The 140,327-nt window shown below is 45.2% G+C and overlaps 2 protein-coding genes across 4 annotated transcripts; one reads left to right on the forward strand and one right to left on the reverse strand.

Annotated features, from left to right (window-relative positions):
* The first annotated feature begins 12,671 nt into the window (after window positions 1-12,671).
* On the forward strand, window positions 12,672-22,412 carry LOC115773363 (rho GTPase-activating protein 8). Of its 2 annotated transcripts, none has more exons than XM_030720062.1 (13): window positions 12,672-12,757; window positions 13,033-13,080; window positions 16,436-16,561; window positions 16,648-16,735; window positions 16,815-16,946; window positions 18,342-18,428; window positions 18,519-18,617; window positions 18,691-18,801; window positions 18,883-18,956; window positions 19,343-19,420; window positions 19,731-19,859; window positions 19,943-20,046; window positions 21,764-22,412. In XM_030720062.1, exons 2-13 carry the CDS (start codon window positions 13,041-13,043, stop codon window positions 21,959-21,961), a joined length of 1,266 nt encoding a protein of 421 aa, XP_030575922.1. In that variant the 5' UTR covers window positions 12,672-12,757; window positions 13,033-13,040; the 3' UTR covers window positions 21,962-22,412. The 2 variants fall into 2 exon arrangements, with proteins under 2 accessions (XP_030575922.1, XP_030575921.1); XM_030720061.1 differs by having other exon boundaries at window positions 12,679-12,757; window positions 13,036-13,080.
* A 3,071-nt stretch (window positions 22,413-25,483) lies between these two features.
* Window positions 25,484-121,036, reverse strand: phf21b (PHD finger protein 21B). Of its 2 annotated transcripts, none has more exons than XM_030720060.1 (14): window positions 120,724-121,036; window positions 72,535-72,579; window positions 44,238-44,504; window positions 34,668-34,760; window positions 33,478-33,798; window positions 32,655-32,783; window positions 32,502-32,553; window positions 32,040-32,116; window positions 31,904-31,958; window positions 31,482-31,504; window positions 30,729-30,887; window positions 30,575-30,641; window positions 30,393-30,496; window positions 25,484-28,728 (listed from the first exon to the last, which is right to left on the reverse strand). In XM_030720060.1, exons 1-14 carry the CDS (start codon window positions 120,775-120,777, stop codon window positions 28,465-28,467), a joined length of 1,710 nt encoding a protein of 569 aa, XP_030575920.1. In that variant the 5' UTR covers window positions 120,778-121,036; the 3' UTR covers window positions 25,484-28,464. The 2 variants fall into 2 exon arrangements, with proteins under 2 accessions (XP_030575920.1, XP_030575919.1); XM_030720059.1 differs by having other exon boundaries at window positions 30,393-30,499.
* Window positions 121,037-140,327: the final 19,291 nt, after the last annotated feature.

Here is a 140,327-nt window from a genome sequence, read left to right on the forward strand (position 1 = left end):
GTTCTCAATGAGGTCCACTTAATTAGTTAGAATAAAAATATCATTTAGCACCATTTACTGCAGAAAAACTCATTTCCTGGTTTGATGACAGTGAATCACTGAAAGTAACGGCACTTCTGTGTTAGCTCATAAATTAGCGCCCTTTGGCTAAAAAGAGCGCCCGACTGTCCAGGAAGTGACACACAGGAAGCTCGTGTTGCTCATTAGCTGCGTTCCTTTTATCTGACCCACCTTTACCTCCATAAGAAGACGTGATCTTTTAATAAGCATGTTAGATATTAGACTGTCAGCGCCAGCAGTACTCTCCTTAAAGTACTCACCAACAGACATACTGAATTTAACATCAGTCTCACAATGTCAGGTGTTCATATCATATGCCCTTCAGTAGTCTTTCATAATCTGGCCAATCAGGAGAAAGTGTGCGTTTAGGTAGGGTGGTCTTTTTCTGCCTGTTGGCACACAAACAGAGATGGGGTTCTTACAGTGACGCTCCTGCAGGAGCAAACAGGGAGAAATGTTCCATCCTGTGGGCCTGTTCAGTCACACTCTGGCTGCTCTGCAGGGCTGAGCTCTGTTTTAGTATCCATACAAACAGGTTTGCATGCTGCTGCTGTACGGCTTTAATATGGGGGGGGGGGGTCTTTAGAAAGCTGTTTTTGTCCTGTCTCTGTGTGAGCTGAGGCATAAAGGCACTTTCATGACTGTTTTATGTTGATGCAGATAACTGAAGAAATTACACTGCACATAATGACACGTGTTTGGTGACTAACTGTAATCAGATTACTGAATGCAGTGCAGGTTAGATATCTCTCAGCTGACCCGGGACAGCTGGAGAAGGTCTCTGGGAATCTGTGCTTGGACTGCTTTCCTGATTATGGATGGATGGCTTTGTACTGCATTACCGACAGATGTAATGGGATTACAGTAATCAGTTACATTGGAGCCTGTTACACACATGGATTTGCTGACTTCTGTGTCAGATATTTTGATTGTTCTGATAAGATTGGCTCATATTTCCTCCTCTGTGACTCTGTCAGCATTAAATATATCAATAGGCATTTCTGGCAGCTTAACTACATATTTTACTTGATGATATTGCAGAGTCTGCAGGTCTGACTGTTAAACCTGACTGACGTTCCCTAAACAAAGCACGACAGAGAGCTGAGCACCGCCAGCCCGCCGGCCTGGCGAGGAAAATGGAGCAGCGGCAGAGAAGCAGGAGCGTGAGGATATTTGTGACTGACACATGAATTTTCTCTCTGGGTGAGGCTGCTCAGTGTGGGAGAAACCCGGCAGCTGAAATCCTCCCAGGCTTTGTTCTTCCAGCACTCTGTTCAAACACAATAACCAGGACGCGCCGCGTGTACGAGGTGGCCTACATACTCATTCATACAGCAGCGCGGGTCTGCGAGCTTATCTGTGCATTCACAGAAACCAGAAACATTTACAACAAAATGTGCTTTAACAAGTTCCCACCAGCGAGCTCAGACCTGCTCTGCTTTAGTTTTTAATCATCAGGAGGAGCACATGAAAGAAATCCTGCTGTGAAGGCTGGATGTTGGCCTGAACCGTCAGCTGGTAAATATTTTTGCTCTGAAATGAAATAAATGTGCCACACCTCTGATAAATGCTCAGCGCTGAGTCATTATTTCCTGAAAATACCAGAAAATTAGTTTCCAATTTAGAGAAGAATGAAGGAGCCTGTTTATACCCTGCTGTTTTTGAGCAGGGAGGGAACCTGCAGAACCATCGGAGAACATTACAGCTCGCTGTTACCTCCACCTGCACGCCCTGAATCTGAGCTCTCACTGTGTGTTAGTGTTCTTCTATTTATGCATGTCTATAGTCTGAATATGTCCATCTTACACCCGCAGTGACCCTGTCAAAGCCCTGCAGGATGACCTCCAGCAGGCACTGACTGCACTCTGACTCCATGAGGGTGGCAGGAGGTTCTGGCCAAGTCCTCTAGCGGAGACTGTGTTCACAGCCCAGAAGAACGCTAGTCGAGCTGCACAGGTGCCACTAAAGGGTGTCGGGCTCTCATGGAGTCTGAGTGCTCCTCCTGCTGCTCCTCACACAGTCTAACAGAAACCTGCTGACATGTTGATGTGTGTGCAGCTCTCTCGTTAACAGTCCTGGTGTCTCCTCAGACTTTGCCGGGAGAAGCATCAAACCTTCTCGTGACGGCTTCAAACGGACTGTTTTTTCTCTCTTAGAGAAACGTGGATTTTTTTTCAAACATGGTTAAAGATGATTGTGCAGCCACTGAGCTGCATGAAGCTGGCAGCCGGCGATGGGCTGATAGGCTGAGGACCGATCCTTTTTCACCCACTGCAGCGATGACTCAAATCAATCAGCTGCTGCTTCAGAAAAATTAAGCGGTTCCTGCTTCTGTGGAATATTTTGGTCAAAAACCACTTTTTTGGGGGGGTGAAGGAGTTCATCAGTGTCTAGTGTCTAGTGTCTGTCCTTCTCAGAGACTTTAATCAGGATGGGAACTATGGAAAAACATGCTTGTTAGAATAACATGAATATTATAACTGGCTCCACCCTGTCGGCTCCACATATCCCGGGTGGGAACTGCTAAAACTGCAACTCGGCCGGTGATGTCTCTTCAACATGAGTTATGCCAAATAATAACCATACCAACACGCAGGAGGCCTGTAATAAATCTCTGAGGTTATCTCGATATGAAATGATCCAGTTTGTCTGAATATTATTTATCTGTGCTTGCATATGTTCACTCCTGAGAGGCAGATGGTAATCCAGAGGCCTGCAGAGAGAATAAATCACAGCGACACCTTTAAATGGGCAAGAGCTGCTATCAAGATAAAAACAGTGGCTGGTTTGAGCCCGGGGCCGTGCGGGGACGGCCGTGATGAATCTCAGCGCCCTGACGGGCCGTTTCTTTTCCAGGCGCTGCCCTCTGGATGCAGACGGAGGAACTCGCCAGCTGAGCGACTCCCTTCCTTCGTTCTTCTCATCCTTAACGAGGACGCTTCAGTCTGAAACCAAAGCAGCAGGTTATCACGTTTTCCTGTTACAGAGAGCAGGACGGGTATTTTTGGCTCTGTGTGGGTCAGTGTGACGGTCGACCTCATGATGACTGGTTTCACAGTGATTTGAACCTTTGACAGAGGAGCTCAGGGTAACGGCACAAAGCTGTTCTTAACGATGTCATTAATTTGTTCAGTGTGGATGAAATCAGGCCTCGATTCTGTCCCATGGGACCGTCCTCAGGTTCAGATACATCAGCAGTGAGCTGAAGATGCTGTACATGAATTTACTGTAGAGTCACAGTTTGGTGCCTGATAAATAAAACTGAGCTGAACTGAAGGCATGTTACAGGTTTCTGAGCAGAGATCTGAGGAACCTTTAAGATGTCTCCATCCTGAGATGCTGTTAATCATGATGTCCATTTTTGAAGGCATGAAATATCTAATCAATACCAAACCGATGAGAAGAAATGAACTCTGTTTAAAGTCACAGAAGGCAGACTCGTTCCTGTCACATCTCATCACCGACATGCAGACGAACCAGTGTGACAACAGAAAGATGGGACTCATTACTGTGCTCTTTTTCAGCTGGGTTTATTTACACGAGTCTCATTAAAGTAGCTGAAGTAGTTTGTATCTGTTTGTAATGCAGTGTGATCTTTTCTGCACTGAATGATCTGCTGAGCATTCCTCAGCATCTGGTGTTGGATGACCAGGAGTCTCCTGGACGTCCTCTGGACAAATGTTGAAGCTTCAAAATGCAAGAAAGCCTAAAACAGACGTGTGACGTCATCCGTCTTTTCTCCCGTCTGGACCACGTTTACTGTGAGACCAAAGGTGCTCTAATTAAAACACTGATTCTAATGGAAGTTCTGACTCTTCTCAGATTTCACAGCACGTTTATTTCTTTTTGCTGTTTCGGTTTGTCGTGCTGATGTGTGAGCCCGTCACAGGCCGGATTCTGTGGCTTAATCCCGTCTGAATGAGGCTTATGTGCAGCTTTCTCTGGCCTGTGTGTGCATGTTTGTTAACTTGCCCTGACCATCTTCGATGAATGGAAGCCTCCGGTCCATCAGTGCTTATCTTTCCCGTGCAGCCTCCTCATCATCGACAATCCAACTTTTTTTTTTATTTTAAAGGCTGACATCTGACCAAAGAGAACCCCCACCACCACAGCCTGCTGAACATGTCAGCGCGCCTCCCTCTGAGGATTATCCAGCAGATGAACTGCAGGATTGCCCTGATGTTAGTTAGAAGCTGTGTGGCTGTCGCTCTGCTCACAGGTGAGGGTTTCTCTCCAGGCTGTCTGAATGTGTGAGTCAGACCACATGTGCAGGTCACAGCTGCTGTAAATAAAGGCAAATCATAAAGTGATAAAGCATATTTCAGCTCCAGGTATATTTCTGATTCAGCTCCAGGCTTACTGCAGATTCTGTCTGTAACTTGTCAGAGATGTGCTCCACTGAAGTAAAATATGAGCTATGGCAGCTCCTCCATCATTTGTCAGGACGTAAACACACAGGTATCCCAGGGAGACTCGCTCCATGATATTTGATCAAGTCAGCTGTCTCAAAGGGAGACCCATCATCAAAAGTAATATACAAATCAAATACATGAGACTGAGTATTGCATACCAAACACCATCCTGCAGGCTGTGTTACTGTGAAGCTAGTTTTGGACAAAGGTAAAAACAGGTGTGAAAAAAAGAAATTCAAATAAAAACTAGACATTAAAAACAATAAACATTAACCAAAACAATACTGTGTGCCTACAGACTTAGTAAAAATGTAACATGACTGAGGGCCAGCTGCCTCCACAAAGTGCTGTTTTTATTGGAATATCTCAAATTCTAATATTTTGTCCCTAAAAACATCACCTATAATATGTAGGAAAAAAACACTAATGCTGAGACTCCAAAGCTAAATTGAAACAAGGAAACAACCTGAAACTAATGGACGATTAGAGCTGTAAATAATGATGTCATCGATATAAATCTGTAGGTTATTAATAAAAAATGGGAAAAGAAGTGGGCCCAAGGTCTAGCCTCGTGGAACACAGAATGAGAACCCTGAACATTTCTAAAAATAAAAATGTAGCAGCAAGTTATCTTTCATAAGAATGAAAACGCTCTGACTGTGAATCTTAAACAAGCCGTGGTGCTGGAAAATTGGGTTAAAAAAGAAAGGTGATAGAAAGTTTGGCTTCCAGACTGTCGAACTACGACCAAAGAACTGATTAACACTCAAAAACTGACACTTCCTGTTCTGTAGAGGGCGCTTTCGAGTTCCTCCACAATAAACGGGGCTCTGTGGAGCTGCAGGGAAAAGATAGAGATTTTGTGGCGTAAACATTTTTCTTCTTCATCTGTTTTTTTTTGTAGAATTTAGCAGCTGCCTCCTGATAGCATCACCTCCAATCACTACAACCAGCTGCTTCTTCTGCACACATGGAAGCTTCCGCTATGCTAACGTCTGCTGGAGCTTAGTCAAAGTCCTACCGTCGACCGAGGACATCCTGTTGGAAATTCTTAATAAACCAATCAGAATGCATTTGCAGAATGATCATGTTTTACAGGTAAAATCAGTCTCATTGTGAGGTTATAAGAGCCTTTTGTATCAGTTCTGACTCCTTATCTGTGCTGGATTCATGAAAATTAAAGATGATTTTGTCTGGAATCAGGTGGAAATCATCATTTTAGACATTTAGCTCCAACAAAATCCACAAAAGGAACTAACTGCAATCTTCTAACCTTGGATAAAATAATCTGGCACATTAATCTTTTTGTCTAAACACCTGATTTAATTATCTGATCTGATCCAGCAAAGACACAGTCCTGTAATCCAGTCCAATCACCACTAAATACGTTTGTCACTAGAGGAGGAACCATCAAGCCAATCACTGAAATCATCTGTGATAATGATTTGATTATGTCTCTCAGGAGAATTAATAGTTGCAGCATGCAGTCAGTAGAGTGAGATGGAGCAGAGGGAGCCTGTAACAGGTGAGAGTAATTAAATGTTTGCTAAGATGAGTCGTGTCAGTTAACTGGCTGTAGATTAGAAATGACACAAACAAGAAATGGACATTAAACATCTTATTCTCATTTATTTGGTTCATATTTTGGCAGTTTGGTTTCTCCGTATGTCAGGTGAGTCCTGACACATTTGACCAAAGACTAAAACTTTACAAAATGAATTTAGATAAAATAAAGTTTTTAATTTTATCTAAATTAAACTAAAATATTTATAGACTTTGTTCCCTTTAATGACCTCAGGCAGTATCAGCTGACAGTTCAGCGACAGCTGTGGGTCACGTGACATGTTTCATGTGAACATGCAGTAAAGTCAAATACCGTTAACGGGGCAGTGACAAAAAATAAGGAACAGAATACCAGCCGCCCCTTTAATGGTGATGTAACTCTGAGGGTTAGAAGGGGCCCAGCACCAAATCAAGGATTAAACTGCTTTATTTAAAGTCACTTTCAAATGGCTTCACTTTATCCCCATGAAGTTCATGTGCTGAACATTGTTCTGGTGCAGGTGGAGACAGGGCTGGGGAGGGAACACGGCTCCAAACTGCCACCCGGGTGTGCTGGTGCAGATAGAAGCGCCGCAGAGAAACGAGCATTAATTAGGACTGGGAGTGTGAGGATATCCTCGCCTCCTGAATGTCATCAGGACCTTGAGATCACAGCAATGGAAAATCAATTAGAGGCTGTGATGCAGGACAGGGAACTCCGACACGCCCGCTGCTGCTGGAGCCGAGGGGCTGAGGGTTTGACTCTTCAGCTGATCGTCTCCTTCGAGGTCAGAGGAGCTTTCCAAACACCAAACAGGACGGCCGATTACGTGTGAATGCTGCTGCTGCTCCACAGCAGCGAGTCATCGTTACTGCATGAATGAATGTAGCAGCTCTGAGGACATCAACATGTTTATAATTCCACATTTTCTTCAAGCTTTAACACAGAGGTCATAGAGACAGTCTCTACCAGCTAGCCCCTCCTCATCCACATTCACTGGTCCTTTGGCAGTAATGGTGACTGTCATTCAGTTGCCCTGCAGCCAGTCAGACTCCAGCTCCTTCACACTAACCAGATCCTGCAGCCGGTGGAAAACAGGACCAGGACCACCAGCTGCTGTCCAAGCTGGAGGAGCAAGAGTTCATCTGCAGGATGAGGTCCTCACTGGAGAAGCAGCTGATTATACTGCTGCTGTCTCTCACAAATTACTGGGCACATAAAATATTTCCAGAAGTTATGAAAAACGAGCAGCACTCACAGTATGCCCTCATCTCTGCACTGTGACAAAAAGCCTCAGTGTGTTATAGCTTCATGTCTGAGAGGATGGAGAAGTCCACTCAGGCATCAGCAGCATTAAGACTGGAGATCAGCGAGTGTGAGTCTGTGTGGACGTGTGACCAAGCAGACACTCGTCCTAAACAACATTCCCTGAAGTGTAACAGGAATAACATCTCACTCATGGTGTTTGCAGCTGTCCGTGTCCAATCTCACCCTCCTTACAGATGGGATGATGGACTTGGAGATCTGGGGGGAACTCGGAGTGGAGCTCCTGTTGACCTTTAAGAGCTGCTTCTCTGGAAACAGCTTTTTGCAGTTCCTGAGAATGATCAGCTGATGACCTCTGGGGCTGAAAACAAAAGTTCCTGTGGTCTGAGGATACATATGAAATGTCGATGGACGGTGCACCTTTCGCTGTGCTGAATGATGCTGACAGCGTATTTAGCTTGAAGGCTGTGGTGTTTGTCTCAGGTGGTATTTCACATTTGAAGATCTGATGAAGCTTCAGGATTGAAGCACCATGTTTTAGAAGCTCGTGCTGACAGTGTGTGGATGGGTGCAGACCCCCACGGTGCTTCTGGATGGTCCTTGGAAAGATTAAATGTTGTCAACATTTGGACACCGAGGGCCGTCCTCGGGGACGCCGCCTGCAGCTCAGCTGCTGCGTGTTGCATTAAAATGTGGAGCTGCTGTGCATGCAGACAGATAAAGCTTTGCCCATATATCAGTGGACACTGATAATCACAGCATTCAGGGTGGATTTATATGTCTCAGTGGGAGCTGCTGCCTGCAGCTCTCAGTACTGTGACTGCTGCCACGGTGAGGACGCTCTGCTGCAACACTGACACCTGCTGGCTGCTGAGCCACCGCGCAGGCTGCAGGACCTGAAGTCCTAAAGCTGCTCAGAGACAAACTCGGTCCAGAGAGGAGGAGCTGATCAGAGAAACGAACAGCTGAGAAAAGCCAGGCTACAAATATTCACAGATGAGTTCATGTTTCTGCTCACAGCAGGAGCATTTTAATAACCCTCACCCTGAACGTTTGTCCCTTATTGGATGATTCAGAGTCTCGTTATTGCCATCATTTATTTATACATTACTTTTAAATCATAGTGGTTATATGATGATTATATTAGTAGAACTGAAGGGCCCGTGGTGTCGTGATGAACACGTGAAAGCTCCCTGGTTTGCAGTTGGGGGGGAGACACAAACCGGCCTTAGAGAGTCTCAGGCTGGTCTGCTGCTCCCAGGGCTGGAGAGAAGGGAGGGCATCCAATCAGATATGAGTATCCTTCTACTGCAGCACCAGGGAGCAGCCAACAGCATGTTAAAAAATCATTATTATTGAACTGCTGTTTTTTATTGATTGATTTGAGTTACCCTGTTTATTTATTTAATAATTCTGCTTTTATGTGCTTTTAATATTTGCAGTCTATATGACGTACCAGCTGTGACATCATCCACTGCTTTGGCTCTCAGTTGTTCTGCAGCCAGAGGACCACATCTGGACTGGGGGGGTTAAGTTCTCAGCTAATGCTAACTAGCTTGTTTATCACAGACTGTATGGGAGCATCACTCACACACAGATACCTGCTGATCAGTAACATCCAGATGAAACCCTCAAATTTCACCAAACTGGAGCTCCGCCTTCTTGGACAGTCTTAGTCCAGTGAAGCCACAGCAGCCATATGATTGGTCAGATAATTGCATTAAAAAGGCTCCAACATCCATCTTTTCTCAGCATCCTCAGGCTAACAATTTCAGGGCTAATAACTAAAGCTTGTTAGCTGCTGGTGTTAAACTACACAGGCGGACTGCCGGGCTTCTCCCTGCCTCTCAGTATGTTCCTGCAGATGTGATGCTGCCATTTGGCACTGAGCTGAGTTCAGTCAGTCTTTAATCACTGGATGATGCAGATGAAGTGCTGGACGGTTGGATGCATGTTTGAGTGTTTGATGATGGATATTTTGGGATGGTTGCATGGATGCTTCCTTGTGCATAACTGAGACACTGAACATCTTCATGCTTTAGTCTAAATGTTGCCTTCAGCATTTTTCAGCTTTATCCCCCCCCTCCTCCCGTCCACCCCTCCCCTCTGCCACTATTTATAGAGCCTCCACGGTGGAACACAGAGTAATGACGAGGGTTCCCAGCTCTGTGTCTCAGGTATACACAAAGCCATGAGCACAGCCAAATGTCTCTGGAGGGCTTCTTCAATATAATATTTCTGAGCCAAGTGGGAGCAGCTTTTTGTATTTCCTCTTATAAAAAAGGTTTCCTCATAATAAAAACACTAATTACAAAAAGTTTAGCTCTAGATGAAGTTTAATTTCAACCCATTAGACACAAATGAAGAGAGTGAACCCTCATGTTTCCCATTTCAAAGATAAATGAGGAGAAAGCTGCTCAGTTTATTTAAAGTCTCCTTCTTTCCTCAAATTATATTTAGACCGGGGGGGTACAGTATGTGGAGGTGTCGAGTATCTCCTCCCTGTGATTAAGCTCATCATTATTCCTCTCCATATTTGGGTCACACAGTCCCTATATGCTTCATTTGCATAATCAGAGAATACCATATCAGAGCCCTCGTCCCTTTCTGTCTTCAGCCCCCCCGCTGCTCTCAGATGGAGTTTGATGGTGTGTTTCATTGTGTGCAGCACTACAGCGACTCCCCAGCACTGAGCTTTTGTACGTGAAGCTCTTATCATCACGAATGCATAAGCGTGGCTGCCTCACGGGCCGATAAGCTGATAATGTGAATCATTCTGCTTTAGCTTAAAGCTTAACAGCAGCGATCGTAGCTGCAGTCACCACGCTGCACGGCCCTCACCTGTTTTTGTAACACACAGGTCATCAGATCAGAAGCTCATTCATATTCAGCATTAACTGCAAACACACACACACACACTCACAATCACACACTATCTCAGCCAAAGGGAAAGCCTGTTTTTACTGAGCAGAGGTGCAAACATTGTTCCTCTTTAGCTGCTCTCCTGGATCTGTTACAGAGCCGTGTGATGCTGTCAGCACAGACTAAAAATCATAGTTTTATTTTTACTACAATCTCTGAAGTAGAGGCAAGAAATGTGATTTTGTTTACTCTGCTTTCAGTGTTTTTCTTTTATCATATTAAGATGAATATTTTTGGTGTCAGTCAGCCTGAGACACTCATGGATGTTCTGTTAACTTTCGTTGACCGTTTTCACTTTGGTTTTTCCTGCAAACATAGAAAATGTGTGATTTTCTGCTCACTTTTAAAGGGAACTGTCAGTGGGTGCAGTGTCGTACCCTGAGGTACGCCACCAAACATGTTTTAGTTCTAGTTAGTTCTTTAGGTTAATACCTGAGGGAGCCTAAGATGCTAAATCTAAACCCCCAGATAAGGTGGTCTGTACAGCAGTTTGATCTCTTGATGTTAGGGTAGCACATTTAAAGGAATCAGTGTTAACTGTTTCTGAACTGCCTTGTTTGAAGCAGTGTGAGTCTGTCTGATGTTGCACTGATGTTGCTCTGTTTGTGTTGCTGATTCTTTCCTCTGCTCCCTTCAGTCTCATGTAACTTCCTCTTTGTTCAGCCGTCGCTGAAACGCCCCCAGCTTCAGGCCAAAAGACAAAACCTCTTTCTTGGAAAATTTTCCCCACTGAGTTTGTGACAGCTTTGCATTTAAATGTGTTTGTGAGTAAATCCTTCCCTGCAGGATTTCCTTTGAAACTGCAGCGCCTCAGCAGGAGCCATCAGACTGAAAGAAACTGGAGACGCTTCAGATGTTGGTGGGAAAGAGCTCAGAATTCAAATGAAAATCCAGCTCTGTCCTCCATAAAGCCTTCGTCTTCCAGAGATTCACAGAGCGACAGCCGCCACAGCGCACAGGGCTGCAGATACACGGTTATATGAAACGCATGCACTTTAATGCACAGACTAAACAAATCTCTCCTGGCTTCACCCGATGAAGCTCCGAAGATGGAAGGCTTTCAATAAAGTGAAAAAAAAATCCATTTGAAAGTGAACATAAGTGAAATCATATGTTTATAATTATGTTTTGTGCCGAGGCTGCACGAGTGAAAGAGTTTGGACCTTTCAGGGCGTCGGGAACAGGCAGCAGGTTCCAGAGTCCAGCAGATGTCAGACTTTCACAACTTTCCGGGCGTCTGACGTCCAGCAGGGAGTCAGAGAGGAAACACTTTGATCCTGAGGAGAAATCCAGACGTTTGCTTCCCCAGGTGACACAAACCGAACCGCTGACTTCGCTTTCCTCCTATAATCTTCTCTGTTCCTTCTAATCCTGTTTCCTGCTCCGAATCAAGGAGAAATACATCCCTGGCTTCACTTTTCTGATTTTCCTTTGGAGTTTGAAGAGGCTGTACCTTCCCTCTGTGATCACATCCATCCATCAAACATTACACTGTGTAGTTTAAAGAACAGGGTCCAAACAGCTGATTATGGATTAATCAGATCAACAGATTGTTTCTTTTATTAGAAAATCGTATCAATGTGCTTCACCGTGTGTGAGGCTGTAAGATCACCTGTTTCTGCTTTAAAAGAAAAGAGAGCGATCAGTTACTCATGATTCATGTGCACATAACACCGTGACTCTGAAAGATAGAACGATTATTATAAAACTACATTTCATCATTTTATAATCTGAAAAACATCAACTTTATTGAATAAAGCTTTATTTTTAAGATGAACACAACAAACTGCAGAACTGATAAAACAGGATCTAAATATTAAAACATTTGTTATGTAAAATAAAATAAATCAGTGCAGGAAGAGACAAATACATATTAATCTGTGGAGAAGGTTTAAAATGTAATAAATTAAATGTGACTTCATGGAGGGGCGGGGGATCGAACCACCAACCTCCAGGTGAGGAGGGGAAAACTGACCACTTGAGAGGAACCACGTCATTGACACACACAGGAAGTTATAGAGTAAAAGTTTAATAAAGTTAATAATGGGCTCATCACGCTTACTTTGTAATGTTATTACTCTGTAATAACATTACAAAGTCCTAACTCCGATATTCTTAAAGAAAAACTTTCTTTAAACTCATATTAGAAATGTTTTTCATTAGAAATGTTTTTAATTTGAAATGTTATGATAAACGACATAAATAATAAAAAGATAAACGGATCTGTCTCCCAGAGTTGAAGTATCGGACTTTAAAGGAGGGAAAAAAACGAAAATTAAAAAAACAAAAACAGTTTAATCTAAAATATGATTCATGGCGAAGAACAAAAAATAATTTGGATCCAAAAATGTTTCGATCGTAAAACAAAACTAAAGTTCTGTCTTTTTTTAATCTTTCGTTTTGTTTTCCTGAGAGGAGCTGTGGGGGGGGACCCTGTGTTCTGAGCATGCGCAGAGCGCCGGGCCGACTGTAGTAGTTGGAGGAAGTTTGGATGCATTTGTTACCTGAGGACGCGGCGGTTTGTGTTACGGTAGCGTCACCTGTGCGGCTTCAGGTGAGTGTTTCACCGTTTCTCTCCCCCACACGGTACAGGTGGAGTGTGTGTGTGTGTGTGTGGGGGGGGGGGGGGGGTCGTGTGAGACGCGTGCGGCTGATAAACAGGAAAGAAGGCGCGCGGCAGGTAAACGCGGCTTTAGTGAGCGGCTCAGGTGTGCTGTACGCAGGTTTCAGTGTGTGTGTGTGTGTGTGTGTGTGTGTGTGTGTGTGTGTGTGTGTGTGTGTGTGTGCTGATCCCTGATCAGTCTCTCCTCCTGTTCTGCTCTCTTTCAGCAGCAGCGATGAGCTCCTCGGCTGATCTGGAGCAGCTGGCAGAAGTCGGTGAGTCCGGAGCGGTTTTTCAGGTTTTCCAGCTGCTTTCCGGTAAAGTGTGCTCGCAGGTACCGGATGTCCTCCGTCAGCAAACACTGAACAGGAGGGTTCGCTCAGGCTGTCGGAGTGTGTGTGTGTGTGTGTGTGTGTGTGTGTGTGTGTGTGTGTGTGTGTGTGTGTGTGTGTGTGTGTGATGGGGTTACAGCAGTGTGTGGTTGGAGCTGTTCTGGCCACAGTGACTCTGCTGCTGAAGCTCCTTCATGATGTTAGAGTCTGAGAGAATTATGGGACCCTTCTCTGAGCAGCTCGTGGAGGTTTGTGGCTGTAAAGCCTGGATGATCTCTAAAGCACCAAAACGCTCTCCGCTACAACTTTGGATGGAAGCTGAGCAGCAGTGAAGTTTGGAAGGTTGGTGAAGTCAGGCTGGGGGCCAGCTGATCTCAGTGAAAGTTCATGTTGAGGGTCTCAGAAACAAACGCCATCATGTGACAGGAAAAAGATGCCAAAAATGGACCAAACTTCAGCCCAGGGAGCGTCTGAGATGATCCGCCCACATGCTGCGGTGTGGATCACTGATACCTGAGCAGGGCTCAGGTGTTTGCTGTCGGGGACACAGTGGGCCCGTGCTGCACATGAGCAGAGGTGATAAACAGCTGGAGAGGATGATGATGATGATGGTGATGAAGAGTTTCTGGTGATAGGTCAGCTGATCTCAGAGAAGAATCTGCTGATCATTTTCTGACTTGTTCCTGCTCACCTGTAGCACCTGTGTGATTATCAGAGGTGTTCTCCGTGTGGTCCCAGCCCACCGAGCAGAGCAGGAAAGTGTGTTATTTTGTGTTCTTGGAGCTGTTGCTGCCTTCATGTTTGTACTTTTATTCTCACGTTTTGCTGCTCAGGTTAATCAGGATTCAGCTGCTGTGTCTCTGGTGGAACAGAGAACAGTAGAAGCACTGAAAGTAGAACCCCGGAGAACGTCGTGAGTGCTGTGACGGTTCAGAGGCCGTCAGTGTGGAGGAATCCTCTGCAGCTGAACTCCTGGGAAAGGCTGCTGACTCAGCCTGGACTTACAGGAAGCCTCCACACTCAAACCTGCAGATGAAGTCTTACAGCAGGTACTCAGGAAAGCCGGGAAAACCCCGCCCTGCTCAACTCGGCTCTGATTCTTTGGAGCCTCGTGCGTTGGGCTGAACTCAGATCATTTCCTGTCTCTTATCAGCCTCGCTGTGTTTAGAGCAAACTTCCCTCAGAGCTGCAGAACAAACATCCCGAGCAGAGATTAGAGCCCCAGTTCCCACCCAGTCTCTCCCCTCTGATAATCACTGCTGTTTTTGGAAAGCTCAGGAAATTATTTGGGAAACAGGCGGAAGTGTGCTGCTGGAATTTAGGACTGTTCATCAGTGATATGTGTAAAAACTTTCATGGTACACGTCAGTGTTTCTGGATCCTCTCTGTGAAGCTCTGCGGGTCGGGACCTCTGAGGTAACAGAAAACATGGAGGCAGCGACAGACCCTGATGAAGTCAGAAGGAGCAGCTTCCTGTCTGACTCAGAGTGACGTGAAAGAGGCAGAGTTAGCAGCAGCTGACCAATCAGAAACAGGCAGAGCTCTGCTGCAGCAGAGCGCCTGGTTTTCACACAGAAGAAACTGTAACATTAGAAGACATGAGAAGGTCTGAGGGTAATCACAGTTTTTGTTTCATTCTGTGTGAGTTCATCAGAGGCTCCACCTGAGCCTCTCACAGGGGACAGATACTCTTTAGCCCTGATTACCCTCATATTCATGTCTGTGATGGTGGATGGAAACCTCGGACCTCAGCTCCATGTTGGATAGAACATCAGCAGAAAGTCGTGTGGATGTGGTCCATGGTGTTGTATCTGGGGAACGTCACCCTGAGGCTGGATGAGAACGTGTTGTTAGCTGCTTTGTTCTGTTCAGATCTCTGATTTCTGCAGAGCTCCAAAGCTGCTGTCACAGATCTCAGCTCCTCCATCATCCATCAGTCTGAGCTCACCTGAGCTCAGATCTTTACCTTCCAGGTAAAGATCCAGTTGGAACATCAGCTCCAGGCTGCAGCCTGATTGGGTAGTCTGTGAGGCCGATTTCTGATTGGCTGAGCATCATCTGACTTGTTGGTCTTCTACATTTGTTTTATATTTCCATTAATGGCGGGAGGAAATCCCCATCAGTGACGGGTTTTGTTTCATATTTTGATGAACTGAGGTGGAATGACCCTTACGTTAACGTGCTGCTTCGATGCTCGGGGCGCACTTGCAGGAAAGAGGTGGAGTTTGTAGCATCTGACCAATCAGCCGACACCAGTTCCTGCTGCGTGCACCTCAGTTCGGTCTGGCCTGACCTTCAGAAAGCTCCGGCTCTCTGGTTTCAGACCTCAGGGTATCGAACACGTGAGCCGAGTCCAGCGAATAACAGGGAAGGATTTTTAATGTTGCTTCTCCTCAGCGGTGGATCATAATGATGAACCGTTAACAGAAGAGTTCATACACTGCAGTCTGGCTTTTCACAGACTTCCTGTGGATGAACAGAACCTCACAGCACGGTTTTATTTTCAGCTGTGGGCTGAAGTGTGACAGCGTGAGGCTGAGGAGCTGCACCGCAGGTGGAAACACTGACAGGTTCATAAATCAGTCGCTCATCAAACGTGAATGTCCTCAGACTGAACTTTGACCTCTTTAAAGCAGTTTGGTGATATTTTAGGGTCACTGGTCTGTGTGTACTGGGAACGCCGAACTTAAAAAAAAGAAAAGCTACAAATGGGAATGGTGGCACTATTTTCCAGAGATCTGATTGGTCAGTGAGCAGTGATTTTTCTAATCTCAAACATAAGCTGCATCTGCAGGCTTTTATTGTGAAGGATCTAAATGTGGAAGCTCCTCTCCTGATGGATCTGGACTTCTGCATCGTCTGAGATCCGACCTCACAAACACTTCACTGTGATTCCGATCAGTGAACCATCATTATTACGATCTTTGCCCTCACAGCTGCCTGCCAGGCTTTGGACTGTAGATATGCTCGGATATTAAAGCTGGGATATTTTTGGGAATGTGGTTGTGCTCCAGGTGTTTATTAAAGCCAAAATGTGTCCAAACGACCGGCACAGCTTTCTTCTTTGGTACGAGGTGTGCAGTCAGCTCGATGTTGGAGTTTCCCTTCATGATGCAGACTGGACGGGGCGGAGTCATGTGACACATGCAGAAGTTTGTAATTGGACAGCACGGACGCACAAACACACACACACACACACACACACACACACACACACACTGAAGGGCTGACAGCAACAAACACTTTGATTAATCGCTCACTCCAAGTTTGAGCTGATCGGTGTTCCTTCCTTTCACAGAGCTGCAGGAAGAGGAAGACAGGAGTGTCCCAGATGCTCCCTCGGCTCCTCCAATCAGTGCGCTAAGTCCCGACCCCTCCCACCCGTACTACGATGTGGCCCGACACGGCATCATCCAGGTCTCAGGTCAGCTCTGCCTCTTCAGTCGGCCGGTTTAGAGCGATCCTTTAACTTCTCCGCTTACGTTCTCGCTGGTTTTGTGCTCCTTCCAGGAGACGACCACTACGGCAGGAAGCTGATCGTCTTCAGCAGCTGCTGCCTGCCGCCGTCGCACCAGCTGAACCACCACCGCCTGCTAGAGTGCGTCCGCATCATATCTGACCAGTCAGTGATGGTTCAGTTTCTCCGAGTTGGTTTTCACATTGTTCTCCTTCTGCAGGTACCTGAAGTTCACGTTGGACCAGTACGTGGAGATGGACTACATCCTGGTCTACTTCCATTACGGTCTGAGGAGCAGCAACAAGCCGTCTCTGAAGTGGTTACGAGAAGCTTACAGCGAGTTCGACAGGAAGTAGGTCGCATCAGTTTCTCCTGCAGTCCTAATTCAGACCAATCCAACGGCTCCAGCTCAGAGCCCAGAACCTCAGATCCAGCCCGCTGGGTTAGTGTGAGCGCTGTGATGTCACAGTCAGTTAGAAGCAGTCAGAGGAACCAGCAGGAACGCCTTCAGGACCTCCACAGTCGATCCACAGCAGTGGATCCTGCTCAGAGGATCTTTGTGGAGCCGTTGGTGCTGAAATCTCCAACTTTACCTGCTGCCTTCAGTCAGAGCTGATCTCAGCCAGTGCAAAACTTTACATATAGAAACAAAAATAGATCAAATATAAAAATTTAGGTAAAGAGGAGTTATATTAAAGCTGGCATTGTACAAGAGAGTAATGCAAACTGCGTTAAAATAATATGTACGCTATGAATCAGAATATGGACACAAAGAATCTAACGTATCATCTGAAATCAAAATAAATGCAGTAAAATCAGATAAGACGACATCTACAGTTCCATCACAGCAACTATCCAACTCTGTGACCTCACAGTGACCTCACAGTGACCCGGGATCCAAACGCAGCAAACCATCAGGGTTTGAGCGGCTGGATGCTCCGACGGTCTGACCACCTCCTGGTGGGGGTCACGGGGGTCACTGTGTGCCGTTAGCTGCTAAAACTTGTATTTAATAATCTACAGCTGACATCTGGATATTTGACCTGTGCGTGACCTCTGGTTTCCACCACAGCGGTAACGCTGCCAACCGCCTGCCGGGCCCGAAGCGCGGTCGATATTCCAGACTTTGGTTACCTAGGTAACGCTCCAGTGTAGTTTTCTAACTCGGGACCTCTGCCTGCATCGCCGATGGATGAACTTCGCTGACAGTCGATGGTCTCTTGTCGCTCTGGCGCTGAACCAGGCCGGGATACGGATCACAGTGACTGTGGTTAGAAATGTGTTTTATAGTCTTTATCTGAATATTCATGTTTCACAGCTGATGGATAAATGGATGCACCTGTGCAGGTGATGCAGAGATACCAATTCTGTTTCAAATAAATAAAATGTTTTATTTTATAAACTGAAACCAAACCTGAACAAAGCTCCTGCTGGGGAGACCGAGCTTTTCTTCTCCGGGCCAATCACAGCAGTCCTCTGACTTTACCCACAGAGGTTTCTCAGGCCCACTCAGCACTGCTTTCCCAGATAGGAACCATTTTTTCTCCTCCAAGTCTGTTGGAGATTCCAGAGTTTCCTGCTGCGGGAACCAGCAGTCAGCACCTGGTTTGTTTGGTTCATCTTTAGCAGCGTGACCTGGAAGGAAGGAAGCCCTCCGATGGCTGACAGAAGTTCAGACCTTCAGCGTGGTTACTGTGTGTGGTTATCAGATGTTCCTCCACTCTCAGAGGCTTCATGTGTGTTTCAGGTACAAGAAGAACCTGAAGGCTCTGTATGTCGTCCATCCGACAAACTTCATTCGAATCGTCTGGAACATTTTCAAACCTCTGATCAGGTACGGACACACCCGAGGCTCTGCATCGAAGTCCTCCAGCTGCTCTCAGTCATGATGCAGCTTTTTCTTCTTCTCCTGTTCTCTTTGCAGTCACAAGTTTGGGAAGAAGCTGACGTATGTGAATTACCTGGCTGAGCTTCAGGATCACCTGAACTACAAGCAGTTCTTCATCCCTCCAGATGTGCTCAGGTTGGTGCTCCTCAGCTCAGACGCCCGCTGGCCCCTCGCTGGGTTCCTCACTGCGTTTGTCGTCTTTCTGCAGACACGATGAGGAGCTGCGAGCGGCTCAGAAGGGAGGACCCCCTCCCTCGGTGAAAACACCCCCACCACGCCCCCCCCTGCCCACTCAGCAGTTTGGCGTCAGTCTGCATTAGTGAGTGTCACGGAGATCCTTCTGAACCTTTAAACCTGCTCGTTATCAGTCAGTTAACCAATTAAACGTGTTTCCTGACAGCATCAGAGAGAAGAACCGAGAGGCCATCATCCCACCTGTGATTGCCCAGACTGTCACCTACCTGAAGGACAAAGGTGAGGACTCATCTCAGTTCAGGGTCACCTGATCCAGCCCTAACTATAAGCTTGATCATAAAGGAAAGTTTTAAGCCTAATCTTAAAAATAGAGAGGGTGTCTGTCTCCTGAATCCAAGCTGGGAGCTGGTTCCACAGAAGAGGGGCCTGAAAGCTGAAGGCTCTGCCTCCCATTCTACTCTTAAGTATCCTAGGAACCACAAGTAAGCCAGCAGTCTGAGAGTGAAGTGCTCTGTTGGGGTGATATGGGACTATGAGGTCTTTGAGATAAGATGGGGCCTGATTATTTAAGACCTTGTAGGTGAGGGGAAGAAGTTGTGGTTAAATTGCTATTATGGCAAAAAGCCATCTTCACCTGATGCCAGTGAATGCGTCGTGTGTTTCAGGGCTGAGGACCGAGGGGCTCTTCAGGCGTTCAGCTCGTGTTCAGCTCATCAAGGAAGTTCAGAAACTCTACAACCTGGGTGAGCTGGGGGGGGGGGGGGGGGGGGGGGGGTCTCTCAGATCAATTCGTTTGTTTCATCAGGAAAAAAACAGGAAGTTGTCCTTCAGGTCAGCGGTGCATTAAATACCTGCAGAGTGCAGTGAAGCCCCAAAATCCCAAATATCAAGTTTACTGTGAGAAATGTTTATTATAAATGCAAAGTTTCTGATCCCAGAGCAGCCATTTACTGGTTGCTTCAAGTCAAACAAACTTATGCTTTTTTTAAAAAAAATAAATAAAGTTATCTTTATTTTTTTTAAATTAAATAAAGTTATTTAACACTCGTCCAGGGAAGCCAGTGAGCTTTGAGCAGATCGGCGATGTTCACGTTCCTGCTGTGATCCTGAAGACGTTTCTCAGGGAGCTTCCTGAGCCGCTGCTCACCTTCAGAGTCTACAACCAGGTCCAGGAGCTCCTCCGTGAGTCCCGCATGCTCACCTTTATCCCAGAGAGGAGGAGGGTGTGCACTAGGGTGATTAAAGTGACTTCTGATTGGTTGCAGATGTGGAGAGCAGCCTGAGGGTGAGCCGGTGTAAACAGATCATGGAGAGTCTTCCTGAACATAATTTCATTGTGGCGAAATACCTGCTGTGCTTCCTGCACCAGGTGAGTGAGTCACATAGAGATTTTCTGACACATTAAACACATTTTCAGACAATGAGGAGTCATTTATTTTTCCTAGTGTGTGTCAACTATGTGGAATGTATAAACTCTACAAAATTCAATCTGTGTGTGAGGATGATGAAATAACACCCCCCACCCGTCATCCTGGCTCCCCCTTGCCATAGCATTTGTGTCAATCTCTAGTTGCCATAGTCCTGGTTGGGATTCGATCCCCTGACCTCCTGCTCCAAAGACAGTGATGTTACCACTACACCATTCCAGAGATATACAGATATACAGATATACACAGCTATATAGATAAAAAATAAAATGAAACAAATAAGTGAGCTAGATTATCTCTTCAATAGTTTTCCTCACATTAGAGAAAAAATTATTCATAACCATCTCAAAGATTATTCTTCATGTTCAGCTGCTTTCAGCACTGCTGGTATTTGTTTTGACTCTTTTGCTCCATTTGATCTTTCAGAGTTAACTTCAATAGTTACTTCCTCCAAACCAGCAACATGTTTGTTAGATCCCATTCCTACTAGACTGTTCAAAGAAGTCTTTCCAATTATTGATGCTTCAATCTTAAAAATGATCAATCAGTCTTTATTAGTTGGCTATGTACCACAGACCTTCAAGGTGGCTGTAATTAAACCTCTACTTAAAAAGCCATCACTGACCCAGCTGTCTTAGCTAATTATAGGCCAATCTCCAACCTTCCTTTTCTCTCAAAGATTCTTGAAAGAGTAGTTGTAAAACAGCTAACTGATCATCTGCAGAGGAACGGTTTATTTGAAGAGTTTCAGTCAGGTTTCAGAATTCATCACAGTACAGAAACAGCATTAGTGAAGGTTACAAATGATCTTCTTACAGCCTCTGACAGTGGACTCATCTCTGTGCTTGTCCTGTTGGACCTCAGTGCAGCTTTTGATACTGTTGACCATAACATTTTATTACAGAGATTAGAGCATACTATAGGTATTAAAGGTACTGCACTGCAGTGGTTTGAATCATATTTATCTCATAGACTCCAATTTGTTCATGTAAATGGGGAGTCTTCTTCACACACTAAGGTTAATTATGGAGTTCCACAGGGTTCTGTGCTAGGACCAATTTTATTTACATTATACATGCTTCCCTTAGGCAGTATTATTAGAAAGCACTGCATCAATTTTCATTGTTATGCAGATGATACTCAGCTTTACCTATCAATGAAGCCAGATGACACACATCAATGAGTTAAACTGCAGGAATGTCTTAAAGACATTAAGGCCTGGATGACCTCTAATTTCCTGCTTCTAAATTCAGATAAAACTGAAATTCTTGTTCTCGGCCCCACAAATCTTAGAAACATTATTTTATGGAGCAGCGCAGTGGTTAGCACTGTCCAGGTGTACCCCTCCTCTCGCCCTAAGGCAGTTGGGATAGGCTCCAGCCCCCTGCGACCCTGAAGTGGATATGTGAAAGAAAATGGATGGACATTATTTTATCTGCAGCTTCTTGTGATAAAAAACAAGCTGACTCGTTTCTGTATCAGTGTGTGAGATTCTAACAGTGAGACACTGCCACCATTAGGTCCAACTGAAGATTACAACACTGCCCTCCTCACAGAGCTCACATTCAACAGTGAATGAAAATACTGAAAGCAGCAGAACTTCCTGCTTTATTAATGTTTTTTCTCTCTCTCTCACCTGTGCTGTGGCATCCCTCTCAGGTGTCTCAGGAGAGCATCATCAACAAAATGTCACCGTCTAACTTGGCGTGCGTTTTCGGCGTGAACCTGGTCTGGCCTCGTCACGGTTCCATCTCCCTGTCCGCTCTGACCCCTATCAACATCTTCACAGAGATCCTCATCGAGCACTTCCACACCGTGTTCGGCTCCCGCCACCCACCTGCACAGGTGATGCCCTGAAGGACGTCTGCAGCGGACTCTTTTTATCTTTATCATTTTTAAAAGGTCAAAAATCTGTGAGGTGAAATTCTGACAAACTGACTGAGGACAAATCTTCATGATTGGACTCAGAGTTTGTCCTCAGGCTGATGGTGATGGTACAGGTTTTATTTATACTTCCTGTTTAAGTGTCTCTTCTTTAATGCAGTAACAACACTGGAGCCACTCTGATTGGACAAGACGCAGGAATTTGTTTTTATATTTGTGATATTTTGCTTGTCATCTCAGAGTGCAGATTTATAACAAGTTTAGTTTTTTTTTCTCAGTCCGTGTTTTTGTAATAACCTTAAACCCTCAGAGAGCATCATCTTCATCACTTTTACTACGATTTGCACAAACAGAAGTTTTTCTATTGAAGTTACAGTAAAGACCTGATAGAAGATGTTCTGGCTCACAGATGTAACTTATGTAAATGAACGTTAATAAAAAGCTGTGATAAATTAGGCAGGTTCATCTTTCCTTTTTGTTTTCTTTCATGGTGCGTTTGACTCGTGGAGCGCCATTCACAGCTTTACTGCGAGGTTAGGAGACGCAGAGCGCCGGGTCAGCGGCACCAAGTCCGGTTTCAGTAAATCTGGTTATCCAGGTGTGTTCCTTCATTAGCCAATGAGCACGCAGGTGTACAGTCAGCTCCTCCCTCGCTCATCTTCAGGCTTTAACAAACCGACGTCAGCGATGACGCCTATGTCCATCTTCTGTCTGTCTGTATGCACACGAGGTTCTGAGAACAGGTCCATAAAAGGCTGAAGCTGATTTAAATTCAGCTGATCTCACTTTCAGGACCGTGAGGCTCCTCTGGACCGTTTCAGAGTTCTACCTGGAAGATCTGTGAGCACTCAGACTGAGCGTGCTCTGTGATTTCATCACTTACCTAAAATTCATCAGCTTCTGTTTCAAGCTGACCAGAATTTCATGACTGCTGGTGAGTCTGCGGCTGTAATCGAAACCTGTACAGAGGTAACTTCTTAGTTATGAAGGTGGTTCATTTCTGCCCAGAACCAGGATCCAGATCACAGGTACACATGTATGAAATCATCGCCTGCTGACCAATCAGATCTCACCGTTCCTCTGAAGTATTTATGTGATGAGCATCAGTAAGAAATCCAGATTCTTAGGAGAAACTTTACTCCTGCTGCCAGCACCAGGAGCGTGCTCCTCATCATTTCAGCTGGTGTTCACCATGAACTCCACCTCTGGTCTGAGACCTGGCGCCTGTCATCAGGAGCTGCAGTCCGTCACAGATGAGCTTCCACCAAGAAAGCACCTGTTCAGCAAGCCAGCAGATAAGAAACCCGAGGGGTGGGGGTGACTGAACTTTCAAAATAAAAGTGTGGGGCTTGTGGACGGGTAAACTGATCGTGGGGAAGCTGCTGAGAAGAAGACAAAGTCGAGTCCTTTTTATTCTTGAATTTTGTTTATTAATGATTAAATTTTTTTGTAAGAACTTGGTACAAAAAGGTGAGACTACTCTTTAACCGTTTACCACCTTCCATCAATCGTCTTTTTAATGCATCATAAAGAAGAAAAACTACATTGGCATATTTAAGACAAACACTTTCCTATACACACTATCCACTGGACAGTCCCCTTATCAATGACAAAGAAAACTACTTCCACAGCCAACACACACTTCACTTCCATCTAAACACCCTCGTGTCGCCGTCGCCGCCTCCTCGTGGCTAAAATAATACACCGAAGCGAGAAGTCAGAATGCAGAACTGGCAAACAATAGAAAATCCAATGTTCTGTTTTCTCGTTTTGCTCCTCCATAAAAGAATATAAAAATGTTTTTGTTCAAATGTCGACTCGTGTATTAAAATAGATCTGTTTAAGCACTGCACAGTTTCTCCCGGAGAGGATTTCTAGAAACGGATGAAGAGGTTCGCTCGCAGGGACAGGTTGGTTTGTTTTAAAGGGGCGGAGCATGGACGTGGCACGGAGCGCTGATATGGTTTCCATCTGGTTTCATTTTTCCCCACTCGATATGCATCACATGGCACATTCACATCACCCTCAGAGATTTAATCTGATGGTTTTAGTCTTTGCTGAAGGCGAGTCGAGTAAAAGGTTTGTCTCAGATTCAGAGCCAGGAAGAGTTTCATTGTTCTGAACCAACCAGCAGCAAGTTGTTCAGGTGCTGTAAAACTGGAGGGAGCGCCACAGAGCATCAACCCGTGGGGCTGAAAATGAAGCTGCAGCTCCTCTGCAGTCCTGCAGAGGAGCTGCAGTGAGTCAGTCCCCACAGACTCCCATGTTAAATAAACGTGTTTACAGGGGGGAGGATGTTTCTATAATGCACCTGTTTAAAGTTTACATTATTAGGGGCGTGGCCTCTCTGACTGACAGGTGGATGGTGACACAGGTGGCTGTAGCTGCTAGCTGTCTGCTAGGCTTCTCCTCAGATAACTGGAGTCCCTGAACTGGACCTCTTCATTTTTATTTGGATGTTGCTGAGCACTGATTAGCAGGTATCTCTCTCTGTGATGGAGACTGATAATGAACTTTGAAGTCAACATTATCATCCAACTTCTGGATCCAGAAGATGATGATTTGTGGTGGCTTCAAAATGCAGAGAAATTAAAAAAGTAAAAACTCCTGAATCGTATTTATGAGCGATGTGTCCACATTGGCAGAAAACAAACTGGTGCTGAGAAAACTGTCTAGCTTGTTTTACTGTTTCAGGTTCTTGAACTGATGTTGGGTACTTTAACAACTTTAGGCTCCTTTAATCATAATTAAAGTCCAACACTGAACTGTTTTATTTTGAACGGTCTGAAACCAGGTCTTTATTAGGCACTCAGCTGCACTGATGTGTCTCATCGCCACACTTCTTAAATTCAGAACGAATCCTGCTGCTTTTATTTTATTTCTCCAGATTGTTAAAGATTTGCACCTGGATTCACTAATCTGAGCTCTTGATTTAGAACTCAGTGCTCTGAGGCACAAATTTACTGAAATTTTATTCCCAGTCTCCTTCCAGGCTCCGTAATCTGACACTGCTCTTATTTTGAAAAACTACTTGTTTGGTGATGGAGGGAACAATGGACGCAGAAAATCTTGGTGCTGAGTGACGTTCGTCAGAATTTTGGATTCCTCCATCAGCTGAGCTGTTTGCTTCTGACTGAAGTCTCCGACGTCTGCACACCTTCATGACCAAACTGCTTTTCTTCCCCAGGTAGAGGCTGAAGATGAGGACGTTATCTTCTTTATACTTTCAGCAGTTTAAGTATTTTCTTTATAATTCTGTTTTTTTTATATTTTGACTCTTGAGTCGCACAACTCCATAAAAATGAATTTGTTTGCCGTTTTCAGCCGAAATGAAATTTTACCAAAGAAGAAGAATAAACGCACTGTGGATTGAGATCATTCAGGTGTTCCTTTAAGCCCCGGTGTTGTTGGTTTATTTGATTAAGATTTCGTTTTTCTTTGTGTTTGTGTCGGTTTTCTTCGTGGATGTGAAGGTGCACAGACGCTCTGACTTCAGGTCTCAGCTTCAAAGCATCCGATCGTTTCCCAAACTTTAATTCTTAAGTTGGGAAAGTTCAGGCTGTCGTGTTACCATGGCCACCTTTGTGTCTTAATCTGAGCACGATCAGAGGCCGACTGAGGCCTTTGGTCGTGTTTTCGGGGTGACGTCACATTGGAACCATTTTGGCGGCATATTGCTCATCGTTGCTTTCATTCAGAGTCGCTCGCTTTTTTAAAAATCTTTTGTGCAGATGATGTTTCTCCAACATTAAGGATCTCTTCGGTATTTTGGATACTTGAGACCAAAGACAGGTGACTTGATATGACTCGGATAAAATAAAATCATGTGTTCATGTTTTCCTTCCTGTCCTCCTGATAAAGCCTTTTTTTTACTTCTGAATTATTCCGACCATTTGTTCGTATTTGTGCATCGACAGGAAGCTGAGAGCTGCATGATAAACATATAAAAAAATTGATTAAATCCAAGTCTGTAACACTCAAATGGAACCTCTCTGGACCAGCAGGAAGACTAGCGAGACAAATGGACCGACGGCGGCGTCCCGGCCCGCCGTCAGTTTGACAGAGCGGTCCCATTTCTGATCGACATGTTTATAAAATGACGCAACAAAGACGGAAACCCTGGATTTCAAACGATTTGTACTTGAGGCAGTGTTCATCTGTCGGATTAACAGGCTCGTCGCTGTTCGAAAAACACGAGTAAAAAAAAAAAGCGAAAAATATAAAAACAGGCAGGGAGAAGAAAAAAGCACATTACTGATAAAAGCGGATTGATCCCAGTACAAAAACAACGAAACGTTTTTGGCATATTTCCTATACTGGTTAAAGGGGGGAGGGGGCTGAACGATGCGTCACATTGACCGAACGTCGGCGTGTTCAAGTGCAGCTGTGAACGAACACGGCGGTCCCCGCCCATTTAACCAATCACTTCCTGTGACAGCAGAGTGAGAATCAGGTAAACGCTGTTTACGGTTCATTCATGGACAGCCTGAATGAGCTTTTTAGTACACCTGCAGGTCCTGCGGTCTAACGGGACCATGAAATCTGGAATTTGGAGTTGGAACTGATTTGAGAGTCAGTGATGTTTTGATCGTTTAATTAATGGCTGATATTATCAGTTGGTATGTGGCTCTGTGGCGCAGAGGTTTACAGACTCGCCTAACAACAAGTGAAAGATCCCCGGTTTGATCCCTGAAGGCAACACAAATCCCATTAGGGTTGCATCAGGAGTAGAAATCTGCCAATTCAAACATGGAGCTGCCTGCTGTGGCGGCCCCTCATGAATCAGGGTGCAGCTGAAAGTAGCTGCTGCTTCTATCAGTATGGGCATATACACTTTAACTGAACATAATGCAGAATATGTTGGGAATGAATGACACATGGCCCAGTTTGTCTTTGTGTTAGCTGGTTTCACTGGAGCTGAGCATTTGTGCTCCTACATAAACCTTGTCTACTTTTATTCAGGTTAGCTTCATTTACAGCTGATCTGCTAGTTTTTACCAAATGTTGGAGTGTAAGTGGCTCTGAAAATGTCTTCGGGTTGGCTGGTTTAGCACTTCAGCCAATCTTGTATTTGTGTAGTGATGGGGAGTTCGGCTCTTTTCAGAGAGCCGGCTCTTTTGGCTCCCAGACAGCTCCTCAGGCTCACTATCAGGAGCCGGCTCTTAGAGCTGGATCGTTCGCGACCGACTCATCACTAGTGTAGCTGGTTTTTACCCAACGTTGGAGCGTAAGGCGCATCAAAAAGTTTTGAAGACCTGAATAATGTGTCCGTGTAGCTAACTAGCAAGCATTTAGTTTTGGTTGTTCTTGACTGCAGCTGCTCTGAAAGCTTGTTGTGTGAAATAAAGTGTCTGGTTAGCACGTTACATCATTTATAACCAAGTTTCCATCGTGTCTACTGGTTTTTACCTGACGTTTCCTACATGAATCCATCGTTTACAGTGACGCTTCTGTTGGAGCACAAGCTGCTCTGAAAAAGTTCATCATGGTATTTTAATCAAATAAATGAATGCGGAGCTAATCAGTTTTTATGCAGTTTTTCTCATATGTAGAGCTTTTAGAGCAGTTTTGATGCTTTAATTACAAAAACTGATTTAAAGATTTAATGGCTATTTTCACAATCCTGCTGATTTCCTGTTTACTATCATTTTAAATAGTAAATTAATCTGAATAAATGCACGTTTGGCACGTTTCTCTGGCTCTGCTGTCGAACAGGAAGCGGATGTTATAAACGAGCGGGGACTCGTCTCCGTTTCAGACATGTGACTCCAGTAAAGTTTGAAACCGAAAAAAGAAAAACCCTGCGATGATGATAATAACAATAATCATAATAATACAACATATGTACAGTGATCCCCTTGAATACTCCAAACTTACATTTTTCAACAGGCATCAGCATGAAAATACTAAAATCTCCACTAGAAATGCTAATTTCTGTAGTTTAATCTTAAATACTTTTTTTCTTTGACTTTAACTCTATTAATACTGAAAAAAGTTATTCTCTGCTTTTGTTTGAAGGCTCGTATGCGTTCACATACACGATGAAAACATTTTCCTGAATCATTATGGCAAAAACATTGTTCATAAGAGAATGAGAACAAACATCTACTCGGATATATCGCTGTACAGTCCGTCCACTTCCATCCATCCTGACTCTACGCTAACTCTACTGTTCTCTCTCTCTATACGCAGGACGAGAATCAGACCTGCGCTTAAAAAAGGGAAATATCTTCTGGGCCGCGCGTTCCCGCCGCCGCGCTGTAATCGAACTTTTTGTAATAAATACATTAAGGCCAAGAATGTTAATAAATAGAAAAAGAACTTAAAAAAAGAAATCTCGTAAGCACTGTAGGTGTTGGGTTTTAAAAAATACTTGAATTGCGTGGAGGATAGAGGCTCTTCATCGATATTTTTCACACTAAAGAAATCATCACCGCTGCCCTCCATGGAAAAACTCGGCGCTCTGGTGGGCGGGGCTAGTTGTTGACGTCGTCCTGGCTGTGGCTTGTCTGCAGGGGCGTGGCCGAGGGGCCCGGGGGGGTGGGGGTGATGGTGGCGGTGCTGGTGGATTTGATCCAGGACTGGGAGAGCAGCGAGGTGGCGATGGTGGCGGTGGTCGTCATGGTGACCTGGATGAGCTGGTCGCGTTGGATCAACCTGATGAGAGTTTTGAGGCGGTCGAGCGACGCCTGAGTGTCTCTCTGCTGCCCCAGCAGGCGCTCCCGCAGGTCCATGCATTGCTGCAGGAACATGAAACAGGTATAACAGGTACACCTTCACACCTGGTATTAGCATGTGAGCTATAACCTGCTCACTCATCTGGAGAAGATCACAGACATGTCTGCCAAAGGAACCTGATACCTGTAGCTTTAAAACAGAGTGTAACAAATTAACTTTTGGGGTTTGGTCCTGTTGGTGAAAGTCAGTCAACCAGTGCAGGCGAAGCTTTTACACAAAGTCTAAAAAGGGAAAAACACTTGAAAGTGCCATCACCTTCAGCTCTCTCATGTTCCTGTTAGAGTCCTGGAGAGATCATCTACAGAAGACTGGACAGTGTTGGTGTCGTCTGTCCACGCCTGTTTTTAACTTAAATGTAAACTGCACTCTCATATAATTTTAGTAATGCCTCAAAAATAACTACACATAACAGATGTGGGCGAAATCTGCTCATGTTTCACATGTCAAAGGAAAAGAAAGTCTCTTTCCCCTCACTCCCCACCGGCTCCTCCCTGAGCCTCTTCCTGTTAAGAGGGAGTTTTTCCTTCCTACTGTCACCATAGGGGGTCGTCTGATTGGTGGGGCTTTCCAGTGTAAAGCACCATGAGGCGACTGTTGTTGTGAATTAGTGCTGTAAATAAAAATGAACTGAATGTTTTCTGAGTTACATCCCTCGAATTATATTTGCTATATTTCCAGCACTTTTGGTCCCTCATAGCTTCATAAGTACAGCAGACGTCCACGTGAAAGTTTCAGAGCTGAAAAACAAATTTTAAAAAACTGCAACCAAACAGGTTTACACCCACTGCAAGGGTCACAATCCAAAGACTAAAGCTGTTCTTATTCAGCAGAACAAAATTGTATTTTTGAGCTCTGAATGTTCGTGCTCAGGGTTCTAGCCAGCGGTGGATCGCCCGGCGCTGCGCCATGCTGAGGTCATCTTGCATCGGGCTGAGAATTTCACCGGTTCGCTATCTGGACTGTTCTATAACGGCAATTAGCAAGAGAGCGCGCACTCCACACACTCCACCCTGTCACCGATACCAGACTGATTTTTTTCCTCTGCCTAGATCGCTACACTATTATTTCACTGCAACTGGCAGTCTACCACCGAGCACGGCCAGTTTCATTCACAATGTGCACGCGTGATCTCGACGGTCCTGTTCACGCTTGATTTGCGAGCAAAATGCGACCAGTGTGAAACCGAGGGGGAAGTAGAGGAGAAAGGAGGTCAAAGGACACTTTGGGGCTTAAACATAAAATCCCAGGAGCTTGTCTTGTTTCTTGGCTTCATGGACTCACAAGGCTGCAGGTAAACGTGCATCTTATTTTCAGAGGGGATCCACACTCCCCATTGTCATCAGGTCACATGGTCCAATCAGATTCAGGTGCCTTCAATGACCTGTAGGACCAACCATTATCACAGAATATTGCATACGTAATATTACTCTACTGTTCACTGTCACCGAATTAGCAAGCTGGCACGGCGTTTAGCATTTAGCATTAGCAAGCTAATGCTAATTAGCCCCACCCCCAACACACATGCACCAGGCTGAAATTTTTTTCTGGCTAGAACCCTGATGTGGATGTCTGCTGTACTTATGAAGTTATGAGGGATCAAAAATGCTGGGAAAACAACACAAAGTCTGGGGTACTTTTGCTCCTGCGTGTTCGTGTGTGTTCTCACTTTGAGTGTCTTGTTGAGCTTCTTGTCTTCCTCCTCCAGGTGCGCGCACTCTTTCTTCAGCTCGGTGTTTCTCCTCAGCAGCCGTCGCTTCTCCTCCTGCCTCACTGCTGACACACAAACACCCATCAGTGCACGAACCAGCAGCAGCTCTGACAAACGGGACCACACGCGGCCTTTCTTACCCGTCTTGTGTGTGACGTACGACTGAACAAAGTTCTGTGGCCACGACATGTTCTCCTTGTTCAGAACCTGGAGGCCAAAAGATCAGATCGATGCTGTCAGTTAGAAGCACACGATGAACACCAAAACCTCCTGAAGCTGTGAGAGGTCTCATACCTTCTTCTGGCACTTGGGGCAGTACCAGGGGCCTCTGGGTGGGGTTTTAAGTGGTGGGTGGAGGCAGTTGGGGTGAAAGGCTCGGGGGCAGTTGTGGCATTGCTGCAGCTCGCCATCCTCCTTACATACAGCGCAGTGGTCATCATGCTCCAAGTCCTGCTGTTAGAACATGAAAACCATCCATCAGTGCAGGCCGACCCACGGCTCAGCAGAGACAGTCCCTGCTCTGCTTTAGGCTCTGCATTCTTCCTGGTGTCCACTAGGGGGCGACTCCAAAAAGAGCCTTCTGTTCAGCTGATCTGTGACTCCGTGAACACCATCCTGATGAGTGTGTGGTCTCAGTCGCTGCTTCAGGTCTTAGGGAATAAAATATGACATTCACTTTGGAAACGATGGGCCCATCAGAGTCACAGAGGAGCAGGAAGCAGGGCGGGGCTACCTGTGATTGACAAGCTACTAACGTATCATCAGGCAGTGTCCCGCGGTTTGAAAAAGCCAAGATGGCGACAGTGAAAAGTGGGATTTAGGGAGGCGGATCTTAAAGAGACGGGCTGATCCTTCAAATCAAAACTCAACCAAAAGTTTCTGAAAACTTTGATCGGAAGAGCTGAAACACGGTTTATCTACCGATCCGACTAACTGCAGTATGAAGATGGATTATTTTAAACTGTGAATCGTGCACAGTCCCTCAGATTCATCCAAAAGCACAAACACAGGTAACAGAGGCATGACATCATCAGTCATGTGACCTACCTTCCAGCAGAAATCCTCAGAGTCTAGCATGTGGATGGAAGCAGAGCAGAGGTTAGTGGCAGGTTAGAGGAGAAGCCGTGCAGGACATTAAGTTAAAGCTCAACATCTCAGCAGGGTTAGTAACCTGTGACACCTCCAAGTAAAGATCTACCAATCAGATTACTTTCAAAATGACCTGAGCCTCAGCAGGTGTTACTTCCTGTGTGAAAGCATGTGAAGCTGTTAGCAGGTCAGGGGTCACCCTGAGGAGGCCAGGAATGTCTAAAGATTTGATGCTTTAAAGCCTCCCAGAGTTCAGGAGCAGTGAAACAGTCCATGGGGTTAAAGGTCACAGTTCAAGTAAAAACCTGACTTGGTGTTTGGAGTGTTTGAAGCTGTAACTGTGAGCGGATGCAGGTGGAGGACGCGGAGCTGCTTTTTACCTCGTGCTGACAGGAAGAGCGAGCTGTTCAGGTAATGTGAGGCCAGGCGTTTACGCTGCAGAGAAACGAGGACGGACATGAGCACAAACACAGCCTTCATTTATTCCCTGACATCAAACACTTTGAGTTTTCTGACCTCGGGCTCGAACAGGCCGCTGTAGGCCGGGTTGGCCGTGCTTCTCCTCTTCCTCTCCTGCCTCTTCGTCTGGATTTCTGTTCACAACAACAACACAAATGCTTTAAAAGCTCCGTCGCCTCCTGCTGCTCGTACTTCACCTGATGGTGAAGCCACTCGAGAGTGGCTGAAAGGCTGTACCTAATAAAGTGGCCAGTGTAAAAACTTCAGAATCATTCAGATTTTTGAATTATTAATAATCAACTCTTAACTTTAATTTCCCTCCTTGTGCCGCAGAAGCTGAACATCTAATCAGATGCTGTGTTTTTATTGGACTCTATCGGATTCTTTATTAAGAATCTTTGTGATGAACGCTCAGATGAGGAGCAGCTGTGAGATGAAGACACTGCAGTCGATCGGGTTTGTACTCGAGTAAAAGTACTCTGTTACCTCGGAGCAGGTGAAGCGCAGGTGGAAACTCACCTTCCAGGTGCTCAGTGGTGACGAGGCCGAGGGCGACCATGAAGGCGATTTTCTAGAAGAGACGAGAGCGGAGACGATGGTGAGGATGAAGCTCGGCTGCTCAGGATTACAGGTCAGTTTAACTGCTGATGATGATGATGAAGAGTAACTCACCTCGGGGTCCTCGTCTTTCTTCTGGGACGGGGATTTGGAGGTGGGCGGGGCCTCCTGTGACGGCAGCTCTGCCTGGATCCCCGGGGAGCCCTCGGTGCTGCTGGGGGCCTGCGGCTGGATGATGATCACCTGGAAACACAAACAGGTGACATCATCATAAGGTGACTTTCAGGCTCTGAACTTTGACCCACAACTTTGTATTCTTATGACCTCACTGTGACACTGTCCTTTATAAATAAAGTTTTGCAGTATTATCCAACCCTGACACCCATCGGTGACCTCACTGAGGGCTCTGGGTTTCTTCTTTTCAGTCATGTGACATCGAGCACGTTGGCCCTGAACCTGGTCTCTCAGGACACGCTCGCTGCCTGCAGTCAGAGCTCAGGGTTATTTTTGTCCTCTGAGAACACACTGCTGCTGTGTGTGAGATCCTGTTATATACTGCAGGATCCATTACAGCATTAATATTTAATGGTGGTTTAATAATCAGATTCATACTGTTATCAGTTTAAAATGCTGACCTGATGAACAGATTTGGATATGAATCATGAAACATGTTGAATAAACTGGATGATCTGAAATCAGCGTCAGTCTCAGTTTAGAGCTTTAATCTGACTCAGGCTGGGAATAAAACTGCCACCAGGGGGCGCTAACACGAGCTAACAAATGGCTGAGTATAAGCAGGTGCTACTCAGAGGATTTAAAGGCTCAAACACGGCCGTGTTTTTAAAACTAGCAGCTGTCAGTAATCATACTGCAGTTTCCCAGGAAGTACAGTGTTCTAGTTATTATTACTCAGGTGGTTTCTGTTATTTTTTCGCACCTTGACGGCCTCACTGACAGTGGACACCCCGTTGCCGGTGGCGGGGGAGGCAGCGATGATGGCGTAGGCCACGCCGGGCCCCGCAGAGGCATGCTGGGCGGGGCCGTTGGAGTCGGGGCCCCCCGACGGGGCCGAGGGCGGCGAGGCGTCGCTCTGGCTGTTGGGCTGGTGGTCGGGGCTCAAGGTGCTGTTGGCGGTGGGCAGGGTGGGGCCCTGGCTCTTCGGACTGACCACGGCGGTGGCCCTCTGCAGGCTGAGAGGCTGCAGCTCCTGGCAGGGACTGTGGGGAAGGCTGTCGGGGATCTGGGTCTTTGGCCTGACCTGAAGGGGACAGCAGGAGGGAAACTTTAACAACAAACACACAACTTCTCCTGAAAAGCATTCAGACAATTCAACAAGACTGAGCTGCTTCACTCTGACCCACAGAGAAGGCATCATGATGCTGCTGCTGCTGCTGATGATGATGATGCAGGTGTCTCAGAGGTTTAAACTGTGAAGCTTTCGGTTTTGGACACACTCACAGAAATGTCTGAATTCAGTTCATAAATTCTCATCACGTCCTTTCAGCCAGACTCAAACTGAAGCATAAAGGTGAACTGTGTGGAGCTGCGCTGGTTTCTGCTGCCCCCTGCTGGACGCTGCGGGTTTCAGGCTCTTCACAATAAGACATGATCAAAGTGCTTCATTTCCACGTGAAGTTCCTGAGAAACACCTTCAAAATAAAATACTACTGAATTCATCAGATTCTAATGTTTTATTGTAAAAAGAGACAAAATCCAACTTCTCAAAAACTCTTCCTCCTCCTCCTCCATCTCCATCCTCCAGTCATCTTTTCCTCTTCCTCTTGTCCTTCCTATATTCCTCCTCCTCTTCCTCGGCAGTCTTGTATTTACTGACTCTGTCCATGTTTTCACAGTTTGTGAAGCAGAGTCACTGAAACTGAACCTTTTAATAACTAAAAAAACAGCAGAAGAAGAAGATCTTTGCGTTCTCCACACAGATGAAACATGAAGAAGTGTTTTTGTCTCTGCTCAGCAAAAACTCTGATTTCATTATTTTGGGGCTTTCAGCTTAAATCAGCTGCTTTTCCTGCTCGTGAAGCTGCACTTCAGGATCCAGCTCGGCGCTCTGGCACACGAACACCGGTGTGGAGCTAGACTAAAGAGGACGGTCCCGGCAGAGGGATTTACCTGAGGTAGCACAGTGGCTGCTTGTCCTGCCAGCCGGTGCAGGGAGCTGACTTGAGGCACCTTGATGGGCACAGCAGTGAGAGTTCCCAGCATCTGAAACACAAACACAGCAGGAAGGAAACTTTAATACACAGACAAGGAAACTCTCACATTTCAGAAGCTGGAACCAACAAGCTGTTTTTAAAGGGAAGCTGGTGACTCTTCATCCGGCAGCAGGACGACGGGTCCAAACATCTACCCTCAGAAGATCAGCAGAAGGTCTCTGAACCACACTCTAGAGTTTCATTAAACTCCTGAAGCCTGAACCTGAGAGCAGATTTTCACCGCAGCAGCGATCTGACTCAGAGCAGCAGGCCGGGCCGTAATGAGAAGCTCCGCCCTTCACTCGCCGTCAGGTGTCCGCCAGGTGAAACTGGATGACATTACCGGTGCTTTGAATCACCTGTGAGGGCGCTCTCGTCAGGTTCATTAGGAGAAACCCTCCACAGGAAGTCTCTCAGAGTTTTTCCTGTTGCCAGGCAGTAAATAAATAAAAGAAAAAAGTCACGGCAGACTAACGAGGACGTTTCCTGTTCAAATCGCTGCTGCTGAGAGCAGCTCTCACCTTACGGAAGCTCAGAGGTGCCAAATCTAAATGACCTCACCGTATTCATTCAAAACACTTCAGACTGAGTTCATACTGATTCAACAAAAACAAGACAAAAATGGACTTTTACTGTTTGTGATTATATTCAGTCAGTAAACTCTTCATCCTTCCTTCTATCCTTCCTTCTCTGCTTCCTTCTGTCCTTCCCTTTTTACTTCCATCTTTTCCTCCCTCCTCCTTTCCTTCCTTCCCTCCCTCCTCCTTTCCTTCCTCCCTTCCCTTCCCTCCCTGGTAGTTCCTCCCCCTCCCTCTCTGATAATCTGTGGTTTTAAAGAGTGCGGCCTCGTCACAGCGCCCCCTGTCCCTCCTCTGATGTGGGTGCTCTGATTGGCCGACGCCTCCTGTCAGACTAACCTATAAATGAACCACAAATGTCTCCTCCATGCTTCCTGGCAGCTCCCTCCCCTCCTTTCTTCTTCTGTGAAAATCCTTTCGTTCCATTGTATTGAGCTGCAGAGCGGCTCGGCGAGGAGGAGGAGGAGGAGGAGGCCAGTTTCCATGGCAACTGCAGAGATGAAAATTCTTGCAGTGCTTTCATTTTGGTAATTGCTGCCTCTTTTCTCCAAACCTAAGCACCTTCTCTTCAGGAGGCCTCCTCCTCCTCCTCCTCAGCCTCGGCCCAGTCATTTCCTGTTTTTTTAATGAATTTTCGCTTCTTTTTCTATTTTTTCTCCATTTTTTTTCCAGCACTACGAGTGAGACAGACGACGCTCTGCAGCAAACACAGACAGTCCTCCTCCCCCGAGTCTCACAGACCTGCTGCTATAAACCCGGAGGGGGAGGGGGGGCATGAAAACACAAACTAAAAGCAAACTCCTCTTCATCATCACCTTCATCCTTTCCACTCAGCTCTGCATTAAACTGGACCTGTTTTTGGACTCTGGGCCTCTGCAGCTCTCACTTCATCCTCTGTCTGACACAAGCTGGTCTGGCTCCTCCCACTGTAAGCTAACTTTCTTCTGATTGGCTGTCTCTCGTAAACAAAAGGTTTAAGCAGCAGGTGGGTGGGGTTCAGTGTGCCTGAGATGACCACATATGGATGTCCCCTCTGTGTGACACCACACACTGGGCTGACCACATTATTAGGAACATCCTGCAGCTATGACAGGAAATGAGGAGAAAATAACTCTGCAGAAACAGCAGCTCTAAAAGTCAGCAGAGGAGAACATTCAGGTAAAAACAGCATTTATCGTCCTGTTTTTGGCTGTAATTAAAATGAAGAACTGTTGTGTGTCTGACGGCCTTCACGCTGTGGCTGATCCAGGAGCAGCTCGTTTCAATACCCAAGTATTACAGTATGTCACATGGAAACATGAACCTCAGTGTTCGTACGCTGATCTCATGCTTTTACATGTGCAGTCATGATTTAATGGCTAAATGTGGTGCAGTGAGCACAGCGTGGTACATTTCAGTGCAGTAAATGTAGTAAATGTACTTCATAGAGCTGCTGTGAAGGAGGTTCAGCAGGTCAAGGTGGAGTCAGAGGAGGAGGGGGATAAGGACTGCGGGGGGGGGCTGAGGCTCAGAGTTTATCATCTTTGGTTCTTCATGACGACAGCAGGAGGAGGAGGAGGAGGAGCAGTGGAGACAGACGGTGGACAGACAGTTTCATTTGAGAGGAAGTCAGAGAGCCCGCCGGCAGCATCAGCTGATGCCATTCAGCTCCAGCACACGTTCTACAGGAAACAGTTACTTCTGTCCACCGGGGGCGCTCTCTCACAGCTCTAACTTAACCAGAAAACTAAAGAAAAAGTTGGAAATGAGAGTTTTCCCTGTGTAATCCTGAAATCCGAGTGTGACCTCCGTGACCTCCGTGACCCCAGGAGTGAAAGTATCTCACTCTACTGTTCACAGAAGACTCACAGAGGCAAACCACTGATTAGCAGGACGGCAGGAAGTCCAGGCTGGAATCTGCCAACAAGTTCAGAGATGAGCCTCGGGAACGCTGGGACAAAGTCTGATGGACTGATGAGCCCCAGATGACCCGTTACCATGGTGATGGAAAGGATGTGCTCGTGATCCCAAACATGCGCGCTCCTCTGTGACGCACAGTGGAGGTGATGTCATGACTCAGGCTGCATGGGGCTCATTAAGCTTCACTGATGATGTCACACGTGATGTCGGCAGGACGATGACCTCAGAAGTCTACAGAAACATTTTGTCTATCAGTTTAAAGAAACCAGACTGATTCATCCTGCAGCAGGACAACGACCCACACACACACACACACACACACACACACACACACACACACACACACACACACACACACGAGCTCATCAGGAGCCGAGTCTGCAGACTTACCACCCCCACGCCCCCCAAACAAATAAACAAACAAACAACAGCTGAAAGAGGCTGCAGTGAAAACCTGGAAAAGCACCACAGAAGAAGAATGCAAACATCAGTGATGTCAGTGTTTTCAGCCTCGGTACGTTTGGACAGGAGTGTATATTCATTATATGCCTGCAGTTTATTTAAATATATTTTACAGGATTTATAAAATGAGAGAAATTAAAACAGCTCCATGTGAAATACGTGAACATTAAATGTAATTTAATTTAAATTATTACATTTTCTGCTTCGTTTAAATTTAGTAATGGATTAAATCTGATGTGTTTCAAACTGATCGTTAATCGCGGGTTCCAAATAAGTACAAATAAATAAATGAGTGAAGGAGATGAACGAGGTCCTCATCGCCTCCACCTCTGATTAATAAGATGAGGCTGGTGGTGATCTCAGTGAGTCAAACAGAGGTCTGCAGCTCTGCCTGGTTTCCTCCTCGCTGCCCGTGATTCTCACAGATCAAAGAGCTCTGCAGACGTCACCACCGCGCTCCCTCTGAGGAGCAACCAACGGGAAGCTGCTGTTCCTGCAGCAGCCAGCGGAGGGCGCCGCCCGAGGTTCTGTGTGCTTCTTCACCGTTTCACTTCATTCACGCTGCGAGCGGTGAGACATGAACTCTGATGATGAGCTCCTCTCCTCTCACACAGCAGCTGGATTCAGAAACGTGCAGCAGCGTCTACGTCAGTGTTTCAGTTCCCGTGAAGTGGAAACGTTCTGGAACCTGCAGACATCAAACTCCTGTCTGAACAGTGACATCACAGCGAGCTCCTCGGGTCCTCTGTGATTGCTGCTCATTAAATACCTCAAATTATTAAAAAAAAACTTCAAATTAAAGCTTCTTCCAGACTTTATCATGCAGTTCCTCAGCTGTACCAAAACATAACGAGTCATCTAATTATTATCCAATGTTACCCAGAAGGACTCACAGCCTGCAGGAGGTAAAAGGAGGACTTCCACCTGCTCTCACCTGTTCTGAGCAGCCCCCTGTCCCACATGCTGAGATGAGCCTTCACATTTTACCCAGAATGCACTTTGGAGCAAACATGCGATGCTGGTTTCCATCAGACTGCTGCTCTGAGAATAAAATCCTGGTTTTCTCTTTAAGCTGGGACTCTCAGAGTGGCTGTAAAACTGATTTGGTTGCAGAGCTTAAACGTGTTTCTGAGCCCTGAAGGTTTCACGTGGCTCTCTGCTGGATTTATGAAGTTCTGATGGAAACATGATTAAAAAGCACCAAATTTGGTTTGCTTGGAAAAGTCCTCGTTTACCCAAAATCATGAGAAATACACAGACGCGCGCCGCAGATCATCCAGTGTTTCCTGCATTTATGTCTGAAGCGGTATTTTTATAAATCTCGTCTGAGCATGCTCAGTCCATCTCCGTGACCTCCAGACTCTCCCCAGAGAACCACTTACTTATCAAAGAATAAACGATGGTATGAAGATGAAAGTCCCTGCTTCTGTCGGCGGGGCCTCGGCGGGATTTGCAGAAGGAATTAAACTCGCTGAAGCAGACCTGCAGCTGGAAAACTGCACTGAAACCCTGTTTCTCTCAGCAAAGCATGCAAAGCTGGCTCAGCAGCAGATAAAACATGCATGTGTTTGTACTCTCCCTCCTCTCTCAGCTGACAGATGAAATCATGATTAATGTGACCGTTACTCGCTGCCGACCGACTGTATTCATGCAGCTCTGAGTGGGAAAGCGACCACTTGAAGGGGCCATCTACCTTCCTCCGGCTTTGACGAGACTTGGAGGCGGATGGCAGAGATGACCTTGGCTGCTGTTTAAAGAGGATAAAGATGTCTTTGGAAGGCGGCGAGATGGAGAGTCATGAAAGAGAGAGGCAGGATCAGCGTTAAAGCACAGACTTTCAAACAGATTTCGCCTCTTCGCAGACTCTTTGTACCTCTGCTCCCAGCTAACAGGCGCTGAGCACAACTCCAGCTCCAATCACTGGTCAGGGGTTCACCGCTGACTGAAACCAGGCAGCAATTATCTCCCGCTCAGGTTACCCACAGCAACAGCTGCTTTCTCATATTCATACAAATCAGAATCTAATCCAGCTTTTTAGGATTGCATTTGATTTGATTTTGGCCTCCATCCCTCTGTGACAGCCCCGTTTCACACTGAACCTTTGTCACAGGGTGCGCCCCGATGATCAGACTCTGGGCTGACATGTTTCAGTCCGTTTTGATTTTGGTCCAGAAACTCTGTGATTGTGTTTCAGTGCTAGTTCTGCATTTTCTTGGTTTAAGGAATAACTTTCAGGCGCGTTTCGGACACAGCGGAAAAGTTTCAAACTTTTAGACGATGTTGAAGAAAACTTTCAAACAGTTTGTACGTTATTTTCAACATTGTTCAGGATTTTTTTTTAACCGCTTTAAAACAAATATTCAAAGGTTTTTTTGGGACAATCTTTAGGATGTTGTTTAGGGTGGGGTTGAGGAGCACTTTCAGATGTTTGGGGCATCGTTATGGAGGCGGTTCTGCACTGGTGTAAGTCTATATGTTGGACACTTCAGGAGGATTTACTGCTGAATTAACTCTTGTAACTACGACATGTTTGCAGTAATTGTCTGCAGGTATGTGATGTGAGTTGCTTTTACACCTTGTAAGGTTTGGTTTTGGAGCACTTTGTCGTGTGCATTCAGTTTTTATTTGGGAGAAACTAAAGTAAGAGCTTTTAAATAAAGATGGTGGCAAAAACTTTCTCAGTTCTCCCGCAGGATACCGGCTCAGGATACCGGCTCAGGATACCGGCTCAGGATATCGGCTCAGGATGCCGGCTCAGGATACCGGCTCAGGATACCGGCTCAGGATATCGGCTCAGGATGCCGGCTCAGGATACCGGCTCAGGATACCGGCTCAGGATATCGGCTCAGGATGCCGGCTCAGGATACCGGCTCAGGATACCGGCTCAGGATATCGGCTCAGGATACCGGCTCAGGATGCCGGCTCAGGATACCGGTCTCACACATTCAGAAACTTTGGACCAAATTGCAACCAAAGCCTGAACTGTCAGAGTTGTGTGTCTGAACGTCTGAGTTGAATCTGTGAGGCAGGTCACGGCGGTGCCTCGGCGGCGCCGTATCGCCGTTCGTGGAAACTTTGTGTGTGCATCTGCAGCGGCACTCAGAGTTCACTGAAGAGCTGAAACAATGCAGCTGTAATGTGTGCGCTCATGCAGAGCAGCAGCACTATTACAACTCATCATTGATCTACAAATTAGCCGCCAGGTGGTCTGAGGGACCTGTTGGTCCCCTCCTCCCCATCTCAGTCCACACACACACCAGCCGGGATGGCCTCTGATTGGCCGAGCCTTTATGACTCTCGATTAATGGGAGAGCAAGGTTTATTTTTTTCTTTTGATGGCAGCTGGGTGAGGAGCACTCGCTCTGACTGAACAATACAGCCATAAAGAGCTGTGAGAGTCCTGCTGCCCCAACCATTCACCTCTACCACCTGACAGAGGAGGAGGGGGAGGAGGAGGAGGAGGGGGAGGAGGAGAGGCAGCCTGGGTTTCTCCAAAGTGACACAGTGATGAAAAGCAGCTGCTTTATCGCACCAAACGTCCAACCTGTTCTGCATCCCAAACAGAGGCAACGACAGCCGAACAGCTGAACGTCCACCTGCATGAAGCCTCAAACTGACAGCAGACAGGAAGCTGTGAGAACAGACACGAAGCCCACGAGCTTCACAAAAAGCCACAAAGTGGATGCTGAGTTAACCTCTTAAATCCATCAGCTGGCCAGGAACCTGCTCATCATCAGGGTCCGGTTCACATCTGCTACTTTATATAAATTATTCACCTGTTTGGTATTCACAAAGGAGATCTTAGAGCAGCAGGAGCGTGCAGATGAGGTAGGAGGCTGAAACTGTGCTTGTTCAGCATGTGGATAAAATGCAAACTAACTCTAAATGGTTTTTTGGTGATTCTGGAAGATGTTCAGAGGTTAAAATAATCTGTGCAGGTTACAAACAATGTTGCCACGTAAAGACGGCTGGCTCCACCCCCAAAATTCCCAAACTTCCAGAAGGTACGACCCACCGCCGCCATTTCAAGTTCCTGTTCCTCCGCTGGGCTTTGTTGGAGGGCAGATACGTTTAAAAAGCCAATTAATCATCAGCTAATAGCCAGTGGTTTCAAGATGGCATTTCAGCAGATGTGTTCTCACTTGTGTGCATCAGGAGCATGCTCAGACGTGATTGGTCAGAAGAACTTAGCTGGAAAAGCTGCAGATCCTCAAGATCCTTGGTGAAGCAGCAACAACAGCAAATATCCAAACTGAGGGCATCACTGTGTCCTCTGATGTTAATGAGCCTTTCTGCCATGATCTAACCAAACTCCTGATTAAATAACTGCCTGAGTCACACTGCATGACTCAAAGGAAACCCTGAGAGACTCTGCACCCTGAGACTGCTGTCAAATCCACCTCTGCCAAACAACGAGCACAGTTTCCGCTTCCGCTGCAAACCTCTAAAATAACAAGCTGTGTTTTTGCCTCTAAAACCTGTGTGTGACTCTGTTTGGAGGTTTCACAATAACAGGAATGTTCCTCCTCCCTCCTCTGCCAGTGGGGCCGTGCAATTACAGCCACAGTGTGGAGGCTGCAGCAGGAAGCTCTCATCAGGTCGTCCTGCAGAGCTGCTTTAAGACTAAAAACTTTGGATCATGTTCAGGATGTCGTTAACTACTTTAGGATCTGCTGGATGTAACAAAGGACACCATTTAAAGTTTGAGCCAAACTCTGGACACCAAAGTTTGGTTTGAGACCCAATTTAAGGTTTTGGACATTGTTTAGGACTGATTTAAGAGCACCTTTGGAAAGGTTTGGATGCTGTTTATGATACTGTTTACAGACCGGTATTTGGAAGAGCAGAGCTTCCCCCACAGCTGCTCTTGTAGAGGACAGAGAGCAGTTTTCCTCTCAGACTGTGTGCCGTCTTCACAATAACAGGCGTGTTCCGTGTCGTATGAGGCGTGCTGATGTGCTGGACAGACAGAGGAAGCATAAAGCCGGAGCTCGAGAGCCCCGAGGCTCGGCCCTCCTCTCTCTATGGTGCCGTGCAATTACAGTAATAGTGTGGAGGCTGGCAGTGTGGAGCGTGAAGCTCTGATCCCGGCTGTGTGCTGATGGAGGTGATGGTGCTGAATACAAAGTGTGGAAGAGGCGAGGCGCCGCGGCCTGAATCCTAACAGACAGAGGAGGAGGAGGGAAAACAGTCCCTCAGAAACCACGAATTCGCTTCCATGTTCGCCACTTTTCCAAAGCGCAGAATGCGTTCAGCATCACAACAACAATCAGCGGCTGCAAACAAGCTGCAGCTGAGAACCGAGCCTCCACATTTCTGCCGCCTCATTAAGGCGGCGCTCACACCCATCGACTCCAAACACCGTCGACACGACGACAGGAAGCTGACCCACGAGGGGAACAACATTAGGACTCAGAGAAGCTTTATGCCAACAGATTACTGAAAGCTTTCTAACCACAGAGCTTTTATCCAGGTTGGTCTCAGTACTGAAGCTCCACAGGCTGAAATCTCCATCTTCATGCTACAAGAAAACTGGAAACTCCTTTGATTAAATGATTAAAAATGACAGTTTAACAGGATGTCTGTTTGTCTTTGTTTGAATATGATCAGTCATACACTGAAGCTTCAGGATGGTCGACGGCGTTTCCTCCTCAAACCGGCGACTTCACAGACAAACGCTCTGCATTAAAGTGTCTTTGAACACCGTAAAGCCTGAAACAGTTTACTGCTCATCAGGTCCGTGTGTGAATCCAACAGTATGCATATTTAGGAAAGGTCGAGTTATCAGAATACCTGTGCTGCAGAGGGGTCACATGCCTCTGACTGTAACGACTGTAAAGAATAAAATCGTTCTGAAAGGATTATGATTGCAAAAATCTTTCCAACAAATGTTTCTATGAAGCTCCGCGGATTAATCTGCTCTTCATATTCTTCATGGAAGTTTCAGGGAAACAGGCAGATTAATAAAAACGATGTTCACCAGGAAAAAGCCTCCGATCAGAGTTTAAAGGCAAATGCAGCTTTTAAATAACATGATTCAGAATTCCTATCATGTCATAAACAGCAGATATCTGACATATCTGACATATCTGTAAGAAGATTGAGGCTCCGTATCATCAAAGTGCTCCTTCAGTGTGCCTTCAGATGTTTTTATGAGCTCTGAGCTGTAGAGCTCTAGCACCCCACCCACCCCACCCCCCACCCCCCAGAAAATAGGTGATTGGTGTTGAGCTTAAACACCTATAGCCCCGCCCCCTCACTGCTAATTGTGGACAGTCAGAAGCAAAACAGATTGAAGTTATATGCAGTATTTGCACTGCTGTCAGAAACAGTCACTGTGAGCTTTTGTGTTACTGTGTGAGTCCCACAGCTGTGGAGCCTCAGCCTGCTTTGTGCTCTGAGGTAATGTCAGTGGCGTGTGGAGGCTTCGATGAGAGAGAAAAGTAAGAGAAGTAAAACAGTCTTTTATTGGACACCTGTTAATGTTAATGACTGGAACCAGAAACACCTGGAACACCTGCCCGCTGTGACCTCAGCAGCAGCGTTACCTGGGAGGGGGGCAGCTCTACGGCTCTCCTGCTGCTGCTGAACGGGTGGACTCCGGCGGCCGTGGCCCTGCCGCCCATCTGAAGGTTGATGGGGGACGTCTGCAGCGGCTCCGAGCTCGCCACCGCCTTCTGTCCGTTAATGTGTGCGGTTACCATGGAAACGGGAGCCTTGGCCGGCACCACGGAGATGGCGATGCCCTGACTGGGAGGCTTGATGAGCGACAGCGGCTTAGTCGTCCCTACAGGACAGCTTCTGACCGCCAGCTTCTGCAGGGAGACAGAGAGAGACAGACAGGTGAGTCAGAGAGAGAGAGACAGGTGAGACAGAGAGAGACAGACAGGTGAGAGAGAGAGGGGTGAGACAGAGGCGTGCTGTCTCTGTGTGAGTGCCTGCAGACTGTCTGTACTCTGAGCACACCTCACTGCTGACACCCTCCTCCTTCTAAAACTACATTTCCCATCAGCCCTGCTGCTGCTGCACACAGAGAGTTCTCTCCTAAATGAAGACGTCTCTGCTGAGGAAAAATAAAGAAGCTGAAACAGGAAACATCACAGAGAAGCTGACAGAGACCGGCAGCTCTCCAGGTGACCAATCAGGACACGATCTGACACGCGTGACCTCACCGCGAACCAGCGGCTGTGACCTGATGTCAGTGGCAGGCTGATGCTCAGTGATGAGCATAAACTGCTCAGCACACAGGAAGCATTAAAGCTGCACTTTAAATAACAGGTTTATTTTTTATTTTCTTTTGATAACATTCATTAAAATGTCTTTTTGAAATTTTTTCAAGAATTTACTCATTTATTTACTTTGTTTCAGTTTTAGGGGTTTTTTGTCTTTTAAATATAATTTTTAAGTATTTATTCTGAATGTTTATAAGTTTTTGTTTTGTCTGTTATTTCCTTTGAGTATCTAATTTGCAATTTATTTTAAATAAAGTTTTATGATTTAAATCTTAACTTGAAACATTTCCCTGGATGAACAGACACGCTGCTCCTGCTAACAGTACTGTTGGCATAAAAACAGAGAGGCTTCCAGGATAGAAAGGAAATCAAACCTGTGTAAAACTCGCAGCATCACTTCCTGTCAGTGAAAACACTCAGATCCCTCCCCCACCTCCGCCTGTAACAGAAGCATCTCCCCCAGCAGGCAGGAGTACCCCCCCCCCTCCCGTTTCACCCTCACACTCGAGGAGAAGAGGCTCTCTAAATATTTCATATTCCATCCGCTGCCCCTTCTCATCCCAGCACCGCCTCAGTCACACATTTCTATGGACTACGGTGTGTGTGTGTGTGTGTGTGTGTGTGTGTGTGTGTGTGGAGGGGGGGGGGGGGGGGGTGCTCTGCAGCTCTGACTTATTCAAACTGAATATTTGGGGGAAACATTACATTTCGGACAGTTTGTCCTCAGGGACTTTCCAGAGCTTCGTCACAACAACAGGTCGCTGACCTGTGCAGGTGTGCCCCGCCTCTCGCCCCTGGCAGCTGGGACAGGCTCTGTATGAGACATGAAGCTTCTGGAACAACAGAAAAATCATTTCTACCTCAGAGTCGAGGCCTCTGCGACTCTCCACGCACCCCCTGCATTTATTCACGTTATTTATCAACTCCCTCCACAATGAGTGCAGCGGGGCCATTGTTTCAGGGGATCAATGTAATCCACAGGCAGCTCGAGCAGCAACCTGCTACGGGGCCCGGGGGCCGCCGCTCGCCATTCAGGGTTTGTTTGAGCCGGGGCACCTCTGATTGTCTCAAAGGTCACTCATTTAAAGGCTCTCCAGGCTGCGGAGCAGAGACTCGTCCCTCCTGGAGGGAGCTGAGGAGAAAGTGAATGAGGTGAGGAAGAAGAGAACGTAAGAGCAGCAGGGATCAGAGAGCGCCGCGATTAAGGTGCTCCGAGAGCTTTTTAGAGCCACCTGAGATTAGACTGAAGACATAAACAATGCCGATAACGTTCACAAACACTTCATAGTAGGACATCCTGTGACAGCAGCTACCAGAAAAGAAATAAAACAGGCACAGCAATGATGAAAAGCCTCGATCGACATCTACAGAAAGTCCAAAGAATAAAGAGGAAACACCTCAGATCACACTGATCTGCCAATTCAATTCAAATCCCAACAGTCGCCTCTATATTGTGAGGTAAAGACCCAACAATGATTCAGAGAAAACCAGGCTCAGCTGGTGGGGCTGAGGGGAGAGAGCCAGGACAGAGGACCCACTGTGGGAGAGAGCCAGAGATTAATAATAACTAATGATTAAATACAGCAGAATAACAAATCTAACAGAACAGATACGGTGAAGTACAAACAGCTTGTACTTTACTGATATTATTACCTGCAGTTCCTCTGCAGTCCAGCAGAGGTGCCACAGTGACTCAGTCCCCATAGACTCCCCTGTTAAATTGTCCAAGCCTAATACAGAAACTGCTTTGGTCTCTCAGCTAATTTACCTTCACAACAGCTGTACATCTGTGTGGCTAATTAGCATTAGCTCCACCCTCTTGTCCAAATATGGTCACTTCTGGCTGAAAAAAAACAACATGGCAGCAGCCAGAAGAAGATCACAACCTAACGGATGATATCCCTCTTTGGTTTTAATTCAGGGAAGACTTCAGTGCCCTCCCTTGAAGAAGTACAATAATCATTAATTAAGCCCGAATTTAGGTTTGACCCTGTAACCTCAGGAGCGACTTTAACCAAACAGAAAAGTCTCAAATGAATATTAACATCTATCAAACTCAGATGTGTTTTTTCTTGGAAATTCAAGCATCAGTCGTCCTGACTGAGCAATCTTTGAAAAGTGAGTAGTCATTTTCTAACATATTTATAGCGCCCACAGCTACAGTTACACAGCCTGTAAATCCTTTTTTATCGTGAGCTGATGGAATGTACTGAGCATCTTTGAAGATCCTGCAGACACCTTTAAACCAGCGCTGTGTCATTAAATGACCTTCCAGGTTCTTCAAACATTTGGGGATTTATCTTCCAGAAAAAGGAGACACTCAGACTTGAATGTAATGACGTATTTCTCGGGAGCTGATATCCTTCTGACTCTCAGATGCAAAGGATTTCCCAAAATGTCAGATAATGGCAGCGCACACTGAACCTGCCCTCGGCATCTTTGAAACTGAGGATGAAATCAAACGGCGTTCCTGCAGCATTCCTTTGAAAAGTGTTTTAACTGATTTGTTTTTTCTTCTACCAAACTGAATCAAGTCTCTCTAATTGACAAACTGATTGCACATGTCGCACCATTGCAGCCCCTCAGCTATCAGGAGGTCTCACTAATCCATGCAGGGTGTGAAAGAAAACGGCACGTCGACAGACAGTGCCTCTTTCTCTTGTGTAACATCGAGCAGGGTAATCGGTCAATAGGTGACGAATAAAGGATTCAGTTCCCCAGTTTTACACTTTTAAGCACCAGAATGGCCCTTTTGAGTGCTGTCTAACTCTTCTGAGAGATGTCTGGAGATCTGGCCTGTGTTGCACTGATTGGTGGATTGCAGTGGAAGACTTTGGGAGGACTCGCTGACCCCTGAGCAGACAGTTTCGCCTCACAGGCAACAATCTGAGAAAGGAAACGTTAACGATGTTTTAAGGTGTCTTAACGAGCCGCTCCTCCAGCTATCTGGCTCGGTTCAATGAGACGCAGCCTGCAGAGACTTTCATCAGCGTCCACTCTCTCCTCACCTTTTATCCACACAGAGCAGCTCTAATGACAACCGGACAGTGTGATGGAGGAAATGGGCTTTCTGATGCATGCCCAATTTTCTGCTTTTGAGAGCCGATGATTCACTTTAGTAAATTCTCTATCTTTAAGCGGGTGTACATCAAAGTGGTGGAAAAGCACCAACTGTCTAAACTGGAGACTGAAACCAATAAACAGTCAAATGAGCACAAAACGACCCAGTAAGCCAAACCGGTTTTCATTTTATCAGCTTCCTATTAGCTACATGTTTAGCAAAGTGTTGTGATTTTAAAAGTTCTAACAACACCAACCGGCCCCCTTCTTGGAGTTTGGACCGAAAAACAGAGGTACTTCCAAGAACTATTAGAACTATGAAGATGTTCATCCAGCCCAAAACCGCCCAATATCCAGGACCTGTCCAGGTTCTTAAATGGAGCTTTGGAACCACAGAACTCTGGGGAAACCTTGAGAGCATTCTTATTGGCAGTGCCAATGCAAATAGAAAATGGTTACTCAAGGATGTGAACTTCTCTAGGGACTACCCCAGTGGATAGATACTGAATCACATTACCAGGACTGGAAGATTCTTCTTGTGCTGGAGAGTATGAATCCTTAAAGAGGAGCTGAAAAAGACCCTAAAAACAGAGTTCTAATAACTACATTCATCTCCACTTCCTGCAGGTTGAACACAAAATGGGTACACAGCTATCAGAACTCTGAAGTTCATCCAGCACAAAAACACCTAAAACCCACTGGAGGAAATAAAAGGGCACTTTGGGACTCACTAGGAGTAACTGCCACCACTGGGGTGGCCCCCCAAAATGAGATGCTTTCAAGGTATTTTCTAGGAACACTAAGGAAACAGCCAACTGCTACCGGGCATAATAACAACTACAACCACAACCAGATGAAGGACAGCTGGTGAATAGAGATGTTTTTTCTTGCCTTGTAGGTTTTATGTGGACAAAGTCGTAGAATGAGGGTAGCATTCTGAAAATGTGTTAAACCCCACAGCTGCAACCATCCAAAGTAGAGGAATCTGATGTGTAGCCTTACTAAACGGCTATACTGCCTTTATTGGTACAGCTCTTCGGACAGTCTGTGCGGTCTTTTGCTTTCTTGTAATCCTGTTTTGGTTGTTGAGATGAAATGTGAGACTACATTTCTCCATCAGCTCCCACCTGGTGTATACTCACTCCTAAAGCAATCATCATACGCTTATATCACCCAAAGGCCCCACAAACGAGGTTTTCAGAACTTTGACAGGATCGAGCTCAAGCACTGCAGATACACAAATAAGGAGAGGACGTCCTTCAGAAATCAATGTTGAAAGAGTTCCTGTGGTACTGCTGTTACGTGAGGAGTTTAAGACTGTTTTTACATCCCTGATGATATTTAATTCAATTCAATTCAATTTTATTTATATAGCGCCAAATCACAACAAACTGTCGCCTCAAGGCGCTTTGTATTGTGGGTAAAGACCCTACAATAATACAGAGAAAACCCAACAGTCAAAACGACCCCCTATGAGCAGCACTTGGCGACAGTGGAAAGGAAAAACTCCCTTTTAACAGGAAGAAACCTCCAGCAGAACCAGGCTTAGGGAGGGGGGGGTCATCTGCCGCGACCAGTTGGGCTAAGGGGAGAGAAAGACATGTTGTGGAAGAGAGCCAGAGATTAATATCAATTAATGATTAAATGCAGAGTGGAGTATAAACAAAGTAAATAAGGTGAATGAGAAACAGTGCATTATGTGAACCCCCCAGCAGACTAGGCCTATAGCAGCATAACTAAGGGATGGTTCAGGGTCACCTGATCCACTAACTATAAGCTTTATCATAAAGGAAAGCCCTCAGACAAATTTTAATAGCTCTCCAAATCTTCGGACTTCCTGTTTTTTCCTGTGTTTCTGCTTGATAGCCCAAAATAAACGGGATCTCTGGAGCTGCGATAATGTAAGATCATTTAGAATTTTTCATCGTGTTTCTGTTCAAAGGCGTTGATATAATCGATACAGTTTCACATTTTGAGATTTTTACAGGTTTCTACTGCAATAAAAGACTTTTCTGTGAGCATTAGAGAAGTCACAGCACTACAAGCTGCTTTACACCATCCTCCACTTTGGTTTCAGTCACCTTCAACCACCACAACCAGCTGATTATTCTACACGTACCGAAGTTTCTGCTCAGCTTTAACTACGATCCTAACAGCTGCCGGAGTTAGCATGTGCAAACAGAGGCCATTGAGTGAGGATAACCAATCAGCCAGCATGTATTAGGACACATATATACAGGATATATATCAATACTGGATCTGCAACAGCTAAAATAAATCCGGGCTCAGGTTGGAGCTGTTTTGAAGAAACTTTGAGTTGGAATCCTGGATCAATAAAGTGAAAATTAAATGTCAGGAAACAGAGTCAATAGGACGGCTTTTCTTTGGAGGAAATCATCCGTGTCCTGTAGAGCTTCACGCTGACTTATGTATTGTAATCAGAATTTATCACACAGCATGAACGCTGCTAGAATAAAGTTACTGATTGGGTTTAGAGAAATGGTTAAAGGACATCTTGTTAAAACCAAAATAATGAACATATATTCAGATCGAGCATGATTATGGCCTTCAGACCGATTACAGCAAATTTATGAAGAACAGGAACTCGTTCCTCGACTCTTGAAGTTAGATTAAAAACATCCAGGAGGAGAACAGGTTGTGTTAATCATGAGATTTAGAAGTTAATAATTAATCACCTTTTCCTCGGTATTGTCCTCCATGTATGATGAGATTAGCATTAAAACCCAGAAATGTTTGGTGCACTGAAAGAACGAAGGACTGTTTTTATTCTTACATAATGAATTTCCTCCATTTGTAAAGTTTGGGAAAAACATCAGAATGTTTTATTTGCTGCTCGTCTGGTTCTGGTTCCTTTTCCTAAATAATGGTGTCTTGTAATGCTGTCTGGGCTTGGCATATTTATGCAGGAAGGAACAATAAAAATCAATCAATAAACTGGGAGTGAGACAGCAGCATGTGGGTGTTTCTGTCTGTTTATGGAGATGGTGGTTACCCATCACCTCTGGGGAATTTATAGTTGGGCCGGATGATGTTTTGACAATCTGGTTTTAGAGGTTTTTTTTGGTTTGTTTTTTTACAGTCCAGAGATGCCTTTAGGTATGGAAGAGATGCAGAAAACAAAGCCCTACCATTGATCACACACTTGTTTTTATTTATGAATGCACGCCTGGGTTGGTTTTTGTTTTGGAGGGAGCAGCGGTTGGTCAATCAGCGTTCCCGTCCCCACTGATCTCCTCTGTTCTTTCCTGGCTGAAGAAAGATCGATACTTGAAACTTTGGGAGAGCTCCCAATGGAAGTGCTCGAGACAGACAAGTCAGCTGGAACCAGCTTTCCAGGGGGGGGGTTGGCGGGTTGGCGGAGGTCAGCTGATGGCTCCATGTGACATGAAGGAACCGAGTTTAAAGGGGAACGTTTCAGAAGGACCATTTTCACTCCTTTTTTTTCTGTGGAAGAAAAAGTTGTTCTCCAGCTAAAAGATTATATCTACTGTTCATACTTCAGTGACTCCTGGAGCTGTTCCTGAAATGGAGTGTTTCCATTTTAACACGGGAGTCCATGGGGACCGACTCACTGCTGGAGCCTCTGGTGGACGTTAGAGGAACTGCAGGTTTTGATGGACAGCAGGAAGCATCAGCGTCTGGAGTTGGAAAATGGAGCTCATGTTCAAGTGCCAAAAACTCCACCCTCTGATCTAAAAACAGTCAACCAACATGGGGGCAGCCAGCATGCAGTGTGCCTACAGTAATCATTTATATACAGGCTATGGTGGCACCAGATTGGATGTTTACTACAACAAAATATCTGTTTCTTTGTATTTGTTGTTGTTTTCAGTATTTTTTTTTGGTTTCCATATTGATCTGAGAGAGTACTGATGCACTAAAATCTTCCTGACCCAGTGATGCTCTTTTCCTTCAAATAACGACCTTCAAACAAGACCAAAACCACCAACGCTGTGAAACAAAGATGAGTGTACGCCCCACATGAAGCTGGACCGATTTCCATCTGGATGCAGACCGAATGGGAAGTTAAACATTAAACAGCTACAACAGTTATTCCTCCACTTCCTCTCCTGTTTCACTGTAACGTCTTCCCTCGACTCTAAGAAAGAAAAAGAGTGTGGTGCATTCGAAGGAACAAACTGGAGGGGTGAAGTTTATTCTGCATTAGTCAACACTTGTTTTCTTTCTAATCTCTCATTCAGCAGTTAAATCGATCTCTGCGAGCACGCCGTCTCTCTCCACTCCACTGGCAGAATTTAATTGAGAACACCGCCGCCTGCTCCACGGCCACAGCTAAGGTCACTGCCGGCGCTGCTGATCCGGCGAGCGGACCGGATTATCCACACTCATTATGTACTCGGGTTTGATAGTGGGCCTTTGAGATAACGGGCCTGCTGAAAAACACATTAGTAGCTGTTCAGATTTCCATCAGTGCAGCTGCCAGACGTTTCCTTTGTTTACACGCCATTTACCAGTGAGGCTCTTCAGGCCGGGAAGGTGGCGAGGAGACGCACGGCTGCAGTTTGGCCTTTTCCCTTCCAGTGAGACAGAAACACTCACACACACACTCCACTGGAATAATACCACCTTAAAAAAGGACATAAAAGCATCCAGAATCCCACCATGGGGTCCATTTAGAGGAGGGTCCAGAGTGTTCAATGCCATCCAGGAGGCAGGCTGTGACTGTGGTCATCTCATCTCTACTGAGACCCCCAGTCTGAGGAATCCAAACTTTCAAAATAAAAGCTTTTAGTAGAAGGAAGGAAAACAGATAAAACTTTAACAGGTTTAGACTGACTTCCAGATTTCCAAACCCAGAATCATTCCAAAGGGATTATTCCAGCTTTATTAGGACAGATTAGATTTTACATGTGGCACAGAAAGATCATCCAGGTGAAACCACCTCAGATAAAAGATTCTGACTGAAGCAGAGAAAATGTTCACAGATCAGAACCTCCAAAGTGTCTTTGGCTGCAGTCGTCGGGTAAATGGACTCCTACCAGCTCGCCCCTGGCAGCGGGACAGCTTATCAACAGGGGCACACAGGACAGAGTCTGGACCCTCGCCCACGGTTTGGCAAAAGGAGCCCCCGCCGCCCCACACACACAGGTGTATGCTCAGCCAGCAAATACAGCGTGGAAATACGGCCACTGGGTGGCTGCGACCCAGCAGGGAAAACACCTGCCCTCTCCATCGGGAGGGGACCTGATCATCATCTGGTCCTGTCAGGTGGAGGTGAGACCTGTCCTAACCTTTCAGTGTCACAGCAGATATGAAGCTGAAGCTCACAGCCGGGTTCATCACCCTCTGATTCATCACCAGGACGAACACAAATGAGGGCAGCAGACACCAACGTAAACGATCACATAATTACACCTATCACACATCACATGCAGACCATATCAATAACATATCAAGGACAACACAGGCTCAGTTTCAAACTAATTTCATTCAAATTTAAGAGCAATCAGAGGAGAAGGTTTCAGCTGGTCCGCTGTAACCAGCTGTGGGAGTCGTCCCCCTCCCTCTGTGAGCACAGACCGTACTCACTGCGGTTTTATGTCTGTCCTCAGACAAAAGGGAAGCAGCCCAAGTCAAGATTTATGTGTTCAAATCAATTAAAATTTGGTTCACATCCACAAGGTCAACAAGGTCAACTTCACGAGTTTTCTGGTCCAAAACTGACAAAAAGCTTTATTTATAACTTAGGAACTGTGACTTGTACCAACTGTGGAGTGTACTGTCAACATATGGAAGGTGCCATACAAAGATTTGAACTACTCGTATTCAAATTATTTTGACCTCTGACCTCTCCTTCAAGGTAAATAGTTTGATCTGAAGGTCAAAGTGATAATGATGCTGCACAGAGCTGTTTCATACTGCCTGTTTGTACTGACAGCATAGAGGCATATAGGGAATGATATAAGAGGATCCTAAATATCACATTATAGTTTGCACCCAAATATCAGGTCACCTTTGACCTCTGACCTCACTTCTACAGTTCACACCTGCCGTTTTTACCTTTAGAGGAAGTGTCAGGAGAGAGGGCGAGCTGGTTAATCAGAAATATTCTGCAGAGTAATATCATCACTCATAAACTCGATCACTCACGTCAGTGCCTGTTACCGATCACCTGATCACATGATGTTTATAAGACAATTGTATTTCCTGCCCACAGAGGGCGCTGCCTCGGTGGCCGTTCTTGTTCTTCACCGACAACCTTTCCAAGAGCTTTGCTAAAAACTCAGGAACCACAGGCAGATTCAAACGAACAGCTGACGGTTTCAGCGTGGACGTGAAAACCTGGATCCTCTCAGCAGATACGGAGCTCAGTCTTTGGTCCTTCGCCCTGTTCAGAGTCACTCCTGTTCAGACTAGTTTGTCTTTTAGGCACGACGTCTTCATGAAGGTGAAGACTCTAAAACATGAAACCAACTCATTGAGCTCATTAAAATCGATCCAAGCCTGGTTTCAGTGTTTTAGTCGGTGCTGTCACCACATCTGGCTTAAAAATGCTCAGCTTGAGGCTTCGCTAGCCAATTACAGAGTCTATAATTTCATGTTATTCAGCCCTCCTGAGCATCATTAGTAATTATCAAAAGATCAATAAGTGACTCCAGTTGATTAACTCAAGTCATTAAAGCAGTTTCATGTAGTTTTAAATGAAAGCAGTCTTCTGTTTGTCCCACCTGATGTTCAGCGTTTGTTTTTTACCTTTAAAAGGCAGAAAAATCCATGAAATCGAACTGAGGCAGTCATGCTTCAGAGGATCGGAGACCATGTCTCCATGCTTCAGCAGAGCTTCAGCACTGCTCCTCCTCCACCGCCGCTGCCTTCCAGCTGATAACAATCACATTAAAATGTTCATTATGTGGCCGGATGGGGACCTTGGCCAAACCGTGCGACGCAGTGCCTCATTTCCTCTAGTCTGATCATGTGGTCAGTCTCCGCCCGTCACACCGTCAGCGGACAATAAATCCATTTAAATGCAAATCAAACACGCCCCGAGTCTAATTTTCCCGTGTAGCTCGGACTTCATTGGAATGTGACAAGCTGCTGATCCCAAAGCAGGAAACGTCCAAAAGAAGAGCTGAAACGATTAATCAGCTTATTGGCTGGTGGATCGATGAGTAATTAAACCCTGGGAGATGACAACTGTTCTCTGTTTGTAACTGTCAGCCACATAAATATTCACATTTAAATGCCTTTCATTTGATTTTTAAACCCACCAACCTACAGAGTGAAGACGACCTGCTGAGGATCAAACTGAGCATCGGAGTGATGAAGACGGTGACTGAACGTGGCTGTTGGTGCCAGACGGGCTGGTCTGCTGATCTGCTGGGGTTTCCCCACAAACATCTCTGGGTTTACAGAGAAGGTCTGAAAAAGAGAAAGTATCCAGCAGCAGCTCTCTGGGTGAAAATGCCTTGTTGATGTCCGAGGTCAGAGGTCAAAGGAGTATGGACAGACTGCTTCAAGCACAAGGATGGCAACAGGAACTCAAATAATCCCTTGTTACCACCAATCTATGCAGAAGAGCATCTCTGAGCACAGATGGGAGCAGATGGGCTGCAGCAGCAGAAGACCACACTGGGTGCCACTCCTTGTATCAACGTTCAGGCTGCTGGTGTGATGTGTGGGGGAGACTGTTTTTTAGCATAATTTGGGCTCCTTAGTACCAGCTGAGCACCATTCAAACATCTACCTGAGTGATGCTGCTGACCACGTCCGTCCCTTTGTGACCTCAGTGTACCATCTCCTGTCGGTAACTCACCGTGGCACAAAGCTCAGACTTCTTGAACTGACACTGAGTCACAGATGTGTGAAGAATGTCTCCTGATGAATCTGAGCCATGAACAATTAAAGCAGCTCTGAAGGGTAGCAGTGAGCTGTACCAAATGAAGGCGGTGAGTGTATAAATATATCAAAAGAAAGAGCTTCCAGCGACGCTTGTCTCGGTCACGTGATAGGTTACCGCTAAAATTCAACTCACAGTCTTCACTGGTTCCCGTGCCTGGGAAAGGCCTTTACACACTGGACGTGTAAATTTCACGCGTTAAGAATATTTTTTGGACTCGCCTGTTCTTAATGCAGCTGTTCACACTGACCGCGTCATTTCAGAGCGCGAATTTGCAGCATTTATTTTTTCAGATCAAGTTTGATTTTTCTGACTTTGTCAAGTGAACAAAAAGATCTGACCAATCAGAGCGCTGCATTTTGCAAAATGTGAGCGTGCACCCATACACTGAACATACAGCGACGTGGGAACAGTATAATCATACTGTTTTACCTCCGACACACAGCTACATGGTGCTCCGGGTCAGTCGGCTCTCTGAAACTATTCTCGGCCTCCTCAGATGTGATCCCAGCTCTGCCAACAAGAGCTCAGACTTCCCACTGAAATCGTGAAACGTGCAAAAGAGGACGTGATGCAGCTTCGACTCCGGGATCAAACCATGAAACTCCCCCTGCTGCTGCTTTCTCATAAGTTGGATGAACCCAGAATCTCTGTTTCAGGACCTCATTACATCATCGCTTGGTGTCACCTTCATTTTCTTCACAGAGCATTTTATGAGGATGATTTATTCACAAAAACCCAACGTGTCTGGTGAGTAACGAATGTGTCTCCTAATATAATTTTTAAAAATTACAATTATAATTTTATATATAAGCAGCGGCCCTCCACTGAGAGATGACAGAGCCAGCAGTGGCCCCCAGGTCATTTGAGTTTGAGACCCCTGACATAAAGTGAAGACACTGTTGGTCAGTGAAGGAACTAGTATTATAGTTACTATATTGGTATCCTAACCAGTCTTCCAAATATGGCCACTTGTTCCAAAACACCAACATTTACACTTTAAAATGTGGCGTCCAAAGTGGGAGCCTCCTTCCATCTTTCACATACAGTCTGTGGTCCATCAGCTGAACTGACTGAGCTTTTCCTCCTCTGCACGAGCCTCTGAATCCTGCTCTAAATGAATGCGTGGTGCTGATTATGGCTCCGTAACAAGCACAGAATCAGTCACAGTTTCACTGCAGAGAAAGATAAAAGTGTTTACTCAGTAAATGAACCCAAAGACACAAACTTTAAGTATACAAACGGTGACAATACCTCTTGAATCGATCTGCAGCAGCGGCTCTAATCACCGCGTTTCTGCGGCGGCCTGCTGCCTTCGGCGTCTTTGATTTCTGCCTTTTTTTATACACAGGAGAGAAAAACAGGAAATCTCAGCAGCAGCTCCGAACTCTGATTTGTTTATCATCTCAATTAACTTTTCAGCAAAAGTGCCCAGAAGATATTTCTCCGGCTGAATGCCAAAGCAGAAACAGAACTGAGTCGAGCCTGCTGCGAGTCTCCGGCTATCACCGCCGTCCTCGCCGAGGTTTCAATCGCCTGTCTTTGCTAATTGGGTTTTCAGAAGTGACAGAGCCGCCGTGCTGCTCGCATCAATGTGAGATCATAAAAATGTGTCTCCTTTTTAATGTGATTTACTGAAACGTGATCGAAGCTGCCCGCTGTTCTCACCGCGGCACCTCTCCATGCAAAATAAAAGATCAAATCTCACCCCTCCCGCTCTTATTACGACTTAAACGGCGTGTCGGCTCAGCTCGTGTGACTTCACACTGAAGGGATGTCTGTTCAGGATTCCTGCCTTTATTTCCCTCCTGCAGCATCACACTACAATGTTGCTATAGAGACTCGGTCACAGCAGCAGCCCGCAGCCGGAGAGCTGCTACGTAAATGAAAACAAGACGAACGCAGATCAACTCAAGAAGAAGCAGCAGCCTGATTTCACCCGATCCTCCCGGGTCTGTAAAAGACTCGCAGGTCAGACCTCCTGGTTTTAATACACCCAGAGGTGAGGGCTCACCTCACCATCCACAGCGAGGACGAGGCCCAACAGGCGAGCTTTTATACTGAAGGGACATCTGTGCTTCCTGTCCCAGTTCCAGGCCAGATCCAAGATCAGAGTAAGAGCAGTGCGGGCACGTGGACCTGTCTTTAACTGGACCTTTATTCATCCAAAACATAGCCTGGATATAAAAGATGGAGGTAACCACTGTGGGTTCTGATCTCTGTGCAGAAACTAACAGGTGGAGTTTGTTGGAGACAGATGTGAACATGTGGATGAGAGGGTGGAGTCAAAGTGCCTATTGTGCTAAAGTGTCACTGAGAAAAAGTGGACTAAACATCTGGAATGTTGCAGTACTTTAAGCTGCATTCAGGTTCACTAATGCAGATCATTATTACTGCACAGCTACATTAGCCCTGATGATGATGAGGAGACGTTTCACCTCCTGCAGCTGAAAGCATCTCCTGTGCTTCTGGGTTCCCTCAGCTTTTGGAAACACGGTGACACCAACATGTTCCCTGCAGTGAAAGCCGTCATCTGTACGTAATGTTGGATACAGACAGGCACAGGTTCCCTCTGAGCGCCTCTTTAACCCGGATCTGTTCATGTGGGTCAAACTGGTGCCATTAAAAGAAGCACAGTTATCGGTCAGCAGCTCCTGATTGTAATGAACCCGTCTCAGTTAGAACTGGATTACTAAAACTAATAAAAGCCTAAAACTGAAGACCCTGAAGCTCGTTCTCAATGGTCTTTTTTGATTTTCCCATTACAGTCCACATCCTTTAATTTCTCACAGAATGATGAATTAAATCTCCCCGGTAACATTAATCCCATTGGAAAAAGGTTTCAAAGCTTCTCATGATTGGTTCACCTGTGAAAACCGAGCGTCTTTAATCTCCCATCCTCGTCCCTCAGCGTTTATCGGAGGCCAAACAAAATCACAGAGTGAAGCAGGAACGATCTGAATGTCATTGAGAAGAAATGTGGCTCGGGGTCGTCGCTTTAATGAAGACATTTATTTGCCGAGCGAACGGCTCGCACCTTCAGCGAGAGCGGAGAATATTGACCAGCGGCGGCAACCACCACATACCTCTGAAAGGTCAAACTCTATATTAAAAAATGAAGAGCCGGAGAGAAATTATAGAGCCGCTGCTGCGTCCACTGATCATCTCAGCTCTGCTCTCCTAATCGCAGATAATAAGAGGATGAAAAATGGCAGAAGGAGCAGCAGTAGACGTTATTGGTGCTGATTAAATGGCCGGTTAGCGTCTGAATGAGCAGGTCGGGCTGGAGCTCGGCCATGTTCACACCGAGGAGTGAAAATCAGACCTTTTCTAAACATGATGTGGGAAGCCCAGCGGAGGAACGATGAGGACTAGCCTGAAAAGTCCCAAAGGAAGACTGTGCTGTCAGAAACGTCTGATGGAAACTGCCTCCCACGAAAACCTGGATGCTCAGGAGAGGTGAAGGTCTGGACTGCTCTTCACTAACAGCTCTGACTGCGGTTTGTGTTACAAATACTCGAGTATCTGGATATCAGATTCTTTAACACTTGGTGATTGGCTGGTTCGATTTCCTGTCCTCACTTACTAAAGCAGGATGAGGTTATGCATCAGTTTCCAAACACGAGCTGTTTGAGCAGGTTAAATCTGTTCTTTGTTGTTGTGCTTCCATTTAAATGTGCTTCAAACAAGTTTGTGTGTGGTCAAATTATGAATCAAATCACGATCTTTGCTGCTCTAAAGTCTTCAGCATGGACCTCATCAGCGTTATTTGATCGATTTTTGTCCATTTGCATCTGTGGCATCCCCAAAAACATTTGAACGGATATCTAAGTTTCCTTTCAGAGCGCTGAGGTTCTGACCCACTTCACAAAGTCCGTGTTCTGGCTCACGGCTGATGCAAGAGAGGAAAACGGGCAAAAATGAAGTCATTTCAAACCATGATTTAGTCATTTGATGGCACAAATTATTAATCTGAGGGAGCGAATCAGGTCATTTCAGAGTAAGAGCTGCTAAATTAAAGCTAGTAAAAGTTCTTTAAAGGGACTGATTTGAAATTTGAAGGGACAAATGATTTATTCAAAGAGCTGATTTCTGAAGTGAGGAGCTCTGCTGTTGAGTCATAACTGCTAACGTGGCCACACCTGAGCACCGATTACATCTTTACTTTATACCTGTGCAGTCATCTTTAACACTCGGTAACAGATTCACCCTTTGCTCTTTGGGTTAAACTCTGTTTTTAAAGTTCTGCACATGTAAACAAACTAAAAATATATATTTTTGCTTTTGTGCTTCAGTGACTTTACAAATCTGTCATGTTCCTGAATAACAGCAGGTACAGCTTTGAACCTTTTTTCAAGGTGTTTTCTCTTCAAAAACTCTTCCTAAGCTGTGAGAGGTGAAGGCACATCCTCCATGAGGACCTTTAAACACAGAGATCAGGGATCCCTCGTGATGGGGGCTCAAATATGATTTGTTGCATTGATGCAAATCAAGAAAATCTGTTTTTTAATTTTAAAAATTTGTTTCACACGTTTCAAAAATAAATCTTTGTGTCTTTTGAGTTTGTGTTTGTTTTGGATCCAAATGTGGTAGAAAACTGAAATTTGGCTATTTTGGGACAAAGAAATTATTGTAAAATCCACAAAAGCAAAGTTTGACAGCAATAATGGACATTTTCTATTGTTTTACAATAAACAGAGAGACAAATATTCCATAGTGTTGTGGGACTGTCCAATCAGAAACATGATCACAAATCTTTTTCCTCGTTTCTGAAAGTGGTGAAAACGTCTTCATCTACTCTGTTTTCGTGATGACAACAAGTGCTGTTTTTCTTCTTGCTCTGAGCTGCCCCCTCTCACATATGGCCTCACAAACAGACACTTTATTAATTCAGCCTGTGCTTGGCACTGCGGTGAGGAGCTGAGAGCACTAGACCAGGACCAGAGGGGGTCTGAGCGAGTCCAACTGGCCTGTGGGAAGCTTTGTGCCAGGGTCGGCGCCCCACGCTCGCTGCAGAGAAAACAACCGTTTAACGGGTTGGATTAGCTGAGATTAAGGACATCTGTTGAGCAAAATGAGGAGCTTCTGTTGGTTTTATCTCTCCTGCTGCGACAGCACACAGCAGACCAGGAGCTGGGAGAAATTAAAAGTCAAACTCTGGAAGTCACCTGCAGGAAAATGTGACAGCTGAAGGCGAATCAGCTACTGTTGAGGTGCTTTAAGCTTTGTGAGGTCTTATACTTCAAATTTAGAGTATTTCATAGTTCTGTACTATAGTTTTTACTTACTGCTGGTTCATTTGTGATCTGACTTTAACTACTGAGACAAAGTGAGTTTATAAACTGTCCAAAAATCATACATAATGCAGAACCTGGAGCACCGAAAGCATCAATATCCACCCATTATTTAAGACTAAACACAGCGTTGGGATATGCGAGTACTTGCTAATAAGGTTCCAGTTAGTTTCATCAAAGCAGAAGTTATTCTTTCTGAGGTCTGCTCCATCACATTACCATTACAGAGAGCTTTAAAGGCACTTTGATCTGTTTTTTTCAAATGGAAAACTGATCTAATTTTTGGTTTAGGTGATTTATTTGGGATTGGGCTGTTAGCTTCGTTACCTGCCTTCATATTAAGAGGTTAATTTAATTTGTCGAAGCTTTTCTGTGTCAGCCGTCATTTTAACCAAACATTTAAGTTAGAACACTATCCGTCACATATCACTCTGTGCTGATGATGTGTTGTTATTTGTTTGTAATCTTATTTTAATTATGTTCCCAGAAAAAGGTTCTTTTGGCCGATGGAGCAGCATGTTTGGTTTATCCATGGAGGGACACACAGACCTCTACAGGCTAGGCAACAGCACCCTGACTGCCATCAGGTATCAGGATGAAATCCTTGGAGCTATCAGACCCTACGCTGGTGCAGTGGGTCCTGGGTTCCTCCTGGTGCACAGCAATGCTCGGCCTCATGTAGCAGCTGTATGCAGGCAGTTCCCGGAGGATGAAGGAATGGATACCACTGAGTGGCCCCCACGCTCGCCTGACCTAAATCCAGTAAAGACCTCTGGGACATTATGCTTGGGTCCATCCAACACCGCCAGGTTGCACCTCAGACTGACCAGGAGCTCAGAGAGGTCCTGGTCTACATCTGGGAGGAGATCCTCCAGGACACCATCCACCATTTCATTAGGAGCTCAATGTTGTCAGGTGTGCATACAAACACATGGGGGCCACAGAAACTACTGAGCACCATTTAGAGTTACTGCAATGAAGTTTTAGCTGCATAATTTTTTTACTTTGATTTTCAGGGTGTCTTTGAATTCAGCCTCTGTAGGCTGATCATTTTAATTTCCATCAAACTAACATCCCTAACACATTACCTGGTCCATATCAGTACAGGTATCCAGCAGGATTTCTTTACCATTGGGATCTCATGTGATTTCAAAGTGTTCCTTTAAGTTTTCTGAGCAGTGTAGTTGGGACAGGAGATTTACATTTTGTGATATTCACACCACACATGTTGCAGGTCTCTCTATGCTGATGATATGCTTTTAATTTTAGTTGTTTGACCTTTTTGCAAGATTACATTTCATCTCATTAATTTTTATGTTAAGATGTGAAGCCCGTGAAAAGGAAGAACCCATTAAATTTTGGATCCAGACTGCTTTGGAAAAATGTTGTTCATCACTGGCTTGGCTGGAGATCACTAACAGAAGAATGGACCAATGGCTTTGGTGGAGCTCTTTGGTGTCTGGATCCTGCTTATCGATGTAGATCTGTGCCAGATATTCATCAGCCGTATATTTGGAAAGCAGTCAGGTTCAGAAATGTGATTTATTCTCCCAGACATCCTTTCAGTGCTTAATTTTACTCAAGAAGACAGAACATGACATTCACCTGAAAGGTGTTCACCTGTCACACATCGTGATGCTCCTGGTGGTTCAATATTGTCTGAATGGCACAAATAAAAGTTAGTTTATATGCAACTTTTTTTAATGTTCTACCTCCATTTAATGACATCATCTTTCATTGCTTTAAGATTGTTTTTGAATGTTTGTATTCAGTATGTCTCCACAGTCATGAGTCCTTTACAGCCAGCCACAGAAAATCAAGAGAATAAAATATTTCTATAAAACCAGTGGACAGCATGAAGAGCAGCTGAGAGGCAGCCCGGGGCCTCATCTGCACTGAAGGACTTCAGAAAAACCTCCAAATTCAACACTGAAATTTAGTTTCAGCAGCTTCATTGATTCTTTCACTTTCTGCAGCTGCCTGTCCACACAGCTCCCACTGATCAATACTCACAGTTGTCATTTTGAATTATCGATCTGCATACTTCACAATGTTGGGCTGAAGGTATTTATAGTCCACTAATGTTTTCATCCATCAGTGAAACAGCTCCGAACATCACGCCGAATAAACACAATGCTGCAGCATCGGGGCGCAATTCACAATTGTTTTCATTATCGATCAGTTTACCGGTCACTTCTCAGCTGATCTATAAATCGATTGATCTTAAAATGTCACAGATTAGTGGAAAAGGCCAAATGTAGTTTCTCTAAAGCTGAAGATGATTTGCTAATCCATCACAATGTATTTGTTTAGCATGACGAGCTGATAGTCAGAGCGGCGTCCAGCACAGCCAACACTGATCAACCAATTATTGGACGGTTTGTGGAACATCAGCAGATCAGGGGAGCTAAAAACACACCATATTTAAGCTGGGATCTTACACATATGGACCATTTAAAATCAGCAGGTAACCTAACCCCACTGACTGCACGTCTTTGGACCAAATCAACACAAAAACATCAGAAAGTTTCTCAAACTAGGAAAACATGATTAAATATGCAGATATTTTACTTGTGTACAGACTGTTTCCCAGCCCAGCCCCTCTCCTCTTCTCAACGAGCTCGTTAAAGTGTATCAAATCAAAGCACAGCTCCCAGAGCTTCTTCTAGAAGAAACCCAAAAAGAACTTTTAGAAAAAGTGTTTTTGGGCCGTCTGTTTTCTTACTGAGCAGCAAAAACCTGAAATATCTGAACTGCAGTTACAGAACAAACATGCCACCATAATCTGAAGTCATGTGCTTTGGTGTGTGTGAGTTTTTCTAAGTCATCTTTAATGTTTAACACGAGGTTGCATGTTTTGGTTTCCTTTGCTGTGTGTAAATGCCGTCTACATGCAGGGACAGCAGAGGAACATCAGCCTGCACAGACCCACCTGTTCATTAATGCACGCTGATGCTTTTTAAATCAAATCATCATAAACACGAGGATGTGCTCAGTCTAAGTTTTCTGAAGAAGCCTCTTCAGCTCAGTGATGGTGGGATAGCGGAGAGGAAGAGGAGGACAGCTGGCTTCCCAGCAAAGTGGAGGAGGAGGAGGAGGAGGAGGAGGGGTGAGGCTGCAGGGTGCTGGTTGTCTGAGGCAGGGGAGGAGGGGCTGAGCTGGAGGCCAGCAGATGGACTCCTGCAAACAATGGAGGCAAACAGATGCAGCCACAAAGAGCAGCGAGCACACAGAGCCACACTTCACAAAAAGCCTGAGATGAAGCTCCGACACGACGCCGAGGCTCAAACTCAAAGACCCCGGAGGTGCAGTACTGCTGACGGCCACCAGGGGACCACACACCCAAAAAACAACTGAAAGTTTGATCTGAAAATATAAAGTGACTCATTTTTTTCCTGATAAGATAGAAAAAGTTTTTTAAATGTGAGAAACGGTCCAGACGTGTTAAACTTCATGCTGTTTATTAGGCTGTGTTATAATCTGAGGTGTATACTCTATATGACCAATTCTCACTGTTTAGTTTGCATTTTCATTTCAACGTTCACCTTTAACCATTTTAGGATTTTTACGTTTTCCAGAGAGTTTTTGTATGAAGTGGAGTCTGAGAAGAAACCTCTGCAACATGACAACAAGTCCAAATAATCTTAACACAGAAAGTAAAGACATTTGGGTTTGATTGTTTCTTTGTTGCTTCTTGGTAATAAATCTGATACTGCTGGAAAGCCTGTTTTTTTCTCCTTAAATGGAGCCACATTTGTAAGGAAAATCTATTTGTGGCTCCACCCGTGAAAAACCTGCCAATGCCAAACAGCTGATTCTGTTTGGGTTGGATGATTGAAGTCTGAAGAAACAGACACATCTGCAATTAAACAGTTTATTCATGTAATAATCAGGAGCCTCAGCAGCATGTGGAAGAACCACACACAGCAACAGCAGCCTGGCACCTCCTCCTCATGCTGCTCGCACACTGCTGCAGGTCGGCATCACATTCTGCAACCAGCATTCATCACGAGTCAGCCAGTGCGGCTGTGATGGTCACTCTGGCATGAACAGCACGTCCAATCTGATACCACCAGTGTTCAGTGGGTTTGAGGTCAGGACTGCAGGCAGGCCGTCCATCCTCTCCACTCCCAGGTGTCTCTGATAAACCTGCTCTGTGGGGGCCAGCGTGGCCATCTTGGAGGATAGAGTTCGGTCCCAGACTGTGGAGATATGGGATTCGTGCTGCTTGTAGAACCTCATCTCAGTTTCTCTCTGCAGTGAGATTACCTCCAATGATGACAAGCCTGATTATCAGCACCTCGAGTCCCAGAAGCTCCGAACAGAGTCAACAGCAGAGAAGATTTGGCAAGTTTTCATGGGTGCAGCCCACATACTCAACTCTGCTGCTCAACCCACAAATGCATTTTCCTCACAAATGTGGCTCCATTTAAGGCTTTCCAACAGAATCGGATTTACTGCCAAGAAGCGACAAAGAAATAATCACCAAACACGTTTCCTTACAGTTTGTGTAATAAAGAGCTCTCTTTAAGAGAAGAATAAGCAGTCTTAGGAACAGATGGTCCAGATCTCTGCATCATGGACTTAGTCTGGATCACATGACCTGAAGACAGAAAAACTGAATCCACACAAGGAGCGAGGCGAGATTTCCAAACTGCTCCAAAACCGGTGCCTCAGCTGTCGTCTTAAACTTGAGTTAAACTAGTGCAGGACTAGAACAAAATCAGCACAGGTTCAGCCTCAAACACAGACTATAACAGTACCTAAAAACACACTAACACCAGTCAAAATACAGTCTAAACTGGAGTGAAACCAGTTTCAAAAAGAAGCCATTAAAAAGCCTAAAACCAGTCCAAAACCCGAGATTAAAAACAGACTGAACCCGAGTCTGAACCCTGAATCTCTCTCATCACCGCCATCAATTAGAAATCAGAGAAAAACATGAAGCACTCCTTTCTTTTTAAAGAGTACTCACTTTACTTTTAGTGCTACGCCTGTTATTTTTTTAATTGTACAAGATGAAAAATCAAATAGCATTTATGCATACAGCAGAACAACTGGAGTAATGCTGTACACATCACAGGAAATCAGAAACAGGTGCAGAAATAAAAACCACAGGAATCATCAGATCAGTGTGAAAATAAAGACATGATGTGAGAACTGATGATATGAATTACTACAACAACACTTAGACTGATTTTCCTAAACACAGCTTCGTGGTTTTTCCAAATGTGGGTCACTTTAGAGAAAACACTGGAGTAAAGCTCTGAATGCAGGCAGTCGTTTGTGTGCACTCAGTAAAAGGTCCTGATAAAGAGTCCTGTGTAAGCTGAGTGCTGTAATATCTGAACATCTGCTGTTAACAGACCCTCGCTGCATCTCTGCAGACATCTGAGAACTTCCTGCAGTCGCCAAGGGGGCTCTGAGGGGACAAAGGGAGAAAGCCGTCCCTCTCGTTGTCCCCCGCCCCCCCCTTCAGAGGCTAAGAGGAAACATCCCAACACAGTCCGCCATGCAGGGGAGGGGCCTGGGTGATATTTATCAGGGGGGTGAAGGGAGTGCACTGCATCAGTCTGTGCTGCCTTTATGAAGTGCACGCTGAAGGCTGGATCCATGTTTGCTCTCAGTTTTCATTCCACTTTACTCTGGTTTGTGTGCTGGTTCCAGCACCAGGAGTAATCAGGACATCCAGAACCTGGATCAGGTTTATGGCCGAGACATCCGTCTTTCCAGAAACACCTGACTAACCATCAATCAGTACTTTTATAGGCAGGAATCAAAGCAGTCCAAAAGCAGCCACTATAACACAGACTAAACCAAGACCCATCACTGATGAGGAGATCCTGCTTTAATTACTGACAGTATAGCATAAATGTAGAGGTCAGGATAACAACACAGTTTCATAACAGGAACCCTTCAGCAGACGTCTGATTACCTTCTGCTAAACTACTCTGCACTAATTTAGAGGCCTCGCTCTAAACTTTGAGCCAAATAATTTTAGCCCCCTCTGAGTTAGTAAAGATATCATACAGATCCCAGCAAAGGTTTTCACTATTAACAATCAATCATTAAAATCAATTTTAAGCATGCTGTCAGAGATAATCTGTGATTATCTTTAACATTTCCACAAATACTTTCAGTACTCATCCTAGAGCAGACACAAATGTCTCCATGGTAACAAATCAGAGAAAGTACTGCACTCTGTACACAGGTGTGTACTGCATAATGTCCTCCTATTTATATAATCTATAACAACAAGCCAGATATAATGCATACTTACAAGGTACTCACAACATATTATACTCATGTGTGTACAGGAATATTACTACATCACTATAATCAATCATGTTTCCATTTGAGCAATATTGCTGAGCAGTAGGTATGGCTTTAATATTGCTCAATGATGAGTCATAGTCTGTACTATTTATGGCCATGAGTCATCCCTGACCAGCATGTTAGAGGATGTTTAGCCAATCAGAAGTTGGCATCACAGGTTAACCAATCAGGCTGCAGCCTGGAGCTGATGTTCCTGTAAACAGGCTGGATCTTTAGCTGCCAGCTGTTCGAGGTCAGCTGATAGATATGGGGAATCCCCATTTTCTCCATTTCACTCAATAATGGTCATGTAGGTATAACCAATCACACAGCACAATATGATCACATGATTAGGCTAAGCCAATCAGGCATGAGGAAGAGGCTGCATATCATTAGCATATATCATCATAGCATTAGCAGCCTGAAATCCTCCATGTTGTTTACTCTCCACTTCAGATAAATACAGTCAAAGTTACAAAGGTACTAAACATCCAGGAATATGAATATCATGCTGCATATCGCTGAAGGGTAAAGAACACGTGATAAATTTCAGCTCAGCTCCGTGTAGTTTTGGAGTCTGTAGCCCAGAAAGGTAAAACCTCACAGACAGGCAGGCGGTATGACAACAATATCCTCCCATTTTATTTTGCAGGGGAGGGTAATAACCAGTCCAAACCCAGCTGCTAATATAGCCCAAAACCCATTAGTTGTTATGGCAACCTTCCTCGAGCCTGACATAAAGAATAATTCTCCACTTTGGTCATTAATGAGTAAAAGACACTTTAAAAACAACAACCCGAGGGTCGTCTCCATGTAAACATGTATTTATGCAGCCCGTCATCATCTTTGTTTATTCAAGCACATCTTACAAAGACCTGGAGCCAGTGGCGCCTGACTGAGCGCGCTCCGTGCAGCCCGTGCTCAGGACAGATACGGAGGAGAGTTGTTCAGAGCGCGGGGTCGATGTAAATGAAGCGTTTGGTTCGAGCAGCGACTGTGGTTAACAAAACGCCGGCGGCAGTGTCGGCATACGGTGTGTAATTAAACCCAGCGACAGAGAGGAGTGGGGATGAAGGGTGGACGAGAAGAGGAAGACCTTGTTACCCACTCAGCCGTGAAGAAGCACTTCCTCTTTCCTGTGTATCTGACAGGTGTTTCTCTGGTGGTTTCTCTCTGTTCAGAAAAACACCTTTAGTCTAACTTTGCTTCAGAGGCAAAAGTATGGGGACAGCTGGAGGTCCCAGCTGTGTGAGGTGGTCTCAGCTGAGCCTCTGCCGACCCACATTCAAACACCAGGACAAAAGAGCCGTGAATGTGGAGACGAGTGATTCTGCCCAGAGAAACTTGGCCTGATTCACTGAAAGTCATTCTGTGCTGCGGGAGAAGAAATACCATAACATATATAATCTCATGTACTTCAAATAAAAATCCTGCAAGTGTTTCACAACAAAAAAATTAAATATTTCTGCCCACTCAAACGATAAAGGGCCTTTATTTTGAAAAGTATACAGGAAATGTTGAGTTAGATGAACCATGTAACCATAAAAAACAGTAGAATATTATCTGTATACAGAAGAAATAAGAAACTTTCAGCAGCTGAAGTAAACAAAGGTCAAAGGTCACTAAAAGATGCAGTTTTAGCAGCAACAGACAAGAACCAGTCGAAACAAACCAGAGCAGCAGAGATCGAACCCACAGCCATCCGTCACATTTGACATTTTATTACCCATAAAAACACCAGTGTGGCCATGAAGCTGAGTTCAGTTTGGATGCAGAGCGGTCCAGTTCTGAGGAGGAGGAGGAGGAGGAGGAGGAAGAGGAGGGACCCTCGTGAGCTGTGGATGAATAGCCGCCTCGCTGCGGCAGCGTGGCAAAAACGCTCCGATTGGTATTACAAGAAGTCTCGTTTCCGCTTCAGAAAAAGGATCAAACGTTAAAGGACTTTTTGCTGCCTTCAAATCTTTGTTGAGAAAATGAAAAAACGTGAATCCACTGAAGGCCGCCGGCAGCTAACGCCAGCTTTTTAAGGTGGAATGTTTTATTGAGCCTGAGCTGACGTCATGAATCAGTCAGCTTCTGCTGTATGAATTAAACTGCATGATGACTTTAACCAAATAAACGGGAATATTTGCCTTCCTCACTTGGAGAAATCTATGGTCTATGGCTGCAGCCTGCTAACCAGGCTAGCTAAACTCACTGAGGCTTCACACAGGTGACCTCACAGTGGAAATGTCCATCTTTTATTTACAGTCCACTCCACTAAAGCTTTTGTCGGGTATCGTCTGAAGGCAAGAACATGACTTCCTGTTTGTTTTTCCCTCTTTCAGGACATTTTATCAGTCAGGAGCGCTTCATGTGAAGGACGGCGTCCTCCCGATGGATCCTCCATGTCCCCGCCTGAATCACCACCTGCTGTGAGCAAATTAAATATTGACTCTTGTATTGACTCGCTGATCTAATTTGAAGTGATTGTGGACGAGAAGGAAAAAAGGGGGGCGGGGGGGCTCTGGTGGCTCGGCCGCTCGTTAAAGGCGCCATAATGGAGCGAATGATTGAGTCGGAGAGGGAACTAGTTTAGGCGGACCTGTGAGAGGTGATGGAGTGATGGAGGGAAACGGCTGCAGTGACAGGAAGAGCAGGCCACAGCCAGCTGAGCTGCAGGCAGTGGCTCTGAGTGGGACAGGTGTGGGGAGGAAATGATGACAGGAGGCCTCACGCCACCTTCCAAAAATCCTCTGTTCTCTAAGCGGCGAGGTAAAGCTTTCATTCACATCCACCGTGTCAACATTTACCCGCCGGCCCAAAGCAAATACACGGGTCCTGAACACCGTCACAGTCGGAGGGGCAAGAAAAAAGGAGGAAGAAGAAGAGAGGGGCTGCCTCCTCCGCCAAGTCTGATAAACAGCCTCCAATGAGGAACAGGCCGAGCTTTCTGGAGACGCTGGTTTAACCCTCGAGTGACCGAGACATTTTAGCAACTGATGTGACCGAGTGTGGTCGCCCCACTTTATCTAGGAACACACTATTAATGGCTCTGCTTCCGTTATCAATGGCAGACATTAACTATGGTTTTCAATCATGTTCACGCAAAAAGATGTTTTAAAAATAAAAACTGTCGTCCTGAATTGGTACCATCAAACCACAGCCGGTAACGTTAAAACAGACCAAACGACCTGTTCTCACCACACCGATGCACCAGTGCTGTATTGTGGTGCGCTGCCAGGAAAAACCAGCAGGAGGCAGTATGTAGTGATAGCATGTGTATGTGAACCTCTTATTTTCAAGGATTCTAAGCCAACATCACAGATAGTATAAAAATATATGATGATGATGATGCAAACTTTAAGCATTAATATAATGTAAACAGGTGCATTATAGAACCCCCCCCCGTACAGCTGTGATGAAGAGTAAATTATCCACAGAGACTAAAGCAGTTTCTGTATCAGCTGTAAACATGTTTATTTCTGCTGGAAAGGTTTAACATGGGAGTCTATGGGGACTGAGTCATTGTGGAGCCCCTGCTGGACGGCAGAGGAACTGCAGCTTTTTGAGCTCTGGCAGCATCTGTAAGCTAGTGTTAGCTGATAACTCTGGACTCCAAAAAACAAGATGGCAGCCAATATGTGAACACTGAATTTTCAAAATGGAGTCCAGAAAATAGTGGGTGATGTCACACTGTCTGTGGCCATCATTTATATACAGTGTGTGGTTGTGGGGGCTCCAGGCTTCCCTGAGCGTGCAGCTGAAACAGGTGAGTGGAGGTCGAGGCACTCGTCCCCTCCTCCACATCTCTGTTCTGGGAGTTAAGACGGCAGCTGCCTCCCTTGATGCTGACTGGCTGTTAAACACTGCAGAAGCTCCAGAAAGTCTCCTGAGGATCATTTAACAGCTTCACTCTGAGTCGTATTATGATGTTCAGAATTGATCTCCCTCTCTGGTTGTGTCTAATTATACCTCAGGGAGGTAACAAAGAAAGGTGCTCCACGCTGCACTCTTTATTTATTTGGCTGGAGGAGTGGCAGCGAATCAGAGTCTTTAACCACAAAAAAAACCTCAAATTGGAGTAACTTGTGTGTTTGTGTTTCTGCAGAAAGCTCGGATCATTTTTGTGGGTCCTGAAGAAGCGGCTTTAATGACCTCCTCCGGTTAACTGCGTGACTGTGGCCGTTCATACTCATGAAAGTCCAGCAGTAACTATCTGAGGGGGGAAAATGCACATTTACAACCTGTAAAACAAATTCTGCCTCAATTACACACACTGATGCCTCACAACAATTATCCACCCATCACAGGCTTCACTTTAATTAGGTTTGTTCTCTTTCTTCTGCCTGCTCGCCTCTGAGAGACCAAATAAATGGGAGGGCCTGCAGAAACCGCCGCAGCGAGCGGCCAAATCGACTTCCAGCGCATAATGAATCGCAGCTCTGAAATTAAACTGACGTGTAATGAATCTCCGGCTGTTATTCTCTCCTCCTTTTGTCTCTGCTCTCTGGAAGCGGCCTCTCGGCCCGCTCCCATTCCTCAGCCACTTCCCCGCCGTCACAAACGCTCGCCGTCACCACCGACAGAGACGAACCGCCGAGCCGCACAAAGGAAACGATTGAGTCTGCTCGCAGACAATCGGCGCCTGTCGTCTTCCATCAACGCCCCAAAATGACCCTTTGGAAAGTCACCAAACTTCAGAGAAAGTCAGGAAGTGGGATCACAATCGCAGATTAGACCGATAATCTGAGATTATGAACTGTTCGTACTCTGATGCACAGTATACAGGAACGACATCCATGTGATCAGACTGGACCTGAACCTGAACCCTCTCGGATCCCCACTCAGAACGGTCACATGGTCAAATATCAACTACTGCTGAGATCAAGGCTGAGCCACATCATCCATGAAGTGCAGCTCCACCAGTAAACTGTGGCCAAAGCTCAGCAACAACCTGAACCTCAGGATTTCCACAGTGGAATAGCTCAGAGCACAAAGATCAGCCACAGTGTGAAGAAGCAGGCTCACAGGTGGGAGACATCTGTTCAGGTAAACACAAACCTACACAGGAAGTGTGGCTTACCTGTCCGTTCTGAAGATCGTTGAGGCCTTTGCACAACGTCTGATTCTGCAGAAAAAAAAAGGAGAAAGAAGCGTCAGTAAAACTTCATCTCGAGGAATCAGCAGATCAGTTTTTATGTCGAGTGTCGAACATTTCAAACTTCCTGAAGCTCAAAGTCGTGATTATCCTCCAGGTCGTGTTTCTGCCTTTACACAACTACACCTGAGCATCCAGAGGTGAAGGGTCATCTCATGAGAATCACTCACGCTGACTGTGACCTTCATGCTATGAATATTTTCAGAGTCCTCAGAGCTCACGGGCACGGGTCCAGCTCTGATGCGTCATAAGGACAGAAGATTTCTACATGAACCTGAAAATGATTTAAAGAACCGGGTCGCCACTCCGACTTAATGCTGAGCTGACTCACGTTCCAATTACTGCACATTAAATCACCCGCGGTGTTAATGAGGTTACCTGTGATTTTCAGGAGCTCTCAAACAAAGCAGCAAACAAAAGTCACCATCACGTTGATGGTCAGTCCGACTCACACAGGGAGCAGAGAAACACCTCACAGAGAGGTGAAACACGTTAAAGTCCGGGAACGCTGGCAGATTTAATATGAGCCAAAAAAAAAAAACTGATTTTTAAGGTTCAATCTGCTGTAAAATCAACTTAAACACACAACCTCAGTTCAGACCTGCAGCAGGGAAGTTTATATTTCCTATTTATGAACATGTTTTCTGCCAGCCTTCCCCCCCATGCCCTTATTTTGAAAGTGCAGCTGCAGCTACCAGTTACCACTGGCCCTTCCTGCCTTGAGTTTTTCTGCAGGTAGACTGATCGGGCTGCTGTGAGAGACTCGCTCACAGTCAGCCAGCCTCCTCCCCCTCCACCTGAGCCTGGTTATCCAATGGGCCTTCTGGGCTCAGGCCCAGGGGCCCCACACACAGCTGGGGGCCCCACACACAGCTGGGGGCCCCACACACAGCTGGGGGCCCCACACACAGCTGGGGGCCCATCTAAGAGGAAACGAAACAAGCAGATAAAGGACCAGCGGAGGCTCTCAGTCTCTCCCAGCCTGGAGATGGAGATGGTCTGCAGGCTGAGCTGCTAACAGACCACACCTTTACATAAGTCTGGTAATGACAAATATTTAGTCCATAAAACAAACAGTTTAAATAAGTGACTCTTTTCCTCCAGTGAGATTTGCTCCTGCATACAGACTGAGATGCTGCAGAGCGCCGACTCAGAAACTGTAAATGAAATATTGCATAAATCAGTGAAGACGCACTCAGCTGGAAAACACTTGTAATAACATGCAGTAGCTGCAGAGTGAGGTCCTCGAGGTTAATCGAGGAACAAAATGATTTATCGGCGGCTGGTTTTCGTCTCTCTGCTGCAAACTTCCTCCCTCCTCGCCCGCCCTGCTCTTTAACAAACACTAACAGCCGCCGGTGAAACCTCAGGAGGACGAGGCGTCGTCACAGCTGGGCCGCCGCAGCCGGCAGAGGAGGATCTGGGTCTATTTGTCATCTGTAATCTAACGGATAGGTGTACGTCTGGGGAGCTGAGCGGAAAAAGTGAAGCTGAGCAGAGGCTTTATTTATTTCTTTACCTCCCCGCAGCAGGCCGGCATTAGGCTGCAGCGCGGCGAGCGCGTACGAGCGTGAGGATAGTCAGATAGATAAATACAGGCAGATTCATTCGGTATGCATTGCTTTTCACACTGGGGAAATTTACAAGCCGAGCGCTGATAGTTTCCAAATCAGCTGCAGCGAGGACGTCAGAGAGAGAGAGATTACTGCGCCGCACAGGCCCGACGTCTCACCCCGTCTGCTCCGTTTACGCTTTACAACGCAGACTCATTCACTGCAGCCAGACTTCACTCAGCGTCCAGCCCGAGGACGGCCGGTCACCGAGGACGACCTCGACTACGACAGCAGCGACAGGGCGGAGAGATGGGCTGGAGGTTCTGTGATTTCCACTCATACTGGGCTGAATGGTACGCAATCTAAAATAGGCTCCTCTGCTGACTTTTACCAATTAGTTTGATCGCCAAGTACCACAAACTGCAGTTCCTCTGCAGTCCAGCAGGGGCGCCACACTGAGTCAGTCCCCACAGACTCCCATGTTAAACCTTCCAGCAGAAATAAACATGTTTACAGCTGATACAGAAACTGTTTTGGTCTCTGTGGATAATTTACTCTTCATAGCAGCTGTACGGTGAGTTTCTATAACTCACTGTTTACATTATATTTAAGGTTTGCATTATCAGGGGCGTGGCCTCTTTGACTGACAGGTAGAAGCAGACACCTGTAGTCAAAAAGTCACTGGGTGACATTGGCCACAATGGCTACATTCATGTTTTATACACAAGCTAAAAGGTTTATGTGCCACAGTCTCGTATGCTGATTAATGTCATTCATATCTAAGCTGAATATTAAAGAAACTGCATTTTATTTGGATGCTCCTGAGCATTAATTAGCAGGTATCTGAGTGATGCTCCCATACAGTCTGCAGATGCAGATAACAAACTAGCTAGCATTAGCTGATCAGCTAAACATGCTGAATGCTATAAAAGCCATCAAGTCTTCATGGTAGCTGCACCCATCTTTAATTTGGCGCCACACAGTCCAGTACAATCAGACGATGTTAAGACAGTTTAAACTATCAAGTAGTTTCTTTGAGTTCAGTCAGTATTACTGCAGGACTAAATATTATTTTACAAGAACACTTTTGGAAACACTGTCCACGGTGTTCACAAGGTCCTGTGTGGACTGAGGTGTAAAGCTAATGATGCTTTGACTATAGTACTTCTAACACACTAAAACACACAGCTCTGCTAGAACTGTGGGAGCAAAGACTGAAAGCCACATTTGGAGGGTTGGTGACATGAGGATGGTGGCTAGCTACAGTCAAGTCAAGTCAAATTTATTTCTAAAGCACTTTTTTAAAAACAACAGTTGACCAAAGTGCTGTACAAAAGCAACACAGTACATAAAACATAACACAAACATCAATTAAAACAAAATCATAAAATCACTAAAATAGCATATCAGAACGAAAAGCCATGGAATAAAAGTGAGTTTTAAAAATGTCTGCTGTTGGGGAGGTCTTGATGTGAAGAGTATTCCATAATTTCAGGGCAATGACTGCGAAAGCCCGATCTCCTCTGTGTTTCAGTCTTGACCTCGGAATTGAAAGGAGCATTAGCTCGGCAGACCTCAATGTCCTAGTAGGAACGTGTAGGCATAAGAGGTCGGAGAGGTAAGAGGGTGCTAAGCCACGCAAAGCTTTAAAAACAAGTAATAAGATTTTAAAATTGATTCTAAAACTCACTGGGAGCCACTGTAGGGAAGCCAAAATGGGAGATACATGGTCCCGTTTGTGAGTGCCAGTCAATACACGTGCTGCTGCATTTTGGACCAATTGTAATCGATGAAGGAGCGATTGACTGACACCTGAATAGAGGCTATTGCAATAATCGAGGCGGGATGAGATGAAGGCGTGGATCGCTCTCTCAAAGTCCCCAAAGGTGAGAAAATGTTTCACTTTTGCGAGAAGTCGGAGATGAAAGAAGCTCAATTTGACGACAGCATTGATTTGCTTCTCAAAGGTCAATTTGCTGTCAAAAATCACTCCTAGATTTTTCCACATACGGTTTACTGAAAGGCTTCAGAGGGCCGAGATCATGGAGGTCAGGGGTACCAAATACAATGATCTCAGTCTTTTGGTCATTCAAGCTAAGACAATTTGAAGCCATCCATAACTTGATATCCTCTAATCAATTCAGCAAGGCCTTTAATGGACTCACAGAACTGCATTTTAGTGGCAGGTAGATCTGGGAATCATCTGCATAGCAATGATACTGTATGCCATGTTTCTTAAAAACTGAGCCCAAGGGGAGCATGTAGATTGAAAAAAGAAGTGGGCCAAGAATGGACCCCTGGGGGACCCCACAAGTAAGCAGGCTTTTTAAGGAAGATATAGTCCCCAGCCTAACTGCAAAAGTTCTGTTGGTTAAGTAAGATTTAAACCATTCAAGTGCTGTTCCTCTGATTCCCACATAATGCTCTAATCTAGATAAGAGGATACTATGATCTCCTGTATCAAGGCAGCAGTGAGGTCCAAGAGTACTAACATTACTGAATCCCCCGAGTCAGTAATAGTTAGGAGGTCATTCAGTACTTTTAAAAGAGCAGTTTCAGCACTGTGGTGAATTTTAAATCCAGATTGGTATACTTCAGTAATATTGTTTTGATCTAAAAAAGTCTGGAGCTGAAGAAAAACAACTTTCTCCATAGAGAGGAAAGGTAGTTTGGAGATTGGTCTGAAATTGGAGAAGATTGTAGGGATGAGATGTTTTTTAAGGATGGATTCCACTACAGCATGTTTAAAGTTAGCAGGGATGTGACCAGAAATTAGACTGCTGTTTATGATAGACAAAAGGCTTGTTCCCACAGTATGAAAGAATTTTTAGTAGTCGAGATGCAATAATATCTAGGGGACAGCTCGTGGGATTCAAGTGGCAGACTATGTGGCTCAATAGAGAGAGGGAAAGCTACAGAGCTGTGGTGAGCACAGGAAAGAAGGAGGATGAGGGTTAAACTGTTCGGTAAAGTTCATGTTGAGGCTCCCTGATGGACAAACACCATCATGTGGCAGGAAGAAGAACACGGACCAAACTTCAGCCAAGAGAACGTCTGAGACGATCCAGCCTCAGCACGAGGTTCGTCATTGATATGCTGCTGCCTCATGTCCACACTGAGCCAGCCCGAGAAGGGTTCAAATATTTGATGACAGAGGCCATGGGCTGCAGACACATACAGAGTTTCAAAACTTAAAGAAGTGCTGCACAGAGCTGATGAAAAGCTGGACAGGAAGTAACAAAGACCTGCAGCGTGTTAAAAAGACGAGCACGTCGTTCATCGCGGGAGACGCTCAGAAACAGTCGATACATCCCGAGAAACGCTGAGAGCACGGAGAAGCCGAGGAGCTGCTTGGTGCAGTTTCTCCATTAAAAGCCAAAAACACTGAAAAATGATGCTCTGTGTGTGTGTGTGTGTGTGTGTATTCCTAACACACTAATATTTGGTTTGCAGGCTCACTCAAAGGACCGACTGAATCTGAATGCCTGTTTTCTTTTCCACCCCCCAACCCCCCCGAATGCAACAAAATGAAAACAAATGGCACCCCCGCCTCCCTCCCCTCCTCAGCCCCCATATTTACAGCCAGAGCATCTGTTCAAAATGCACACAAACACAGCCGGCTCTGCTTTCCTGTTAGCGTTTGGAGCCTTTCTGGGGAGAGCATTAGCGCTGTTTGGCTAACTCTGACGGGCTTCATCTCTCAAAGCCGCCACCACAGAGCCTCGTGGGAAACGGCGGCCACCTGCCCCGCTGCCTCCATCGCCTTCCTCCCCTGCTGTCCAGTTCAGTCCACGCTCAGCCCCCACCAAATGTCAGAGAAGAACCCAGAGCAGCACGACACTGAAAACGGCGACTTTTCACCTGAATCATCTTTACCGTTAAATAACAGTGACACTGTAATCGTTGTCATGGTTATTGTGTATTTGTGGTTGGCAGCTGTGAAAACAGTGATGATAACATTAGTGACTTATAGGTGAGACACCTGAGGGGGAGGTGGTGATGCTGGTGCTGCATCTCCTCATGATGGAAAGTCACAGGGTTCAATCCTGTGGTTTATTCACACTCATAAAACAGACCGTTTCACTGACCATCCATCCATCCATCCATCCATCCATCTTCTTCCACTTATCCACTTCAGGGTTGTGGGGGTGGGGTGGGGGGTGGAGCCTGGACAGGTTGCCAGGCTGTTGCACAGCTAACACAGAGACACACAACCGTTCACACTCACAGTCACACCTATGGGCAATTTAGAATCACCAGGTAACCTCACCCCAGTAACTGCGGGAGGAAACCGGAGCACCCACACAGACACAGGGAGAACAGGTAACCTCCACACAGAAAGGCCGGACAGATTTGAACCCAGGACCTGCTTGCTGTGCGGCAGCAGTGCTAACCACGCTGGACCAGTGGTTAGCCACTGGTCCACCGTACTGCCCCCGTTAACAGGCAATTCTATAATATTACTCTTAAATTAGCTTGCTAACACAACTGAAAACTTTAAGGTTAAATGATGAGGCTCGTTAGGATTAGCTGAGCTCAGATCAGGTGCTAAAAAGGCACATTTTCAAATGATTCATAGACGCAGCCTTTAAAGTTTTTCCTGGGTGTTTCAAACAGGTGAGCCCTCTGTGAAAAGGTGCCGACTGTTAACCAAACCCTAACTTCAGAGGGCTGGCTGGTGAACCGGTGGATTCACAGGTTAAATAAATGTGGAGCTTTTGCTGCAGTGCATCAGTGGAGGTGGGACGTCACACAGCTTAGGAGTGAAGAGTTACACTAAACAGAGTAACTTTAATCAAGTAATTAAACTCATTTTTGAACTAATATTAAACAATCTGTTGACATCTACATGTTAGAGAGGGTGTGATGCTTAATAAAGCCACACATTTCAGTCTTGATCAAATTAAATTCTGTGCTTACTGTAATCTTCATGGAAACGAGCCCACAAATCTCCAAAGCTGATTTCATGAAAACCGTTCTGCTCAGAGTCAAAGCGCTGAGAACATGTGGTGTTACCGAGCACAGCTCTGAAAACGCCTTTGACCAGCAGGCCCGGGCAAGCGAGCCTGAAGATGAATTTAGGACGCTGACTGAGGTGTTGGAGAGGCCAATCAGAGGAGACAGTAGGTAACTATCTGAGGACCGGAGGAGGTGTGAGGAGGCAGCGAGGCTGGGGCTCAGAGACGAGGAGGAGGTGAAGGAGGACGGTCCCTGGAGTGTCAGCAGCTGACTGCAGCGTGAAGCTGAAACATGCTCCGACATGCCAGTGTTCAATTAGCAGCGTCGCTCTCGCATGTTCACAGCTCCAGCAGGAGAAAGAGCCACTTAGTTACAGCGAAAATGACTGCTGGAGCTTCATTTAGGACGCCTGTGGACACAGTTTCTACATGTTAATTAACCGAAGCTCCTGGAAGCTCCATTTACCAGCTGCTCTGACAAGTTTTACAGAAATAAGATTTTATATTTACAGCAGTGCTGGGACGAAAGCAGCCAGATCCTCCAGGCTGTGACAAACACTTAAAGTTCATTATTTAATACCTTTACAGATTATAAATACACAAAATCAGTCCTATGGTATCAGGCTGACCGTCCCAGTGTCTCACTGCTGAATAACAGGCGTGTATCACCTTCACTTTGCTATTATGTTCTGTAACAGGCACATTAATAGTGCCTGCTATCAAAGTGTGTATTAAAGCTTTTTATGTGAGAAAGGTGGAGAATTAGCTTGTAGTTATGTGATTATTCAGAGTCTTGGTTTCCTGTTTCCTATTAAGATAACAGCCAAATGTGTGGAGACGGTCAGTGAGCCGCTGGAAGCCTCCGACCACTGGAGAAAAAAAGGAGTGTGTTCCCAGACTGGTTGCTGCAGGTTGTCTGAGGTTGCTGGCTGTCACCAGGTGAATAACGCCAAACCTGAAACGGAGCACGTTTACCTTTTGAAATGTGTCGGTTGCAACAGTAAGGTACAACTTCTCCGTTTCCAGTTTGTGTTACACTAGTCAGTGTCGTCCATGCAAGCTATGGACAATCACAGCAACCTGGTAGCAGCCAAAGCAATCACAAGCACCGGTAACTCTTTGAGACCAATTTCACACGGCAACTGCCAGCAACCTCCAGCCACCACTCACAACCAGTCGTGGAACGCACACTTCCTGTCATCAACAGGTCTCTAGGCCTGTGTGACTGAGGTCTTGATAAGGCAGTGAAAATGTGTATTTAAGAATCTTTCTGTTCAACTAAGAAGCCAGCTATGTACAAATACTATCCAGCCTATTTAAATAGAAATACTTGTCACAACCTATGAACCGTTTTAAACTGTAGGTGGAGTTCCCCAAGGCTCAATTCTGGGTCCTCCTTTAGTTTGGTCAAATTATACAAAAACAAAAAAAAAAAAATTCTACCCAATATTATGCTAAAGATTGTGCTGCCTATCAGAGCAGCCTGATTAGATTTGACGTTCATGTCGATGACCTTTTTAAAACCAGAAACGAAGTCAGTCCACCGCAGCCAGGAATCAACGAAATCTGAGACCTGATGTTTTATTTCCTTTCGCTGGATGCTAAATGTTTGTTTCCTTCTACTCAAGCATTTCTGTGCCAGGCCAATCACAACCTTTTATGACTATGACTATGACTATGGAGCAGAGCCCCATTGCTCAGCGCTACATCACAGGTTTCATTGATCTGTTTGCATATCTAACCAACTGTGCTCAGAGGCACTCTGAGCCCGCTGATAGCACCCATTTGGAATTTGTATTCACACATTTATCAGGTGAAGCCAGGCCAACCAAATGACATGACATGTTACAGTCCATTAAGTCCAAACATACTCTGGACTTTACATCTAAAAATATGTCTACGTATGTCTTAAAGAGACTAGTCAATGCAGTTTTTCTCAGGTTTAAGATTCACATCACTCCAAGGACACGGCAAAGCGAGCACTGGCTTTTAGCAAGGCAGTAACAGTTTGAAATAGTGCTATAAACTCTGCATGTGGCTAAAAAACAAACCACTTGTTGGGCTTTTACCTTTCAAATGAACAAAAAAGATGGAAGGCAGAACAACTTTGAGCGCATTAGATTAAAGAAAGGGTCCATTAAGACACTGAATCCTGCCTGCATTTTACCTGGCTCTAAGTGGTCATTCATAGCAGGAAGCTTTTAAAATATTTTTCTATTTTTCCATCTGCTGCCACAGTTTCCATCCACTTCCAGCTCTTGCCATCATGCATCAAACCCCGGAGGCGAATGCTGAGGGGGGCTGTTGATAGCTGGTGTCTAGCAGGTCACTGTAGAGAAACTGATTGAGTTTATGGAGCGGCAGACGTGGCGTTGCCTCTCACTTTGCCTCTGGGAGCTGCAGATGACACAGTGCCATTCATTTCTGCTCCGAACCTGCAGGGAGGACGACGCCGGCGTCCCACTCCATCTTCATGCTATCACACAACAAATTGCCTTTTCATTAGAAGCAGGTAAATGAAATTGTCTTTTCTCTCTGCTGCTGCACATGTGAGAGGGAAGTCGGCCATGTAGGGACTCAAAATCCATTACAGCGTCGACAGACTGAACTGTACATCATCGCCGAGGAGGGACACCATGCTGACCATGTTATCTGTGATAGAGGAAGAAACACCTGGATGCTGTTACCGCCACACATCAGCGGGCGTGTGCTGTTCACTGCTTTCTGAAACACTTCTGAAGGATGAAGTGTCGCTGGGAGGGTTTCAAACATTCACTGTTTACGCCAGGAGACCACTCGTCTAAATCTGCTAATACAATAAAAATATCCTGAAAGCAAACAGGTTTCTCCTATTAGCACGAGTGGAATCTAAAGCAGCATTCATTAAGAGGGAGAATCAACAAACAGAACTATTAAAGAAAATACATCATACCCTGTCTGCATCATGAATTAGCCACCACCAAAGATGCTGAGAGCATCATCATCCTTCACATGTCTTCTTTAACTGTTGGCTGGTCTCCACCTCGAGTCTGAAATGTCTCTCCAGCTACTGCACCTGCAGCCTGGAGTGAAGTTTTACTCTGGAGCCACCATCATGTTTGCTTTAGTTCATCTAACAGTTTTATTTTTGGTGTCCAAATACAAAAAAACCATAAAAGTCTTTGTTTTAGACTGATTTAGGGCACATTTTTCCACCTTTAGAGCATGTTTACATCTTCTTTGGATCAGGATTTGCCTCCAAGGAGCCGTGAGAAGGTCACCAGTTAACAGCAGTCTTAAAATAGCAAACCAAAGATTTGAGAGGTTCTGACTCGGGATTTAGACTCCCAAACAGCAAAGAAGGTTTGGCCCACACCTGCCCCATTATACTTCCCATCCAGTGCCTGGCAAATAGCACCACACAACAAAGTTCACATCAAATTTACATTACATCGCAAGCCGCCGGTTTCTGCACGTCATGTGCTTCACAAGTTTTGTGACGTCCCACACCGAGCCGCCGCCTCCATAGTTGGGTTGAAGTCACGAGTGAATGATTGTGTAATTGTTTTAATGATATATTAGTACAGAAGGTTCACAGACTGTACAGAGATACTGCTGAAAAATCTTTGATTTGGCTTCTTCTCCTCCACCAGCTCTGAGTTGTGACGCCTGTCGTACTACAGCAGGTTCCTGTGCCATAACGGCGAGTATCAATGATGTGGCTGTGTGATGACATCATCGATGGCGTGCAAAGGGATCAATGTGGTGGGTATAACAGGGCCCTTAAGTGACAGCACTGACTTGGGATGAATGAGGCAGCCTCAGCTTAGCCACAGGTCCAGTTAATGAGAGCTGTCTCAGCCATGAGCTTTGGGCCAAATCTGGCTGTAAATATCACCAATTATTATTATTATTATTATTTCCCAGAGTGTCTGCTACCTGGGCTTGGATTTAAGAAAGGTTTGAGACTTTATTTTAACCCTCTGAGGTCCAAGTACCCCAAACTAACCCCAAACTATTGGAATATGTGATTTTATTGCTTTTGGAAATACTGAAAAATCAGAGAAAAATAAATATTTTATTAATTTTTTTTTCCCCCAAAATGTCTCTTTGGTTTTTCTCTAAATCATGGCTATGGTCATGGTTAGTTAGCCTCAGTGAGAACTCAGACCTGCTTAAACAGATTTCAGACCGGTCTCAGCCTGTTCTCAGCCTGGTCTCAGCCTGGTCTCAGACCGGTCTCAGCCTGGTCTCCAGCTTGATTCTGGGTGTGATTTTCATACTGTGTTAATTTTGGTCCGAGTTTGTCCTTGGTTTTAGACTTGCTAGACCTGGTTTAATGTGGTTTTAGAATAAATTTTACATTTGTTTTAGAGTTGATTTTGAACAGTTTCCAAACTATTTTCACATTTTGTGCTTAGTTTAAGGGTTTGCTTGTTTTAAGCTTGGTTTAGAGTGGTTTGGGAAATTAAGCTGGGCTAAATTCAGGCTTGGGTTTAAACTTGATCTGGAGTGGTTTAAGCCTTGATTTTTGGCAGGCTTCAGACTGGTTTTTGCCTTTGTGTTTACTGTTAATCACCAAACATGTACCAACACAGTGAAATCCCTCCTGTTAAACTTTAGCATCATCTTGACCCCTCGTGGAGCCACAAACACGGCTGTAGGGTGCTTCGGTCTGGCTTGAAGCTTTATTTAAAACCTGGTAAATGACACGAAGGAGAGAAACGTCCCCCTCGGTACAGTTCCACAGCTTCACGTCAGTAATCTGCTCTGAGCAGCCACACTCTTATCTGCAGGCCACTGAGCAGCAGCAGACTGAAAGCACCTTTGCTAAAAGGCACCTGAGCAGTGACGGTAACATCTGCAGCCTCACCTCTCTGACCAGCACACTGCTGTCGTTCTCACAGCCTCAGACCTGATGCATGAAAAACAGAAACGTGAGAACGATGATGAGCTCCTTTCCAGTCAAGAATAAAGTGATTCACTCCTCTTACTCAAAGCTCTTGCACGTTTTTGTGCTACATTACATCATTAAGTTTCACTCAGTCCCGTCAGCAGCAGAAAATCTCCTCTCTGCCTCTTCGCTGCGCCGGCTGAGAGTCACTGTAAAATGGCGGCTGCAGAAAAGAAGCTCTTTGATTTTCAGGTACTGAACCCAAAACGTTTGGCTGCTCTCCACAGGAAGAACAAAAATAGCCATCCCAAAACAAGCCAAACTGTTCCTGGAATCCACTGAACATCCTGACTCGTCCTTTTTCAAACTGTTCCAGTGTTTCAGGTTCAAAGTCTGCGTTTTCAGCCTGAGCTGTGGGAGCAGGCTCTGAGTAAAATCAGGCTTTTGTACTCCACGTTGAGTTTTCTAACAATTCCTTCAGCCTTTGATCATTTCCCTGTAATGTTCCCGCACATAATGTTCCACAGGCTTCCAATTTTCACCGTGAACACTCGTAAGCAATTTTCTGACTCAAGCTCAGTGCTCCTGAGTCGTCTTTCTTGTTAAAAGCTGGAAACCTTTAACGGCTGTTAGAGGAAATGTGACTACAAGAGCAGCAGAACAGCAACAGCAGCTAATTTTAGGGTTTACGTGACATTAGACTGAAGCAGAAAAAGCTACCAAAAGGTCAAATCAATCAGTAAAACAGGAAGGGCTGCACAGCAAGCAGAGAGCGCCGTGTGCAGGATGACCTCATGCATACAGTATGATTAAAGATCATTTATGCATCTGTGCTAACACATACAGCTTCTTTTTAGACTGTTTGTAACTTGGTTCTGGCTGATTTGGTGTTTGGATTCAGCTTGGTTTAAACTAAACTGGCACTAAATCTGGGCTTGGTTTTAAACTGGGTTTGGTTTAGAATCATTGTGGACTTGGTTCTGGACAGATTTAGACTCAGGTTAAGATGGACTTTGGCGTTTGTTTGGACTGCTTTGAGCTTTCACTCAGGCCTGGCTCTGACCCGGGCTTAGAATGGCTCTGTACTAAACCTGAGCTTAGTTTTGAAATGATCTGGAGTTTTTTGGAGGGTTTTTTAGAGCTCAGTATCTACTGGGTCTTGATGTGATCCAGACCAACTGCACAATGCTCAGATCAGGACTCTGTGGGGGTCGCTGTTCCTGTTATGGCTGAAGATGGCTCTTTCTGACTCTGGTTCGATGTTCTGGACTCGCCCTTCTGCTGACTGAATTAATGACAGCTCCTCATACTCCTGCACAGAGCTGTGTGTTTACTCTAACCCGCCTCAGAGCCGATAAAAGGCAGAAAAACCGCATCACAGAGTGTGTTTGCTGCAGCGTCCGGGCGTCAGCATTCATCTGCCTTCATGTTTTATAGACTGAGTTCCATCAGAGACACTCAGGCCTGCAGCCCTGCTTCAGTCAGCAAACAGCATCAGCAGCGCTGCACGTCTGTGTCGCCATCTCTTTATTTTCAGGCAGCACAAGCCTTGTTATATTTGGCATGTTGCTACGGAAACTAGCTTTCATTTAAGGACCACAGTTGCCTCTTCCACACAGACGAACTCAGGTAGAGAGAAAGCTTTTGTCACGTTAAAGAGCCAACAAAGAAGAAAAACTCTGGCAAGCAGGTCATTATTTTTCATTAAGCAAAGGCGCACAGTAATCAGTCTGCAGGCACGCATTCAGCTGACCCTCACAGAAACACACCCAGGGCTACGAGCTGTTACAGTCCTCTGAAATAACAGGGCGCCTGAAGGCAGCGGCGTCACTTCAGCTCGCTCCAAATAATTGGGTTAATTTAGCCGTTTAGTGTGATGACGCCTCAGGACGGCGCCCAAAAAGGTCCACGGCGGCTCCATCCAAACCCTGCAAACTGAAGCAAGGCAGCAGCAGCAGCTCAGTTTCCCTTTATCTGCTTCTCTGAGGCACCTCTGTCCAAACCCCATTTATTTTTAATTGCTTTTCACTGTTCGTCCGCATCTTTGTTTACGTCTCTGCGCCGTCCGATAAGCCGGCACAATAATGGCAAATTAATTTGAATACATTCACAGAGGTAGCAAAAATGTCAGCAAGTAAAATGAAACTCGTGAGCAGCGATTCTTCTTCTTCCTCTTCTTCTTCTCTCAGCACAAATATGAGCTCATTCTGCTGCTTTCATTAGTTTTCTGTGCACATTTCCATTCGCCTGCCTGCAGAGCAGCTGGGGTGCCTGGCAGCCTCCATGTAAACACAATGCATGTCAGAGGGCACAGAAGACGCATCGCAGCGCCTCAACTGAGGCTTAAACGGGTCCCAGAGAGGCTGCAGAGAGACAGAAGTCTATAAGAACCACTGAAGTCATTATCAGGAGGTGACTGAGCTCATTCACCTAAAACACCTTCAGAAAAACATGGCTACCTCCTCACCTTCCTCCCTGTCTCTCTATCATAGAGCAGGACTGAGTTTTAGGGTCCAGCATCACAGATGCAGATACCCACTAATTAAAAATGCTACAAAGGCTCCAACAGCACAGACTCCAGTTAGCTGAGGTGGAGCCTAGCAGACAGCTAGCAGCTACAGCCACCTGTGTCGCCATCCACCTGTCATTCAGAGAGGCCACGCCCCTAATAATGTGAACTTTAAGCCTTAATCCACCTCCAACAGGTGAGTTATAAAAACAGAGCTGATATGAAGGGGAAACCATCCACAGAGACCAAAGCAGTTTCTGGATCAGGAACTAGACATGTTTATTTCTGCTGGAAAGGTTTAACATGTGAGTCTATGGGGGCTGACTCACTGTGGCGCCTCTGCTGGATGGCAGAGGAACTGCAGCTTCATTTTCAGTCCTCGAGGTTCCTCCCATTAGTCTCCTGCCATGCCACAGCAAATGACAGGTCACATGAACATAATTTAAACCATTTTTATTCCCTAAAAATCTGGGAAAGCCTCAATTAGAGCCTCATGTCTTCCTGGTCCCCTGAAGCCCAATGTGGGAATCATTGATCCTGAGCACCAAAACGGTTTGCAGTCCACAGATAGTGGCATCTCCATACTTCCGGTCACACAGCATACCAAATACCCCTCTTACACCCCCCACGCCCCCGTCTTTAAATCACGTGCCTCTCCTCTGGAGCAACTGAAGGAACTCAGATTTTGTTTTTTACATGAAGTTTGATGTGGTTCTAAATCCTCCACCACCCCTGAGTGCTCTCCTTTCTCCAACCACCACCCCCTTTGTTGTGACGCATTCATGTGCAGCCTCAGAAAAATGGAAAACTGGCTTCTGTGAGCTGAGCTACTTTGTAGAATCTGCAGTTTTTAGTGGCTGAACTGAGACTTTAACAGCTCATGTTTTCCTCCTCTCTGGGCCGACTCCACATCCCACCGCTGCCTTTCACCCATCACTCACAGTGACCTTGTCGGGGAAAAACAAATTAAAGTCCCATTTATTATGCGGTGCTCTTTGTTAGCGCCTGACTGCCAGTGCAAGGACACCCCCACCTCCCCCACAACTAAATTTAACCCCAGCCGCCACACCTCGCACTCTGCGCAGGTTATTCAGGTTTTATTTGTCTCGTTCGGATCAACAGTTTGTGGGTTTTAGTGGCTGATAGTTTGTCTTTCTCCTGCAGGAAGAAGACAAACTGGCCTCGCTCTCCACTCCTTTTTCTTTCCTCTGCTCTGACACCCACATCATCTCCGGTTGTAAATCCTCGTCACCGCTCGCACTCACACAGAGATGAATAAATCAAAACGGGCATTTTTCATTCAGGAGTTCAGCGGACACGCTTCAAGAGCACTTCTTCTACCGGTTCGCCCTTCATCTCAAGGTTGCCCTCAACAGCCTTTAAACAAACACAAACCTCATGAAGTGTTTCAATCCTTCAACGCTAACTGCTCCCGTCTCACAAAGAGCCTCTCAGAATATAAAAAAAGAATAAATATGGTAATATTCTACACATTTGGACACAAAAAGACCAAACCAGCCCCAAAGGGTTGATGGGAAAAAGGAAAACGCAGCTTTACAGATGTAACAGGAAGAACTTCTTCCTGTTACATCTTTAACACCTGCTCCTGATATTAAAAAAGGGTTAAAAGAATATACACTGTGAGAACAAATTAGTTTAAGATTCATGGACACAGCTTACCTATATTGTGTCATCAGGTGTCCATAAGGAAAACTATTAATGTAAAAAATGGTTTTAAACTTTAAAATGTTTTTGGCCTAATTTGGAGCTTTGATTTGGAGAAATTTGGCACTTTATTTAAAACTGAATTCAGGCTCAGTGGTGGACAGATCATGGGCTAGATTTAAAATGGTCTAGGACTTAGAGATTGGACTTAGTCTGAGCTTTGGATTTTGGACTGATTTAGGGCTAGATTTAGATTTAGAGTAGTCTGGGACTTGGATACTAATGAATTTAGTGTTGGACTGGAAAGCTTTTAAGCCTGGGTTTGGACTGATTGGTTTAAGACAGAATTTGAGAGTAAACTGGGGCTTGGTTGGATTAGACTGGTTTTAGAGGTGGGTTGAAGGATAAATTGACCCTGAAAGCCATTTTTAAAAATTCACGTGATATCAACAAGTTAAATTTAAGACTTTAATACATATAAATTGTGAATAATAAATGAAGTCTGGTATAAACAGAGGGTGCCTCATGTATACCTATGGTTTAGGCCTGCTAGTGCAATAAATGAAGTTATTTTGACAGATATTCTTTCTCCTGTTCACGGTTTGTTTGGGACCATTTTCAGCAGCCTAGTGGAAATGAGAGGAACTGCAGCTTTTTCAGCTCTGTGCTTGGGACCAAAACTTTGGTAGCTTTGGATTTTAATAATAACTGTGAAAAGTGTAGAATAAAAATATTCCACAATTTCTACAACATAAAGTTTATTTTTATTTTAATCATTTATATTAAAATTAAGTAACGTTGCTAAGCCCCTCCCATAACAGACACGGGCCAATCCTGTGTTAGCAAGTGTAACCAGCTGCAGTAGTTTGGTCAGCAATGAGGAGCAAGGAGAGATGTCTCTGCTAAGGAAAGGAAGCCAAAAGGATGCTCATTAAATAGGTTTACCCTGAGTTTGATTAGCCCCCCCAATGTTACTTTTCTGAGACCTTGACTAATATTTCGTTTGTTATAATATGAAGCATAATGTGATTCATCTGCTCCTGCTTTGGTGCAGTCAGGTCTGTTTCCAACACGGCTCTTTACTCTCTAACCAAACGCTGCAGCTGACGCCAGCATTCAGAGGCCTCTCTTCTTTAAACGTACACATTCAGAGATCTGTAAGCCTTCACACCATCGACCCTCACAGCTCCACACAGTTTCATGAGGTTTGATTGTTGTGAAAAAGAAATCCAATAATTTCAACCCTGTGATCCCACCAGGAGCGCAGCAGCTGGATGAAACCCTGACTCTGACTCAGACGCTGCACACGGCTCCATTCAAGGCCGTTTCTGAGGCCTTCGCTGTGAATATTCAAAGAAACTCTCCTGCTTTTATTCCTAAGGCCACCATTTCCACTCCCATTTAGTTTCCAGGCAACTTGCCTTCACATTTTCACACTCAGGTGTGATAAGCAAATGCATTATTCTCCCTCTGAAGGCCCATCAAACACATTTTAATTCCTCACATGCAGCTCTTTATCCAGTCAGGAAGGCTCGCTGCTTCTGCTAAACTGCGTCTGGCGCTGAAGGTGAAGAAGACGGCGCCCTGCGGCCGAGTGAATCTGTCAGAAAACGGTCCTGGCAGAGGAAAGGTGACGCATTCGCAGCTTTAAATCTGGGCTCAACGCGGGAAATCCCTCCTTTTCAGTTTTAATCACCATCATCAGCCACTTACACGGCAATAAGCTGTCATGTTGCTTTATGTTTGCGACTGTGTGCCGTTTTCCAGAGCGAGGCCAGCTTATACAGCTGTGTTCCCTCCCAGTGAGCAGCACTTTATTTACACACACACACACACACACACACACACACACACACACACACACACACACACACACACACATTTAAAGGCATGGCAGGGCTATTAATAGCGAGACGGCCCTGATCTCTGCTTTGTGAGGAGACTGCATACAAACCATGCCATCTTCTGGCTGCAGCAGAGAGAGGAGAAACAGAAAGAGAGAGAGAAAGTAATCACTGCCGACATCCAGCCGGCGTGTAAGTGGAAGCAGAGATGCTGCTGCTCACAGACGATAAGGAAGCAGAGACTCGTGGTAGATGTTAGTCCAAAAGCACCTCACTGAGATGATTAGATCCTCTGAAAACCAGTCGGATAAAAATCAGACACAACAGAAGCCAATCAGGAACCTCCACAGATATGAACTCATCCACAGAGATGGTCTGTGATTACCATCAGCGTGCAGGGTGCTTCTCTGTTTGGAGTCAGCTTCACTTACACATAAACAAAGTCGTCATCTGCATAGAAGTTCATCACAGTTCACACACATTTAATTCTCTGGACGAGTCCAGTGAATCAAACCTAAGTAATTAGGGCGGCATATCAAATTTTAATTATTTTTGCTTTAAGGGGTGTAGAATATGTTGTTAGCTGGGAAATTCTGGACCAGTACGTAGAATAAATGATTGGATAACACAGCGTAGGAAGGTAAGGAATCGGTGAATCTTCTGTGTGCAGACAGCAGCAGATAGCAGGCTATTTGATGAAAAAAGAAACCTGACAGGGTCCCAGCAGCACAGAGGGTCGACATGGACACCAGAGCTGTTAGTTAAATAACAAAGATCCTAAATAAGAAAACAAACTTTGCAGTTTTCTTGACATTTTCTTATTGTGAGAAATATAAGAAACATTATCTAATCACTACCAAACACAGCACAGTCAGGGCTTTGCCTGCAGCTTATAAAGAGGTTTTCCTCATCCCCAAAGGAAAACCAGCACAATTATGATAGAAATAAAACTTTTTTGGTCAGTAGGATTTCATTTACCTGAGCATGAAAAACTATTTTGTTTACTAAATAAACAGGAAAAGCAAAAGTCACTCACTGACTCAACTATACTCAACCATGGAGCAGCTGACTGAAGGTTAAAGGTCAGAGCTGCCCCTGATGCATCTATTGGAGTGAGTGTGTGATAGAAAAAAAAATGCTTGTGTAAATGTGTCTGAGGTTTGTAATTAAAAAGCGATATATCAGCACCAGTGTAGCTCATTTACAGCAGGAAAAACCTGGCTGGGAGTCTGCAGCTAACAGAAGGATTTTTAGGAGGAAAAGTATCAGACAAAAGCAGAATAAACTGTCACCATAACACAACAAGAGCCGTCACCAAAGGGGAAATCCTTCTGTAATTAATGAAAGCATAAATGAATCAGGATAACATAACAGGAACCCTTCAGCAGACGTCTGATTACCGTCTGCTAAACTACTCTCCACTAATATGGAGGCCTCGCCCTAAACTTTCACCCAAATACTTTTAGTCCCCTCTGGGTTAGTAATCATACAGATCCCAGAAATATGTTTTCAATATTAAAAAACTCATTAAATCAAGCATGCTGTCAGAGATATTCTGTGATTATCTTTAACATTTCCACAAATACTTTCAGTAACCATCCTAGAGCAGACACAAATGTCTCCATGGTAACAAATCAGAGGAAGTACTGCACTCTGTACATGGGTGTGTACTGCATAATGTCCTCCTATTTATATAATCTATAACAATAAGCCAGATATAATGCATACTTACAAGGTACTCACAACATATTATACTCATGTGTGTACAGCAATATTACTACGTCACTATAATCAATCATGTTTCCATTTGATCAATATTGCTGAGCAGTAGGTATGGCTTTAATATTGCTCAATGATGAGTCATAGTCTGTACTATTTATGGCCATGAGTCAGTCATCCCTGACCAGCATGTTAGACGATGCTCAGCCAATCAGTAGTTGGCATCACAGGCTAATCAATAAGGACCGAGGTCAGCTGATAGATATGGGGAATCCCCACTTTCTCCATTTCATTCAATAATGGTAAAGTAGGCACAGCCAATCATATAGCACAGTATGATCACATGATTAGGCTAAGCCAGCCAGGCATGAGAAAGAGGCTGCATCTCATTAGCATATATCATCATAGCATTAGCAGCCTGAAATCCTCCATGTTGTTTACTCTCCACTTCAGATAAATACAGTCAAAGTTACAAAGGTACTAAACATGCAGGAATATGAATATCATGCTGCACATCGTTGAAGGGTAAAGAACACATATGATAAATTTCATGGCTCGTCTCTGTGTGGATTTGGTGTCTGCAGCCTGGAAAGGTAAAACCTCACAGACAGACGCCTGGACGGACAACAACATCCTCCTGCTTTACAGGACAATAAAGAGAGAAAGAAGACTTCAGCAGTCATCGATCGGTGTTATGAAGAAGGCACATGATGAAACACACATGCAGGTTACATCTGTAACCTGTAGCTAGCAGCTATGGCTAATAATAAAACGAGGCAGCAAATGTTACCAGCTCCGCCCACCTATGATGTTCACAGACTTGTTAATTTAACAGGATAACACAATTATGTGTCTAAAAAGCCTGAAAGCTGAGCCCTGCCTCAGAAAACCCAAACCCTCCAACTGAGCGGTCTCTGACTTTGTCCTGTTAAATTATGGATCTGTTGGGTTTGTTGTCATGGTTGATAGTAAACAGCAGGATCAGCAGGAGTGATGATGCCCATCTTGTGAGGTCTGATGATTCTCTGCATTTATAAAATCCATCCAGACTGACATAAGTGTCTATAACAGTACCTCAAACCCCCCCCCTGCTGTGGTACGTGTGGAGAGGCCTGTTCGGACTTCGGGGTCTTTGTACCATCTGAAGCTTCCAGTAACATCCCTGCTCTCGGCAGCCATTTTGTTTCTGGCCCATTGAGGCAGTGTTACTGTTGCGAGCCTCCTGCTTCTCCCTCCATCCACCTGCCCGCCGCCGGCTCTGACGCCTCCCCTGACAAACATCATGTTCTCTGGTCGGATCACCTGGTTCCCCCGAACCTTTCCAGCTGGAGCTCTGACTCACAGGTCAGCGTAACGGCGGCGGGAAGAGCGGCAGCTGATATTTTTAGTGAGTGACTCAGACAGACATCTCTATTTTCTCGCCACGCTTTTGACTTAACGTCTTTACAGAGTGGCTGAGCTGTAATGAGCGAACACAGGGAGGATTTGCAGCAGGATGAAAGGAGCCGCTCACCGCTGGATGGAGCGTTTTCATCCTCAGCTCCATCAAAGTTACAGCTCCTCTTTTGTTTCACTTTAAAGGGCGAAGAAACAAACTGAACTTTCACGTGTGATGAAGGCAGATTTGCTGATTTATTCTCTGAAATGCCAGCAGCCAGAATTAGATGTTAATCCACACCTGCAGGAGGTGTTGAAGACTGAACGGTATGCCGAGCAGAAATCTCACCCACATCTACAGGAAGAGATTATTGGAGTTCATTTGAAGAGATTATTTTAAGGCAACAAAAACCAGCTAATTACAGCCTGTCTGAGAAGAAGAATCAGAAAAGGTCTCAGGTTCACTTTGTCCTCCAGAAGCTGTTAAATAATGCTGAGAACATCAGCTTCAGAAATATGTGCAAATGTGCAGAAATATGCTTAATATCCAGGAAAGTGCACGGCTGCACAGCGTGTTAAAGTGATGTCTCTCACACACACACACACACACATCACTTCAATACAGCACATCAAGCTGAAATGATCAGTTGATAAATTAGTGATTATTTTCAATGGAAACATTTGATGTTTTGATCAAATTATCATCCGTTTTGCTGGTGGATGTTTCACCATCTGTCTGCATCTCCGTTTTAATTTAACCTCATTTACCAAGAGTGAGGATCCAGGTAAGGATCTGTTTGGGGACCGAGCCGTGGAGATGCAGCATCAACCTGCTTAGAAACTGGAATCATGGCAACAGCAAGAAACCTCCACAACCCAGCAGGGCTAACCACAGAGCCTCCTCCGTCACTTTACTGGCCCTCTGACATCTTCAGTGAGACGGCTGCTGTTTACTCAGCGCTTCTATTAACACCTTTATGAAATTTGCAGATTCTTCCCTTTCAGGACCTCACGCAGCCATCAGCTCCATATCTAAACCAACACGTGACCAGAGAGTGATGGGAATTCATACAGCACAAGCATATGTTTAAACCTCAAATTATTTTGGGTTTATCTAAGACAGCACCCAGAAGAGTCTCACACTTTTTAGACTATTCGTTTTCCTGCCTGGCGTACCGCCTGCAGACACCCGGCAGATTCATTTCACTTTCAAAGAAGTTCTTTGACAGTCAGGACGCTCTGTCACTGTTAGTTACTCGGCGAGCCTCTGGGCACCCGGCGACAATAACAAATCTGGATATCAGTGCAGAATTAGCGAGTCGGGTCTGTTTTACAGTTCTGAGTGTACCTTTGTGACTGGAGCCCATTCTCACTTCAAAGCTCAGAGACTTTGGAGGCACAAATGTCCCCAACTTTGAAGCCGATCGGGGAGGCTGCCAAGCAGCGGCTGACGGTGGGAGGGGTCCGGATGAAGGCTGAGAGCCTCCCTGGAGGCTCCTCCACTGCTGCACAAAAGAAAAAACTCCACTTCAAAGCTGAAACTCACCATCTTCGCTGCCTCTGCCATCCATGCAAATGGGAGAGAGCAGAGGTTTCACCTCTCACATCTATCTACATGTGAGCAGCACATGCACTCCTGCTCGCATGTTTGCAGAGCTGTTCTCCACATGGGTCACAGTCTTCATTATTAATGCTTTGGTTCGTAGCAAACCAGAACTTGTGATGTTCTTTGTTCATGCAGTCCGGTGGCTTTGAAGACTGAGGGATTTAAACGCTTCCCAGCTGGAAAAAAGCAGCAAAAATATTTTTAATAAAGCGTACAATTAAACTGATGGTCATCTACTGCAGCCAGTGTTCCTAATTCAGCCACATGTGGGTCCACTTAACATTTAACATTACAGCAGACGGGGGAAAGTACCACGACCTGACCTTTTGTGGGCAGTTACACCCCTGAAGAAGTCTGACACAGTGAGGCTCGTTTCCCTCTTTTCCACTGATGCCATCATGCTGGTGGGCCAGACCAGCTCTAACCTGGCATCAGCACACAAACACCAAATTAAACTGGTACTGGTGTGGTCTCTATGGGAGGGACACACAACTTCAGCTGCTTCGCATTCACCTCTTAATCCTGCTGAAATGTGGAGCAGGTGGCGAGGCAGGCAGGCCTCCCCATCTCGAGCGCCATCAGCTGCTTCCTTCAGTTCAGACTGAACTCTGATGCTCATCAGCTACAAAAATGCACCACAAACTCCTTACTGACCGACTCTCTCTTGCTAATGGCAGAGAGGACTTTAATACAACGTAAAAACTGCTTTGCTGTCTTTATACTGACACTCAGGTATGCAGCATACATGCTGCTCTCTCAGCTGCTGGATGAGATGCAGGGTCTGTGCAGAAAAAGCCCTGAGTTGTACCTCTTTACAGCACTGCCAAATTCTCCATGTTTCCATTTGGTCTACATTTATAAAGCTCCAGGCAATGCAAATCATTTCCAAACAGTTTGTGCAGATAGCTTTATTAATTCTGTCCAAACAGATATGTTTGGTTGTTAAAGTGAATTGAAGTCTTGTTGCTTGCAGGTACTGGGATCTGTCGTGAACAGTGGTGATTGTTTCTCTTCAACAGGAATAAAAGGTTTTGTTATTAAGAGCTCAGGCGGAGGTAAACTCCGCCGACAGGATCGCATGCAGAAACAGGGGAAACTCTCTGTGGCATTAAGTCTTTACTGGGCCTCCTTCCAAGGCGATGTTTGTGTCACTGCTGCTTTGATTAAAGGGATTTTCAAAGCTTATATTCCCTACAAACTAAAAAGGCATTATCAGTTTTAAAGCAGCGATGCCTTGAGCTATGCTGAAGATCTGTGGATGAGATCAGATTGGAGAGGGATGGCAGGATTAGATGCACAGAGGCGTAGACCTGACAGCTCATCACAGCTTAACAGAGGCATGATCCCCAAGACACCGCCGATATCCCTCCACCTCCTGAATATTTGGACCCGATACCAGATATCCACTGCAGGAGGAGGGGACGAGTCAGCCTGCACTTTTTAGGAAACACTCTTCCCCTGAAATACCCCAGCTGCAATAGCTGGAAACCATCCTCTGTCTGGAAGACAGATGCTAACAGTTTTTGATCACCGCCAAGACTCCAGAAGCCAAAATGATATCTTCTGATAGCTTAGGTCTCAGGGTGCAGGCCTTCCTGTCCTCACCCAGCCACCTTCTCCACGTCTTCTGCAGGGACGCTGAACCAGCCACGAGATCTCCCCGCTGTCCTGGGCCTGCCTTCATATTAATTCTGACATCATTAACCATCTCTGGGCCCAAACCCTCCTTCACGCTCCCAAATCAAACTCTAAGGCACCACTGAGAGTTCAAAAAGAGGCCAGTTCTAATCAAAGTCAGTGCATCTGTTCTCCAGCTGTTACAGCAAAGCTGAAGAAGAAGATTTACAAGGTCAGGAGTGAGCAGGACGTTAGATGATGCACCATGTTCTGGTTGAAGGTTTTCTAAAGAGCTGAAACGTGCGGCTGCTAAAGGTAAACAAAGAAAACTAAAGTGAGCAGACTCTCAGATATTGACTGAAGTCTGCTGCGATGGAGCGTGTGATGTTTATTGCCATCTTTATGGTCATCATCTCGGGGGAGGTAAGTAATGAAAAAACGACCCCGTGACCTTCCACAGAGAAAAGGATAAAGGTGGAAGGCGCCGTGGCCTCGAGCGTGGGCAGCCACTCAGACACGATGGTGCTGATGACACAGCTGAGACTCTGAGACAAACACTGCACGAGCCAACAAGTGAAGATACCTGTAACAAGGAGACCCTCACCTTTACTGGTGAAGGGCTCACCCCGTCTGGGACTCTTTGTACCCAGTCAGGGTTAGTCTTCTGATGCTGGCACCAAACTGAAGCCACAGACTGACCATAAACGATGCTCTTAAGCTTCAACAGCAGCATTACAGCTGCCACTATGCTGTTTCTTTGTTTCCAGAAGTGACCATAATTGGATGAGAGGGTGGGCTGCTACATTTTCAGCTAGTGTGGAAATCAAGCTGCATCCAAACAGACAGCTGCTAATTAGTTCTTAATAACGTCCAAAATCGTCCTCAAATGTGTCATTAGAAATGGTTTTGTTTCAGTTTGGTGTGTTTGCTCTTCATGCTCTGCTTTATTTAACTCTGTTAGCTCTTCTTTTTGTTACAGTGTTTCCTGTTTAAACGCGCCTCCTGTCTCACCATCTGTGTCAGTTTATTCTTCGTCACTCTTTTAGTTTATTTCCTGTTTTATTCTGAAGTTTTTTCGCTTCCCTCCGTTTTTAAATTGATGATTTATTATCCAGCTGTTGGCTGAGTTCACCTGGTTTTTGTTCCTCAGTCCTCGTCAGGTCAGGGTTTCTACTTCCTGTTCTTCGGTCTCTCTGGGTTCTCCTGCTTGTGTTTTGAATGTTTTTTTGCTTTGTCTGCTTTGTAATCTTTTGTTATAGGTAATTAAAATACCTTTATCCTTTACCTTCCTGCCTGTCTCCATGAGTTTGGGTCCACCTTTGTCAACTAAATGTGACAATCGAGAACAGTGTGGGCTCTCTGGGACCAGTTTGGCTGCATTTCCTCTGATCCTCTCTTACTTTTAATGACTGCAGATGATTAATCTGAGGATCAAAGCCTCCAGGAAAAAACAAGAGAGATGTGATCTTTTAAATGAGCAGTGACGGAGGAATTCTCAGCAGCTTTCTTCTCTTTGGTGCACATAAATAAGTCCCTTTTCTTCTTCTTCCTGGTTGTGTTTTGTGTTGTTAACCTGATGAAAAGGCCGCAGCCTGAGATCTACTTTAGCTACAACCCCACCTGATCAATTTTTCAAAGGGGCTTTGAAGTAACCCTGGTTGAATGCAGAGTCCTCCTTCCTTTTATGGTGAGGCCTCTTCCCCTTTTTAAGCACGCCACTAGCAGACTCAATAATGCATAAAAGAAAGCAGGGCATTGTGGGACGCTGGCCTAGAGAAGGAGTATGTAAATGAACTCTGGGAAAGGAGACCACTCCCACATGTAGTTCAGGTCTAAACTGCAGAAAGTGTTTCTCCAAGTTGCGAGTTTTCTCTTTTTTGGTGTGTTTGGTGCAGCTGGAGGAAAACTGCAGCTCCATCAGGACTCGCTGTTCCTTTTTTCCATCACACGAAGCTGCGAGTGAAAAGGTTCAAATCTTCAGAGATGTCAGACGTACAATCAGAGCCGGCAGGAGACGAGTTATGAAACGGTTTCCATAACAAAGACTAATCAGACCAACATTCACATTCCTATTTTCTTTAGTCCTTTACTATAATTGACCTCTTTCTGGTGATGTCTGTTTAGCTGGCTGAGTGAGTCCATTGTTTGTTCCTAAAAAAGCTTTGACAAACGAACCACTTACACACACACACACACACACACACACACACACACACACACACACACACACACACACACACACACACACACACACACACACACACACACACACACAGCAACAAAAACCTAATCAGAGAGCAGTGAATGAGGCCTGGACAGCCGGCGCTGAGAAGGAACCAGCTGCTGCAGAGAGACAATAACATTCCTCTCTTTTCTCTCTCGCGTTCTCACAAAGACAAAGACGAGCGGGAGACAAATACTGTCGCTCCGCATCCTCACGCACCGATGAAGACGTCGGCCGCGGTTAATGTTTGGAAACACGACTTTGTTAAGGTCTGAAAGTCTCTGCTGTCACAGCTCAAAATAATAAATACTCTGTTTCATTTGTGCAGCGTTTCAGCGAGGCGCTGCTGGAGTCAGCTTCCTCCAAGCAGCAAAACTACGACACAAATATACATCTGTTTACAAAAAACATGAAAACTAAACAGCACTAAAGTTAATGACACTGAAACTTTAAATTATTACTGTTAGAATTCAGCTCGGGGTGAATTTTCCACTATAATCCAACAGACTCAGCCCTCTTCACCGAGTTCACCTGTTTGACTAAACAAAAGTCACATATTCTGATTTCTTAGGGTCCGAGGCAGAATTACAGCTGGGGTGGTCACCAATGATACACCTCAGAGGGTTAAATGAGTTCACCTGTGCCTCATTATCCTTGTTTGAGTTCACCAGGTCTTTGCATTCTTTTGATAAAATTAAGTAACATAATCCAGAGTGAAATGATAACTTAAAGCCAGTCCCTCTGAACACAGTCCATCCGTACATGAACCTGAGCACCAGCTGCTTCATTCTGACAGGAAATGAGTGTTGATCGTTGCCCTTTTCAGGAAAATAACATAAAGAAGCCAAAATACGTGACAGTGTGGTTTTCAGGACATCGTCAGGTCTCATCAGCCTGTAAATATTCACGATCAGGTCAATCCAAGAGGCTCAAATTCATAAGTATGAAAGCATGACTGTAAACACACACAGAGGTCAACAGATCAAGTAAAACAATTAATAATTTGCGGCGAGCAGTCATTTAACATCACTCACGCAGCAGCACCTCTGCCCCTTCCATAATTACCCGCTTAACAGAGCCATGTGAGCCAATCAGGGGTCAGGGTGCTGATGGAGACGGAGCCTACACCGGCTGGATGGGTGACAGCAGGCGTGTGTTGGCGGCGTTTAATTATAAAGCCAGTCTACTTCTAATTATTCCCTCTAAATGTTCTCCTGCTTCAGTTAAAGACAAGGATCCAAACAGGAAGTAAGAGACTGACTTCCCTTTGTTTTGGAGGCTGCGTCTCAATGTTTAATCAGGACGACCTCTTTAGTTCAGAGGATAAATAAAAGATTAAAGAGGAGCCCAGTTAACACAGAGCAGCTCAGAAACTCACTCTGAACTCCCAACTTCTCCTGACGTCTCCCAGCCTGAGCTGCTCACCAACAACAAGAGCCTGACGAAACAAAAACCCCTGCACTCGTGTTTCTGTTCCCCCACCTTCCAAAGTGAAGCCAAGCAACATTTTATATAATTTAACCCTGAAAAATCTATTTTTCAAGAGAGCACTGGACAAAACAGGCAAGCAACAACATGCAGAGTCTCAGAAGCGAATAGAAGATCACAAAGATTATTTCGACTGTTAAAAACTCTAAATACAATTACACCTCAGAAACTTCATCTGACGCCTGTGAGATAAACCGAGGGCTTCCTCATGTAATTAGATAAAGTACAAAACAAGCGTCAGCCTCAAGGGCTGAAAAACTAAGCCAGAAAAGGCTGCAGTACCTCTAACATCCTGCAGAGGCGCCAGCAGTGAGTCAGTCCCCATAGACTCCAATGTTAAAACATTTAGAGCAGAAATAAACATGTTTACAGCTGATACAGAAACTGCTTTGACCTCTATAGTTAATATTCCTACACACACTTCATAACTGTTTAAACAGTATTAAGGCTTGATGTTTGCATTATTGGGAGCAGTTAACTTATATATCAGTGACATTTATGAGTATGTACGCTGATGATACAGCTGTATTTGTGGCAGACAAACAAAAAACTTCTAGAGCAGCTGTAGCCAAATCAAATTACTTGGACAATCTGGATAACTTAACAAAAGAAAGAAACTTTAGCGTGATCACAAAGCCCTCTGACAAACGCAAGTTTATAATAAAACATGCAGTGGTATGGGAATATGTTGGGAATATGCTGGAAGCATCTGCGAATCATCTTGAATTCACATCTAAAGGTGGTCACAACAACAGGACTGTGGTCATAATGCTAACTTTGAAGCAGCAGCTACATCCATGTATTATAGGCTCTGTGAGCAGATGTGCAGGGATGGCGACCGAGACCTGTGGGAATTTAAAACAATACCACCACAGCCTTTAAGAGCCCAAAGCCTACGCTCAGCAAGGTAAACAGTTATGTCATGTTGTTCCTGATAACCTATCCAAACCTTTCAGGAACGGGGCTAATGAGTGCACTTCAGTGTGTGGACAAACAAGCCCACCGAGTGACTCGAGTGCCATATTTTAAATTAAAGCTTTTTCTGTTCAATATTTAAATGTTTCCCTTAACCTCGTAAATCCTCTTCTTCATGGATGTTAAAATTTATTGTAACACAGAACTAGAACCATTTTAACCCTCAGTGCTTGTTTGATTTGGCGAAATGACGGAGCATTTGGACCCAACCAGCACATCTACAGAACATTTATCACGCTTATTTTCACCTCCAAGAGGGCGTGGACACCCTTACAGTTCTTACTGGACTCCCCAAAGAGGGTCACTGGGTTTCTATTCCAAAATAAAACACTGAGTGACAAAAATAAAATGGTAAATGGACTAGTTCTTATATAGTGCTTTTCTACTCAGTATGAGCACTCAAAGCGCTTATACAGCCTGTTTGCATTCACCCATGCACTCCCATTCATACAAGCACTTCCATTGTTATGAAGCTAAGTGCTTTTTTAATTAACTAACACTCACACGCATTCATACTCCGACAGAACGGTCGGAGAGCAACTTGGGGTTAAGTATCTTGCCCAAGGATACATTGGCATGTAGCCTGGAGTAGACAGGATTTGAACCGCTGACCTTCCGATCAGCAGGTGACCTGCTCTACCTACTGAGCTACAGCCACCCCGAGCTTAACTGAATTATTTTAACTGTTCTGTGACTAAGTTGGAAGAAAGATGCTTAATTGAACTTTATTTCTTGTTACATGACTTTGAGCTCACATCTGGATTTATTTTTCTCACCAGCTGTTTGCTGCCACCACCCGTGCACACACACACACACACACACACACACACACACAATGGAGGGTGAACTGCCAGCGAATCGACTCAGCCAGCTGGAGTAACTTTCATGCGTGCACCACCCGACAGCGTTTCATTCAGCCTGTGTTTGTCACATGCATTTTAATGCTCTATCCCACCAACACCACCCACACACCCCCACTCCACTTTAGCTAATAAGAAATATTTACTCGGTATCTAACAAGATACAGAGCCTATAGAAACGATGATGCCAACTCCTCGCGCTCTGAATAATGACTGACAGGTAGGAACGGGAAGACAAAGACGAACCTTTATCGTCAGAGTCAAGGCGATTTACTGGCTCTGAGCTCATGTTTAACTCACTGTTAAAATAGAAGCGATGATGCCGGCACAGCAGTTTCAGCTGCTTACTTCATCATTGTTATGAACCAAGCAGCACAAACTTTAACAAAACACCAGAAGACGGCCTCGACTCTGCTCTGAGGCCATGATGTGCTTCTGTTTCTGTTAGACCTCACAGCATTTTACATTTTACTACAGACACTTGAACACACCGTTGGGATTAGAGGAAACGCACTGCAGTGGTTTAACTCGTGTTAATCTGGTAGATTCTAGTTTGTTCAGGTAAACAAAGTCTTCTTCAAATGTTAGTCATGGAGTTCCACAGGGTTCTGTGCTGAGGCCAATCATTTTTACATTATGCATGCTTCCCTTAGGTAATATTAGAATTAGAAAACACTATACTGGAGTCATTTTTGACCAGGATTGTATCTTCTAAGCTGGACTATTGCAGTTCCTTATTATGAAAAGCCTTGAGTTAATCCAAAATGCTACAATGCCATGACCAGCTGCAGTCCAAAATGGTGGAGCTGGAGTCAGAAGAAGTCAATATTTAAAACCTAAGAGCGACCCAACCAGTGAGCCAGAAAACAACACAGGAAGGACCACGGCTAGCTGATTAACAGTAACTGAACCTTCAAAATAAGAGCAAGGGGACTGTCCATTCCTGGATGGCATTGTCCTCTCAGCTGGACAGAAATCATCAACATAAAATAAAATTAGCTTCCTTGTGAAGCTGGTAGTCTATATGCTGGTAACACTGAAGTTTTCACTTTGAAAACAAGAGAAACTTTCTCTTCAGCTGAGAGCTGACACCACCCGCATGATGTGGGCTGCACAGTATATACATTTCTACCATCTGTCAATCACATTAATCCTCCATCTCCGCCTCCGTTCACCATCAAACCTGCAGTTCAGGCTGAGGACATTTTATTTTAACTGTAAATTCAATCTGTCTTTAATCTTCAACCCCCGTTTTCGATCTTCTATCGTTAAACGGCACCAAACTTCAAACCTCGTGGCGTCACTGAGGTAACAAACATTTTCCTGCAGTTTGGAAAAGCAGCTGCAGGAACGTGATGAAAATCCGATGCAACGCTGTCAGGTTGAGGCAGAGAAGCTGCACTGAGCTCTCTCTCGCTCTCTGACAGACGGAGGTGAAGTGGGTTATGGGAGCAGCAGGCTGCTGCAGCCGTCATCCTGTCAGTCTGAGGTTTAATTGAATCAGATGTGTGCAGGAAGCCCCCCCCCTCCACCACCACCCAGTTCATACAAGCTCTCCTTTAACTGATCAAAGCACTGAGCAACATCGGACCCGAACGACCCCACTTCCTGTTCGGGGAGGAGGACCAACATGTACTGTCAGAAGGTTTGGAGGTTAAGTTTGGGGCAGGTGGTGTCAGAAAAAGGTTCGACCCACGCAAACCAGTCAGAGCTGGTTCTTCATTTTCTACTAACCCAGAAACTGTTCTTGTTCCAGAATCTAATCTGTTTCAGAACAAAGACACAAAGAACGGTCTGCAGGTTCTCAGTCATCCAGTCTAAAGTGCTTAACTCGCCTCTCCTCAGAGAGGTGGGGGTCCTCTGCCTCGTATTTTCCTACGGGCTGGATCGCTGGTCAGGGACATCTGATGTCATTCAGCTGTTTCTCCAAAGTATCCAAGACTGGAAGGACTTCATCTCCACCAGGTGATGGTAGTCCTCCTCCAACCATTTCTAGTCCCTGCCAGTACACCCACTGCAGATCACCTGAAGGCCCAACAGGGAGATTTTAGAGCAGCTTGATCACCAAATGTTCAGTTATCTGACTTTATTTTCGATGTTCAATCTTATGTAGGTGTTAAATTTTAAAATTACGGAACCCGGATCATCTTTTTTGTTTTCCGGTTTGATTTTTCCATCTTTTCCCCCCTCAGACTTAATTTCATGAGTCTTTGTTCCACTCCCTTCAGTATCTCAATGATTCATATCTGTCAAACAGAAATATTACGCAAATATAAAAAGTTTCTTGTGTCATCTAAACTTTTTAGAGCATCTTGTTGTTGAAGTCTCAATAATGTCCCAGTGATGTGCCATGAAGCGCGCTGAGACGCTGCAGCTCAGTGTTTGACGATAAACGAGAGTCTTTTGGCCGGTCCGGCTGCTGATTGTGCACAGCGGTGCCGTCAGCCGGTAAGCCGCTCGCCGAGGCCTCGACCGGCGAGGCCATGCCGCCAGGTTATCAGCGGAGAGACAGGATGGAAAACCTTATCAAGAAAAAAGTCAATACTGTCGCCTCTCCTGATGCTGTGCCCTTTACAGGAAGGAAAAATGATTCAACGAGGACCTGATTCTTATCTCTGTGGAAAGAAGTCCGCACTGTCCTTTAAATTACAGCTTTCAAGGTGAGTTCACACTCTGCAGGGTTCACCTGTAGGTAAACAGCAGGACATGGGGGTCCAGGTCTTATTTCAGCTCCCTAAAATAAAGATGAAGCAGGTCATTGTTGTACTTTTATAAAAACAGAGGTTCATGTAGGAGGAGCTAAACTCAGTGCAGCATCAGGAGGTACGGAGGCCAAACTGGGTCAGAATAAATCTCTAAACAGGAGAAATTTAACAGGCGGCCTCAGGGCAGAAAATCTGAGCATACTTCTGAAGATTATCAGTATAAAAAATCTGACACTTAATATTTAATACTGACAGTCAATTAATGAAGGTGATTATTTACATGTTCTCCATGTTGGTCTGATTTAGCAGGCTGAGGATTATTGAGGCGGAGCCTGGAGTTTAAAATTTACTCAATAAGATGGAGAAAAACCCCGCCCACACCGATCCATACCAGAGCTGATCAATTCATCAGTTTATTGATCAAACAGCAGAAAATTACTTCAAAACTATTTATTAAACAAAGGTGCCAAAATTTCTCTTTGTCTGGTTTTCTTTGTGTTTGCTGCTACAGCTGCTTGATTTTATTTGCTTTATTTTTCTTTGTGAAGTTTTTACTGTTTGTATTTTATTCTGTGCTCTTTACTGGACTTTGAGGCCTTCTGTTACAGGTTATATTTGATGTTTTGGCTGCTGTAACGCAGGAATTTGATTTTAACCCCTCCCTGAGCTTCTGCTGCAGGTTTCTTCCTTCCCACCATCACCGAGCGCTGCTCATAGGGGATCGTCTGATTTGGAGGTTTCTCTCTAATATTATAGGGTTTAATCAGAAGTTGCTGTGAAGTGGTGCCGTACACAGGGCCGTATTACCGACCGGGCGAGTGGGGCTGGCGCCCCGGGGCCCATGGATCCAGGGGGCCCAGGGGGGGGCCCAACAACAATCCAGATACCGATGTCGATGCTGATTGCGATAGAGCCCTCTATTCTAGGATCTTCTTTAGTTGTACTTCTTTAGTCTATAAGGGTTAACTGAAATGGGCTGGGGGGAGTGACAGCAGTCAGAGGGCCCTCGGCCACAGGACATAGGAACCAGAGGGCCCCTGGGCCATGTCGTACAGCAACCAGAGGGCCCCTAGGCCACGGAGGACGGCAATCAGAGGGCCCCTGGGCCACGGGGGATGGCAAAGGGCCCCTGAACCACGGGATATGGCAACCAGAGGGCCCCTGGGCCACGGGGGACGGCAATCAGAGGGCCCCTGGGCCACGGGGGACGGCTATCAAAGGGCCCCTGAGCCACGGGATATGGCAACCATAGGGCCCCTGTGCCACAGGAAACGGCAATCAAAGGGCCCCTGGGCTATGCGGTACGGCGACTAGAGCGCCTAGGGGGACAGCAATCAAAGGGCCCCTGGGCTACAGGATATGGCAACTTCGACTGTTCTTGACTCTGCCAATTACGAACTGTGAAGGGGAACGGTCATTCTCCAGAATGGCTCGAATAAAAAATGAGCTCAGGATGAAAATGACCCAAAACCGTCTGAACTCCCTCTCACTTCTTGCAATTGAATCACAGTTTGTGCAACAGCTGAACTTTGATGAGTTGGTAGATGATTTTGCACGAAGGAAGAGCAGAAAGAGACTTTTGTAGGGGAGTGTGTGTCGGGGGGGGTGGGGGGTGGGGGGGGTTGGTATGGGCTCGGAGCGGGAGGGGGGGCCCTTGCAATCTCCTTGCCCCGGGGCCCAGACCCACCTTAATCCGGGCCTGGCCGTACATATAAAATGTACTGAACTTTGACCTGGTTATAAAATCAGAAACGAGTCGTAGTGGCCCTCTGTCTTTGATTATTCACTACTGAAGCTCCAAAGGCCAAAAGTGTCCCGTGAACAGCCCTGAATGACCTTTAGTTCTACAAACAGAAGATCCTATGAGGTGTTAGGTGAGCTGTGGCCTCCAGTGTCTCAACTAACCAACTGAAACAGTAGTCGAACTGAGAACTTCATTTAAAAATGTTCCAAGAAACCAGTCACATTACATAACCTGCAGTCAGTGGTTTACAGTTAGAGCTCTGACGGGACCCGTTTTCTGTCTTTGTGGCCACCTGTGAGGACAAACTGAAAGCAGTGATGAAGAGGTCACTTCCTGACTAACAGGCAGAGCTCAGTCCGCCGACTGATTGACAGACGAGCGGTGACTCAAACCTGAACTGTGATCTCTTATGCATGAAAGCGCTCCCGTGTCAAGGAATCTGCTCGTGCCTCATCGTTCGCCTCAGAGAGACGTTATTCATCGTGTCAGTCAGCTGGACGGCTGAGACGAGGAGGATGCGAGTGGGAGGAAGAGGAAGAAAACGGCTGAATATGCGACCACGACCCCCTCACAACAAACCAACACATGAACGCACGTCTGACTCAGAGGATTTATAAAAACCTTTAAGTTTTAACCTTCATAACCTCTCAGAGAAAAACTCAGGAACTCAGTCGCCTGGCTTTTAATCTGACAATCTGGACGCACAAAGGCGAGGGAAGAGGATGTGATAAAACGCCACAATAGCGAGGGCTGCAAAATGTGAGGGAGTTCATTAAAGGAGAGGAAGACTGAGGCAGAAAACCAATGAGTGAGGCTTTTGTCACCGGCAGCAGGGATCATTAACTGACCTCAGACGGCCGACAGCGCTCCGCACACACTTACCCCCAACCACTTCCTGTGAACCAACACTTCCTCTCAGCTCCAGAAACTCAAGCTTCCAGTTCCACATGGGACATTTTTGGCTACGCCCCAGTTGGAGTATGGAGAAATCCCACTCTGTGGACTTCCTGTTTCACAGTGGACGGTGTCTTCAGGCCTGAATCGAAGCTGTGAGGTTAACTGCAGCAGCTTCATACACGCTGACTGATGGACACATGCCTGCTTCAGGCTTCACACAGGTAAATCTGTAGCTTAAAATAAAAAGTATGCATTTGCTTGTTGAAGGAAATAAAAGTTTCCTGTTATTACAGCGAGCCAGCATCCTTCCAGCTTCTGCCTCATCTCTCTGTGAGCCAATGAAACCAGCATGAAGAAGCTGATGAGTGAAGCTTCGGAGTGTTTCAGTCGTGCTGACTCACCTGACTGCATCTTCCAGGTAACACCTTCAAACTGAGGCAAACAAACACAGAACAACATAAATCTGATCTGATTATTAGCCCAGCAGTTTTAGTTCGTAGTTTTAAGCTCTCACCCTCATAGACAGGTTTACCTTGTAAAACCAGATGTACCTGTTTGACCCCTAAAGCAGGTGTGTATGTGTGCATTCATGTCATCTCCATGAAGCTGCAACAGCTCACCTCAGAGCAGCGTGAAATCGAGCGATGATTCGCCACTACAAAGGCCTGCAGAGCTCACTCACAAACAAAACGAGCAGATTACCGAGCTGCCGCCGCCACCGCTTTGTCTCCGCTACACAAACACAAATCCTCAAACAGAAGAAGAGACTCGGAGCTCGATGCGGGGAGGCAATTTCTGAATTATTACAGCAATTTTCACGGTTTTCTGAGCCTGATAATCCGAGCTCTGCGGCACCTCAGTACACGACTCCGTGGAGCCCTGAAGGCCAACTGACGGAGCCGAGGGACGTCTCCACCCGCCACCTTCAAAAGTCACCACAGAAGAAGAGAAAAATCACCACATGTAACACAAGCGCACGTTTGCTGTGATTCTGAGGATGCAAAGGTTTATTAAACTTTACTGTGGGGGGGGGGGGGGGGGGGGGGGCATTTAAACACTTTGATATTTAACGTGAAATCGTTCAGCTTAAAGGAAGCCACAGTGTTATTAGAAACAGTAACAGTAACAACAGTAACAAACTGATAGAAACATGAGAGAAAGAAGACTTCAGCAGTCATCGATCGGCGTTATGAAGAAGGCACATGATGAAACACACATGCTGCAGGTTACATTTTTTCCCACAGAAGAAGAAATCCCTCTGCAATCTGCTCCGTCTGATTGGATCAGACTCCGAAAGTCAGACTGGGAAGCAGCGACAGCCACGTTCTTCAGTCCCACCAGGTTCTGTGTTTACATCACCAGCAGCAGGAGAGCAGGTGAACATGGAAGACCCATTTCATATCACAGCAACACGCGCCCACATTTCTGATCAGAACCTGATGTTTGCGGCCGATCGATCAGCGCGTCTCTGCTACAGCCCTTCACTCTCATCCCCCAGCAGGAAAAAGGAGGAAACGGCAGCTTCCTCCTCCTGCAGAGCACACACACCATACAGCTACAGTACAGCGTGGACCACTCACCTCACACTCAGCATTCATATCGATTCCTCTCAGTTTATCCAAACTTTCCCCTCATTACTACCTCCTCTGCATTCAGCTCCAAACAACACAAAGCTGCTGTGCACTTCCTGAATCTACAGGTTCAAAGTTCAAGGTTGTCCTTACTGTCCCACTAAGGAGGCAGTTTGCTCTGCAGTAAACAACCAGAACTCATCTGAAGGATGAAGAAAGTGCCAAAGTCTGAGTGGAACTGTGGTCAGAGCGCCTGCAGCATTTACTAACCCTCAGAGTAAGACCGGCTCCTCAAACTGAAGCCAGAGCCTCACAGCTCAAACTGGTATAAATGGCCCAAAGCTACAGTCAGTTTTTAAATCAGACAGATTTAGGCCCCACACTGAGCAGCAAAAACTAAAAGTTCAATCAAACTCTGATAAAGAGTCTTCATCTCAGTAGAAACACAGAGTTCATCTTCCTCAGCTGTAACATTAAAAACACCCAAATCTGCTCTTAGAGCTTCGTCGGCACTCGTTACTGAACGTGATGTAAAGAAGAGGGGATGGGACTGAAAGCAGGGCCCTACAAACCTGGACCAGGTCTGCACGCAACCTGTAACAGATCTACCTGCTCAAAACCAGCCCCACTGCATGATGGGATACAGCGAGTCACGAGGAAAGAAAGCAGCTTTCCATTACGTCCTGTTCCCGTGTGCACAGAGATGACAGAGTGCTGTGGCGAGGGAAACGGCAGCGCCGCAGTCAACACGGGTTAATTCATCGCAGCCTCCCGGCTCTCGCCACATCAGCACTTTTCTCTGGAAATCGCTGTTTGCTGCTCGGTAATAAGGAGCCGTCACTGGGATAGAGGACTGAACGGCTGCAGCAGGTGATCTGCAACCTGTTTACCGGCCACACAATCAGGCTTCAGCTCAATCAGGCTTCTCACATGTTTACTGAAGGGCAGAGCGGGCCGTGATCGCAGCCAGAAATGCCGCTAACACAGATTATATCAGAATATCCACCAAAAACTTTATTACACTTTTGTTTCTGCTGAACAGTTTTAACCCTGCACAGCTCATCAGGACGTTTTCAGCTGTCAGCCATCAGGAGAACTGAGAGGCCAGAGTGCACCTTTAAAGGCTCATTTCTAACACTTTGTTTAGCATGTGGCTCAAACACAACCTGAGTTTTTCTAATCATCACACCTGAATAATTAGAATCTGTGTGAGACACACACACACACACACACACACACACACACACACACACACACACACACACACACACACACACACACACACACACACACACACACACACAGCTCGACTGAAATCCAAACTCCCCATGATTACTGCAGCTGGAGAGGGAAAAGGCTGCAAACAGAAACCAGTCAGCACACGGCGAGCTAACTGGCCCTCAAACTGGGAACGCTTGCTGGACTCCACAAACCGTCCTGGGTGAAAACTAATGATGGGTTTATGCTCTGTGGCGTACGCCGCTCATTGGTGTTATATTATCATGCTGTCTTTACCACAATGTCAATGAAATATGAGTAACAGGAGCTCAGAGCTTCCCAGATTATACAGACTGCACAACAGCTGGAAGAGGCGAGATGAGACACCCCACTACTCTTCTTCTACTCCTCCTCTGAGGCTTTTCTGAGTGGTGACACCTACCGCTCAGGAAAAGCCTGCAGTGAGTCTCCCCTGCCCTCAGCACTGATATAAAAACACTGATGGGGCTGTGGTGACATCACAGCTGGCATGTGATGCAAACCAAGCAGCAGCCACAAACCAGGCGGGTACACGAAAACAAACAAACCCAACAGGAGAAACCCGGAGGTGACGAGAAGGGTTTGTGGACAAGTTCAGTTTCATATTTTCTGAGCAGCAGCTGAAGGATGTTAACAGACAATATTCACAACTTTACTTCAAGAAAATCATCTTTTTTCTTTTAATCTGTGGATCTGTTCAGACTAGATGATTAGAAATACTGGAGGACACGTGATCGGACTCGCTGACCTTCAGAGGTGTGTGGGGTCACCGGTGACCTGGTTATCAGGCTAAATTAACCACTAAAATACCAACAATGAAAATATACCAGAGACAGCTCAGTCTACCCAACAATAAACCTCAGAATAAACGTGCTATTAATTTAATTTAGTTTCTGTCAGTTATAATCTCTGGATTATTATAACATCTGCATGTTTTAACATTGTTTCTATTATTTTAAAATATGCATGAAGTACGCCTGTGTGAAATTAAAAGCCTGTGCAGGAAGTGGAGCATTTTATGGTGATTTAATGAAAGAAAAACTGATTTCCATCTTTTCCTAAAATGTCGGACTGCTCCTTTAATGCCGCCCCAATTTCCTGCCTTCCATCTTCTCTTCCTTTCAGCCGCCGCACAAACCGGGCCGATCTCCACGTTCTGAAGTAGAATTAATCAAAACAAAGCTAGCGGCCTTGGTCCCATCTGAAGGTATGCGATACACCCGAGCTGCCCTCCCTCCGGAGGAGTCATCACAGGCTTTCCTGCCATGTTGCTCTTAATTAAAGCCGAGCGTGCCTTCCAGGAATGATTAAAAAGAGTCTGCAAACAAAAAAAAAAAAAAGGGGGAAGATTCACCGCTGCCTCGAGAGCACGGGGACAAAAGAGAGCAGATTTACGCTCCTCTGAGACTGAACTGGATCTGCTGCTTCGTGCGGCTGCCCTTTGGTTGTTAGCCTATCTGCCTGAACACACACACACTTCCTCTCATCTTAAAGTCAACTATGAGGATTTAAAGCTGCGAGTCCACAAATTATATATGAGCTGAGACAGAAGGAAGTGTCCACCTAATCACAGATGCCTCTAAAACCTTCAAAATAAGAGCATCAGGAACACCAAGTATCAGCAGATTTGCTGCATCACAAACTGCATATTTGGGGCGTTTCTGAGGCACACAGGAAGCTGACAGGGATGGAGAGTCCTAGAAGTTCGGAAAACTCAAATATTTATAACTTCATGACAACTTAGCAAAGCTTAAGGACAGATGAGGACTTTAGGATACGCTCATAAGCTTCAGAAACGCTTAAAGTGCTGAGATTCTTCCTGATGTTGTTCCATCAGGACTGCGTTTTTTTATTTGTTTTGTTTGGTCTATAAAAATGGTCATCACAAGTTCCCCAAACCCAAAATCATGACTGAGTATCTTATTTAATCAGACCAGTACTCAGAAACTCAAAGACGTTCAGTTTATTATCCCAGCAGACCGGAATGACGGACTTTGTTCTGGACCGCTCAGCTTCCTCAAGAAACTCTCAACTTTGGATAAATCTGAGCACTATTCACACTTCTTATCCATTTAGTTTTATTACTTCTTAAAAATCACCATCACACATTGCCACAGTAACAACTGTATTTAGATTGTCCAAAACCCCAAACATATTTGGTTTCTGCTGAATGTTCACAGAGTCACGGATGACCGAACTTTTAGGAACTCTCAAAGGATTTCCTGAACGATCAGCTTTAACCAACAGAAAGAGAGTGAGCGGTCCTTTAATAAACTTCAAATCCTGTTTGAGGCCAAATAATTAAATTTGTACGCTTAGTTGTAAAAGTCCAAATGGAAACAGGATCTCTTCAGGAGTTTCTCAAAGAGGATTTTTGGACTGTTGGTCAGACAAAATAAGAGACTTGGACTCTGGATCTTTGGTCATTTTTATAAACTAAATAACTGTAAAAATGAAAAAATGAATCTTAATTAACGGTCCGTTTATTTTGACAGCATCATCAAGTCATCATCGGAACACGAGCTTTGCTACGTTGAGGATGATCAAATATTTCGGATCTTCCACGTTGGCTTAGAAAGTTGAGCTTGAACGTTCAGTTTGAACGGACAGAAAGTAAAAAGCGGTCCCTGAGTTCAGTTTCATGAAGAATTGATTACACGTGATATTCATAAGCACCGGACGAAGCAAGCAGACAGCAGGTGGAGTTTTTAGCATTAAGAAGAGGAAGGCAGAGGTTTCACTTCATCTGCTGTGATGCTCTTTTTAAATTAATTTTTCTGCATTAAATGAAACAAAACAAAAATCATTAATCATTATGTGATCAGCTGCAGCTCTGACTGAAAAACAAAGCTGTCAATCATTTCCTGTCTCCCTCTTTGAAAACGAGGAGTTCAGTGTGGAAACCACAGCTGTGAAATCCACTCCTTCATTTTCCCTTCCTGTCCAGGGCGACGGGACCGGGGAGCATCCCAGCATGCACCGAGGCACCCCGGACGGGTCTCCAGCCCGGACGCTCCGGATCATACCGATGGACGAGTTAGCGCCCTCAGTCTGGACGTCAGCCTGAAGCACTTCCTGCTGAGGCGCTCAGGTCTGAAATACATCAGTGGTTTTAAGCTGCCTGAGCAGAAGATGATGCAGAGGGACGACCTGAAGGTCTCGTGTCGAGAGACTACATTAAGAGGAAAGTGAGGGAGAAACGAAGACGTGAGCATCGGGCTGTGTTGGGGCTTTAAACGAGGGCCCTGGCTGGTATTTTTAGGGGTCGAGTAAGCGTTTAATCTCTCGTAATCCTTTGTTTGTATTTTAAAGCTGACCACCTGCTGGCAAATCAAGACAGCGCAGCAAAAACTACAATATTTGCTTCTGAATTCTAAAAAAAGGGAAAATTTCAAGTGAAGTACTTCCAAATTTTAGACATGTGCTACTTCTCTGTACCGCTGAACATCGAGGCCATGAAGGTAATTATCCAATCAAGGCTTCCTAAGAGGCACAAGAAGAAAGAAAAGAGGGCAACGTTACTTTAAAAAAAACTATAGATTGGCCTCAAAAGAGAGAAGCTGGTCCTTTACACCAGTCTGCTCTGTTAAACCACAGTTAGTCCAGCAGAAATCCTTAAACCTTCCCGTGGCTTAATCAGCCCTGCAGGAGCCTGTAATGAGCCGTCGAGGGATTAGACCCCCGAGTTTGGTTTCAGATGCTGGGAAAGATCTGCTGCTCGCCAGGGCCGGTACAACCACGGAGAGGAAACACGTAAAACACCACTCCCTGAAATCTGGATGGATGGATGGATGACCTCTGGCCCATGCTCTCGAATGTCCAGTTAATGAGCAGAGCAGCAGTCTGACAGCAGCCTGGGTTGACCTCTGACCCTCGCTGACTAAACTGAAATAAGTGCAGGAACACACAGGACAGACTTTAACTGTTTGTGAGTTCGAGCACTCCGTTTACATCATCAGCTCCTAAAATAAAGCTTCGGGGTTGTTGCTGACCTTGAAAACGGAGCCGTCAGCCACATCTCAGGGCGTTAATGAGCAATCACCCCACAGCTGCTTCACCAACCAGCTCCAAAAGTTTAAAAGCATCTTTGTCTCAGCTGATTTTCACCGATTTCAATGAAAAATAAGCAAAGAACAGAATCCAGAGCAGGTGGGCCCAGATTTCCTAACTGATCTTAGATGCTCCCAGGGGCAAAATCTGCCTTTTATGCTCTTATTACTTCAGTTTTATGTCCATATGTTGCATATTTACAGATTAAGTAGTGTAATCCAATAATCAGACAGTAAACCACAGTTTATAAGGATGGGAGAGGGCCTTTGGGTGGATGACTGAGTTCTCCTGTTATTTCTGAGCACTTGGTAAATAAGCGATTCTTGGCTGACTGGTTGTTTTTGCAGAAACAGTACATGGGTAAATATACTTAAGTAGTCTCACTAATGCCAGTACTGGTGGTAAAAACTCGATGTTTAGAAGCAGTGGGAAGCTGCTTACTGTGAAAGACCTGTTTGTAGCATCAGTTTAAATGGTTTTGATGGGTGTGATGAATAAATGCTGTATATGAATTCATTGTTTATTCCAGTGTTGAGATCAGAAGCCACAAAGAGTCCACAAGAGCCAAAACCAGGAAAAACAGACTTCCCATGAAAGATTCCCGTTTCTATTCTGAAAAGCAGCACCGCGCAGCACTCAACACCCAAAATAAGCTCGGGATTACTGCGGCGTGTACACACCTGCTCTACACAAACCAGGTTACTACAGCGCACAATGACCGATTTCTGAGAGTAACCTGGTTTCTTATGAGCGAGTAAACACGGCGACTGCTGTCCCACAGAGCCCACAGAGCAGCTGCTCACAGCTGGAAGACAGAGGGAAACTGTGCAGTACAGCAGCCCACAGAAACAGCCAGCACACGTTTCTCTGCAAAAACAACTTTAAAAAGCAGCAGAAACAATACAATATGCACCAATCTGCCAAAGACAGAATAAATCCTTTAGACTGAAACTCTTTTCCTGGTTGGTATGAAGCGCGAGGGAGTTGGTCCTTAAACGAAGGGACTGTCCTGTTTTACAGAATCTGGGAGAATCAGAAGCACTTGCAGGATGACTTATAAATATTAAGCTAAATAAATGTGATTCTTTTATTCAGTGTAGTGTGAAGCACCGCTTCTGCCCATCCTGACTTAAATATTTCCAACGTTTCCTCCATGAAGTCCAGCTGCTTCTGACCACGACTTTGGAGACGTTTCAGTGATAAACAAACATTATTGGTCAGATAATAATATCAGGGCTCGGTCTGTGCAAACAGAAACAGCTTACTCATCACAAAGATGAAGCTCTGGCACAGGCCTGCTTCTGGTGGAGGTCTTCTCCTGTTAAAAACAAGTTCTTCCTCCCCACTGTCACCAAGTGCTGCTCAGTTATCTGAGTTTGCTTTCTAACATTGCAGGGTCTTTACAGTAGGAAGTACAATTATGTGACTGTTGGTGCTACATGAATAAAAGTGGTTTGATTGAAGTGTGAGCTGTGTGAGTGTGGAGGGTCCCAGCTATACAAGTCTTAGCCTTTCAAATCCAGATGTCATTATTCCAGCTGCAAATTCAAACAGCAGCTGTGCTTCAGGAGATGGTTTTTCACTTTTACACTGAAGACTGTAAAAAAAACACACATAATATTTTGAACGTCAGCGTCTGAGCTGCTGGTTTGGACGAGCAGGTGGAGGTTTACTAACCAAGGCCGGAGAACATGAGGAAACTTTACATCCAACAGTTAAATGAGAAGTTGGTGTTGGATGAAGTGTGGTTAAAAAGAAAGTGAATTATGTTAGCACTGAGCCAAACTCATTTACAAGACAGGAATCTAATCTACTCCCAGGCTAAAAGTTCGGTAACGATCTCCACTTAAAACAAATGTTAGACTTAATCTGCTGCGATGTTGGAGAGAAATAAAATGTGACTTTTTGGAAACGCGTTAGTTTATGAGGCTAATGAGAACGATTTCCAAAAGCCAATAAATAAATAAATCACATGTTCTAATGGCGGAGGGTTCGAGAGTAAGGATGCAGAGTCCTGAAGGTGACTTTGACCTCACTGAGTTAATCCAGGTTAAACAGGTGAGTTATAGAAACACCCCCCCCCCCCCCGTACAGCTGTAGGAGAGCACAGCAGTTTCTGCATCAGGCTGTAAACATGAAAGTTTTAATGTGGGAGTCTCTGGGGACTGACTCACTGCGGCGCCTCTGCTGGACAGAGGAGGAACTGCAGTTGCTGGTGCTTCAGCGATGTCCTTTAAACTGACTGAGACGACGACAGCACACGGCATCAGTCATGACCTCTGAAAACACCCTCAAGTCCAAAAACACCATCCAACAGCAGGAGCCAATCAGAGGGCTGCATTCCTCAAACACATGCACATGAAAGCAGCCTTCCTCCTCCTCCTCCTCTTCATCATCACATACATATATCAGCACAGCTGCAGCCATGTGAAACTTTAAAAAAAAGCCTCAATGACGCTCACACGCTGTTAAAGTGAGAGGCGTAACCATGGTTACAGATGCTGGCTTTGCTGCGGTCTTTGTTTCAACTTCTCCACACGAAACACTTTCACCCCCGAAACGGAGCAAACGCTAAAAACAAACGTCTGACGGGGAAGAAAAACGTCTCGGCTCCACCTGACGAGGCTGCCATGACGCAACGGGGAGCAAGTGGAGCAGAACGGAGAAGAATCAATGAACTCACTCTTCTTCCAGGGCCGGGGGGGTAAAAGGTGGCCGGTTCACGGAGGAGAGGGGCCTTCATCCTGAACACATGAGGGCTTAGTTTGATCAGCCTAACAGGGTCCCGCTCTGGTAGAGCTGCCGGCACTCTCAGCACCTTTTCTGTATCAGTTTACTGATGAAAAAAATAAATAAATCAGAAACTATGAAGGTGATTCACTTCCTACCAAGGTACATCGCCATGGTAACATTAAGCTGCAGACCTAATCTGTTTGAAATAAGAGATCAACAGGTACAAACACACTTCCTACAGACCAATCAGATCTTTAAGACCCCGTGGACCTCGCCGCACAGGTAGCAGAAGGTCAAAGGTTTTAGAGGTTTGGTCTTTAATGTTTTGGTGCTTTACTCGCTCACACGCAGATCAAACGGCAGCGACTGAAACCATCCTGCACGCCAGGAGAAAACATCTGACCACCTCATTAATTTCATCTCAGAGCTTCAGTCCTGAGCAAATTCCAGGAAAAGTTACACTTCTTAACAGGAATTATGAAAATTTCAGGATGTAATAAAGTTGATGTGGATTTGGTCCGTGGTGTCGTACCCGGGGAACAGACCTGACCTGCAAACTCCTCCTTCATGATCCATCAGCCTGAGCTCACCTGAGCTCCTCTCCTCAGAGTCCACGTTCACAGCCACAGGAGCAGATATTCAGCCTCAGACACCTGAAGGTGCGAGCTCCACCAGCTGTCTACATACTGAACTTAAAAACAATCCCAACCTTCACTTTAAAGGACTTTCTGAGAAAACCAATGACAGCAGGGACCTGAGAATAAGCATAGTTTCTGTTAAGAAGTGGATCTTTCACCCAGTGGTTCTCAAACTGTAGGCTGGGCCCCACTGATGGGGCACAAAGCCACTGCAGGCAGGACGAGGACAACCACGAGGCAAATAAGGCGCAAAACTGAGCTGAATTAATTTTTTTGGGTAAAATAATTCAGAGCTTTGAATTTAAGTTCAACATGAATCTTTTTTGTTATCGTTCTTGCTGAGAATAAACAATAAAAACTGTGGAGCGTGAGAAAGTGGCTGAATACAAAACTTGATTTTAAAAGGACTGTTGTAATAACTTAAAGGAGAATCATCTGTGAGTTGAGGATTATTTAACACAAACACAGCAGATTTCCCTGGACTTTAATTAGAAATCAGCTGAATAAAGTAAATAAATAGATAAATGTAAGTGAAGTAAACCTGCCACAGCCTGGCAGGGCCTCAGTTTGGACTGAAGGGGTGAAATCAGAGGAAAGGATGACGTGCAAGGCCTCTGAGGAACATCTAACACTATTCATGCCTGAAATTTCCACAGCAACAACACTATAAAATGCAAGAACAGCAGCTCACAATGTACTCAGCATTCAGATTGAACATCAGACCTCCCCTGTCAAAGATCAGCCTGCTGCATGGGCACTGACAGGCCGGTGTTTGTATGAAATCATAACTCTCATTTTAAGAAGGGGGGGGGGGGGGGGGGGGGGGGGTGATGATATATATCAATCACAGAAGGCCTGTAATCCAGGCCCTTCAAGGCTTTTCAAAACCTTCATCAGGACCTGAAGTTCTGATCTGTCCAAACTATTTAACTACACCAGAGGGTTAAAAAAATAAACATGCTAGAAAATTAATCTGACCCAGAAACAGTTAGAAGATGGTCCTGAGCTCAAACGCAGGTAAAAGGAGAGTTTTCACCACAAAGTTCATCTAAAATGCATTTTCTGAAGAAAACCAGCCTCCAGGGTAGCAGTGCATGTTCCTGTCACAGACATTATTCAGACTATAGCAGAACTTCAGGCTGTGACCCTTGGATTGACTGTAAAACTGATTTGGATGCAGTTTTTTACAGAACTATGTTTTTTCAGCCCTGAAAGTTTCATGTGATATGGGCTGTAGTTATAAAGTTATGGAGGGCTCAAAAATGCTGGAAATATAAATAAGCAGCACTAACTGTTCGTACTCTGAGGGCCTGAAACTCTGAAAATGTTCATAGCATGAAGGTAAAATACTGCATGCCTTCATTAAATACAGTAAAGCTGATTCTGAGGGGATCAGGTGGGGGCTCCTCTCAGATTTATGCTTTAAATATTCAGGAAATCAAAACCCTTCCTCTGCTCTTTCTCCCAAACTTCCACCTTCAGGCCTCTAACTGCGACCCTGAAATGACCTCCAGGCTTTTCCTTTAGCTCTCAGGCCCCTGGCGGCTGTGAGTTCAGGTTATTTCTGTAAATGTTGACGTGGTCGATAAATCGTGGTTAAACGTGTGGATGGAGGATTTAGGCCTGGTCTGGTTTGAGGAGGGCGGCTCATGCAGAGGAAACATAAAGGTTACTAAAAAGAGAAAAGAAATACGAGTGTGGTGATTAAAAACATCGGCGTGGCGTGCTGACTGAGCTTTCTGTCCCTGCTTTCCCCTCCCCCTCCCCCTCCACACCAAAAACAGCATCAAAGCAATCAAAATGGTAATGTTAGGCATGAATGGGGCCCATCCCCCTTTACTCCACCACCACCACCTCCTCCTCCTCTTCCTCCTCCTCCTCCTGCATGAAACTCTGCAGACTTTTTTCCTCTCCATGTTAGAGGAGGGGGAGGAGGAGGGGGGCAGGAGGTGGTAGCCACCCCCCCTTTTCTCTCTCAAAATGGAAGCTTCCACTACCAAACTGAAAGAAGAAGAAATACAAACAAGGAATCAGAAGAAGAAGATGGATTACTTAAAGTTTAACAGCAGCCAATCAGGAGCCTGGAAGCTGCACTCCACAGGAAATAAAGTGAAACTAGTGAAATATAAACACAAGAGAATGAGTGCACGGATGGACGAGTATCTCCTCCTTCTTCTTCTTGATAAATGAGGGGGAAGTTGGACGCGCTGCTGCCGGGCTGGGACCGGCCGGCAGGGCGGTGCAGCGCCGCGGAGGAGCTGGAGGGAGCTCCGGGGAGCTGGCCGCGGTGCTGAACAGCATCCAGCCCGGATCCAGGCTCGGCAGCAGCCGCCTCAAAGTTAAAGAAACACAAGCTACCTCCACATAAAGATAGAGAGCATTAAAGAAAAGTGAAAGCGAATCAAACGCGTCCTCTGTGGTCATGTGACCGAGAAGGAATAATAGCAGCGGAGTAAACCGTGTCAAAGACGCTAAAATAAAACTACTCCATGATGGTTTGAAGCAGCATTTAAGGTGCTGAAGTCCAGCAGAGCTCTTCCTCCTGTGAGCCGAGCTGCTCCGCTACAAGCCTCACTCTCCAGAAACATGTCGACCCACTCAAAATGGACGCTAAAATTTCTCCAACATTACACAACTTTGCGAGGCCGAGCAGAAGCCACTTTAAAGCCCGCAAAGGGGCACAGAAACGGCCCCGCTGCGGCCGCCCGCCGGGGCTCCTCACCCCACCGCACGGCCCTGAGATCAGCCCGCTCTGTGGCACACAGCGGCCAAACTTCACGGCTTTTTCAGGGCGAGGAGAGCAGATTTAAGCTGATAAAGTTTCTCACACACTCCAAATCTCGCAGCTCTCGTGAATAATGCGAGGATTACCTGCGGCTCCCGCTTCATCTGTGCGACTAAATTCACAAAAAGTGTCTCAAGTTAACAAAGCGGAGCGGACAGAGCCGCACTCTTTGCACCTCTTCATAAATATTCAGGTCGCGTCCCGATCGCCACACAGCAGCAGTAACACCACCAGCAGCAGCACCGCATTATCGCCACTCCAAATTCTTGTTGCTCGCAGAAAAACAGCCACGACAATCGGCCAAAGTGCTGCCAAAAGTGCCCTCGATCAGCGGGACCGGGAAGCGGCCGCCGGCGGACATTTTAAGTAGCGACATGTCGCATAGTTGCTCCCCGGGAGTGAGGAGCTCTCAGCCCCGCTGCTCGGAACGCCACTAAAGGCGAGAATAACACGATGTTTCGTTTACCTGATGACATTGGATCTCTACTTTCAGCGCCTCTTGCAGGCCTTGTAGTTCCATGTTCCGACCAGGAAAGCACTTTTCTCCCACTTTCGACGCGGCCGAGACCAAGTTTGAGTGATTTTAAAGATTTTTTTAAGCGACAATAACAATTGAAAGAAGAACTACTCGGGCTGCAAAGCAAGTTCTCGCTTCTTTTTACAGCCCAGGACTCATCACCCACTTTCCGCCCGTCTTCAAAAGTGCTCCAAACCCGGTGGGACGAGCTCGGGCCTCGCACGGCTCCTCTCCAGAATACCACCGAGCGTCGACGGGTCCGACCGGGCAGCCGGTTCGCTTTTCTTTCGGTAATTTTAAGTTGAAAAACGGGGACTATATTTTGTCCGAGTCCGCGGCTTGATTTCACTTTGCCCGGGGAAAAGTTGCGCTTCGGCTGTCAATGGTAATTCTGAAGATCCCGGATGGAGCAGCGAGAACAGACCCCCCCCCCCCCCCCCTCCCTGCTCTCTGGGCATGCGCAGTGAACGGAGGGAGCTAGAGTCAGTGGAGGCAGACTTTGTGCTTTAAAGTCCTGTTTTTACCCCCTTTGGTGGCCACAAAGTGCACCTGCGCACTCACAGAGGGGTCAGAGAGGTCCTGTTAATACAAAGCGTGAATCAGAGCTGGTTACTGTGGGGATTAAAACGAGTTTACGCATTAAAACCTGCAGTGCTGGATCACAGTCATAGTTACTCTGCAGACTTCAGTCATAAATGTAACACATGTACAGTTCCTATAGAAATAACTATAGTGACTGAACTTTGCTCATTAATGAGCCAAAAGTTTTATCTAAGACCCAGTAACAGATCCACGATCCTCACACAATAAGCCCTTTAAGGTTGATGCTTTATTTTTATACTTTTACATGAGATTTTAGAGTATTTTCTAAAGTATTCTAGCTTATAGGTAAATAGGTTATATACATATAGCTATTAGTGCATTATTAGTGCAAAAACATGACTCCAAATTCATCTTTAGTTTCTCAAACTAACATCATAAAGTCTTTCATCTTTTTTTCACTTTGTTGAATATTAAAAGTGTGGAAAACTGTGGGCAGTTTTCAGAAAAAGAAAAAATAATAAAGCTTTAAACGTCATAACGGTGCTTTGATCTGACAGCAGCACACCGTTCATGCACGACACAAAAACTACCTGTGCCACATGACCTCACCTGGAAATGTGAATGCTTGTTGCATTATCTGTACTAATAATATCATATCATTATAAATGTCATTAATAAATCATATTTAAGTTGATTAAAAAAAATAAAGAAAATGGTGTCAGTTGTGTGTCTCTGTGTGCTCCATGCACAGTCGGTGAAACTGCATCGATGAGAAAATCAGTGAATTAAGTTCTGATGTCATTTTCACAGCTCTGCACATCTGCAACAACAGTTTCAACACACTGGGCTGAAACACACTGAAAGGAAACACCCAAATATATTGTTTAAACTAGAGGATGGGTGGATGGATGGATGGATGGATGGATGGATGGATATTAAAAAGCATTACAGAGTCAGCTGTGAGTTAGTTGTGTTGGATTTCATGCTTTACTATTTAAACACTGGTTGTTGTTACTTGTGACCAGAAGGCAGAATTAAAACTATCAGTAAAATAAAATAAAGATGAGTTTTATTGTATACAGTTTATTAAAAATAAGCCCGTCTGGTTTTATTTTATCCACACTTGTTGTTGTAGATCTGTGAGTGAAAGTGATGCATCCTGGAGCTAATAAACAGAGTCAAAGTGGAGCTGATGTGTCTTTGTGTTGTTTACTCCTTTAACATGGATGCTCTGCTTTACAACAGGAGGTTTAAACATGGCAGCAGCAGCAGCACTCACACATCCAGCCTCAACTTCCTGAGGGGGGGAGGGATGGGGGGGGTCAGGAAACACCAGAAATGTCCCTCAACAGGAAGAACATTCACCCAAACTTGCCCGGGTGTAGTTTCTGCCTCCTCAGATCAACACAAAGAGCCCAGATGGGGCAGTTTGCGCTCAGAAATCTGCCCCTTCTCCCCCATTCCTGTCAGTCTCACCCCGGCACCGCCCCCTCCCCCTCCTCCCGCCCTCTAGACGCAGGCCGAGTCGCGATTGGTCCAAACTACTAGCGAAGGGAAACGGGGGAGGGGTCGTGAGAGCAAAGCCAATCAGGAGTTTTAAACACAAAGCGACAAGCAGGAGAACCAATGAGCGTGAGAGAGGCGCCGGAGGGGCGGGCTGCACGCGGGAGTGAGTGTGAGCGGAGAGTTGATGAAGGAGCGGAGATGGCAGCCGTCACTGTCCGAGTTCACCGCGAACTCCGAGTCTGAAGCACCAAACGAACTTTGACCGAGCGCGGCTCGGAGCTTTAACGTGTTTCTGGATGTCGCAGCGGGAATAAGAGCCGCGCGTTCCCGGGGGGCGGACACTGAGAGCAGCACCATGGACAGAGGCAGCCGCTGCTGTGGTCTGAGCTCCGGTCTGAGGAGGTTTCCCTCAGCGGCTCACAGACCGAAGACTCACAGACCGAAGGCTGACAGACCGGCGGCTCACGCCTGCGGACAGCCTGCAGTAAAGCTGCAGACAACTTTACCAAAGCTCTGCCCTCTCTGGACTTCCTGTTTCACAGGGGGCGCTCTCTGTGAGGCTGCACATTTAAGCAGGTTTTTATTAAACGGGGTCGGACAATAGATGCAGCTGCTTTTCTACTGTAGTAAAAGACTTTCCTGTGAGTATCAGGGCCGTCATGGTATCTTATTTTCATGTCTGGTCTTGTGTACTGATTCACGTCTATGAACCCAGCATTATATTTTTGCACTAATAGAGGGTGAAAAAAGTCCACATTTGGAGGCGGGTGGGGTCGGTGGTCATTTTGTGGCTCGACAGACACCACCCATCACAAACCTTTACACTTAGTTTGTATTACTTCTGAATACTTTATTCAATTATCATCAAAACTACTCTGTTAGGTTTAAATAAAGTAAACGGTTTGGGTTAAAACAGTTGTCCTGTCTTTGAAAGCTTTATTTTCTTAGCTGCCATGGTAACACTTGTTTGTTTGGATCAAATACAGCAGGATGGAGAAAAAAAAAAGTTTGCTCTAATATTTTGATGGACCACCTTTAAGGCCACTCATTCGGCATCGTTTCGGTGACCTCAGTGTCACAACATTCAATCCCGTCCAGAGCTGCATTAGTTTTAGAGCAGCAATGATGGGCTGATGTCTTCAGCACATCCCAAAGATCCTCTGTAGGGTTAAAGACTGGACTCTGGTGGCCAGTCCATGTGTAAAAATGATGTGTCATGCTCCCTGAACCAGTCTCTCAGAGTGTGAGCCGATGATTCCTGGCAAAAATCCACTGCTGGAGAAACTTGGTCACTCAGGATGTTCAGGAAGGCAGCTGATCTCATTTTCTTGGCACACGGCTGAACCCGAACCTCCAGTCCAGAGGAAGTCATCTTTTTTTTTTTTTGTGAATACTTGTCACACAAAACATTCTTCTTACTGAAATACAACAGTCATGCTGACTCATGAATATATGTGATGATTCATGTCCATGAACACTGTTCATAGTGACACACGGTAACGTTTACAGAGAGGACAGCAGAGCCAAAAAAAAAAAAAAGAAAACAAACGTGTGTGTACATAGAGTACTACACATAAAACTGTAGTACTGGAAATTGCAGATGAAGTATCAACAATAAAAATAATTACCTGATAGTTTAAGACACATAAATACACTGTTAAAATCATCTAACCTGATAAAAATAAACACATGAACAAGTTTTTCTGTAACGTGCTGAAGGAGCTATTAAACATTTGTGCACGTTGCACTCTAACTCTTCTACATCACAGGAAGTGAAGATGTGTTGGCCACGGTGGAAAGTAAGAGGAGACTTATCAGTTATGATGATAAGTCAAGAGTGCTCTTTTACTCACTAATGCTACACATATCTATGCAAGTATATGTACAATATATCTGCACACATATATACATAAACACGCAGATCATAACTGATCTCAGAGCAGCGAAAACAGAGCAAACAACTTGTCTAGCACATTAATCCCCCATCAGTCTCCCATCAAAGGCCAGAGGTTTGTCCACAATGTGCAAACAACCAGAAAACCCTGCAGGTGTCTCAACTTCACAAGCTCCAGAGTTTTTTTTTAACAGGACATGGATATAAAATCAACAGAAACAGGAGATTCCTGTGACTCTGCATCCAGCTGCCAGGGAGAACAGCCACAGACAACATTAGACATTAGCTGATAGGAGGTGGTGGGAGATCATTTATCGGACAGAATGCTGTAAAGAAAGGGACTGATTTCACTTTGGTAGGTTTCAATCAATGATAATTTTCATTTATGTACATTTTTAGATTTCACTGGGCAAGCATGGTTTGCCTTGCTTGCCCTGACAGAGTGCCACTGCTTTTTTGTGACTTGCTTGATAGCATCACCTTTAACCACCACAACCAGCTGCTTCTTCTACACACATGGAAGTTTCTGCTGGGCTTGAACTAATAATGTGTGGGAGTGTGCTGTGCTGGAGTTAGCGTGTGGAAACGGGCGCCATTGAGGGAGGATGTTCTGTCCTTAACTGACCAATCAGCAGGCAGTAGCAGAGTGCATGTGCTTTATGAGCAAAATCAGCATCATGATAAAAAATAAAATAAAATTTAAACAATAAAATGAAAAATAAATAAAATGTGGAGTTTATTTGTTTCCCCTCGTGTTCATTTAGGACTGTTTGAGAGCACCACCTGCTGTGCTCCCAGCTGAATTGCAGCTAATTTCTGCCCTCCTGGTTCAGCTGTGGTTGCAGTTCTCAGGCAGCTCCCGCCCTCCGCCTGTCCCTCACCACTCGACCGCCCGCTGAAACCCTCCCCCAGCCCAGCCAGGTCTGCTACATCAGCTGCTACTTTTCATTTCACGGCTCAGCGGTGAGACACTTGAAGTCTTCTCTGTGCAGGCTTTACTGTTCCAAGCTGCTGCAAGTTTTTTTCAGCTCGACTCACTCTGAATGGACTCAGACTTCAGATACAGGCCGACTGCTGCTGCTGAGGGGGTGTTTCTGCTTTCATTATCTGTCTGCAGGACCACAGCCAGGATGGCAGGAACACTGAGGCCCAGCTCATCCCCACCAGTACTCCCTCCACCCCCTGTATGTTTCTCATTATTGTCAGTTTAATGCTCAGCACGTGCTGTTCAGGAGTCAAACCACCAGAAAGACTCACAAAACACAGAAAGCTTTGCAGCACATAAAGGATCAAAAAACAACTGCAAAAAGACCCAAAAAATAATGAAATATGCAAAAGGACTGCACCAAATTATTACACTTACAGAGAGACACAAAAGGACCTGAAACAAACACAAAGAGGCATAAAGTAACAACAAAAGGCCACAAAATCATTGCTGCAAAAAGACAACAAAGACATGAAAACTACAAAATGCATTTACCACAAAAAAAACCCAAAACAGGTGCAAAATAACAACAAAGATGGAAAACTGCAAAAACACACAGAAAATTAAATGACTCAAAGAACACAACCAAAGGAATTACAATTCTTTTACAATCATTTGTGAGACGCCAGAAAACTACAGGCAGGCTGAGATAAACTAAAACCAACCGCAGAAATATGCAAAAACAGCAGCGAGTGAACACAGAGGTATACAACAGGAAATGTAAATACACACAAAACTAATGTGAAACAAGAGACACACAACACAAAGAGACATACAAAATCAACACTGTGAGTCATAAAAAAAACCCCTCCAAATTGATGCAAAAAGATGACAAAGATGCAGAATTACTGCAAAAGTAGTAAAAACTACAATTGCCCCCTAAAAGACACCAAACAGATGTGAGACAGACACAAAGAAACTCACAAAAAGAACACAACAGAGGGCAGCCATACACTGTATATAAAAGATGGACATAGACATGTGACATCACCCATTGGTTAGCAAATTCCATTACGAAGCCTCAAGCGGAGCTTTTTGGCCGGTGCCATGTTTGCAGTGGACGTGATGACAGCAGCTGAGAACATAAACTCATCAGGAGAATCACTTCCTCACAGACTCCAGAGGAGTCGCCACCTGCTGGACATTAGAGAGAATGAGGCTTAAGGATTGTGTGTCCACAGTGATTTATCAGTGGGTCTGTGATACGTGTTTGTAGAAACTTCAGCTGATGAAGAGTAAATGTGTCTTTAAAACCAGAAGAATGAGCTGTGCATTATTAAAGCTCTCAGGAGCTTCAGTAACACCTGAAGACAGGTGGGTAACTTCTCTGAATGTGTTTCTGTTTTTAAACAGAGGACAACTCGCAGGAACTCCAACAGATTTGGGATCAGATGGGTGTTGGTTTTATCTTATGGTCCACCTCGGGCCAGGCCCGGACCGGCCATCTGTCAGTACTGGCAGACCCAGCGAAGCCTATCCGGTCCCGGACCCTGCCTGGCTCGCGGCTGACAGGAAGTGTTTAATGGGGAATATAACAACAACCCGCAACGAGCCAGAAACACAATCTCAGAACTTTTATTTGCTTCATATTTGAACATCAGTGCACATTATTACAGCAGACAGACAGAAAGCAGAGATCAGAGTTTATAGATGATAAAAACCCTCCTGCTTCACGCAGCAGCTCGGAGGCTGACTCAGGAGTACTGGTGCATCCTTCTGGCAGCTTTGTGAGGACGGGTCATGTTGGAGGAGACGCCTTCATGAAAATAAAAAAATGCTGTTTCAGACTTTCAGACTAAAACAGAAGTTTATCACGTCTGCTTCGTCTATACGCAGCACAGACACTAACTGACACGTACGGGAGCACATGCCGTGTCTGTTCTGTCTGTCTGTGTGGCCTGAGGAGATGAAGAGGACCCAAAGTGCAGGATGCAGGAGGCTGAGTTTACAGAGGGAGCGCGCCCGGAGCGCCCGGAGCAGGAACGTCAGGGACAGCAGGACGAACGGCCTGCAGAGCTGTCAGTGACATGAACAGTTATTCAATTCATGACCTGCAGGAGGTTATTATAGTTTTTCACAAAATCAACATTTTAGAAATCTAATAAAATCTTTGAGCCATAAATAACATTTTTTAATCACGTGACTTTTCTTTCAGCTGCACTTTAATCATAATCATTTAGCAGCTTAATTCAGTTTCTACAGGCTTCTCCTTGGACGCCTGTATTAACCTTTGTGTTTGTTATGAAGAGCATGTGTATAAATGTAACTGAAATCAAAGGAATCAAAGTCTCGTGTTTATGGTTTTGCTGCCCTGAAATTAGAAATCAGAGACTGATGGACCACCAGAGACACTATCAAAATAAAACAGGTGATAATATGAGATCCACTGCGAGCACAGAGGAGAACTCTTCACAACAACAATCACAAAGAAGAAACACTGAACCATAAATACGATAAAATCCAAACAGGAATCAAAACTCAGCAAATCAAACAACCCAAACACTGCAAATCAGCTCAAAACCCCAGGAACCAGACCAGGAGCCATGATCCAGGATCCAGGCTGTTCTGGGCCGGCACCATCAAACCTTCATCATGATCATTGAGCCTGGTTTACATCACCACCAAAAGGTCAAAGGTAAACATGCACAGCAATGTGAACTATAACAATGTTAGAAAATGAGCTGGAAGATGATCCTGGGATCAAATGTAGTATGAGAGTAAAACTGCACAGCCTCATTAAGTATACTAAAGTTACTGCGCATTAAAATCAGCTGTTTGGGGGGGGCTTCTCTTTAAAGGAGTTTGAGATGAAGTGTGGAGTCTGTCCTGATGATCAGCTGGAGGTTTTTCCTTGTTTGTCCTGATACCTTCTGCTCCTCACTGCAGAATAATGAGCAGAGGAGAGAAACAGGCTTTAACTCCTCGTAGCTTCACTGGTACAAACAGCAGCGGGGTCGCACTCTCACAGTTTTATTCGCTCTTCCAGACCGATGGTTGGCAAACGGCGGTGCTCCACGCAGACGGCTTCCTTCACTGCTGAGGAGAAGATACTCTGACATTTGTAGGAAACCACGTTTTTGGGCTTTGAGAGGTTGATGTAAATGTCAGCCACGTGCAGTCAGAGCGCTGGCAGCAGAGACCAGAGCAGGAAAACGCTGCATCCACAGGCCTGCAGGAGCTCAGCCGGCTTTAAGTCACTTCATTACTGATCACATGTCAGCACAGAGAGGAGGAGGTCTGTCTGTGATCTGAAGGTTTTTGTGACAGGAAGAGAGGAACCGGACACCTGATCCCACGAGCTAAAGGTCACTAACAGGTGATCGTCAGGAACAGAGGCAAGAAAAAACCTCCAGAAACAAAGAATCCAGAGACAGAAGAACAAATAGAACAGGAAGAAAGACGAGAACAAAGAGGATCTGCAGCGAGAGGTGCACATCAGCCTGCTGTCAGAGCACAACATCAAACTCAAACACTGTGTGATTCCTGGGGACTTTATTGGCTCTGTAGCGCCCTCTCTCAGAGGGTGGAGATAAATGCAGAATTGAAACATTAGCAGCTCCTCAGAGACATGCCTGAGGTGGGTGTGTGCACACTGTAAATTATGGAAATATTAATAAGAAGAGTGAGAGGACAGTGTCTGTAGTTTTGATACCACACTGGCTAAGCTGGCTAATTAGCTTCATTGCTTTGTAGCAGCCTGAGCGGCACATATTCTTCTTACAGCAAAGACGGAGAAGCCTTCAAATGATGGACGAGGAGCCGTTTGAACAGGAGTTACAGTGAGGTGCATGTTTGTGAGAGTCGCCTAAACTGTAACGAGTGCTATGACCAGAACTTAACCGAGTAGATTTGGAGCCCGACGGACCGACAGCTGAAAACAAAGGAAACAGCAAACTCAAATGCAGCTGAACTGTCCTCGAATCACTGAAGGACGTGTAAAAGTCCCGGGCTTCAAACCTCTGTGAGGAACACGAGGACCCCCGCCGCTCCTCCTCTTTTAAACGTGCACGTTTTCGCTCTTTAAACCTCACAAATACTCATTTGATACACACTAACACAAATCCAAATTTGGTTTCATGTGAAGGGAAAAACAAGGAAATTATCTCCACAAACACAAATCATAATCCCATCCATCCATGTTCCTCACTGCTTTTCCAGGTCAGGGTCTCACGGGTCCATCCCAGCAGTCATAGGGCGAGAGGTGGGGTACACCTGGACAGGTCTGAGAGCGGACCACAGAAACAGAGACATGATGATGTCACCTAGTGGTTGGAGCAGAGTTTCTGGTGTTTTGAAGCTGGATGTGAAGCCGAGGTCACAGCATGCTCACTGGCTAAAACTAAAGCACAGATGTGATCCTGAGACCACCAAAAGTGATACCTTCAAATATCCTCGAGAGGATAAAGAGCCGGTCCTGTGACCCATGAGCAAACACCACCTTGTTCCTCCTGAATCTGAGGTGGGAGTAATGGGGGGCCTGTGGCACAGACCTCCACAGGGAGGCTGACAGCCACTGACCTCTGTGGAGGTCAGCCATGTGTTTTCTACACGAGCCGCTGCACTGAGCTCAGAGCAAACAGCAGCTTTAGCGTGGTCCGAGCACGTGCTGCTGTTCTCGGTGCAGAGGTGAAGGCATCTCCAGACTTCTTTGAATTCAAGTGGCTGTGACCCACTCCTCTCACTCACAGCTGCTTCTTCCTTCAGCAGAGAGAAGCAAACACGAGGAGTTCGGTCACCAGCCGAGCCGCTCAGGGACACGGCGCTGCTGCTCAGCTGATCCGAGGAAAGGGCTTCGCTGAGCTGGGAGTCGTCATGCAGAGATAATGTGCTGACATAAAGATGATTCACTGTGTCTGTGCGGCGCTTTCAGGGACCGAAGCACGTTTCTTCTTTTATTTTGTAGCTTTTGTCAACAGATTCTCAGAAAAATGTAAAAGAGCATCAAAGGAAAGGTGAGAAAGAGCAGCAGACACACAAGTACTCTAATCTGACTACCAGAGTCCAGTAATCAGATTAAAGTTACTTATCCAAGTCACTGTGCTTACTATTGTTGGAGGAGAGAGATGCGCGTTTTCTAGCTGAAATACAGGCACTATTGTGAGTTTGTGTCAGCTAAAGATGACACAAAATCACTGGTGCCGGTGTTGTGCCAAAAGGGATCGTTTGTATTTAAATGGCTGTAAATGACTTGTTGACCTATAATCAGTGAAACATGTCAAACATATCTTTTTTTTTTTTTTTTTTGCATTTTTGACCACAGCGGCTTTTATGGGCAGTGGAGAGAGACAGGAAATGGGGGAAAGATACAGGGGAAGACACGCAGGAAAACTGGCGACGGGCCGGGACTCGAACCCGCGCCGCCCACACCACTAAGCCACCCAGGCGCCCGTCAAACATCTCTCATGAATGATATCAGGTCATTATGAGAGAGAAACAGCATTTCTATCACAAGAAGCTGCACTCAGTTTTTGGCAAAGTGACTTTTATATATTTGTTTTTTATGAAGGTAAAAACATTAAAAATGTATTTTTAAACATAAATCTGGCTCAGAAAGCTGCAGAAATCACAACAAATATAACATCACAGATCTATAAAGATATTTGAAGTGACCAAAAGGCTCTGGATTGATTATAATGTAGGTACAATAACACAGACTCCTAAAGATTGTTGAAAAACAGGTTATTTCTTCATTTTATATATAAGCCCTTCATAAATCATGCTGACTGCACTCTGTTTACCAACATAAGCAAAGACATTACACATAAAAACACAGAAACATCTGAATCACTTTATGACAGACGATCACTTTTTGGAACAAGACCGGCCGCTGTTGAAAGTAACTAATAAAGTAACTTGTAATCTAACTTAGTTACTTCTAAAATTAAGTAATCAGTAAAGAAACTAAGTTACTTTTTAAAGGAGTAATCAGTAGTTGGACTACTTTTTTAAGGTAACTATACCATCACTGTCTGCAGGCTCATTCAGCTCATGCCAACAACCTGTTCATGTTCCTGCTGCTCTCATCACTGTGGTTACTGATCTCATACAAACCATAAACCTGGACTGTGCCCAAATCTGCATTCAAACTAAACTGGCAAAAAAAAAACATGTAAATTAACGTCTTCATGTTTGATCAGGTAAACATGAGCTGCTAACACTCCACCAGAAGCTGCAGTTCCTCTGACGTCCAGCAGAGGCCACAGTGAGTCAGTCCCCATTACATCCTGAAACAGAAACTGCTTTGGTCTCTGTAGATAATTTCCTCCTTCATAACAGCAGTATGGGGGGGGGGGGGGGGGGGGGGGGGGGGGAGGATGCTTCTATAACTCATCTGTTTAAATAAAGTTTGCCTTATTAGGGGCGTGGCCTGTCTGGCTGACAGGTGGATACCATACCATACCATCTTTATTTATAAAGCACTTTAAAACAACCACAGCTGACACAAAGTGCTGTACATTAAAACACAAATAAATAACAATTTAATAACTCTTTCATGTTAAAAAAAAAAAAAAAAAAAAAAAAAACAGTTTAAAACTAGATCCCGCTGGAGTTAAAAGCCAAGGAAAAAAGATGGGTTTTAAGACGAACTTTAAAAGTGGACAGTGAAGGGGCCGCTCTAACCTGCAAAGGCAAGTCATTCCATAACTTAGGACCAACAACAGAGAAAGCCCTGTCCCCTCTGAGCTTCCTTCTTGATCTTGGTACCTCCAAGAGCAGCTGGTCTGCTGACCTGAGAGACCGGCAAGGTATGTAGGGGTGAAGAAGCTCAGAGAGGTAAGGCGGGGCAAGATTGTGCAAAGATTTAAAAACAAACATAAGAATCTTAAAATGAATCCTAAAATGTACAGGCAACCAGTGAAGTGAGGCCAGGACAGAGGTCATGTGCTCTCTCTTTTGAGTTCCCATCAAAAGTCGTGCAGCAGCATTTTGAACCAGCTGCAGACTTGAGAGTAGCGACTGACTGACTCCAAAATAAAGTGAATTACAGTAATCCAGTCGAGATAAAATAAAAGCATGGATCACTGTTTCAAAATGCTGCCTAGATAGAAATGCTTTTACTGATACCAATTGCTTCAAATGATAAAAACTGGACTTAACCACAGCTCTGATTTGGCTGTCCAATTTAAAATCACTGTCCACCTTAAAACCAAGATCAGTAATAATGGGTTTAAAATATACCTCCAAGGGTCCCAGGTCAACAGAGGAGGACTCACAGGAGCCACTGGGTCCAAACACCATTACCTCTGTTTTCTTTTCATTAAAATTTAAAAAGTTCAAGGCCAACCAAGCTTTAATATCACCTAGACATGCCAGGAGATGTTTTATGGAATGGATATCCTTCTTCTTCAAGGGCAAATAAATTTGACAATCGTCAGCATAACAATGAAATGAGATTCCATGTTTTCTGAGGATAGATGGTGGATGGTGACACAGGCGGCTGTAGCTGCTGTTTGCTTCAGTTTTCAGACTCACAAACATGTGTGTTGGGACTGGTCATAGTTTAGTTGCAGGTGCCATGTTTAGTTGCAGAAGTTTCTGTCTTTAGTTGCAGTTGTTTTGACACAAACTGCGCAAACTGAACGCCTTCACCGTTGCAGTGTTTTGACACCAGACGTGACGAGCAAGAGGAGCCCCACCCTGAGTCCTCCACCAGCTTCTTCTCTTGCTTTATGCTGACGGGTCATCATCTCCAAAATAAACTTCATATTCTCTTCTGTAAGACCTGAAAGCAGCGACGGAGGCCATAAACTCATCAGGAGAGAGTTTCCTGAGCTCAGAGATCAGCTGAGCAGGACACTCGTTTCCTCATAGACTTCTATACAACCAGAGGAGTCGCCCCCTGCTGGACATTAGAGAGAGTGCAGGTTCAAGTGAGATCATTTCAAGCTACTGAAGCCTCGGAGGCTTAAATAAGCTTCGTGTGGATGATGTTTTTATCCTTTCGCTGCATTGCTCACTCAACAGAATTAAACTGACACGTTTCCCTTGAACCTCCGAGCCACACTCGTGCAGCTCTTTGGCAGCAGCTCCTTCCAAATTTGAGGGCTTAACAGGAATGAATTATTAATCAGCATAATTCAATCATCTCAGTCTGATTGTTCTAAAGTCCCTGCAGTGTTTGCAGAGCTGCTTCATATTAAAGCCAACAGACAGTCTGTAATCAGCTGCTTTAAAGAGGCTGACGGGTGAATTCATTCATCACACGGAGATTTCCCCAGGTGCAACATCAGCCCCACGGCCCGTTATGAGCTCCGATCCACAGCAGCAGCAGGGAGGAGCAACAACAGCGACATCCAGGGGCCACACATTACAGGCAATCACCACATGACTGCTGCCCAGCAACACAGCCTGCAGTCAGCTGCACACAGGATCTAGTTGCTGAAGTTGCTGAGCAACTGAAGAAGGCAACTAAACTGCTAAAACTACAGCAACCCCTGAAACTAAAAAAAACAGCACCCTGCCAGCTGAAACAACAGGTGAGTCTGTGCAACACAGCAACCACTCGGACTGCAGCAACACCTGCAGTTGGAACAACTTCTGCAACTAATCCAGTAAAAGCAAAGTTACAGCAAAAAATGCAACTAAAAATGCAACTTGTTCAACTAAACCAGTAAGACTCCAGCAACACCTACAACTAAACTCTTGCAGCTAAAGCACTGCAACTTCACTAAACATGACAGTTTATTTCTTATCATTTCTAGTTGCAGGTGACGGGTCAGCGTTGCTGTGTTTGGTTGCAGGTTTTGTTGTGTTTCTTTGCTGAAGTTGCTCTGGTTTTGCTGGTTGCTGTAGGTGCAGCAGTTGCTGTGTTTAATTGCATGTCTGGGTTTAGTTTTAGATAGAAACCACAGTGATGATTTAAACTTGGAGGAACAGCAGCAGTGATACAGCGCAGTGCAAGTACAGGTACAACTACACAATACACACACACACCCACACATATTTATATACAGAAGTACACATATATGCATAAGTAATATGGAGTATGTTATTGCACTGGAGCTGCAGGGGCTGGAGCAGCACTTTGAGTGGAGTCCAGTGGAAAACAGGAAGAAGCTGCTTTTCAATCTGACTGTTCTACTTCAATGACTGTGGAACCTTTTTCCAGAGGCCAGCAGGGGAACGGTCCACAGTGGGAGTGGGGGGGTGGGGGTCTCTGTATGCACTGAGCTCTGGTCAGGCAGCAGCTTGCTGTATGGGAGGGAGGGAGGGAAGTCCCAATAATTTTCTCACCGCTCTCTGCAGGGAGGCGCTGCAGGCACCCACCCAGACGGAGATGCAGCCGGTCAGCACGCTCTCCATACGGCCCCTGTAGACGGCGGAGAGGATCGGAGGGGGAGGGGAGTTTGGTGTAGTTGCAGCTGAAACAGGTTTCTCTCTAAAAATCCAGCAACATGTTGAAAAACCTGTCATTGAAAACAGGAAAAGGAAATTCCTGCCGGTTTGTTTTCCTCTTTGATGATTCCACACAGGAACTGATCTGATTGTGTTGCTGCTGTTGCCTCTGAGACCTTCTAACATGCAGAAGTTAAAAACAGCCATTTTTCCTCTGAGGGAGAAGCAGGAGGAGGTCTGAGAACCTCGATGATTTAATGGAGACAGCATCAGGGTCATTAGCAACATCAGCTCTGCTTCCCTTTAATTTGTCACTGTACTAATTGCCGTCCACATTGCCGGTCAATTAATTCAGCCTAATTAGAGCTACATTTGCAAAAGTCTAATTGACACGTGGATCTGTGCTGAACGGGCAATTAGAGCGGAGATGTGTGAAAAACTGCGAGTGCTGAACAAAATGATTTAATCAAATGAAATGAATTAGAAGGACTGTGAGGGCGGGTCTGCCACAGCACAGGAAGCGTCAGAGCGCGGCGGCTGCACCACACTGAACCATAACTGAGTGAATATGAATGTATACGTCACCAACGTGGGCAAACTGATACAGAGCAAAGTGAGTGTGAGTGAATAAGTGAAGGAATGATTAATGAAGCAGAGATGAATCCATGAACAACACATGAAAAACATGCATGAGTAAACGTAATGAATGTGTGAAGAAAATGAATGATGAGCATGTGCAGAATTATGGGATATGTAGTGATATGAATGAATGAATGATGGTGTTGTGTGGATGTTTTTTTGTGAGTTCATTTTGGGTCCCTGCACTCGGTCATCTGCAGGAGGCTGATGTCCAGCATCCTCTCAGGCCTCCAGATCAATGCATCGGCTGTCTCGGGGGAGACGCAGCTCTGCCGTCTAAACAGAAACTCAGCCGGCTCGGCTCGGCTCGGCCCGGCTCGGCCCGGCTCGCAGTGACTGCTGTGCACAGCAGCGTTGCAGCAGCAGCGTCTGCAGGAGCTGGAAACCTGCTCAGGAACCAAACACAGCTCCTCTGTTTCTTCTCCATCATGAATGTTTCCTGTTCTTTCAGGACCTAAGAAGTGAATCACCTGTGGTCCCCTGAACCTGAATTCTTTCTGATGTCCAGCAGGGGGCGACACCTCGGGTCATAAACGGGTTTTATTAGACGCCTGTGAGAAAACGATCCCGGTTTGCACATACATGGAGCACTCTGTTTGAGGCCTTTTAAAAAAATAAAACATAGATAGAGTATATTTTCTACTGTTTTGTATTTACTGTAAATAAATAAATAACAAACTTTAAACTTTTTTATTTGCTGTTTTTCATTCTAGATAAATTATTAAATTATAACTAATATTTTTTATTTGTTACATTTTATATAAATTTGTATATAAATAATCCATGAACGTATTTTTCCTCAGTATGATGGGTTACATTGCAGAGAGCGTTCAGGTTAACGAGCTGTCGGGACAGTTTTATCTCAGCTCCTCTGTCAGAGGCTGCAGCGTTTGTGGCGTTTGGTCGGTGTTTGTAGGCGTGTCTCTGTATCAGCAGGTCTGCGGCCTCAGTCACCTTTCCCTCCTCTGGACTCCTGCTTTGATGGTACTTTTTGGATTTTGTGTAATTTTGCGTATTTTTGTTGTAAGCCGTCATTAAACGTTTGCTTTGGGTTATTTTTTCTGTGGTCCTCACTCCTGCTTCCTGTGACATGCAGAGTTCCTCCTCCATGTTTCAGTCTGCAGGGAGCGACTGATGGACGTGTGCTGACAGTTATTCCAGACATGAGCAGTGAAACACGTTGTGTGTTATTGTGATGATGAATTGTGTTATTGTGAATCCTGAAGGTTCACAGACGTCTCGCTGCAGCTGAATTTCTCTAAATGTTGTTCTGAATATGAATATTTTGGAGGTGCACGTCGGTCCTTTTGGCTTTTTTGTGGTAAATAAAAGCAACCTTTAAAATGTGCCGTCGGTCGGTGAAGCGTCAGCTCTCTGTGTGGTTCCTCGGAGGCTTTAAAGGACCTCTGTGGGCCTCGCATGCCGGCTCCTTCCACATTAAACAGGTTTTCTCTTTTTTCCGCTGCCAAGTCTTTCCATTTTCTCCTCGCCAGCTGGTCAGGGGTCTCCCGCTGCCCGCCAGGGCCCACAGCTCACTTCCTTCTTTCTCAAGCACCTGTTCCTATTTGGCAGATCCGAGCGGGATTCTGGAAGCTTGGAGATGAGCCATCTGCTGCCCAACTCTGTACCATTTTACCCCCCGATCCCTCGTGTGTCTGCACACAGCCATGAGGCTTTCTCTCCTCCTTTTTCATGGCGCTGCTGAGAGATGAAGGTGAGAGATGATTGGTCAGAAACCTGCGTTTAGCTGAAGGTTAAAGCTGTGAGTATGAAGCTCAAATCAGAGCTCGTTTACCTCACGCAGGTGCAGTCCCGAACGCTCGTTTGGTGTAAAGCTGATGTTAAATACTCAGAGTGGACGTCTTCTGTTTATTTCCTGTCACGTGTGGATCATTCCATGGAAAATTCACCGAGCCACCGGAATCAGCTGATGTGACCCAGAAACAGCTCTGCGAGGATCCTGGTGACCTTTCACCTACTCTCACCTGTTCTGAGCAGCCGCCTATCACATATGCTGATATTATAAGTTACCAGAATGCACTGTGTGAAGTTCCCTCCTGTGCTTGATCAGAAACAAACATGCAGGACTGAGACCACACCAAGTCCGGTGCCCCACGTGACCCAATAAAATGTGAAACATGATCAAAAATCACTTCTCAAATTGATCTGAAAGATCCACATTCCCATAAAAACACCTGGATGTTAAACAGAGCTGAAATAAATGTAACCATCTTTATTTAATCCTCCTGGGTGACTTCCATCATTTATCACAGAATGTAAAACAATTATTCATCACAACAGTCTTTACTTTTCTCTGCCTTTCATAAACAATGCATAAAGTTATGTTGTTTTTAAACCAACAACAATCCTTGTAAAAATTGGTGCTTTTTCAAAACCACAAAGCTAAATGCGTAAACCTGAAAAAATGGCAAACACTCATCGACAGTAAGAACTAAAGTTTCTCTTATACAGATTAAAGCTGCAGGATGTAATTTTTATAAAAATCTGTTTTTACATATTTGTTAAAACTGTCACCGTGTCAGTATGAGACAGATAATCTGTGACCAATCAGAGCCAGGGGGAGGGTCTTAGCCCTGTCAATCACTCCTCATGTACGTGCTGCTCAATGTACTAAAGGCGGAGAAACAAATTACTTACTTGTCTGCCATCATTGGAGGCCATGCTAACTACAGGGTTCTAGTCAGGAACTTTTTCCAGCCCGGCGCTAATGCTAATGCTAATGAGTACGCTAATCCGACACGAACGATCGCTAATGCTGATGGCAGCCCCCGCTAGCAAACTGTGGTCATAGCGATCTGTTCTTCAGCTACAGCTGAAGTAAAGAAAAACATTCTGCACAACACATGTACGTGTACACACAAACACACACACACACACACACACACACACACAGAGCCGGCCCGAGCCTTGAAGGGGCCCTAAGCAAAATTTGATTTGGGAGGCCCCACCTCATTCCACTTCATTGTCCCCTGAGTCTAACCGTTATTAATGCTGAAAGGTTGAAGTTGAATATTAATTTTTTGGGATGCATCGCTGTTTCAGTCTCAGCCCATTGAAAAACAATGTATTTCAATATGATGCACTTTGTAAAACTATGTCCGTGACATAGTTGAATGCATTCATATCCGATCTAGAGCGCATAGACTTTTTAGGAAATATGTGATTTAAGGTGTTTGACCTGCTTTTGGACATGTTGGACTGTTTTCATCTAAAATATGGAGATTTTTGCATAACTGTGCAAATGCACCTCATTACAGACTAGTAAATAAGCCATTTGTAATAAATAATAATTATACAGCATACAGAATTGCTGAGCATCAATAGAATAATATCAAACACAAGTGGTCAACAATTGGGCCCAGTGCTGTAAATGTTATTACGCTGCTATACTACAAAATGGCACGGTGGCACCCCAAGAACACAAATGGGGCATAAAAGTGAGGTCCACTAGTCTATCCATGCAACCTGACCACAGTGTGAAAACAACAAAACGCTGTCACCACAGGAACAGTGATTGAACCAGGATAAACCACCACAGCTCACAGATGCACAGTTATGTCTGAACATGCATTAATAAAACCAAAGTATGCAAACCTAGCATGTCCCATCCACTGAACCTTGTAAATACTGAACTCTGACATATAAGAGTCATGATTCTGCAGTGTGGCAGGATAAGGACCCAAACACTGGACTCAGGAGAGAAAGTGTGAACTCAGAAATACACAACTTTGTTACTGGATACACATCAGGTACAAGGAAACCAGAAAGCTCACCTGGAGTTAATAGGTCAACAACTAGGAATACTCAGGGACACTGAAACAGGAAACACACCTGAGTGAGACGATGTGACAAAGAACAGGAGGACACAGATGATACACATGAGGTGATCATGGAGAGAGGACACAGCAGGGAGCACAGCAGAACAAGACAAGGGGAGTAAAACTGAATTTGATACAAATTCAGAAACAAATGCTGACCTGAGGACACAGGGAAGGAGACACACTGAGGGACTACAACAGCTACACTAGAGCAACAAGATCATAACTAGACACAAGAGGAGGACTGAAACTAAAGTACAAGGAAGAGAGACCAGGACTGAATCCACTTAACAGGAGAACAAACCAGAAACAATGAAACACCAAACAGAGCTGAGAACACAGGAAGGCTGAGAACTGAAACAGGATTAAACAGAAAGTAAAAAACAGCCAAGAACAGAACTCAGAAAACTAAGAAGCCTGAGGATAGAAACAATGAAACCAACCAGGAATTAGCAGAAAAAGACACAAATTCAAAACTGCAACAACACAATAAAGCAGGAATCAAACAGTAACATTAACAATATAAATTGTAAAATGAAAGTCCTAAAACTAAAAACCCACAACCATGATGATAAGATCCAAGAAAAATGTATATTAACTATAAACACACTGAGGACGGTGACACAGGCTGACAGCTTGTTTTTAACAGAGACACAGCGACATGATAAATACCATACTTAGCCAGCTAGCGATAGCTAAGTCCGTTTGGAGCTGGTTACAAACTAAACTATTGTAACTGCTCATGGAAACATACCTTTGTCTTTTTTCTTCCTCTAATCGTCTCCTTTCCTCCTCTCTGCCTCACAGACAG

This window comes from Archocentrus centrarchus, chromosome 23 (genome assembly GCF_007364275.1).
Source record: "Archocentrus centrarchus isolate MPI-CPG fArcCen1 chromosome 23, fArcCen1, whole genome shotgun sequence".
In the NCBI taxonomy this organism is placed as follows: domain Eukaryota; kingdom Metazoa; phylum Chordata; class Actinopteri; order Cichliformes; family Cichlidae; genus Archocentrus; species Archocentrus centrarchus.

What these genes read in the sequence shown, in the direction of transcription:
- LOC115773363 (XM_030720062.1), top strand. Translation starts at nt 13,041, where the DNA reads ATGAGCTCCTCGGCTGATCTGGAGCAGCTGGCAGAAGTCG. An exon ending in GGAGCAGCTGGCAGAAGTCG is followed by an intron (nt 13,081 to 16,435) that starts GTGAGTCCGGAG and finishes TTCCTTTCACAG; the next exon opens with AGCTGCAGGAAGAGGAAGAC. An exon ending in CACCTACCTGAAGGACAAAG is followed by an intron (nt 18,957 to 19,342) that starts GTGAGGACTCAT and finishes CGTGTGTTTCAG; the next exon opens with GGCTGAGGACCGAGGGGCTC.
- phf21b (XM_030720059.1), bottom strand. Translation starts at nt 120,777, where the DNA reads ATGGAACTACAAGGCCTGCAAGAGGCGCTGAAAGTAGAGATCCAATGT. An exon ending in TAGAGCTGCCCCCCTCCCAG is followed by an intron (nt 34,761 to 44,237) that starts GTAACGCTGCTG and finishes TTTGTGTTTCAG; the next exon opens with ATGCTGGGAACTCTCACTGC. An exon ending in AGCTCAACAAGACACTCAAA is followed by an intron (nt 28,729 to 30,392) that starts GTGAGAACACAC and finishes ATGTTCCTGCAG; the next exon opens with CAATGCATGGACCTGCGGGA.